The 144,179-nt window shown below is 42.4% G+C and overlaps 1 long non-coding RNA gene across 1 annotated transcript; it reads right to left on the bottom strand.

Moving 5' to 3' along the window:
• Positions 1-50,663: 50,663 nt before the first annotated feature.
• Positions 50,664-86,684, bottom strand: LOC144582368 (uncharacterized). The gene is made up of 2 exons (XR_013534953.1): positions 86,582-86,684; positions 50,664-54,980 (listed from the first exon to the last, which is right to left on the bottom strand). It is a non-coding gene; the product is annotated as an uncharacterized LOC144582368 (long non-coding RNA).
• Between the last annotated feature and the right edge of the window lie 57,495 nt (positions 86,685-144,179).

The raw sequence follows: 144,179 nt of genomic DNA on the forward strand, positions 1-144,179 counted from the left end.
ATTTATTCAATAAGTGGTGAATAAATTTGGAGATCAGGAAATTTCTGCACATTGAGTATATTACAAATGGGATAAAAATATTGTATATGATGCGTCCTCCTATTCCTGTGAGGCCAGTGGGCATTATCAGTTTATTACTTTATTCAGTAAGCGGTGAGAATGTATAGTGTCTTATTTATTGGATGGATTTGGACCCAGTCAGCTGGGCTTGAATTCTGGCTCTACCACTTATTATCTGTGTGAACTTGAGCAAATCACGTGAACTTTCTCAGTTTCTTATCTGTGTAGTAGGGAAAATAATAAAAGACGGGCGATTGCCCAGGTTTAAACGGCATAATTGGCTAGAACAGTGCCTGGGATGTAGAAAGCACCACATCAGGAATTCTTCTTGTGAAAATGACGTATCATATTCTGCACTAGGCGTTTGAAGTAATAAGACCAAGTCACCATTTTCAAGGAGCTCATATTATAGCAAGCAAGAAAATATGTAAGCAATTAAAAATAGTGCAGCATTAAAAATTTGGGCCTACAAAAAGTCCACAAAAACAAAGCAAAATAAAACAAAACACCCTACAAAGTCAGGGAGAACTTTCTTAGAGAAGGTCTATGAAGATGGCGGAATGAAAGAGGGAGCCAGGCATGTGTGCACAGAAAGCAGCTATTGCTTTTTGATCTACACATATTGCAAAAACAGGTAGTTATTCAGTGAATATAAAATGACTGAATCAGTGAATAAACAAATTAATAAAAAATGAGTGAATGGAATTGCAACCAGACATATGCTCAAGTAAAGGGGGCAGACAAACTCACTGCTGGATTCTGGGAGAATCCCTAAGGTGATGGTTAAGGAAACATGAACCTTCAATCCATCCTAGATCTGATGTTTAGAGCTAGAAGAGACATTAGAGATCATCAGGCATAGCCAAAATTAAAAACTCCCCAAAGTCTACGATCAAAGAGTTTATGATTAGAACTAGAATCTTGGACCTTGGGAGGCCGAGGTGGGCGGATCATGAGGTCAATAGATCAAGACCATCCTGGCCAACATGGTGAAACCCTGTCTCTGCTAAAAACATAAAAATTAGCTGGGCATGGTGGTATGCACCTGTAGTCCCAGCTACTCAGGAGGCTGAGGCAGGAGAATCCCTTGAATCCTGAGGCAGAGGTTGCAGTGAGCCAAGATCGTGCCACTGCACTCCAGCCTGGGTGACAAGAGCGAGACTCCATCTCAAAAAAACAACCAAAAAGAACTGGAATGTTGGTCTGCTCAGTCTGTCAACTCTCAGTCTGTCAACCATAGATATATACGGTCTCTACAGCAAATGATTCTAATTGGAGAAAGGAATTTCCATGGATCAGGAGGGTTAAAAAATAACAGAAAAAAAGAAAGAGCTGCAGTGGATGAAGGACAAGACATTCTGAAAGACAGAAGAGAAACGACACCTACAAAGAGACTCCCAGAGAGAGGAAGTCTCTAGGAAACTGTTGTGAAATGACATGCATCGTGAGTCACTCATAATGCTCTGCTGCAGTGAGTAATGAGCGGCGTGCTGCTCCCATGTTCTGTTTGGAAATGTGTCTTGGAATAACTCACATTCAAGGAAGGATAAAGGGGTTAAACATTTAGGTTTTAATTCTAAGGAGGGGCCCTGGTTCCCTAGTCTGATGGCAAGCTTGTTGTATATCCTGTGGCATGTTTCAAGAAGTGCTTTGAGTTCTTCTGGTTTATGAGATGTCTTCAGAGTAGAGCAGGGACCCCCAGGGCACAGGCTCGCCCACACAGCAGAGCACGAGCTCATCAGAGCTGCCTTCCAGGCTGCTGAAGTTTGTTTGGATGCTGCAATAATTTCTGCTGCTGAGAGAGTCAAGGCTGCCCTCTGGAGCAGCTGCTGTACTACCCCTCTGGGAGAATGGGCTCTGGACTTTTCAGTTTCCCAGACTAGTATAATCCTCCAAAGGAAGTGTATTTTGCCAGCAAGGACATTATAAACGAAACCAAATAGATGCAAGTATTACCTCGCATATATCATTAGAATTTCAGAAGACATTTAGCATTTCACATGAAAAAAGAGGAAAGAAAGTTAAACTTCAAAAAATAAGACAATACTTATGACTATATCTAGCTTTATAGAAAACTGTCTACATTGTCATTATTTTTCTCGTCTCACCATGAACCAACAAAGATTTTGGCAAGGATCAGTAATGGTTCCCCAAACAATTTTTGCGTCTGATCTCCGGACCGAAAATTTAGATGCAAGAAGGATCTTGTATTTTCTCAGCCTGACTGTCAATAGTACCAATTCACAGCCAGCAACAACTGTTCACAATGGAAGGGCGCCATCATTCCTTCAGACAAATGAGTCTCTCTCCCTTCTTTTCCTACTTCCCTAAAAACACTTCTGCGTGTTCACGGTGTTGCCGAGTCTTGGAAGCTCATCATCCTGCTCTCCTACTGAGACGTTCTGTTGGCCTCCAGCTGAGGCAGGACAAGTCAGGAAGGTGGTCTTGGGCTATAACACCTCCTAGGACCTCCATTCATAAGTGCTAAGCCAGCGTTGAATCTTAGCTGTTCCACACACTCTTCCCACGTTAGTTCCCAAATGTGCAGTTGGCACCAGAATCCCAACAGCCAGTGCAACTGGCTTTCATCAGCAGGCTCACAGCTGTGGGGTTCCTGTTGCCGTCTGCATGTGGTTTTGGAGCGTGACGTGAGCCAGCACAGAGACACATCATGCTTTCTGCTGTTTTCCTTGTGGAGGCAAAGGGAGAAGTACCAAATGAAACTCCCTCTATTGTCTTATTCATCCATAATTATTTTTTTCTTAATTCTTTGTGACTTACTTAAATGGTATCTTTAACTTTTTACCGAGTTTCTTTATGGGAGGGATATTGATGCTGGGAGAAAAGTGCCTTTTGACAATCTACAGAGCTGCAGCCTTCAGAGACCAGGATCCCAAGACGCCCGCCTCCTGCGGAGGGATTGTTCAGCTCTACATGTGTGGTGTTTGTTTGCTTTCAGTTTGCAGAACGCTCGTGTTTGCGTAGGTGCCGTAGAAGGTGACAGTGATTAGAAAGAAATGCATTTTTGAGAGGCAATTACATATGAACAGGGCTTTGATCAGTGACACTATTTCTGTGCTTTTTAGCTTGAATGATACAATTAGGTGCTTTTTTGTTTGGTTTCAAAGAACCTATTCGAGAACATACTGGAGATGTGTGAGCAGGTGGATTTGTTGAAATGTACTTATTTTTCAGCTTTTGATTCTTTGAAGCAGGCATAGGGTGAAGGCCACAAACCACTCAACATATCAACAAATGTCTGTCCTTGTCTTGCATTGAGTTGGGACCTACTCGGGAGATGGGTAGGTTGTGTGGTGACTCCTGACTTGGGAAGGGCCAGAACAGGAGTGACCCCCGGTCCCCACCACAAGCCTGCCGTTGCCATGTCCACGGCTTTTCCCAGACAGCTCTGCTCTATGGTCAAGAAGACAAATGCAGTGGGCCCCTCTTAGAATGGGAGAAAACTACACTTCTAGGCTCTGCCTGGGTTCATGGAGTCAAACTAGTGTCTCTGACTTATGTGACATGTCTCAGGGCATTCACTTAGTCCTTTTTTTACTCAATATGCATTTATCAAGCACTTACTATGTACTGGGTGTTGGGGACACACACACACAAAAAGCAAAGGCAGCCCCTGTCATTAAGTCAAGTCAGAAGATGAGAACCAATGGCATGATCTTGTCATACTCAACAGAGACAGGATGTAGGGTAACAAGAAGGCAGAAGGGGGGAACCTGGTGAGGTTTGAATGATGAATATACATACATCAGAGAGGGGCAGAATGTGTGTGTGTGCGAGTGTGCCTGCATGTGTGTGCATGTACACACATGCGTGGACAGGCATGTGTGTACATATATGTGTGAGTGTACATGCACACATCTGCATATGCGCACACGTGGGCATGTATGTGTGTGTATGCATGTGAGTGTGTTTGCGTGTGTGTGCTATTGCACACCTATTCTTAGTTAGCCGTTCTTCCTTTTTAACCACACTGATACCAATCGTGGTTTGCTTTGTGAGGAGTTTTGCCATCAGGGTGCATCACCTTTCTGTCCTGACAATGATCTGAGCACCTCCCAAAGACACAGTTTTCCTGCTAGTCTCTCAAGTGATGGTTACCTCCCACATGATGTGTCATGCACTCCCCAGGAACTGGAGGTGGCGTGGCATCATCCTTGCTCTTTCTGGACCCCTATGTATCTTTCATTCATAAAATAAACAAGCAAAGTGAAAGATAAGTCCCCTGGCATCTTGGAAGCACATGCCCCAGATTGCTCCCAGTGTGGCCTCTCTGTGATGAAGCTGTCTGTTGGCCTCCAGGCAATGCCCGAGTTCCACAGCCACATCCTGGTTTTTCTCTGTACCAATACTCTGACTCCCATTCCTGGTGAGCTTGCCATCCAGGTTTAGCGTGAGTGAGGCCCCGTCCCTGCTCCTCAATTCCCTCACCTGCTGTAGAAGCTCTCCTCCCACTTCGGCCGTGCACTTTCACAACCATTTCCTGGTACTTTGTATGACCAATAACCATCATTCCTACAATATTTAATTAAAGCATCCCATTCCCTGACCTAAGCTTTCATGTTTCCAGTTCACTTTGCTGGTACTTCAACCACAATAAGACTTGATCTACTAAACCCAGGCCTCCAATTAGTTTTTTTCTCCCTAGCTTTCAACGTCCCTCCCTCCCCGTATCTCCCGTTCCCTTTCTCACCCAGCTTCGATTTCATGGACCATTACTACTGTGACTCCCTTGAATACCTCCTCCGTGCCCTCGTCCCGCTATTTCTCCACTGCACTCTCTAAGTAAACCCACAGTTTTAATTAAATCCAACTCTATTAGCTGTGTGCCCATACCAGGCCAGTTGAACGTGGCCTGGGAAAAATTATCTAATTGTGCTGTTGGTGGTGGGAGGAGTATCTCACTTTAAATTTCTTATCACGAATGCTGAGTGAATCCTCAGCACTGCCTGGCAATCCTAGGACCCCTCTCAGCTCAATTCACCTTATCTCCCAAATGTCCATTCCACATCCCTTCCTCTCGTTAAGTGTCCAAGAGCCCCTCTGTCATTCTCAGCCTCAGTGGAGGACTTTATATCTTTTTTCTGAAAAAATAGAAATAATATAGAGGAAAATTCCTCCTGTTTTCATCGTAAACCTGCTTATCTATGATAATGTGCTGAGAGCTGGTTTTATAATCCACACTTAAAATCCGAGCAGTCACTCAGGCCCAAATCTTGGAAGCCATCCTTGATCCTTCTCTTCCCCTCATAGTCCCTGTTACCCCAGCAGACAGATCAGACAATGCTCACACTCCTCAAACCTACTTTGAAACCCACTAATTCTCACCTTCCACACCATACTCAATCCCAACATCTTTGTGTCTCATCTGAGCCATTGCTATAAAGTCTTGAATTAGTTGGCATCCAATTTGCTTACCATAAACTCCAGTGTACCAGTGGCTTAAACAAGATACAAGTTGATCCTTCACACAGAAGAATTCGAGGTGGCACATTCTGGACTGGAGTGGAGAGTCTTATGGTTATCTGAGATCCAGGCTTCTGCCACCTTCCTGCTCTGCCATCCTGGAGTCAGCTCACTGTCCCTCTTCCCTGTATCTCTCTGGTCATCACTGGACTCTTCCGATCAAGCCAGCAGGCACAAGGAAGGCAGATAGGATTCACACCACATGCCTGTCTCCTTTGCTAGGCGAGATTCTCAGAAATCCAGAGCAATTTCTGATCATATCCCCATCTGCAACTCCTATCTGAAGAAGGGCAAGTAAATAGTTTCTGAGGTAGCTACATCGCCTTCCAGGAAAAGCATTCTGAATGTCATTGCTGAGTAAGAGAGACGCCGCGGCTGGGCAGGTCAGCTGCAGTGCTTGCTGAGCGCACGTCCCCCTCACTGCTCCTGGGATCCCTGCCCCAGTCCGCTCCCCATGCAGCAGCCCGCACGACTTTAAACTGCAAATCAGAACACATTACTCTCATATTTAAATTATTAGGTAGCTTCCCATCACACTTAAAATCCAAGGTTCTTACCATATCCTTCAGGGTTCTTCATGATCAGGTCCCAGATGAGCTCTGCTCCTCCCCTCGGGGCTCCTTCGTGCTGCTCCTCCCCAGACACATTGTTCCCTAAACGTACCGAGCTCATGCCCACATCCAGTATCGTTGCACTTGCTCATTTTTCTACCAAGAACACCGGCTGCTGGATGTTCACATTTCCTTCTCCCCCTCTTTAGGCATGTTCCTGCTAATCTCTTACTTGCTCTAATCCCTCTTACCACACCCACCCTGCAATTTCCATCCTCTCCTCCATCTTATAGCCCAGCCTCGTGGAGGTCCTCCCTCTTGCCTACATTCCAGCAGTGTTTTTATTTGCTTAATGATTATCGATGCCGTCTTCACTACCTTCTAGCTCCTTGAGGGCAGGGAGTCTGCCTCATTCACTAATTCCTAGAATGGTGCCAGAGTCTAGTGGGGTCTAAACATTTGTTGAATGAGAGAATTAATGAATTCTAATTTTGAGGCATTGGGTTTGCTTTATTTGAAAAATCTAAAAAGCCTTGTTAAAAGAACGTCTCTATAATTTAGAAAAAGTTTCCGAGATTCTGCTAAAACTTTGCAAATTTCAGCTTAATTAATACATTTTCTTGCAAGCATGAAGGTTGAGACACTAAGAGGAGGTTGTCCATGAGCGTACTTGAGTATATTGGCTTTCTAGAGGTCGTCAGAAATAATAAAACGAGGATTTTGAAGTACACTGTTGAATGTATATCAGTTGAGCACATATTGTATGTGTTAATTATGAACTGTACATTCTATTTTATTTAGACCATCATGTGGCTAGTTTACCTAGATGATGATATTTAACTATTTTACATTTGCATAAAATGCTTCCTTATTTAGAAACCATTGTAATAAAATTCTGCTGTTAATGCAGTTTTTAAAAAATAACTCAATTGAATATGTAGCCACAGAGATTAAGCAAAATATAACAGACAAAATGAATAAAAGAAACCTCTATTTATCAACAAGAGGCATGCTCTGAAGGTCCTTAGATTGCTGAAATCTAACACATTGGATCGCTTACAAAAATCTGAAAACTAGCATTCAGTGGGAGTCTCTAGCAAGTTTATGTAAAGCCATTGACCCAGACCCAAGGGCAGACCCTTTAACACAATCAATACAGGTGCAGTCAGATAAGAACATTCTACTGTTTTATTAAAGTGCATCTAATTCAAAACTCAATAACCCTCACACATCCTTAATCAGAGAGGACACCCTGGGAGGTATTTCCATGAGTGATCTTAAAACTCTGGCTTTTGGTTTGTGAGCAAGACTTTCTGCAACTAGGAATCTCAGAATCCCATTTTGTCTTCCCTCCACGGAAGCCTGCCACCCTCCTCTGCATGCCTCCATGTTTTCGACTGTAGTAGACATGCTAAAGCCATTCTCCCCTTTCTTTCCCTTTACAATGGAAAGGAATTCTCTGGGGTTGGATTGGAAAAGCGGAGCCCTCCTCCTTGAAGGTGGAGACAACCTGAGAGGGCGAGACAGCTCTCCCCTCCGGGCCTCTGAACAGCAGCACCTGCGAGAATCCCAGAGTAGGAGGGAGCCAGGAGGCAGGGATCTTGTTTTCAGAAGGAATATGAACCAAAATGCATCATAACAAGAGAATGGCTGGCGCGCAGACCTGGCACGTGCGATCTTCTTGGCGGTGGCCGCAACATTTCCCAGGCTGCTTGGCACGTTCCGCTGTCACACATGAAAAGTTGTCATTTGGAACCTTTGAGGGGAACCTGGATTTATCGTCATGTAGTTAACCTGAAGTGTACTGCGAATATGAGGGCTCATGTTCAAGGGTACCCATGTGTCTCAGTTGGGCGGGGCACTCGCTAGCCTCGAGCCGGGGTGGGGAACAGGGGCACCTGTGGCGCCATGGGTACCTGCGCCCAGCCTTGGCTGCTCTGCAGCTTTGCCTTTGCAAACAAAGTCCAGTGAGTTCATTCTTTTCTTTCTTTTTTATTTTTTGAGATGGAGTCTCGCTCTGTAGCCCAGGCTGGAGTGCAGTGGCGCAATCTCGGCTCACTGCAACCTCTGCCTCCTGGGTCCCAGTTCAAGCAATTCTCCTACCTCAGCCTCCCAAGTAGCTGGGATTACAGGCACGAGCCACCATGCCCAGCTAATTTTTGTATGTTTTAGTAGAGACGGTATTTCGCCATATTGGACAGTCTAGTCTTGAACTCCTGACCTCATGATCTGCCTGTCTCAGCCTCCCAAGGTGCTGGGATTACAGGCATGAGCCACCGGCGCCTGGCCCGCATTCATTCTCAACACCGCCTCCACCGAGAGACGTCTTTGACCTTTCCCAGGGGAGAGGGCAGCAACACCAACACCTTTGCCCAAAGCACAAGTGTCCTTTTAGCCAGGAGACTGATCTGCCTGCTCTACCTTAGACACTGTGCTCTGTCCACGCAGGGGGATAAGCCCACGAAAACAGAGCCTTTCATCAGGGTGTTGCGCAGTGGTTAGGAGACCTTCTTCTTCTTCTTTGAATTGCACATATTATTTTCATCTGCATTCAGTTAGCAATAGGGTTGAGAGGCAAGTGAAGAATTCATATCCATTGGAATTGACACACTCAGCTGGCTCATTTCTACTGCATTTACCAGGACCCTCTTGTGCTGGGAACCGGGGTGGGTGTTGGCATGGACCCCCGGAAGCCCCCTGCTCCTCAGAGGCATCAAGTTCAGCAAGGGCGAGGCAAGGCAGAAAATGAGTTAACAGAAAAACAGGAGTGCACTTTCCCGAGGAAGGACAAAAGGAGGAACATCAGGCCACAGAGGCTGATGCTGATGAATACACCCCACTCAGAGCATTTTATCCACAAAGATTCCAATGTGAATGGTTTTGGGAATGACACCTGCCAGAGTTGTGCAGTGAACAACCTGGGCAGCAGTATGTTGTGGTCCAGAGAGGAGCAGAGTTTTCTTTAGAGAAGTTCTCCTCACAACCGAAGGAGGAAGGATGGTAGAACAAGTAGAAGTTGACCAGGATATGAGGAGGGAGAGAGGTACTGCAGACAGAGCCCAGGACACGGGGAAGCTCAGAGCCTTGGGGAGAGCTCTGTGCAACTTTGTGCTGTGTAGGCCAGTCCTGTCACAAAGTGAATGTTATGCTGGTGTCCAGCAGGGGAAAGTTGTGACTAGCCCCACAGTGCTAGAAGGAGATGCACTATTCCACAAAATGAAGAATTTTTTTTACCATGATCCCAGAATTCCTTGTGAGGCGCTCATGGTATCAGGAAGAGTCATGGTATTAAGGGGACTTGGGACTCCTGGGACAGCTCAAGGACCAGGAGAAACTCACACAGAATTTGCTTTGGTCCTTGGCGAGGAGGGGGAGAACACACAGAGCACACGCGCACACACACACACACACACACACAAATGCACAAGCACAAACCGCATGCACACAAATACATGCACGCACACGCAGAAGCGCGCGCACGCACACACACACAAATGCACAAGGACAAACCGCATGCACACACACACACAAATGCACAAGCACAAACCGCATGCACACAAATACATGCACGCACACGCAGAAGCACGCGCGCGCGCGCGCACACACACACACACACACACATAAACACGGTGAGGGAAGGAGAAATCAGCCTGGGCAGGGGTTGGGAAACTGTGTTTATGCTGATTTCTGTGGGGGCGTGGTTTCTGGTTCCTGCGTCTGCACCCACATGCACACAAATACATGCACGCACACACACACACAAATGCACAAGTACAAACCACATGCACACAAATACATGCACGCACACACACACAAATGCACAAGCACAAACCGCATGCACACACACACACAAATGCACAAGCACAAACTGCGTGCACACAAATATATGCACGCACACGCAGAAGCACGCGCGCACGCGCACACGCACATACACACGGTGAGGGAAGGAGAAGTCAGCCTGCGCAGGGGTTGGGCACCTGTTTATGCTGATTTCTGTGGGGGCGTGGTTTCTGGTTCCTGCGTCTGCCAGGAGGGGAGGGGACGAGGAGCTCATTTTGATAGAATGTGAAAAAACTGCTGATTTCTACAGTACACGGGTGTGTGGGAGGAATTGGCGGAGCAGACAAGGGCATCAGAGTAGGTCACATTGGACTCCTCTTCAGGCCTCTGGCAGAAAATGTGGGATTTATAGATGCGAGTTTATAGAGGAGAAGGTGGGATTTATAGATGAGAGTTTGCGACTCATCTGCTTTCAGAAATGACAACAGTAGTAATTTTTAAAACGGCTAATACTTATGCAGGCACTATTCTTAGCACCATGTGCATTGATTCCTTTACACTTGCAACAGTCTCATTCAGAGAGGTACTAGCAGGACTCCTGTTTTCAAGGTGAGGAAATGGAGGCAAGATTTCCGATGACTAGTCTGTGATTACACAGCTGAAATCTGCAGAGCAGTGTGGCGCTCGGACTGTGGTGTTCATCGTGGCATTATACTGGAAGTTGAATATGTGGGAGTAGAAGGGATTTCGGTGAGAACGGAGGAGGAAAAAGAGGAGGAGGAGAATGGAATTTTGGGGGATACCTACAGGTGTGATGCGTTATGGCCCTCTGAAGGAAACAGGCCACAGGAGGGAAGAGTGTGCCTTTCTGGTCTTGAAGGTTCAGCCTTTCCTCTCTATTCTCCCATGCAGCCTGCGATCCGAGGTCAGCCATGACCAGACCCTCCTGCCTCATCTGCTTCCCTCCAACTCCCCAGACTCCCTCTTTAGAGCACCTGCTGTTCAGAGCCTGCTCGGGAATTGTGTAAAGTCATATTTGTCCTGCAGAGCAGTGGACGACACAGTGCACCACAGCCAAGACCCTTCTCCCAATCCTGACTGCAGGTTTCTTGAACCCAGAACACAAATGTGCCATGCATTCTTGTGATCATTCATTTGTGACTGTATATTCATTCGCAGGTGATATGCATATTTCTGTGTGGAGGAAGACTGCAAATGACTTGATTCCTTCTTAGGGCATTTGGAATCTTGTCTGAGAGTTTGGATATTTGGTTCCTAATGAACCATAGAAATATCGTTGAAATATTTCCCCACTCCACTAATCATTAGGCTGAGGCTGACAAAACCATTCCAAGTTAGGATTTTTAAGTTGTCTCTGTAAATTAAGAGAACACACCCAGAATCCACAGGAAAAAGATAGAGCACAGGACAGAAAGTGCCCAGAAGTGCCAAGGACATTCTAATTTTAGAATAAAGAGCCCAGTGTCCAAGCACGAGGTGGGACTGCCGAGTTCTCGGGGTGAGCCAGTGCTCCCCACACCCCCCAGCTCCCCAGTTTCCATTGAGCAAAGCTTTGATACCAGGCAGCCTCTCTTCTGATTCTTTGGAGACTTTTTGTGGTTTTAATTGAAACTGGTTTCTTAGAACTAATAAAGTAGGTTTATGACAATTGTAGTAAAAGTTAATTCATAACTTCTGTCTAATGAGCAAGGCTCTCTCCTCCAGGGTGAATGATTCCTGAATCCCTTTCGTCTTTGCAGACACGGTGAGCCTAAGCAGGAACTAGGACTTGTTCAAAGAGCATATTGTCACGAAGCTGACAGGGCTTACCTGGAGAAATGGGAATGCACAGGTGCACAGATTTCGTTTGGTCCTGTGGGGAATTAAAATCTATTTTTAATCGGTGCTATAGCAGAGAAGAACCTTGTGTGTGCTTAATATGAATGGTGGCAGCTGATGGAAGCCTGGCAGTTGTCATCCCGGTACTGGGTCTTAAAGAATATCAAATCCTCAGCTGAAAAATCTAGACAGAAGGGTAGTAACTAACATTTATTGAGCACTTACATGCCTGGTGCTGCGTGCCTTCGTTTGCATTATTTTGTTCCTTTTCACGTCAATGCTATGAAGGTGCTATTATTATCCCTAAGGCAACAAAGGATCGAAGAATTTAAGCAACATCCCCAAGTTCTGAAGGCTGTGATGAAACTCCCATGTGAACACTCAGGCTGATTCCCTGGTACACATTCTCTATAACGCCACTGCATCTGTCCTCCCCGTGTGGGGCCGTCAGACTTAACCTAGAACTCCATGAAATCCCCTTGTCTACAAAACCGTGTACCCTTCAGGAAATGCAACTTTCAACTCTGTGCAGGTCAGAGCCTGCCTTGAGTGTTGTCCTCTAATCCCGGTTCCCAATAGGGAGCGTGTCCTATGAATCAGCATTCAATCAATATTGGTCAAATGAATGAACAGATGGATGAGAGGATGAGAGGAGCGCATCTCACTAAAATTTCTACCACGTTAGTCTGGGACCAGAAACCATGTGGGGTACATGTGCAGGTCAAGAGAGATTTGAGAGAAGCATCTCTACTTAACAACAAATGTTAATCTTTCGGCAAAGTATGTGGTCGCCTGCATTTTTGATGGAGCAAATGTCGGTGACGTAGCTAAGTCAGATTTCATTGTGGATAAACACTCAATTCATAAAAACATTTTAGTTGTGAGTGGGAAAGAAGACAAACTAAGAAGAGTTCAATAGTGTGAACACTTAAAATACAAGGCAAAAAGAAGCATTAAATCAGGGAATATATTAGTAATAAACAAGCTGAATAGAAACATGTAATAGATGCTCAGTAATGCTTTGTCTAATAAATGTCTGTTGAATTGGATTTAATGTGCCCAAATTAAATAGGCTTGTATTTTGGTTTTGGCTCTATGTTCCGGGGTTTTTATTACATGAAAAATACTGCATATGATATTTATAAGTACAGGGAATAGCAAAGTCAATCTGAATTATTTCGTTATCTTGTCATTCCTGTCCATAAATTTTTCTCTTTTATTTTGAAGGCCCTGGTTCTCACACTGCAGTTTCTAACCCATTACTATGGTGGTGATGTGTCATTTACGGAGGCAAGCAGCTTTCTTTCCTCATGGAAGGACACCCCATTTTTGGAGAGATCAAACACCTGATCTCAAGAGGATGAACGTGGACAGCAAATGTCTCGTTATAGTCCTGCACAGCTGCAAAGCAAATACGGTGCTCCCTCCCAGGGAGGAGGGGAAGGCAGGCTACAGTGTCCACCTTTAGACTTTCACGTAGGCGTGATGGGCCCCAGCTTCCTCCTGGTGTGAGCTTGGCTCAGAAACTTCACCCCCTACTTCTCTCCCCTCCAGGGACACAGGAAGGGCAGGTGTGGGGCTGAAGGGGGAATGGAGCTACTGACGGCTGCCAAAAGCAGGAGTCCTGCCTGGCTCCCGGGAGGGTGGGGGAAAGCCATGTTCCTTTTAGTAGGGTGGTGTGAATCCTGAACATAAAACTCGTATTGTCAAATGTCATTATGTTCTGGTGCTTTATGATATGTTAATATATCAGACTGTGAGAATCTCCTATGCCAAACTTCAGAGGGAGCTCATCCTGAGGAACTGAATGAACTAACATTTGTTCAGTGTGTCTTGTGTATCAAGCATTATGCTGGGCCCTTTCCATGTTTAATTGAATTCTCAAAGGTATTTCATCAATTAGAATAGTTTTGTCTATGTTTTGCATCAGGGAAGGAGAGGTAAAGATCACTCTCCAGGGTCATATTTACTAAATTAATTCTAAAATCCATGTCCTTTCTCTGTAGCTTATTGTCAAACACATCAATAATTATTCCAGAAATAAGGACAGATATTTGGGGTACATGAAGCAAGTGGTCTTTTCTTGAACAGAGCTTTCATTCCTCTTAAATTTTTTATTATGGGTCCAGGCACAGTGGCTCATGCATGTAATCCCAGCACTTTGGGGGGATGAGGCAGGCGGATATTGAGGTCAGGAGTTCGAGACCAGTCTGGCCAACATGGTGAAACCCTGTCTCTACTAAAGATTCAAAAAATTAGCTGTGTGTGGTGGTGGACACCCGTAATCCCAGCTACTTGGGAGACTGAGGCAGGAGAATTGCTAAAACCCGGGAGGTAGAGGTTGCAGTCAGCCGAGATTGTGCCATTGCACTCCAGCCTGGGCAACAGGGTGAGACTCCATCTCAAAAAAATATTTGTTTTGATTATATATTTAACTCAAGAAATGATTTTTAGGTAGTTTCCTTTTGCACACCACTCAAATGCTCTTGCTTCTCTAATATTGCATATTATGGACTTTTCCTGCCTTACCTACCCCGACTTTGCCTACCAAATCTTATCTCTTTTCTTCTTCAAAATTTGATTTGAAATTTACTGCCTTTACACAGCTTTCTCAGATTAATTCTATAGTTGAATTTACTTATATAGCATAAGATAAAAATCAGATCTATTGAATATTTATGATTGTTGTCTAGGGTTTTATCAGAATTATTTTTTGTGTTGTGTTTAGTGGTTTATTTCACTGTAATATGAGCTCTGCAAGAGTAAGATTGTGCACGCTCATTCCTCTATCCTAAAGACCAAGTAGGGGCCTGGCAAGTAGATGATACTTGGTACCTAACAGTTTTTAGTTAAATCAGTCAGTGTGGACAGCAAGTTTGGGGTTATATTATCATCTCTCTGTAGCATCCTTTGCACGAAGTTCAAAAGTCTTTCCCCCAGATTATATTCTTTCCCAGCTCATTGGTCTTACTACTTTTGAGATGAGTTATTTAGTCTCCACAATAGCTCTTTGCTGACTTTTACTGTCTGCACCATCAGGTTCCATACTTCTAGCCTATTCCTGTTGTAGGACTAGGAAAGGCAGTAGTTAGTGAATCTTGGAACGTTCCTGGAAGAAAAGATGAATACTTGTTAGGGATAGGAATGTTTTCTGAAATAATTGAATATTTAACTGGAAGGAAAAATGTCTTCCTAGGTTTCTCTTCTTTACTGTTAGATAACTCTACATGGTGTGTATGTACATGCATGCACACATGTGTGTGTCATGCATGTGTCTCTGTAGCATGCACTTACATGAATGTGTGTGAGCTCATATGTGCATTTAGCCTGTATTGAACACCTTCTGATGTCTCCTCAGTCATCCACCTCTAGATTAAAATTTGGCCTCTGTTTTCCTTTTAAAATACCTTGTTTTTCTTTCAGTACTCACAGAATAAAGCAAGATAAAATCATTTCACATCCCTATAAACGTTCCTGTTTTGTATAGTGAATGAATGAATGAGAAGAAATGCTAATATTCTTGAAATACACGAGAATGTATGAGAATAAATACTTATGTGATACCGAAGTAAAAGCATTCCAAATTGCTCCCTTGTTTCACATGCATAATTACTGGTTTCTTTTAATAAACTGGTGATCATATCGTATTCTACAGCCAAATAGGAGCTTCTAAAAGATTTTCACACTCATTGGTTATTAAAGTTTCCAATACTCATAACATCCTGAGCCTGTGATTTTCAACAACAAGGCTTTAAATTCTTCTGACATTTAACGGAATTTTCTGTGGTGTTGGAGCAGTGTTCTACACAAAATGCATTATAGAACATTTGATTTTTCTCTGGGAAAAAAATGGTAGCAATAATGAACTCTTGAGAAAGGAAATCCAGTTCAATTGGATTTTAAATATGCATGTTAAAAATAGATGGTGTATCCATGAGCCGTTGGATGATACTTAATCAACAGTAATTGTTGTTCAAGCAAAGCGTGCCCTTTCCATCCTGTGCTCAGCGCTCCCTCACGTTAGCAGGATGTGTCACGCTCGGGAACTGTGGGGGCCTCTGAATTGCTGTACTTCAAGCTCTTTTAAGCCATTTGGAGGTAAAGGTCATGCCATGTGCTACTAGAAAGATAATGTCCTACAGGTTGTCAATAAGATGTGTGATATGATTTATTACTTGGAGTCAAGTGTTAATTGGATGGCAGCTACCTTTGAATGGATAATCTTTCTCTTTTGTTAATGCTGATAGATCAAAATGGAGATATTAGTTGAAATGAAGGAAGCCTCTTAGTCCTCCATGAACGTCTGAAGTTTGCTAATTGTTTCACTTTTATTTATTTATTCTATTTAAGCAATTGGTCATCGAGCTGTCAAAAAGGGAAAGACAATTCCAGGCTGAATGGAAAGCAGTCTGCCTTCCTGTCAATCAGTTTGGAAGTGCTTCAGTTTGGACGTGCTTGTGGGAGGAGCGCGTCTCTACTCCCACCTCCAGACTTTCCCATCTGCAGCCTTCTCCCATTCGTTGACTCCCAGTTCCCATCCACAGACGCCTGGTCTTTCTTTCATCACATCACAAAGGCTTGTTCTTAACTCATAGTCTCAATACATGCAGTTATGGTGTGTATGGATTGCTATTTTCCCATTTGTCAGGCCTTCCAGAATATCTGTGCCATATCACATACACTGGAGGTGAGTTTGAGTCCAGACTCCCCCAAAGGTGAACTTAGCTTATTCATCTGCATGAGGGGATAAATAATATGTTCCCATTGGATTTTTATGGAGATGAAGTGAGGTTATACATAACTGGAAAGTTTATAAATCACAAAGCGCTAATTACAGGAAAAGGATGATTGCTAGAGGAATATAGACCTCACGGTGTAGATTTAAGTATCAGTCATCAGCCTGAGGGAGGGACGGAGTATTCCATCTAGGAGGGAGAAATTCTTCGTGATACCAAAATGAAATCTTGTAGGGCATCATTGCTAAAATTCCTGGCTTTATGTCAAAACCAGGATTGTTTTTACTACAGTTGTGTAGGTGCTTCATTTTAGAGAAGATGTACCTTACCCTGTGTGTTTACGGTCTGGTCTGAGTTTGTCACACAAAATGTATACGCTGAAACTTAATCACCAATCGGTAGTATTAAGAGGTAGGGCCCTTAGGAGGTGATTAAGTCATGAGAGTGCCGCCCTCATGAATGGTAGTAGGGCCCTTATAAAAGGGCTTGAAGGAGCATGTTTGCCCCTTCCTGCTCTTCCACCTTCTACCATATAAGAACATAGCATTTGCCCCTCTGCCATGTGAGGATGCAGCAATCAGGGTCCATCTGGAAAGCAAAGAGCAGCCCTCACCAGACACTGGACCTGCCAACACCCTGACCTTGGACTTCCCAGCCTCCAGAACTGTGAGGAATAAATTTATATTGAAACAGACTAAGACAATGGAAGTATTCAGCTGCTTCTAATATTCAAATTAAATGATTTCTGGAGTCCATTTCACTTAGTGTTCTCCCTCCCTTCTCCCTTCCTCCATCCATTCATCCATCTCTCTCTCTCTGGGGTGCTTGGTTAACCCAAGCAATCAGAACTGGGTACTTAGCACCTAGAGCAGAGAAAACCCAAAGGTTTTCTCAAAACAAAGTTCAGTTTTCTTCAATTGGAGTTTCTGTGACTGTTGAAATAGAAGTGACCTGGTCACTCTAGTTGTTGGACTGTCTATTGCAGGGACACCTCTGGTGACCAGACACACAGTCCATCCCAGGAGGAACAGTAGCTTCTCTGTGTGCCAGGTGGGAAAGGGAAGAAGTGAAGTAGGTTGTGTTATGTCTGGTGGGTTCATTCTATGTCTCCATTAGCCTAGGCCCTCAATACTTGAGACTTTTATTAGATTTACAATGATCTCCTGAAGGCATGGCCAAGATTTCATGTCTACATCAGGGAGGAGTCTCAGCCTCAGCCCCACAGTGAACGATGACAGCTTCCTGCAGGATGGGCCTGACCCCCAGCTAGACCTCAGCACAAGGCAGGTTCTCCACCTCTTCCCCCAGCGCTGCCTTTTTCCTCAGGGATCTCCAGTATCCTTTCTGCAAGGTTACATCAGCAGCAATATTCTGATAAGTCTGAACCTCATAGGAGGAGGTAGGGGTTCACTGGGCCTCTGTGCAAACAGATCTATATTTTCCAACAACCTTTAACGTTATGGCTTTTTTTTTCTTTGAGATTATGAACTTTTTCCAAGTCTTCAAATGCCTTCTTATGTCTTCTTCCAAGAAAAATAAGAAAAGTGATTTCCTAACCTGAAAGGACTACATTCTTTTTTTTTTTTTTTTTTTTTTTTTTTTAAGAATAGAGAATGTATTTCCATGGCCTTGCCAGCAGAATCACAGGATTTTCTTGCAATGTAATTTGTAAAATATGACTTCTCTAGGCACTAGGCCCTCGGTGATAAAGAGTTTTACTAAGAAAAGTGTTTTTCAAAATGTTTTATAATTTATAAGCATTTTATCTAAAGCCTTTGACCAATGTGTGAGAATGTGAGCAAATATGTCACATTTGGTTTTCAGAAGATTTAAACGGCAAAATCATACAAACTAAATGAAATTTTAGAATTCTCAGATTCAACAAAATAAGCTGTCGGATACAATCGGCAAAGTGTTAAATGCTACGGACATGACGGAGTTAGATAGCTAAACATGAAACCCGTCGATGTACTTTTCGCTTGTGGTGATAATGCTGTGAATAGAGGATGACTGGCTTTACATGCTAACCAGGAATGCGTTACCAGCACGTGGGGGCAGCTGTTACAGCTTCACAGAGGAAATCTGCATCACGACTTCCGGCTTTGCCCTTATCTTTATTGTTTAGTAAGAACAGCAAGATACCTGGCCCAGTGTACGGTGGGTGATTTTAAAGTAATGTCTTCCACCATTAAGATACTGCAAAAAATTCTAGGCAAGACCAAATGTACCAAGAGGCTAGATTTAAAATTTCGTTAGTTTTACTTCAAATAAAATGGAAAATAAAGTTTGAGAATGTTAACATCTTTATATTTGTGTTAATGTAAATTGACTTTATATTACTTACCTGAAATCAAAATATACACAGGGTATTTAATCTCAGAGGCTACTCCTGTAGTTTTTTTTTTTTAAATGTATTATGTATGTGCATAGTATGTACTTTTGCTAAATATTAAGTGTGTGGTGTAACGAGTGGTGCTCAGCAGTACAGGTGGGAAAAGTTGAATGTGGCACATTCCCACCCTCAGGGAGCTTACAGTCTAAGAGGAATGAGACACATAACCCTAACCGTAATACAAGGGTATGCATATGTGTCTTTAAAGGCACCCACGGTGCACAAGGGCAGCCGTGGACATGTGGAACAACGGGGTGTGGCTGGGTTCTGCTAACGTTTTATTTACAAACTGAATTTGGCCTGTGGGCTGCTGTTTGCCGATCCTTTTTCTAGCCTGTTACCACACCGATTGGTACAGGTTTCAATCTAGGTAACCTTCAGGCAGAGAGGCAGCATCATTATCTGTCAAAAAGAAATCGGGTTTGGATTCATACATGTTTGGATCTAACTTTAGTTCCTATTCTAGCTCCTATCTCACGGGAAAGTAAATATGATAATGTATATCAAAGCAGCATATACGTAGCAGGTATTCAGATAATGTACTACGTTTTCCCTTCATTCGGTGCCATAAAGTTCATGTCTTTTTAAAAAAAGGTAAAAAATAGTATTTGCTTCTTTCTCAGGAATATGTAACGAGTCCTTGCTTACAGAATCAGTTTTCTGTATTCCAGATCACATTCAGGTGCGTTCACATTCAGGTTATTTCACTGGTTTTATTTCCCTCTGTGGTCCGTTTGCAACCTTAAGCCATCAGGCTGGTTGTGTCCGTTGTCTTCATGGTACACACCTGTTAATAAAAACAACAGCAGCGGCAACAGTAATAATGACTACTGCTGGATTGTAATGATCAGACATTGTGCTAAATTGCCCATAAATCATCTATGATATGGTTTGGGTCTGTGTCCCCACCAAATCTCAGGTGGAATTGTAATCCCTATTTGGAGGTGGGGCCTGGTGGGAGGAGATTGGACCCAGGGTCCGGTTTCGGTTTCTGATGGGTTAACATGACCCCTCTTGGTACGGAATAATCACTGAATTTTCATGCAGTCTCCTTGTTTAAAAGTATGGGCCAGACGCGGTGGCTCAAGCCTGTAATCCCAGCACTTTGGGAGGCCGAGGCGGGTGGATCATCAGGTCAAGAGATCGAGACCATCCTGGTCAACCTGGTGAAACCCCGTCTCTACTAAAAATACAAAAAATTAGCTGGGCATGGTGGTGCGCGCCTGTAGTCCCAGCTACTCAGGAGGCCGAGGCAGGAGAATTGCCTGAACCCAGGAGGCGGAGGTTGCGATGAGCCGAGATCGCGCCATTGCACTCCAGCCTGGGTAACAAGAGCGAAACTCCGTCTCAAAAAAAAAAAAAGTATGTGGCTCCTCCCCCTCCCTCTTGGTCCTGCTTGTGCCATGTAAGACGCCTGCTCCCACTTTCCCTTCTGCCGGGAGTAAAAAAGCTCCCCGAGTCTCCGAGGACCCCAGAAGCAGAGCCGTCATGCGTCCTGTACAAGCTGCGGAAACATGAGCCAATGAAACCTCTCGTCTTTATAAACTACTCAGCCCCAGGCATTTCTTTACAGCAATGTGAGAATGGACCAATATAATCTTATTGAAGATACCCATAATAGAAACATTATTGTTTTTACTCAAGAGACAATGGAAACGAAGATAAGAGAAGTTAGGTCTCCAAAGTTCGACATCAAGTAAGCTCAGAACGAGTTTTCAACTCTTTTTTGCTTCTCTGTAGTTTTTGAATTTCTCTTCCCTTGGTTTCTCTGATGTCCTTTTTACTCATCCAAATATCATCTAATTCTGCTTAAATCTCTACTTTAATAAAACCGTTCTAGAGTTCTTCAGCTTCCTTTGATTGTCCCCTTCTCTGATGGCTTACATCATTTAGAGTCATCATTGCATCAATCTCTGCTTGTTTCTTGCATGAAAATGAGCATTTTCATCCTCATGGTAGGTGACTCATGCGACCCCTCTTTGTGTGTCCTGCTATTTGATGGGCGTTATGGCTTTGCTCATTCCACATTTATTACTGTGCACCTGCCAGATGCCACACGATATCAGCAGGGAGAAACCAGAAAAGATCAGTTTAAAATGGTAATGAGAGTAGATTTCTTGGGCTTCTGAAGGAGCATAAATCAAACTAGGAAGGAGTGAACTTAATGTTTTTTGGGAGCCAAAAAAAAGATTCTGGGCTAAGAGAAATAACCTGGATACTTCAGAGATCCTTGCTAAAGGCAAGAAGGAACCAACAGGAATTGTCCTAAAAGTCTAGATCGACCCCTTCCCTTCCTATTCCCCTTCCCTTCCTCTTCCCTTCCCTTCCCCTTCCCTTCCCCTACCGTTCCCCTTCCCCTTCCTTTCCCCTTCCCCTTCCCCTTCCCTTCCCCTTCCCCTTCCCTTCCCCTTCCCATCCCCTTTCCCTTCCCTTCCCCTTCCCCTTCCCTTCCCCTTCCCCTTCCCTTCCCCTTCCCTTCCCCTTCCCTTCCCCTTCCCTTCCCCTTCCCTTCCCCTTCCCCTTCTCTTCCCCTTCCCCTTTCCCTTCCCTTCCCCTTCCCTTCCCCCTTCTCTTCCTCCCCCTCCTCCTCCTCCTTTATCTTCTTCCTCTTCCTCTTTTCTCTTTCCCTCCCTCCCTCCATCTCTCTCTTTCCTTCTTTCTTTCTTCCTCTTCCTCTTTCTCTTTCTCCTTCTTTTTGAGACAGGGTCTTACTGTGTTGCTTGGGCTGGAGGTCAGTGGTGCAATAACAGCTCACAGCAGCCTCAACCTCCCAGGCTCAGGAAATCCTCCCACCTCAGCCTCCCAGTATAGGGACTACAGATGTGCGCCATCATGCCCAACTAACCGCCAGTTTTAAAAATGTTTTCGCAGATATTGGGGAGATCTCAAGCTATCCTCCTGCCTCAGCCTCCCAAAGTGCTGGGATGATAGACGTGAGCCGACAGGCCTACTGGATGCTCTTCACATAGTACAGTCTATGTCCATTCACTTTACCTAGGTCTAGCTTTTGAAATTGTGGCACGTTTGCTCCTCCCTGAGCATAGCAACATGGTGGCAAAAAGAATACTCATGGCCTGGAGCTCTGCTGTGATGATTCACCACAGGAGAATGGTCAGAAGAACCAGGCCTAGAAAGGTGAGCTGGACTCCCGAAGCCACAGCGGTCAGGGTCAGACATCTTCACCCCTCCACTTGCCCTGTGATGAGTGTTTTGCAATTTGTGAGAGTACTGTGTGAGTAACATGGAAGATACAAGTTCTTTTCATGTGATCACAGGTGCCACTATTTTAGAGGTAACCAGGTGTCCAAAAATATGGGATGCACTGAATGCATTCTTTCTGCATAATGTAATCAGGGAGTCTGAGGAGTGTCTTCCTCTATTAAAGAACAATCAAGGGTGCTTCAAGACAGGCAAGCTGTTTTACTGCGTCTAACTGTTCAGACTTCGGAAGGCCTTGGGAAACCATGTTTGGACTTAATGAGTCCAGTTTTATTACCTGTTCAACAGGTATTTTAAATAGCGCTTGTTTTTCCTTTCATGTCAAATGGAAAACGAAATAAGCAGCTTTGAAAATGGTTACTTGGAGAGACAAAGGGAAGAGTGATGATGTCATCCTTTAAATTGGTTCAAAGAGATGCTGAGGGCAAACTGAGCCACTTCTGGGAGTCACAGGGGAGCGATAGAGATGAGGCTGTCGCACAAATGCCATCCCTTGTAGGACAGAATTCAGATTACAGGGCAAGTGCTAGATAGGCTAAGTAGCCTGCCATTCGATGTTGGGCAGCTGAGCTCTGTGCTTTAACACACTGCCTCTTTTAATGGGGTCCCAGGAGAATGTCCTCATGGCTGACCAAACACTAGAGGTAGCACACATTCTCTGGAGGCCTTATTTAATCTCCCTGTGTGATGTAGAGAAATCCATAAGCATTGCCAAGGAAACTAAGATATTTGCAAGTTTCTACCAGACAGCGGGATTTCAGAGGAAACTATTATAATTGGCATTTCTGAATAATGCTGGGGAAGGGAACAATCATCAGGAATGTGGTGAATGTGTCAACGAATCCTGTAATATCAAGGCCTGCAGAAAGCTGAATTTCAGCTTTAGTATTGATTAAAAGCTCTACCCAGGCATTATAAAAAGGAAAGGAAATTCTGAGGAAAAGGCTCCATTTCTCATTGTGTTTTAGGATACAGTATTAACATGAAGATGATGATGAGGACAGTAGCAATAATAACAGCTAGTGAATTTATAGATGTTCTCTCTTTCTTCAAAATTTGATAAGGAAACCACAAAACAGGAAGTTGAATTCCTTGGGAAGAATATATCAAATATATGTCAAATAGATTTGATGCAGATTATAACAAAAAAGGAAGGGAATGTATATTAAGCACTTACTGTGTGCATAGTGCAGACAGGTGTTTGACCTGTGTTAATGTACTTGATCTCTTTCCTGAATTTGGGATTGTGAAGGGGTTGTCAGAGAGAGAGTTATTAGTTAAAATGGACCTCAACATTGAAATGTGCTTCTGCCTTTGTGGGTACCCTTGAGCCAGGGAATACAATGCCTGTGTCCTCCCTAGCAACTGGTCAAGTTCAGCTATTGCTTCTTATACATCGGATAGAATGCTGTGTAGCCTTTTGGTCTACCTCCTTGCCAGTACGAGACAAGACTCAAAGCCAAGCAGAGGCCGACCTACAGGAAGGAAACTGCCAGCATTACAATCATCCCCTCTGACAAAGAACTGGCTTTTGATGAGTGATGTTAGCCTTTGCTCAGAAGGAAAATCTGAGTTTTTTTTTAAACCATGAACAGACAGAAACACTTTACAGAAGTCCACTTTTGGTAAATGATCTCCTGGATCAGCAAGTAATCTTGACATCTGTCAGATCATTTTTACACGAGACAAAGCTGTTTGAAGAGTTTAAGATGAAAATTAGGTGAAGCTTTGTGTTGAGCTTAGTAATGACATTTCCAGAGCTGCTGCAATCCCTAGATAATGAGGAAATAATAGGAGCTTGGAGGCAGTAGAAAATTCCAAGATTTGTCTCTTGTGTTCTGGAAAAGACTGGGAGCCTTTTAGGGGGATGGATCAGAGCTCTCTGTGGGCTCATGGGCTGGCAGGACTGAGCCCTCAGAGGGAGGCAGCCTGGACTCCCGCCATGTGTGAACACAGGGACAGGCTTATTAGCACCAGGGCAGGTGGGTGCCACAGGAAGTGTATGTTTAAAATGAAATGAATTAGAATGTTATCCCAGCAGAACAGACTTCTGAGCTAGGTTTATGGAGAGTGGCTCTGGGTACAGCCAAAGGGGCTACAGACTCCCTTTCCCCGCCCGCCACCACGTGTGCCAGGCTGGCTTCAGGGCCCTGGCTCCCAGGTAGAGGAGCTTCTGTCGGTGGCTGCAGGCCGGGAGGGGTGGGCAGGGATGGGCCTAAAGGTCTGGAGTGAGGGTATAGAGAAAACCACGGAAGAGGGGCCTGAAGGGTTCTACTGGTGACCATGGGCAGGCAGAGATCAGTGGAGCAGTGGGTGGACAGGGATGGGGCCAGACTTAGCTCCACTTCTGGAGAGGCATTCCAAAGCACCAAAATTGCTTCCTAATGAACCTGGCACTCCATTACTAATGAGATGCTTTATTTTGGGGGGAGTAAATTGGGGTCAGCAGAGCTCAACTAACACTTAGAAATTCAAAAGGCAAATTTCTGTGGTAGGTTCAGCTCTGTAAATTGTGGGGCCCAGTGAAAAAATAAACATACAGGACCTGTTGTTCAAAAAGCAGAAGGAAAGCACCATTAAAGATACTAAAATATACATTTTTCTGATTAAAATATTTTATTATTTATAACAGGAGTAACATGATATGTGAGTAACAGCATGAACTTACAAATTGTGAAAAAAAGACTTTTGCTGTCACAGTTTAACGTAACATGATTAAGTAACAATACCTTATTAATGTGATGTTTTGATTGATCATGATTTTTCCTGTTCTGTTTTCTGGAACTTTATTTATTACATTATTGAAATTAATATTTTTAGTAACCTCATTTTCATTACATATGATTGAGAATGTTATCATTTGCTGCTGGAACATGCAAGATCACACACAATTTCTTATTTTCATTTTGAGAAGGACCTTTCTGCTGATGCAGCTGTTGCAGTGCTGTTGGGTTTAGTAAGCTTTGACTCCATTGAGATAGCTTTTTTTGAGAAATCATCCCCAAATACAAGTTTTAGCATAGAGGTGATGATTATCTTTGAAGATTTTTCTAAACAGATTTAACTCTTCATACAGATCAGGTGTTCTCCAATCTGAATTTAAGTGTAAATTTATAAAATAACCATTTTAATGTTATTCTTCTGGAAGTTTCTGTAATTGCTGGCAGTTGTTTGAGAAATTGATAGTGGCTGCATGACCTGGATATAATTCAAAATGCCTGTTTCTGCAAGGTATTGCTGTAGCTTCAATTTTAAAGAAGAAAATATTTGTCTTCCTTATTCATAACTGGTTTATATGAAGCTCCATAGGAAACAGTGTTCTTTTCCATCAAATGTAAACATCTTTAAATTTAATTTCTAAATAAAATTATTTGCGTTCTATACCTGTAGACATTTGTTTTGCAGTGTTGTGCTAGCTTTCAAAACCAGAGATTCAAAACTCTTTAAGGAGTTTTCAAGCTTCATGGTGATGCCCACGCATGCACTTTTTCTTTGTAGTAATCCACTGACAACAGGTCTTGCTGGCTGCGCGCTGGTAATTCCCGTGGCGGAGGTCAGGCTGGAAAGCCAGTGGCAGAGGCTTTGCAAGGACGGGATCTAGGGAGTGAAGGCAACCAGCCCCCTCCACGTGTCCTGGCTCTGCCCCTGAGCGCAGCACCTCTCCTCTCCTGCGGCTGTGGCTCCGGCTACCATCTCTGCCACCAGCCCGGGTGCAGGTCCCAGCTCCTCCGCCCGGTCGAGGCCCACAACACCCAGACAGCTCCAAGGGAGGCACCCGTGCGCCAGGTCAGCGGTCTGCGCAAGCGCCTTCCCAGGGCTGTGGGGCTTGAGCCTGTGCCTGTGCAGACCTCTGCTAGGCCGCAGCCACTTGCGCACTTCCTGCCACTTGGTGCAGGCACCCAGCTCAGTTCCCCTTCACTTGCAAAATTCAAATTAAAAGATAAGATTAGTTCAAGACAAGACAGCAGAGCATTCAGCCAAGCTTAGGGGTCTGTGGCACTGCAGTGATTGCACACCCATGAAGCCAGCCCTATCAGGCAGGCGACATTACCTGGGTGTCTGAAATAATTTCCCTTTTTGGAGAAATATATTCTTTAAGATGCAGGTGGAAAGCGTAGAGAACGACATCTGTGGAGGGCTTCGGAGTGGAGGATTATCAAAAGAGCGTGGAGAGCAACTCAAATGAAGAGACTATGTTCAGATACATGGCCTAGGAGCCACTGATTGGAGTTACACCTTTTGCCCTCCCATAAACCACAATCATAATGCATTATTGACACTTTCCACTTTGAGTGTCTTAAAAGAGGAGTTCGAAGTTAAAGATGTTTGTAATGCCTTAAAGAAATTGAGCTTTCATACTTGCCTTTTCCTTACCTTATTTTAAAGCAACTATTTTTAGTGACTCAGCTTTGTAATAATTTCTAGAACATTCAGTCTGGATTTCTGGTGAGTTGGTTAAATGGAAGTTGGTTGAGAAAGAGCTCACTGTAGCAGCCTCCTCCACTGCCTATAATGGGGGAACATATCTTTATCTCCCAGTGTCTTTTTATGAAGGTCTGTGCTCAATAACATTCATAGATGATTATTTTTACTAAACTTAAAAGATGAATGATTGAGTTAAATCGTCCTCTAGTTCTGTATTCGATGATTCAGACAACTTTCCTTTTTCATTCTTTCTCATTCTACTTCCTTAACTTCCCAACAGCTTAGAAGCTCACCCATGGGCGAGTGAGCCGCATGTGAAACTGCTTTCCTGTTGGAAGAGTGCTCCACTACACCGGTGACATCATCCTGTGTGTGTTCCTGCTCTGAGGACTTAAAGGTAAAATGATTTAATTAGGTGATAGTATTACCTGGTATTTGTTTGAGCTGAGTGGATTATAGGCTCTTACTCTTCTAGCTAGTCTAAATTTTATTCTTGAACCAAACAAGCAGGTATTTAGACTGCATTGTTTTAGTTCATAGTTGACTCGTTTCTATCAAATGGTGCTTTGGTGTCATGTCATTGGTATAAATTGATTGATCTTAAAAGACATATTGGCAAACTATCTTTGCACTTATTATAGAGATATTTTTGGGACATGGTTAAATAAATTCTAAGTGTCTTTTTGATGAGGGTCCAAAATTTAAATCTCTTTATCATCCTGGTAGTATTAGAAAAAAAAAAAAGCTGTATTTATTTCAAGCAACTATTTCCTTGTTCCTTGTCTGCCAGGACACTCAGAATCACATCTTCCGCCATCCTTTTTTTCGAGATGGAGTCTCACTCTGTTGCTCAGGCTGGAGCGCCGGAGTGTGATCTCAGCTCACTCCAACCTCCACCTGCCAGGTTCAAGTGATTCTCCTGCCTCAGCCTCTGAGTAGCTGGAGTTACAGGCATGCACCACCATGCCCAGTGAAGTCTGCCATCTTATAATTACTGCATAGAAATACAAGGAGTGAATTCATTGACTTGACTTCTTTTTTTTTCTACTTGTGTTTTTCTTTACCCTGGTTTATGTTTATTACTTGTGTAATGATATAAATCATGTCAAACCATTGTTACAGTGGAGTGGAATTGAAACACACAAGCACAACCCTCTGAAGCATTCGTAAACCCTTTCATCTGCTCACTTCGTCTTCCTGTGCTTAGTTGGTATGATCAAGCATTGCTAAGAAGAGAGGCCTGTTTGCCTGATGTTGGCAACTATGATGTCTTACAGCCAGATGGTACACATCTCAAAACATGACCTTTCAAACATTCTTCTCATGAAGCTGAAGGAGAGGAAAGGAAAATTTATTGAGAATTTCATAACTTCAGTCCACAGGGACAAAAGTATTGGTGTCATCAAATGCTGCACAGCCTATAAGCGTCTGAGGGTCCAGGAGTCTGGCCTGGTGCCACAATAAGCCAACCGTTATCATAGGGGAAATAAAGTATGTCTGACAGCATTTCTCACTCGAGTTCATATGCTCATGGTGTTATTGGGACAGCAATCTAGGCCTTGGACCAAAATGAGGTTCCCCCACTCTGGCCACATCTCTTGATAGAATTCAGAGGTTCTGATAAGGTGCGTATCTTCAGTCTGCAGAGGTTGTCACTGTGTCACATGTGGTCATGCAAAGGGCTATCAATGGTTAACATTTTGTGAAGAAAACGTTTTTGGATCATCTGCTCTTACAGGCCCAGCTGAGACCTGGGCCCAAAGGCGTTGTATTTCAGCATAGCCAGGTTGCTTCAATGCTCTATTTCCCAGCAGTTTCAAACTCACAGAGATGGCCAACAGTGGCAGATGGGACCTGACACTTGAACTCGGGGAGCTTTCCTCCAACAGGAGGAATCCATGGAAGATACCAGGCACATTCCCGAAAGAACAGAAGTTTAGCCAGTAGAAATGAGAGCAGCGTGGATGTAAATTAAAATTTTTGATATGTAAATACCCTGACAGGGTATTCCCATCAGATGCTGCTGTAACAAAATTCTTAAAACACTGAATGAACTGGAGAAATGGATCCCGTTTAACAGAGCGTTTACTGGGATCTATTAGCTGACCATTACCTTAGTGATTATATTGTTGGCAGCCATGGGGCTGTCATCATGAAAGGTGAAAATGATCAAGGAGAAAGACGTATGAGCTCAGAGGAGGATACAGCGATGTGATCAGACCAGACAGAGTTGTGCCTTTTGGCCTCCTTCAGTGAGAAGGCTGCATCTGAAATTATCACTGAAGCAGGATAAACGGTCTCTTCACCCTTTTTGCTGATTCAAAAATGCAGTAGTGCACTGATGCACATGGAGCCCGGGGCTATGAGAATTGGAAAAATTGACCTGGGAGAATTGTGTTGAGGTTATTGAACAGAACGCTGATATTGGGAAAATCCCGGGACACGTGGAGGACTTAGGTCAACGGGGACGTGGACTTGTTTTCAGGGAACCTTTTGAGGCGGGTGTGAGGGGTTGGGAAAACTTGAACTTGACCTTCTGGTGAGTCCAAATGACTTTGACAAAAGTGGTGGGTAAGGCCTAAGAACGGAGAGTGAAATACCTGGGGAGGCCCAGTGAAACAGGAGAGTTAGGTCTGCCTATGTCTCAGAAAAGACCTCGAGGAGCCTCTAAGCAGGCGGTCCATGGTCTCGCGTGGCCAGAGACTCAGGAATGGCGATGGCATCCTGAAGGAGCAGAGGAAAGCTGAATGGGTCACAGAGACACTGGCAGACAGTGTGGAAGTGCCAGGTTGCCAATATATGGTGATATGGTTCGGCTCTGTGTCCCCATCCACATCTCATCTTATAGCTCCCATAATTCCCACATGTTGTGGGAGGGACCTGGTGGGAGATGATTGAATTATAAGAGCAGGTCTTTCCTGTGTGTGTGGTTTTTTTTTGTGATAGTGAATGGGTCTCATGAAATCTGATGGTTTTAAAAATGGGAGCTTCCCTGCACAAGCTTCTCTCTTGCTGCGGCTGTGTAAGAAGAAGTGCCTTTCATCTTCTGCCATGATTGTGAGGCCTCCCCAGCCACGTGGAGCTGTGAGTCCAATACACTTCTTCTTTTTTTGTAAATTGCCCAGTCTTGGGTATGTCTTAGTAGCATGAAAGCAGATTAATACACACAGGATGAGCTCGTTTTGTTTTCTATTGAAAAGTTTTGATTTTCTCATCTTGAAGTGATTTTAAAAAATCAGATCAAATAATTCAGTTTTCATCATTTTGTAATTTTAAATGCAAACAATTTCTAAACTGTATTCATATGTGAGGCATTTTCTTTCACGGAAGATGAAAATGGTTTGTAATTGTTCAGTTCATTCCTGAATGGAATCTTACAGGTTGCCCTCCCTTTTTTGTTTTTTTTGCTTTCATACAGACTTATACCTCTTTTTTACCAACCAAATTTGATATTATGATAATTTGTATCTTTTCACTTGAATTCATGTGTAAAGAAAAAGACTTGAAGGAAAAGCAGGTGCTATGTTATTAGAGATTATCCATGAAGGGTTAGCGTGATGGGGGCCTCTCCACTCTTCCGTACTGTTTAAATTGTCCTCACGGAACACTTATTACTTTTATGATCAGATCTAATTGATGGATGCTATTTCTAAATTTGATCTAAAAGTGACCACTTCTCTAGCATCTTTTTTAAAACCATTGAATTTTCAGCTTCCTTCAACACATGCACATACCCTTGTTGAAAAAAAGTTATAAAAAACAGAGGCCGCGGAGGCCTGCAGCAGCAGAAGCAGCAGAAGGGCCGCGGTATGGGCGGTGCCGGCCGAGGTGTGTTTGGTGGCCGGGGCCGAGACGGGATCCCAGGCACAGGCAGAGGCCAGCCAGAGAAGAAGCCGGGCAGACAGGCGGGCAGACAGTGAGCGCCCACCCTCCAGGACCATGGTTCCACTCCGCAGATGGATGGATCTGCTCAGAAAGGAAGAGGCGGGCCTCAGGCAGAATCCCCCCTCGAGTTTGTGACTCTCCCTATTTGGTGAAGCCCCTTTTTCTTGCTAGAGCCGACAGTTCTCTGGTTGGAAATGTTTGGTGTTTGGTTTTGTGAAGCGGCCATCCAGAGCTGGCTGGATTCTGGAAGATTCTTTGTTGAAAGTATCTTTCAACCTCGCTCTGGTTCTCAGGGCGGCATTTTCCAGAGGGGTTTGTTTTGAGTTTCTCGGAGCCTCTTGGAGCAGCGAACAGACGGGAGATTTTTATTTTAAGCGGTCGTCACTGGGATTGACAACCTGGAGCGTTTCCTTGAGTGCGGCCCCAAAATTGCCTTTCAAAACAAACCTGGGGACGGACGAATGCTTTAGAGACCGTGCAGGGGACGCTGCCGGGCCCTGGCCCTTCGCTTCCTCTCTCGTGTTACAAAAATAAAAATAAACAAAACTACAAAAAACAAACAAACAAACAAACAAAACAAAAAAGAAAAACAGGGGTTTGTCATTTATCTATGTATGTGTATAAGCATTAGTGTCCGCATTATACCAGAGATCACGTAGTCTCAGAATCATTCTGTACAGTGCCTCATTGACTGCCTGTATTCAAATTCGAAGGAACAAAGTTAATAAATTTCTATCCCTTTTACATTTCTGTTTTCCATAGATAGTTTTATAAAGGTATAAGCAGCTAAGAATATATGTATATTATGCAAATATATAAAATTTTTAAGATATGTTTTGGTGTAGCCACCTTACAAGTTTTTAAAGTATTTTTTCCAGTAATCCTGAATCAATTCCATATAGTAACAAAAAGGAAGAAAAAATTCAGGTGAAGTGCTTTAACTCTTCCTATGGTGAGGCCTGTAGATCTGGACTATTCTATAATTGGGCTGTGCACTACATGTATCTTAGATAGGGCTATTGTGTTCCATCGTTGGGGTGCAGCTGACAATTTCAGTAGCTACAGAAATGTCTTCATATTAGAAACATTTCACATGGAACCTGTGAGGGTGGTCCTTTGCCTGGTGTATTAGTCTGTTCTCACATTGCTCTAACAAATTACCTGAGACTGGGTAATTCATAAAGAAAAGAGGTTTACTTGACTCACAGTTCCTCAGGCTGTACAGGAAGCATGACTGGGGAGGCCTAAGGAAACTACAGTAGTGGAAAGCGAAGGGGAAGCAGGCAGTCAATGAGGCACTGTCCAGAATGATTCTGAGACTATGTGATCTCCTGTATAATGTGGAACCTGTGAGGGTGGAAGAGAAATGTGAAGTTGGATCCCCCACCCAGAGTCCCAGCTGGGGCACTGCCTACTGGAGCTATGAGAAAAGGGCCGCCATCCTCCACACCCCAGAGTGGTAGATCCAACAATAGCCTGCACCATGCACCTGGAAAAGCTTCAGACACTTAACACGAGCCCATGAAAGCAGCCAGGAGGGGGGCTATACCCTGCAAAGCCACTGGGGCAGAGCTGCTCAAGGCTATGGGAGCTCACCTCTTGCATCAGCGTGACCTGGATGTCAGACATAGAGTCAAAGGAATCATTTTGTAACTTTAAGATTTGAGTGTCCCACTGGATTTTGGACTTGCACAGGGCCTGTAGCCCCTTTGTTTTGGCCAATTTCTCCCATTTGGAATGGCTGTATATACCCAATGCCTGTACCCCCATTGTATCTAGGAAGTAACTAATTTGCTTTTGGTTTTACAGGCTCATAGGCAGAAGGAACTTGCTTTTTCTCAAGTGAGACTTTGTGGACTTTTGAGTTAATGCTGAAATGAGTTAAGACTTTTGGGGACTGTTGAGAAGGCGCAATTGGTTTTGAAATATGAGACTATGAGATTTGGGAGGGGCCAGGAATGATATGGTTTGGCTGTGTCCCCACCCAAATCTCATCTTGAATTTTCATGTGTTGTGGAAGGGACCTGGTGGGAGACAATTGAATCATGGCGGTGGGTCTTTCCTGTGCTGTTCTCATGATAGTGAATAAGTCTTACAACATCGAATGGCTTTAAGAACAGGAGTTTGCCTGCACAAGCTCTCCCTTTGCCTGCCACCATCCACGTAAGATGCGACTTGCTCCTCCTTGCCTTCTGCCATGATTGTGAGGCTTCCTCAGCTATGTAGAACTCTGAGTTCTCCATTAAACCTCTGTCCTTCGTAAATTGCCCAGGCTGGGTATGTCTCTATCAGCAGCACGCAAACTGACTAACACAAGTATGAAAGCTGTTGGGTTTTTTTGTAGATAACCTTTATTAGATTACAGGAGATTTTGTTCTATTCCTAGTTTGCTGACTTAAAAAAAAATCTTAAGTAGGTATTGAATTTTATCAAGTACTTTGATAAGTTGGGCTTAATTCAGAACTTTTGTTGACTAAATACATCATTAAGATTGTAAATAGACAAGCCATTGGCAGGGATCATATATTTACAATACATTCAGCTGACAAAGACTTATAAGAAAAGACATATAACCCAAACAAAATGGGCAAAAACATTTTCAAAGAGCTTCCACTGGGCAAAACTGATAGAATTTGTGCAACAAAAGTTTTTATGAAGACTCAGTTATATCCAAATAACAAAATAAATATCTATGAGCCCATACTAATATCAATAAATGATAAATAAATAAATAAATTAGTGAGAAGAAATAAATACTTCTCTCAGCAGAATTACAAGTAATATTCTCTCCTCCAGGAGGTTGAACTTGATTTCCCCTTCCTTGAGTGTGGATTGCACTTAGTGACTCACTCCAAAGAAAAGACAGTGCAGAAGGAAATCAACAGTGGCACAGTTTGGAACCATCTTAACCAGGTGATGAAAGTTTACTCACTAGTGATAAGTCACGCCAATATTAGCTGTTCTCCAAAATGATGCAATGAGATGGGCATTTCTCCTCTATTGTACTCTACTGAGAGAGTTGCCTTAGACATCAAGGTAGACTTAGATCATGAAGGGGCTTTGGGACACAGGAATCATTCTTGGTTTTGTTTGAAAATCAGCATAAAGACATTCAGGAGAAACCAATTGGGATGTTTGCAGGAGCACAAGAAGCAAAGAGAGAGGACAGGAAACTCAGTGTTTGGGTCAGGGACCAGCAGCAGGCTAGGACTGAGCAGAGGTAGTGGGGATGGTGTCACAGAATCTTCCTCATGCAGGAAAGGTCTCCTGCACCCCTGGAGATGCTAAACTTTGTAATCACAGAGGCTAGAAACAAATGCATAGTGAAGTAAAAAAGATTCAAATATGTTGTACAAATGATTATTTTTTAAATGCCAATTACATATCAATGGAGGCAATATTACTTTAAGATCATGTTTTTTCATATGACTATAATGTCTGTTACCTCCTAAGTAAGCAGTGCTAATATAGAAAGTCATTTTCTCAGTACATACTCTATAATGAAGTGACTCTTAGATGGGATTGCCCAGTTGATTTATTACTGCAACTAGTTGATGGGAAGACTTCCACTGGAAGGCTTTTACAATTTATCAAGTTTTGTTGGCCTAAGGAAGGGTAATTACTTTTCTGGGGCTGATGTGACGTGTGAACCAATACAAGCACTGGGAATATGAGCAATAACCAATCTTTTACTCAGGCAAAATTAAACTGTAGTGCATTTACTCTATGTAGAATAGACATATACAGTAACACTTTCAAGGGCTACTTCCTGAAACATCATAATCTTCAAAATCACAAATACAACATGATGTATACATTTGTCCTTCCATGCATGTGATGGCCAGGAGCTAGGGGCACTCATTAGTCAAAGAATATGCTTTCAAAACTAGGCTCACATAAAATCATCCTCTAGAAATTATAAATCAGTGCATGTCATGACTTTCAAAATGGCTCATGAATAATAAAAATCACAAATGCTAAACTTTTAAGTCCTAATGTATTTTTAAAATGTGTGTGATGGATCAGACTTCTTTTCTAATAATCAGATATAAGTTTTTTATATCATTTTTTTACTAATAAGACACAGGAATATTTAGCCTAAAAAACAGAGGACAATGAGGGCACAAGATAACTGCCTTCAAATACTCAAAATGTCACCATGTGAGAGCTGAAACGGATTTACTGTATAATACTTCAGAAGGTAAAATAGCAAGAGACAGTGACAATAAGCAATCAAATTTAGGTCTATCGTAAGAGAGACAGCCCTAATAATCATAGTTCAACAGTGGAATGGTTTTGTTTTCTTTTAGGTTTTCTGCAAAGCAGTGAGTTTCCCATCACTGAGAGAATTCAGTGTCAGAGAGAAGATGGAAGTGATTCCTATAGTAGTTGCAGGCTGGACTAGATTACCAAGGAAGTGACTTAAGACTCTAATGTGTGTGGGTTGATGTATAGTACTTCTAGGTGACATTTCTATTTCTCGTATGCATAAACTTTATTAAATAAATGGATGTCTTTATACATTTTTAATGATACATTTTGAGAAGTCTTATGTCAGAGAGTGTTTCTTAGGGAAAATGAAGGATGTTTCTAAACCTCCTGAGTCCCATAAGCATGAAATAACTTGTTTTAATGCCATGTGTTTTCAAATATCCCTCTTTATGCCATTGACATTAAAAATCATAAGGTTGTTAAGAATTGAGATGGTGTATAAGACGATGAAGCCAATTCCAGTGAACATTTACTAGTTGGTCTATCTGGGATCCCTCTCTTCTTTTCTCTTTTCTGATAGAACACCCCCTCTTTTCCTCTCTCATCATATCCATGTGTTTCTATTCCAATCCTAATTGAAATAAATTGTCATACACAGAATTGAATTGAGAAATGCAATAAAAGAGATTGCATTGTGTTCCATTAAGTGCAATCTATTTTACTGAGGCCATATTATATGCCAGGAACTGTGAGCAGGAAGAACTAACAATACGAGAGAACCATGAGAGTCCCTTGTTTTGAGAACTTATAGTTAGAGACAAAAACGGCCAAGTAATGGCAATTGACAGCGTTAAAATGCAAGTCGGTAGCAGGTACCAGATACTGAGGGAGCACACAGGGAGGTCTGGAGTCCCTCTTGGAGATCAGGGATTCATACAGTTTTGTGGCACGTTTCAGAAAGGCTTATATCCACATGTGTGTCTTGAAATCAGATGTATCCTGAATAATCATGAAGAGCCAGCCAGACAGACGAGAAGAAAGGATGTTGAAATGGCTTAGGAGCAGCAACATGGCTAAAGTGAGAGAACATATTTGGGAGGCTTCAGATGTTCTCGTTTTTCTCTCTCCTGTTATCTTTAGGTTTCCCTAAGAACTCTTCCCAATTCACTGCTGTTGCCAGAGCCCTGTTGGAATGGGGGTGAAGTGGGTGGGAGGGGAAGTGTGCTGTCATCTCATGATTCCATCTAAGTCTTTAGCAGACATGTCCCCTGCTCTAGGTAATCCCACTTGCAAGGGCAAGTGTCTGGGAGATGCTCTTTCCCAGGGTTGAATAGGCTCAGGTAGAGACTTTTACCCTGTAGAGGAGGTCTTCATTGTAGAGAATGCTCTGCGCATGTTTCACAATGATTACATTTCCCCTCCTGGCCCTCCCAGCGCCGGAGCCAGGAGGGAAACTTCGGGACTAACCACGAGAACATGGTGAGGCTCCTGAAGGCACAATGTGAAAGTGTGCCCCTCTCCTAGGACCGCACTCTCCTGACTTACTCATTCTCAGGCCGTTCCACACACAGCCTCCAGGAGCTCCTCAAAATTACAATGTATATGTTCCTACCAGTTTAGGATGAAAGCAGCTTTTGTTCCATGTCAGCAGATCATGGATGTGACTCCCTGGATCTGTCTGTTTCTTCAAGTTCTGGGGTGGTATAGTTTGCCCTGTGAACTCACTTTTCTGATATGCTCAAGAAAATTCACTATTTTCAGTTTTTGTTTTTGTTTTAATTGTGAAGATAGCAGTGATGAGTTCCAATCTCTTTCCACGTCAGATCTGAAACTGAAAGTATCGCAGTGGAATCAAACTAGAAATTTTATCAGGAAAATAGCTGTAACCTTTGCAAACACTTGGAAACTGAGTAACACATTTCTAAATAATCTATGGGTCAAAGAGAGAATCTCAAGGAAAACTTTAAAAGTATATCAAACTTTCTAAAATAAAATAAAAATAGAACATTTTTCTTCTCTCAGTCAAAGCATTTGGACAGAAAAATTCACAGCAATGAATGCTGAATGCTTGTATTACAAAAAAAGGCAAAGTCCCAATTCAGTCGTCTAATATCCTATCTCAACAATTTAATATAAAAAGAAAAAAGCCCCTTTGGGAGGCCGAGGTGGGTGGATTACTAGGTCAAGATATTGAGACCATCTGGTCAACATGGTGAAACCCCGTCTCTACTAAAAAAAAATACAAAAAATTAGCTGGGCATGGTGGTGCGTGCCTGTAATCCCAGCTACTCAGGAGGCTGAGGCAGGAGAATTGCCTGAACCCAGGAGGTGGAGGTTGCAGTGAGCCGAGATCCTGCCATTGCACTCCAGCCTGGGTAACGAGAATGAAACTCCATCTCAAAAAGAAAAAAGCCCTAATGCAATCAATAGAAAATATTAATGTTAACAGCATAAATCAATGAATGATACTGAAAACAGAAATAATAGAGAAAATCAATGAAAACAAGCTGACCTTTGTACATACCAATATAATTGATAAACATCTAGTAAATCTGACAAAGGAAAAAAGAGAGAAGACACAGATTGCTCATATCAGAAATAAAACAGTGGCTATCACCACCAACCCTGCAGAAATCAACAGGATTATAACGGAACACCACGAACAGCTCTACACACAAATTTTAAAACTTAGATTAGATGAACCAAATCTGAAATAGCGCACACTATTCAACTCACCCAGTATGACATAGATGCTCTGAATGGCACTATAATTATTAATACAATTGAATACATGATTGAAAACTCCCTCCAAAAAGAGATCTGCAAGCTCAGTTAGTTCCACTGGAGAAGACTTCTACACAGACTCTTCTATAAAACAGGTGAAGAAGGATTACTTTCTAATTTTATAAACCTGGATTACTCTGTGTGATGGTTAATATTGAGTATGAACTTGATTGAAGGATGCAAAGTATTGTTCCTGTGTGTGTCTGTGACAGTGTTGCCATAGGAGATGAACATTTGAGTCAGTGGAGAGGCAGACCCACCCTCAATTGGGGTGAGCACCATCTAATCAGCTGCCAACATGGCCAGAATACAAAGCAGGCAGAAGAACATGGAATGACTAGACTGGCTGCATTCTGGCCTCCATCTTTCTCCTGTGCTGGATGCTTTCTGCCCTGGAGCATCAGAATCCAAGTTCTTCAGCTTTGGGACTTTTGGATCTTGGACCACAGACTGAAGGCTGCACTGCTGGCTTCCCTACTTTTGAGGTTTGGGGGCTTGGACTGACTTCCTTGCGCCTCACAGGGCCTATTGTGGGACCTCACCTTGTGATCGTGTGAGTCAATACTCTCTAATAACTACCCTTTATATATATATCTATCCTATTATTTCAGCCGCTCCAGAGTTTCAACCCCCCTGACTAACGCACTCTGCACATTTGTTGAAAATCAATTGACCGTACATGTGTGAGTCTCATTCCATTTCTGTCATGTTTCATGACCTGTTTGCTATCTTGTTCCCAGTGCCACACTGTCCTGAAATCCGGTGGTTTCATTGCATCGATTAGACCCTGCAACCCAGTGTCGAGCAAAAATGGTGAGGAGGAAATATTTGCTCCTCTCACCCCAGGTGTGATGATGTTTCTAGTTGCGGTCTTTTTGTTTTGTTTTGCAGCTGCTGCTTATCCAGTTGAAGATGTTTCCTTTAATTTCTCGTTTACTGACATTTATTTCATCAGTAATGGTTGTTGGATTTTGTCAAGTGTTTGCTTTTTCTGCATTGATTGGGATGATCATGTACTTTTTTCAGTTTGTTAATGTAATAAATAACCTTCATTGGTTTTTTAAATGTTAAACCAATCTCATGTTCCTTGGATAAATCCGAAGTGGTCATAATGCATTATGCTTTTTATACATTGTTGGATTTAATTTTCTAAAATTGTTAAAAATTACTTTTTCATGTGTGTCTATGTGTTACGTTGGTTTGTGGTTTTCATTTTTTGTAATGTCTTTTTTCAGGCAGCTTTGTATTGAGCTATATTTGCTATACACAAAACTGTACATACTTAATGTATGCAATCTGATGAGCTTGGAGATCGCTGTACAACTGTGAAAGTGATGGCTTACAGCACCTTTAGAAGCTCCCTTCTCTGCCTTTGTTTTGTTGTTTTTTTGTGTGGTAAAATCACATAAAAACTTGAGTGCACAATACAGTGCTATTAACTTACAGGCAGCTTGTTGTCGAGCAGATCTCTAGAACTCATTCATCTAGCGCAACTGAAACTTTATATCCATTGAACAACACTCCCCTGTCTGGTTTTAATATGAAGGTAATGGTGGCTTTATTGAATGGGTTGGGAGGGGTTCATTCCTCTGGAATTTTTCTGGAAGAGCTTAAATAAAATTGGTATTATTTCTTCCTTAAAAAATTGGTAGAATTTCACAGTGAGGCAATCTGGGCCTGGAAATTTCTTTGTGGAAAGACTTTCAACTATGAATTCAATTTGTTTAGTAGATAGAGTGTTGTTTCTCCTTGGGTGAGTTTTGACAGTCACATCTCAAAGAATTTGTCCATTTCATCTAAATTGTCAACTTACTGGAATGTTTGGATATCCACAGGCTAAACAATCCAAGATGCATCCTGACCTAAACCTCACACCATATGCAAAAATTAACTCAAAATAGATCACAGACTTAAATATGAAATGAAAAATTACAAAATATTTAGAAAAAAAACCCAGATCATCTCCATGATCTAGGGCTAAAGTATTCTTAGATTTGACACCAAATGGAGTATCTAAAAAGGGCAAAATTGGTAAATTTGACTCCATCCAACTAAAGAACTTTTGCTCTTCCAAGGACCCTGTTAAGAGGATGAAACATTACAGAAAACATTTTCAGACTGAGAATCTGATGAAGGACTGATCTGAAGAATATAAAGAACTATTAAAACTCCATAGAAAAACAATGCAATTAGTAGCATTGCATTGCAAAGGACAGGAATAGACATGTCACTGAAGAGGAAATGCGGATAGCAAACACACATGTAAAAATATGTTTAACATTGCTAGTTATTAGGGAAATGTAAATTAAAACCAAAATCAGATATCTCTAAATGCCTATCAGAATAGCCGAAATTAAAAATAATACCGCCACCAAATGCTTGCAAGGATTCAGACAAATGGATCACTCCTACATTTCTGTTGGCAATGTAAAATGTTGCAGCCACTGTGGAAAAGAGTTTGGCAGTTTCTTAAATAACTAAACATACAAGCACCGTGTGACCCGACAATTATCCATAAAGAATGAAGACTGATGTTCACATTAAAATTAATACACAAAACTTCATTGTAGTTTTATTCATAATAGACTCAAATGGAAAAAAACTAAGATATTTTTCAAATAGTAAATGTTTAAAAAAAGCCTTGCTGTGTCTAAAGTGTGGACTACTACTCAGCAATGGAAAGGAATGAACTGTTAATACATGCATGTTAGTATATTGACTCTTCAGATAATTATATTGAGAAAATGATATTAATCTCCAAAAGTTGTGTACTGTCTAGTACCATTTATAAAACATTCTTGAAATAACAAAATTGTAGAAATAGAGAGACACACTTGTGGTTGCCAGGAGCTAAGGACAGAGGAGAGAGGGAGGGAAGTGAGTGTGGCTTTAAAAGTTCAACATAAGGGATGTTTGTGGTGGTGGAAATGTTCTATATCTTGACTGTATCATTGTCAACATGTAAGGTGTTACCACTGGGGAAATTGGGCAAAGGGTATATTGGATCTCTCTGTATTATTTCTTACAACTGTATACATATCTACAATTATATAAAATCTAAAGTTTAATAAAAACCAAATCTTGACACATTTGGTGAGAAATAAAAATATAATGTGTGAAAATACATTTACTATATCAAGAGGAACAATGAGGTTTATGTAGCCAGGTAAAATAACCTGCTAAGTCTGGGCCAGAATACATCACTGGCTTTGGGGTACTGCTTCAGTTTGAAATTGTTATGAATCTGCCTTCTGCCTGCCCTTCCAGAAGATATGCATGCTGGTGAAAATGGGCTTTCCATTTCTTCCTTAAGTTACACTGAGATAAGCTTTAGGGAGAAGATTGAAATATGACTGACCTGATTGATGGCATGAATAGTTTGACACCTGTGTGGTTTTCCTTTAAGGGTGTCTCTATTCTTTCCCTTTCTCTGCTGAAAAACAGTCCAACATTAGCCACCCTGCAAATTCTATTCACTTGTCAACAACCGATGTCTCATTTTTACAACACAACTTCCCTCTGAGATGTGGCCTTATGCTAATGTATAAGAATTCATTTGAGGCTGGGTGCGGTGGTTCACGCCTATAATCCCAGCATTTTGGGAGGCCGAGGCGGGTGGATCACGAGGTCAAGAGATCAAGACCATCCTGGTCAACAAGGTGAAACCCAGTCTCTACTAAAAATACAAAAAATTAGCTGGGCATGGTGGCGCATGCCTGTAATCTCAGCTACTCAGGAGGCTGAGGCAGGAGAATTGCCTGAACCCAGGAGGCGGAGGTTGCGGTGAGCCGAGATTGCGCCATTGCACTCCAGCCTGGGTAACAAGCGCGAAACTCCGTCTCAAAAAAAAAAAGGAATTCATTTGAATTTGTTGAAAACATTTCCTCTTATATGAAATTCAAAGTGTTAATATGATTAACAAATAAATGTTCCTGATAGACAACTAATAAAATGATGACCGAGGTAAGTACTCAAGGTATTAGAAGACAACATTTTAGTTTCTTCTTAAGGTGCTTCAAGTATCCTTGAGGTTTAGAGAGCATTTTACCAGGTAATTTACTGATTGAGGCCCTAATCAAAGTATCCTCTAGAAAAAACAGGAATACTCAATTCCTCCTTTCCTGAAAATTATGAAAATATATAATTTCAGAAAGGGACAAATTGGGGAGGATTGAAATTGGCAGCCAATCTTTAAAAGCCTGGTAGGCACCCGGTGCCTTCAATATATCTTATATGACCTTTGCCTCCAGCAATAAGGTGAGTTTTGTTTTCCCCACATAGCCGAAATATACCTACTATAAATCAAAAGTAGAGTTTACATTCCCTGTTTTTTAGACCTAGCTTACTGATGTGTAAAGTCCCAATGAGTTTTTTTCAGAAGCTAGTTTGATAGGCACTCCACCACAGTGTCCCTTACGTGTTCCTGAGAGTTCCAGGGAATAAGCAGTACTCCCTCCCAATCACATTTTCCACGTTTTTGCTCAGCTCACCTTCAGCAGCTTGTGTTGCTTCAAGCTGTTGATGACCAACAGCCTTAGTTGTTGGTGACGGTCACTTTCTTGGGCATGGAAACATGGCTAGCGAGCCTTGCTGATTCTTCCACCTAAGCCATGGGCTTGCCCCTTATGGTCTATTTCCCAGAGCTCGTCCTGCCTTTCCTGTGCTCTTGAGTTTACCTGGCACCTGTGCCTTGGATGCTGGCAGCCCCAGGAAACAGGATCCTTCCTATGCAATATTGTTGCTGCTTTACTGGTGAGAGGATGACACTTTGTTCTGCTGCCAGCTCGTGGCTTGTCCTGCAGTAGCCAAGGAAGTCCTCCTGCACCACAGAACCATCCCAGGCCCTGCTGGCCTCAAATTAAGCTTAAATACCCTTTCCTCCCTGCATGCACTATGATGGGAGGGCAACTTTCTCCTGGCAGGCCTGCTGATTTCCTGCCCCAGACTGAATCACTTCTGGGGTGCCTGACATTCAGAATATGGTGTCGGGTGATGTTGACCTATGGTTTTATGAGATAATCTCAAAATAATCTAGATTTGGTACATTATAGAAATTTGGATTAGTTTATTTGGTTTGCGGCTGCATAAAATACTTAATTGCCCATTTACCTTGACATAGGCTTGGAGAGGAGACAGCAGAAGCTCCAGCTCCTGAGATGACAAACACTTTACTTGGATTTCACAATTAGAAAATCGTGCCATTTCCTTCTGCCTCTTGAGTCATTTTAGTCTGAGCAAGGATAACAATGTTTAGTGAACCCAAAAGCATATTTAGGAAGCACTATATTGCTAGGTTGAAGCTGGAAATAAGACTGTTTTATTCAGGGTCAGATCCTGTTTACTACAAACCTCGTAATTCTTTGCTTTAGGATAATAAGGAGGCTTGGGCAATGGCCCCAGACACGTGGGTATGATCATAATTGAGGGTTAACTAGGTGTCTGGGCTTCTGTATTTATTGAGCCATAGCTTCTGTTTCCCTGATCTGGCTCACCAATATTAAAGATAATGGTGACAAACTTGTATTTCACTGGATTTAATTTGCTAGATTACTGGTCCCTCAGGAAACGTTATAATTGTTATAATTATTATTTTCCAAATAATCAAATGCAAACATCCCAAGATTATTTAGTTGGGGCATGGAATTGAAAGTGATCATTTGGAGAAAATCTATTTGTAATACAATTTGCAACTGCATTATGCCACTTGTTCTGGGAGAACAGGGGTGAATTGATTTGCAAGTAAAACATTTGGTTGAATTAATATTAGTGCCATTTTCTGTGACTTGTAAAATTCCAGTATTCCTTTAGAGACTACTTGTGAATGCTAAAGATACTTGTAACCTTTATTAATTAATGGTGAAGTAGAATTGTCGTAGTTGGTTAAAGAATGTAGACTTGTTAATTGATTGTGCCCTGTATTTTTTTTTTTTTTTTTTTGAGACAGAGTTTCACTTTGTGGCTCAGGTTAGAGCGCAGTGGTGTGATCTTGGCTCACTGCTATCTCCCACTCCCAGGTTCAAGCAATTCTCCTGCCTCAGCCTCCTGAGTAGCTGGGATTACAGGTGCCCGCCACCGTGCCCGTCTAATTGAATTTCTTGATAGAGCACATATATCTTACAGGAGCGGCATTCTTGCATAAAGTAAACATTAACATATATCTTCATTTTGAGTATTTTATACATGCTTGCCCATGTTGTGTGTTCATGTTTTCATCTTTTTAACTTTTTTGTATTGGCATTTGAGAATTAGTGTCCTGAATTTGCAAAACTGGAATTTTAATTTATGTCCCATTTGCATAAATCAGATTTATACAGTAGCACTGGTTTCTTGTAATTAAAACAGTAAGACTGACATATTCCTTGGAAAACTGCTCAGGCACCATGTTTATCTCTAGTTGCCTATTTTGCTTCTGATAGGGTTGTTACAATTGGATTCCAACATTTATTCTCATGTCACATAAAACTTTGCTTTAGTAAATGCTACACAGAAATTTAAAAAGCCAAAGATAGACTCAATAGATATTTCCATTTGTATTAATTTGTGGAAATGTGTGGAGAGAGATGTTATCTTGGATTTCTAAGTATATCGATCAAACAGAAACCCATGGGAAAATAAGCTTATTCCATGCTGCTGTGAGAAACAAAATGTGTATATAAGTAAACCATGTAGAGTTAAAAACGTCTTTGTTCTAAGTTAGCATTCAGCATGCAAAATAGATCATTATGATTTTACTGATCCCTTCATGTCCCTCTCTGACTGCATTCTCTATAGAGTTATCCATTTTCCTGAATTTTACATTAATCCTTCCTTTGTTTTTTAATGCTGTAATAATCTATGTATATAGAATGAAGCACAGTGCTCTAATTTATCAGTTAATTTATTTTCCCTGCTCCTTAGCATTCCACTGAAAAGATATTTTGCAATTGATTTGTCAGTTACTATAGATAGGTATTGCAATTCATGACTCCTTTTTTTCTTTATTATGAGCAGTGCTCCCTAAACATCCTCATACACCTCCTGGTGTACACGAGCAGTATTTTCTCTGGGGATTTGCTGGTAGGTATTCTCATGTTCAGATTTGCAAGGGACTACCAACCTGAACTTCAAAGCGGTCGTAGCACTTTTCTCTGTCACTGACATGTATTTATTCTCATGGCTCTAGTTCCTCACCAAACATTGCATATTACCAGACTAAAATTTTTGCTGATTTAGTGGTAGTGAAGTAGATTTTAAATTGTGATTTCATCTTCATTTTTCTGATAAATACTATTGTCGTGTCATACAAAGCATTGTTTTAGTAAATGCTACAAACATATAAAAAGGTAACCATGAACACAACAGATATTTCCATTTGTATTTAATTTGTGGATGTGTGCAGAGATCGGTATGTTATCATGGATTTCTAAGGAAAGGCATGGAATCAAACAGAAAGCCATGGAAAGTAAGCTTATTCCATGCTGTTGAGTCTCATTTCAGATATTTGTGGGCCATTCATTTGTGTATTTTTTTTTCTTTTCTTTCATTCCATCCCTTTTGAGGGGCCAATTTTTCCATTGGGTTGTTTGTCTTTTTCTTATGATTAGTAACCTATATCTACACACATGCACACACAGACACGCACACACACAGACACATGTACATGCACTTTGTGTACTAGTCCTTTAGCTGGTAAAAATATGATCTCTCAGTGTGTGACTTGTCATTTCACTTTATGGTATCTTTTTGAGAAACAGAAACTTTTTCATTTTAATGTAGTTATAATTATCCATCTTGTATAATTATCCATTCCATTTTTTTGGGGGTCTTATTTAGGAAATCCTTTCACTTAGAAGTGATAGGATTTTCTTACTTTTTTTTTTTTTTGAAAGAAGTGAATAGAAATGTCATTATCTTCCATATGAATACCACTTACTGGAGACTTCATTCTTTCCCCACTAATCTGCCATGCACACTCTGTCATAAATCATCTGCACATATGTAGATCTCTTTCTGGGCTCCCTATATGTTCACCTTGGTCTTAATGTCACACTGTTTTAATTACTACCACTTTACAATACACTTTGATTACTATTACTTGCTTAAATATAAACTTTATTACCATTACTTTATAACAAGCTTTGGATCTAGTAGGACAATTACTTCTACCTTGTTCTTCAAGAAAGCTTTGACAATCCTTGGTCATTTCTTCTAAATTTTAGAAATAGCTAAATGTTTCCAAACATTTTTGTGTTTAGATGTTTGTGAAAAGCCACTGAGCTTGAACTGATAGAATGATTGCTGTAGAATTGATATATGTTCAAATTAAAAAATGTAATGCAATGCTCATATTATTGAGATCTTTAATATCTTTTAAATGTGTCTTACAAATCTTTGGTGAGATATTATTTTAGTAGAATGCTTAAAATATTCTACTTTCATTCTAAAGTCATATATGTCTCTTTTCTATTTAAATGGTGTCTTTAATTATTGTTGCTGCAGAATAGAAATGCAACTATATCTCTGTATATTGATTTTGTATTCATAATTTTGCCAAATTATCTTATTACTGTAATTATAATATTTTATCTGTTGACTTAAGATTTCTGTACAGATGATCATATTTTGTAAAAGTGATGGCAATTTGGTTTATTTTTTCCAGTTTTACATTGTAACATTTTACTTGTGTACTTAACTACATTTGCTTATTTTGATCCTGATCTTACTTTTCATTAATTCAGCATATATTCAGATATGGCTCAGCATATGCCAGTAAACAACCAGCAAAACAAAACCCAACACAAATCTTGTACTTCATAAAGCTTACGTTTTACAAAGGTAGACATGAAGAGAGAAAATAACCAATCAATATAACAAATAACTATATTATATAGTATTCTAGTAGGTGGCAGTTGTCTTGGGGGAAATATTGCAGAGAAAATTGGCTCAGATCTGGGGAGATGTTGCAAATTTTAAGTTCTGTGATCAGGTAGAGCAAGGATGCTGCACACAGATACAGGGAAGCCATCCGGGAAGCTCCAACCCTCTAAGTGAGACCTGGTCATGGCTCTGAACCTGGTGGTCTGGAGTGGATCACATATTCATATTTTCCAAATATACAGTTAATGAGATTTCCTGACAGTTAGAATATCAGATGCAAAAGGCAGAGAGGAGTTCAGAATTACTGACCAAAGGAAGGCCAAGGTTGCCAACTGGCCCACCGAGATGGGGAAGGTTTCTGGTTTGAAGAGGAACATCAGGAATCTGGCTCTTGACCCACTGCTTTTAGATTTATAGAGGCCTTTTATCCGGTTTAAGAAGTTCCTTTCTGTTCCACACTAACACATATATAGGGCACTTTGGCTCTTCACGGTTAATGCTCAGAACAATGCTATGACCGCTGGCCTACAGTGGCATTTTAGATTCTGGTTGTGATCATTCTGTTTTGCTTCTCAGACATCCCAACTGAAGGCTCTTTCCTTTTGCCTCACATAAATCCTTGAGAATTTTCTTTAGCGAGAGACTTTTGGAACAAAGTCAATTTTGGCTTGTCTGAATATATCTTTATTTTGCCATCATTCTTGAAAGATATGGAAGTCTCGATTGATGATTATTTTTCATCAGAACTGTGAAAATATTAACTCCATTGCCTGTGGCTTCCTTTTTACTGTTGAGAAGTCATCATGGTGTTTCTTCCTGTTAACCTGTCGTTCCTCCTTGGTTCTTTACTACTCTGCAGTTTCACAACTGTGATTTTTATTTATTTTGATTGACATTAATGGACATAGGGCTCCTTGGCTGCAAGAATTTGTAACATTTCAGCAATTCTGGAAAACGTCCAGCCATTATCACTGTCTTTTGAACACTGATTCTTAAATGTTCCACTTTGTTTCTGTGGCCCAATCTCCATTGTATTTCCCCTCTCTTTTTTATCTGTGCTACATTCTGGGTGACGTCTTCAGCTGTTTGCCAATTCACTAATTTTTTCCTCAACTTTCTCCAACCTGATGTTTAATTCATTAACTTATTTTAATATCATTTGTAAAAGATAAAATTATGATGTCATTCTTTTTCAGATTTTCATGTTTCTAAGTAAAGTCTTTCTGCTTTCTACTCTTTACAGCCTCGTCTTGCTTAAACATATGAAATGTAGCACACGTGTATCCTGATCATGCTGTTTTGTGACCTACGGACTTCCTTCTGCCGTCTGCTGTTAAGATTGGCTCTCATGCCTGCTATGTTTGTTTCCTTCTGCATTTTATGCTTGTTTAAATGTCAACTCATTTTCTTTGGAATTCACGCCGGAATGTTTTTATTCCTGGGTACCCTCAGCTGGGGATGATTCTGATCTGATTCTGCTAGTTGCCTGGTGCTCTACCAGACTTTGGGCTACACATTTTCCCTGCATGCAAACAGTGCCAAACCCGAGGTCCTTTTGAACAGTGGCTTTATTCATTCTGGATCCCAGCTTTGTATGGGAATGCCTCCTGTGAGATTCCTCACGTTGGGTAGGCCTAGGTTCTATCTCTTATTTCACGTCAAATCAGAAGCTCAAGGCCTCCAAGGTTTGGATGAAATCCCCAGACAAAAGGCAGCTTTTGTTCCTGCAGTTCTTGCTTATTTCCCAGGTTCCCGCTTTCATTTTCATTTTGACCTCTGCGATTCCTCCTTCTGTGCCGACTCAAAAATGTCCTGCAATCTTACCCTCTGTTCCTCATCTGTCTCTCTTCCAGCGTTTTAGTTGTCTCAATAAAGAAGGCAGGGTCACCTATGGTATTTTGTCTGTTAGAATGCAGGTCCAACTTAACGTTTTAATTAACAAATTTTAGAATATCATGGACAGTTAAATGTAAAATAGTCATAAGTGATATGTTTTGAATATTAGTTTGAAATTTTTCATTGAGATATTTATTTTCATTCTTATACTCACTATAATATTTTATTACTTAAGGACTACAAACTATAGCCTATAAAGTTTCCAGTTATCATATTTTATGTTTTTGATATCTATTTTGTTAAATTATTTAAGAGCCTCAAACTCTAGATTCCAAGAAAAGTTGTTCCATACTAATATTTCCTAAGGGGTTTAGTTCATGTGTGGGAGAAGGTAAAAACAAGTGTTATTTACATTATTCCTCCTTGGATTTTGTTCTATAAGTGTACATGAATTGTGCTTTTTAAACATCCACAGATACATTGTAAATTTCATAATTGAAGGATTTTTCTAACACTATCCACTAAGCACTTAATGATGCTGCTTGATGAGAAGGAATATTCTAAGCAAATAGGCTTCACAGAAGTAGAAAAAAAAACTCCTAAAATTTGTATGAAACTACAAAAGACCCTGAATAGCCAAAGCCATCTTGAACAATAAGAACGAAGCTGTAGGCAGCACACCACCTTACTTTAAAAATATACTACAGGCCGGGCACGGTGGCTCACGCCTGTAATCCCAGCACTTTGGGAGGCGGATGCGGGTAGATCACGAGGTCAAGATATCGAGACCATCCTGGTCAACATGGTGAAACCCCGTCTCTACTCAAAGTACAAAAAAATTAGCTGGGCATGGTGGCGCGTGCCTGTAATCTTAGCTACTCGGGAGGCTGAGGCAGGAGAATTGCCTGAACACAGGAGGCGGAGGTTGCGGTGAGCCGAGATCGCGCCATTGCACTCCAGCCTGGGTGAAGAGAGCGAAACTCCGTCTCAAAAAATGCTACAAAGCTATAGTCACCATGAAAACATGATATTGGTATAAAAACAGACACATAGAGCAATGAAACAAAATAGAGAACTAAGAAATGAACCCATTTATAAGCAACTGGTTTTCACCAAAGGAGCCAAGAACGTGCAATGAGAAAAGGACAGTCTCGTCAATAAATGGTGTTAAGGAAAATGATGATATCCATAAGACAAGAATGAAATGAGACCCTTATCACATACCGTATACAACAATCAACTCAAAATGTATTAAAACCTTAAATGTAAGATGCCTCCAGAAGAAGGCATGGGGGAGAAACTCCCTGACATTAGACTGGGCAATACTCTTTTGTATATGTCCCCAAAACCACAGGCAACAAAAACAAAAATAGGCAAGTGGAATTATATCAAACTAAAAATCTTCTGCACAGCACGGGAAGCAACAAACCAACGAGACAACCCATGGGTAGGAGAAAATATTTATAAAATATACGTTTGATAAAGCGTTAGGATCCAAAACATATAAGGGACTCAACTAAAAAGCCAGAAAAAATTAGCCCAACAAAAACATGAGCAAAGGACACGCCTAGACATTTTTTCCAAAAAGGACATGCAAATGGCTAACAGGTATATGAAAAAATGCTCAACATCACTAATCACCAGGGAAATGCAAGTCAAAAGACCCAATGAGATATCACTTTACACCTGTTAGGATGGCCACTACCAAGAAGACCAAAGATAACAGGTGTTGGTGAGGATGCGGAGCAAAGGGAACACTTGTACATTGCTGGTGGGAATGTAAACTAGCACAGCCGTTGTGGAAAACAGAACTACGTGGGATCCAGCAGTGATGCTACTGGGTGTAAAGCCAAAAGAAATGAAGTCAGCCATGTTTATTGCAGCACTAGTTACAATAGCCAAGAGCTGAAATCAACCTAAGTGTCCACCAAGAGAGGAATGGATAAAGAAAATGTGCCGCATTTTCTTACATAGATTCATAGATTTTTGCTTAAATATAGGAAAACATAGTTTCTGTATTTTCTTATACATCCACAAGGAACTACTATTCAGCCTTGAAAGAGAAGGAAATTCTATCATTTGTGTCAATGTAAATGAACCTGAAGGATGTTAAGAGAAATAAGCCAAGCACAGAAAGGTAAAAGTCACATGATCTCACTTGTATGTGGAATCTGAAAAAGCTGAATTTCTAGAAGCAGAGAGTATATTGCTGCTTACCAGGGGCTGGGATGACTTGTAGGGGCACCGGGAGATGTTGGTCTAAGGGTACGTATGCTTAGTTAGAAGGAATCAGTTCCGGAGATCTATACAGCATGGTGACTGTCATTAATAGTAATATATTGTGTTCTTGAAAAATGCTCAGAGAGTAGATGTCAAATGTTCTTACCACAAAAGTCATAATTATGGGAGGTAATGGATGTTAATTATATAGATTTAGTCACTCCACAATATATATATTTCAAAACATCATGTTTTACGCAACATATGGTACATATGTACATGTTACATATGATAAAAAGGCAATAGGTATAATGTAAAAAGTTGTAGGAAGTTTGTTTTATAGGAGAAAAAGTTTTCTTGTTAGATAACCAAGTGAAGAGAGAGTTTTTAATTGTTTTCTTCTTTTTTTTATTACACTTTAAGTTCTGGGGTACATGTGCAGAACGTGCAGGTTTGTTACATAGGTGTACACGTGCCATGGTGATTTGCTGCATCCGTCTCCCTGTCATCTACTTTAGGTATTTCTCCTCATGTTGTCCTTCCCCTATCTTCCCACTGCCTGCTATCCTTCCCCTAGCTCCCCGCTCTCTGACAGGCCCCGGTGTGCGATGTTCCCCTCCCTGTGTTCATAAGTTCTCATTGTTCAACACCCACTTGTGAGTGAGAACATGTGGTGTTTGGTTTTCTGTTCTTGTGTCCGTTTGCTGAGAATGATGGTTTCCAGCTTCATCCATGTACCTGCAAAGGACCTGAATTCATCCTTTAGTAAGAAAGAGATTTAGAAGATACAAGGAAGCTGTTCTTTAAGCTTGGTCAGGGCCAGGGGTAGCTCCATGACCCTCTCTGAGTTTTCTCCTGATAAACTTCCTTAGGAGAGTCAATAGGATGTCCCATATCCAAGGATAAAGTTATCATAAGAGAGAATTGAGGGCCGGGTGAGGTGGCTTAAGCCTGTAATCCCAGGACTTTGGGAGGCCGAGGCAGGTGGATCACGAAGTCAAGATATCGAGACCATCCTGGTCAACATGTTGAAACCCTGCCTCTACTAAAATTTAGCTGGGCATGGTGGCGCGTGCCTGTAATCCCAGCTACTCGGGAGGCTGAGGCAGGATAATTGCCTGAACCCAGTAGGCGGAGGTTGCCATGAGCCGAGATCGCACCATTGCACTCCAGCCTGGGTAACAAGAGTGAAACTCTGTCTTAAAAGAAAAAAAAAAATAAAGAAAAGAGAGAATTGAGAAGCCCAGAAACATGAGAGCCACCGCCCCTGTGTATGTACCCCAGACTGGGATGATATGTCTTTTTATCACTTCCCTGTTCTTTAAAGAAAGCAAATTGAAGGAGGTTGGCTTATTTATCTAAAAAATTGTTTATATTGAAGGAAATGCTATAGATTTGTGGTGTTTTCTAGTGCTTTACTAGAAGGGTAAACACCTGCAATCTCCAAATTCCTGCTTAAGTCAAGGCAGAGGCATTCAGTTCTTCTTCTTTCCCCAAACAAAATTTCAAGTTTTTAAAAGTTTGGAGTGAGGAGGATGTCAGGTTTGAGAGAGAGAGTAGGCCAAGGAGAGGATTGTGAGAAGTGAAAAATCTCCCAAGGCAGGCATTGTCTGAATGTTAGAGGTCAAGTTGGCCCTCTGAGGCTGTCCGTCTTGGAGGATACCGCAAATGGAGTAATACTGGGCATCTCTGGAATGTCTAGCTTTATCTTAAATATGTTAAAAAGTGAGAGAAACAGGAAGTTCATATGACCGCTTCTCTGTTTTTAGTTCATTTGTTTTACTGAAAACAGGTACCATGGAAAGAGATTATTAAGTAGTTCTCAGTGTTCATTGAGCGGTTCTGTTGCTTATATTAGGGTAAAAGCCAAGTGTTACCAAAGTTTTGAGATGATCTGAATGAAAGTCAGTCCCAAAGCTTGTTTAAATATGCATGCTTTTCAAATTAAATAGAAAATACAGACTTGAGCTATTCACACAAAGCAAGTTTTGATACAGAGAGGGGCCCAGGGCTGCTGGTAGTGGTTCAGAGACAGGTTCAGGAAGGTTCACACATTCACCTAAGTTCACTCGGTCACTGGTGCGCTCCCCGCTCCTGATTTCCAGCTCCCATTCCATCCCTGCTCATTAACATGGAGCACAGGGGAAAGCCGAGGTTGGGCCTCTCTGCAGCTAGATGCGTAAATCCACAGTGCCTGTTAACTCAGCTTGTCCTCGGGGACACAGGAACAGGGAAGGGGTTCAGCTGGGCAGTTTTAAACCCCTAAGAGTTACTATATAACACACATTACCTTTCTCACTAGGTTGTGTTGGTAAATATCTTTTTTATGTTATCTCAGCAATCATGTTGAAAAGTAATTTATGAAAGGAGTCATTTCTATAATTCATCTGTAGGCTCCTAAATGTGTCACGAAAGCCACATATCCTCTCAAGAAGAAATTTCTCCTGGGGGTGCAGGACTGCCCAATTAGGTGTATGAATTCTGCCCCTCAAGGCTCTCTACTCCCAAGGGCAGGCGCTGTTACTGGTCAGGCACAACTTTATTTATCACACTTCTCTGTATACATTTATGGTGCCTAATAAATGTTAAATAATAATTATGGAGACTTTAACATCTTTCCCAGAAGCACCCTTCACGGCCCAGAGTGGAAGATGGACTAGTGGCCGTTTCATTTTACCACAGTTCTTTGTATTTTGTGCAGGCTAGAGATTATCTAGGTTGGAAATAATCTCAGTGTGTTTTGCTTATGCCAACATACATTTTCAAAATCGGTAGAATGCCATGTATAAGACTCAGTGAGTATCTGTAATTTTTTAAGTATGATGGTCACAGGATATGAATTTCCTTTTGTGTTGCTTTGTGGCTCTTAGGTTGATGCCCACACATGCGTGCAGGTGTGTGCACACACAGTTTATGTGGATATGTATATATGTGCACATATGGAATTTAATTACTTTTAAAACTCTAAAGCACGAAGATACTGTAAATTTATCTCAACACCTAATGCAAATTTGAGCACCAAGATCACAAGAGCAATCCAGTAGTAGATAAATACATGAATAAAGAAATTAACAAATAAAAGAGAAGGGCTAGGTCTGCCTTACAGTGGCATGCCTCATGGGAAAAGTGGAGACAGTGCTTGAGTTTTGCATTTGTCAGAATAAAAATCAGATCAGACAAGAATCATCAACGGATAGCAAATCTAAGAGGAAATTTTGATGAGGAGCATCCAAGTATCTCCCCACAACCTGCTTATTCAGTTCAAAAAATAATGAGGTGGAGAAATTGGATAACGCCCTGGTTGAGCCATCAAAATTGACATCATAGATGAGGAAAAGAGGAGCACTGAGTGCTTCCAGATGGGACTCCCTGGACGCAGCGTCACTTCTGCAGGCTTCTGACTGAGAACACACTTCCTGAATCCAGTCATGATGAAGCCACAGACAAGCCCAACGTGAGGACCCTCTTACTAACAAAACGGGAGGGAGCACGACGTCCTTCAACAGTGTCAGAGCTGTAAAAGAAAAAGAGTGAGGAAATGTTCTAGATAAAGGGAGACTGAAGATGTGTGACAACTCAGTGTAGCATCTGACTCCAGGCTGGATCCTGTCCTGGAGGACTCAGAAGTTATAAAGGACGTTGTCCGGCAACTGCACAACTGGAATCCAGATGCGGATTAGATCCTGTGCTGTGTCAACACGGAAGTGACTCAAGTGGGAACGCCACTGTGGCTATGGAAAAAGATTTACCTATTGTTAAATAATACACACTGGAGTATTTAAGGGTAAAATCATATTCTTTGCAAAATTATTCTACTTTTTGTTTCCATATATACGTATGTATGTCCATCCTTATTTTCATTATTAATCGACTTTTGGCCTTTTTTCATGTAGATATGCATATTCCATATGTATATTTCATATCCATGTATTTGTACATGCTTATTTTCTTCATTATTAGACAACCTATTTCCAGTTTATAAAACCTGAGTTAAATAAATATTTGCCTTTTGAGGAATATAGAAAATATTTCCAGGAGTATAATAAAAATTGGGAGAAAAATTACATTTCCTTTTTAAAAAAGGAAATGCTAAACCTGTAAATATTTTGATAAAATAAGAGTTTTAAAATATGTGTGTACTATATTTTAAAACTCCCTTCTTTCATTCTCTCTTTTTTGTATCCTGAATTGGAGAAAAATGAGCTGTAGTGGCAAATATCCCAGCGATGGCGCCTAAGGGTTCCTGCTCTATGGAGGTTCCTGGGGCCCAGAGCCTGTGGGTAGGTGGAGGGAAGGTAGCGGGTGAAGCAGATGTTATTTTCAAACCCAGAATGCCAGACCACTGACAGTAAATACAGACTGCACTCTGCCCTTTTTTTTCAGTCTTCCGGTCTCCCATGGCTTCGCCAAGGGTTCCTTTATTCTTAACCCCAGCTTTCTCTGTTCCTCGCATTCTGGTGACTTCATCCAGTGTGTGTAACACACAGGCCTTCAATGACCATGAACACAATGAAATGATGTCATTCCCCGGCATCCCTGGCCCAGCGCTCACGGTTTCCGACCATGCCCCAGCCGTTCCTGACTGCACAGGATGGGGCATGCCTCGGCCTCTCGCTGAATGGTGTAATTGAAAGACAGTGGATGCCAATGCAGCAGAAGCTTCTTTCCTTTTTGTTCATCTGAATGAAATCTCCCAATTATCTGCAAAAGGAATGTTGAGAGGTTTTGTTGGGGTGCAGCTCTGGAGAGGGAGCAAGAAGACTAGCAGGTTAAAAAGGAGACAGATGAAACTTTTGTGTCTAGAATGAGAAAATTATGAGCACATTCACAGATGGCTTATGTACCAAGAAAGTCCCAGTGGCTAGTTACAGCAATTCATGTCCTAATGTGAACAGAGCTTTTGATTTCATGGTTTAAAATAAAATGACCCAAATATAATTACTAAAGCTTATTAATGTATTTGTTCTGGGTCAGTAACCCTTTACTGGCTGCAGGGGCTTTTTACAGAAGGGGCATGAGAATTAGAGCTTTCTGTTTGGAATACTTTGATTCTTCCTTGGAAGCAAGAAGAAACAATCAACAAACTGCTTGTTTTAATAATTGTACCTATTATGAACCACTTGATATTTAATTTTTTAAAAATCAGCTTAATTTTGCAGAAGAAGTAGTGTCAAAGCAATACTGCACACCCTATCAGCACTCAACACCGGTCAGCCGCTGTCTGAAAAAGTGACACCGTGGGGTTAACGTACTTGTAGTAGGAAGACGAGCAGTTTCAGAAACAGCGTCTTTGTTGGCTAAAGTACAAAAGATGAAAAGAAAACGCAGGAGTGAAAAGTTGAAAAGAGACGTGCCTACAATTTTATTCTTGTACAGAGAAAACAGTTTTTAATACCTTTCTTTAGAAATTTCTTTTTTTTTTTTTGAGGTGGAGTTTAGCTCTTGTTACCCAGACTGGAGTGCAATGGTGTGATCTCGGCTCACAGCAACTTCCTCCTCCTGGGTTCAGGCAATTCTCCTGCCTCAGCCTCCTGAGTAGCTGGGATTACAGGCATGCGCCACCATGCCCAGCTAAGTTTTTGTATTTTTAGTAGAGACGGGGTTTCACCATGTTGACCAGGTTGGTCTCAATCTCTTGACCTCGTGATCCACCCGCCTCGGCCTCCCGAAGTGCTGGGATTACAGGCTTGAGCCACCGCACCCGGCCTTCTTTAGAAATTTCTATGAATTTTTAAAATGTTTTGAGAACTCAGGTACTCAACATAAGGATTCTTTCCATAGAATAAAATTTTAATGTAAGGAGTTCAGAGAATTTGAAGGATTGAGGAACTGTGTGTTTTTAGATGTAAATCCGGAAGCCCATATTCTACACTGGAAACCTCTGCAATTGTCATTAACGGACTTTAACTTCTGTTTCTTGCTGCCATTTTCAAGTGTAGATGTACCCATCAAACGGCACGAATGGAGAGAGACTTGGTGTTGAATTCAGACCCATAACTGTTGCAGACGACGCTGTAAAATGTCATGTTCATTGTCATTTTCTTTTACAAATTCATATCATACAATTTGAAATCAATTCTTTGAGACCATATTTACTTAAAGGCCTATTTAAGATTGCTTGAAAACATATATGAAAACTGAAATCATAAGCAATATTGAAGCACATGAGCGTGACTGTTTTCATGCTGCTATAATGAACAGAACATTACTGACACTAAAGATGAAATTTTTTGAGACAGAAACCTGAATATATTTTGTTAGGGGAGAATCTTACGAGTGTTTCTGCCGCAGGGACAGTAAATGCGGCCGCACTGACCAATGTGCTTCTGCTGTCTGCATGGATAAAGAGTAAGTCACTTGTCTTCCTACGGAGTGGCTCTCTGGACATAGACTCAGCACTGCTTTCCCACACATACTCGAGCTGGTGTGTTCATTTGTACTCATTTAAAAGCAACATTGAGCATCAACCTGGGGTCCTGGGTCCTGGGGTGGAGAGAGGAACCCCAGTAGTCCCCGCCTTCAAGGGGCTCCATCCAGGGGAAGAGGAGAGGTAACACACAAATGGTTAATCCACAGGGCTCTCCTCTTGAGCCATGCAGGCTGGGTCAGGAGTCCAGGCTGTGCCGGGCTGCTGAGAAAAGCTCTTTCAGCCCTGTGGGGAATCTGTCCATGACCCTGCCTCATTAGCTTGTGCTTCCACCAAAAGATTTAACCTGTTCCACAAGGGTGCTGAACCTAATGACATATAATGTGCAGACGTCTTGAATATTCTAACAGTTTCTACATACTATGGATTTTAGTGGATGAGTGAAAGCCTAGTTCTTAAAGCATAAATCTCATGCAGTGTTTCCAAAGACAGACTTTCCTCCCAAAGTCCAGGGTACCAGTAGATGAGAGGTGATTGGTAAGTTTCAGCCTGGAATAGAACTCAAGAAAATATACTGAAGCTTTTTTGCCATGTACCATAATATACCACAGCGATAAGTCTGTAAAATAGTGTTGTTTCTAAGGTTCTAATGCGAAAAAGCCTTTCAGTTAAATAAAATGTCTGCTTTTCTCTTTTACTGGGTCTGGGCTATTAGACATAGTGCCAACACTTTCCTTCTATTAGAATGAAGCTGATATGCTTGTTTATGGGGTAAAAATGACCTTGTGAAGTATTCTTATGTCATAACCCGTAGGTTCAGCATCCTGGTTGAGTTTAACAGCCCTGCCAGAAAGTCTAAAGTGAAGAACTAGGAGAGGCTCCAGCAATGCTCTCGGGACGTGCCTTGTCATTGGAATACCCCAGAGTGATTGTTAACTACACAGAGTACTGGCTTCCTGCCCCCCAGACCTATTAAATTTGACTTCCAGGGAAGGGGCCAGTGAATTTGTATTTATTACACTTTTTTCTTGGAGATCATTGTAAAGTCACATTCAGTTGCAAGAAAGTACAGAGTGGTCTTTTATTCCCTTTATAACCTTATACATCTTAGGTAACTACAGTACAGTATCACAACTAGGAAACTGACCTTGGTGTGGCGCACTGCCCTTCTCCAGATTTCACTAGCGTCATATGCACACCGTGTGTGTGCATTTAGTTCTATGCAGTTTTACCATTTTGAGATCTGTGTATCTATCACCACAGCCAAGATACAGAACTGTTCTGTTACCACAAGGCTCTCCCTGGGACCTTTTAACAGCCACTTTCACCTTTCTCTCCCTCCTCTGTGCCTAATCTTGCCAATTGCTAACTTGTTTCCTATTTCTGTTATTTCATCATTTCAAGAATGTGCTATGATATATTAACACCCTATGTAATCTTTTGGGATTGGCCTATTTCACTTAGCGTATTCTCTGGAGGTTCATCCAAGTCACTGCATGTATTAATATTTCATTCCTATATTAGTTCATTCTTACTCTGCTATGAAGACCTACCCAAGACTGGGCAATTTATAAAGGAGAGAGGCTTAATGGACTCACAGTTCCACATGGCTTGGGAGGCCTCAGGACACTTACAGTCATGGTGGAAAGGGAAGCAAATATATCCTTCTTCACATGGCAGCAGGAGACAGAAGAATGAGAGCAGAGCGAAGGGGGAAGCCTCTTATGAAACCATCAGATCTCATGAGAACTTACTGTCATCAGAGAAACTGCTCCTATGATTCAATTACGTCCCACAGAATCCCCCCCCCCAGCACGTGGGGATTATAGGAGCTACAGTTCAAGATGAGATTTGGGTGGGGACACAGCCAAACCCTATTAATTCCTTTTTATTACTAAGCGATATGCTATGGTATGGATGTACCACAGTCTGTTCAACTCTTCACCTTGGGAAGGGTATCTCCAGTATTTCCAGGTTAGGGCTATGGATGAGCATGAGTTGCCATTTATCTGAGGTAATTGCATGCTACAATTGCTGAGTCATATGTTGGTTGCATGTTCACCCTTTTAAGAAACTGCCAGTCTGATTTCTGGAATGGCTGTGGCATTTTACATTCCCACCAGCAATGTAGGGCATGAGTTAGCTAGTTTCTCTGCCTCCACCAACATTTGGTGTTTTTTCTATTTTTTAATTTTTAGCCATTCTGATAGGTGTCTAGTGAAACCTCATTTTAGTTTTAATTTGCATTTCCCTAATGGCTAGTGATATTGAACATCTTTTCAAGTGCATATTTGCCAACTGTATTTTCTCTTCTGTGAAATGTCTGGTTAGTGAAATATATTTTTTCAATGGTCTAACTGTATTGTTCATTTCTTCTTACTGTTAAGGTTTGAGAGTTCTTTATGTTCTAGATAGTAGTTGTCAGATACACAGTTTGTGAATATTTTTACCAGCATGTCTTGTAATCCTCTTAATACAGCCTTTCACAGAGCAAGAGTTTCAGTAATCAGGTCCAGTTTATTAAAATTTTCTTTTAGAATGTGTGCTTTTGGTGTTAGGTCATAACTTTTTTTAGTCTTAGGTCCTTGAGATTTTTTCACAGTTTTATAGTTTTGTATTTTATATTTAAAGCTCATGACCCATTTTGAGTTACATTTTGTATGATGTGTGAACTTTAGGTTTAAATTCTTTTTTTTTTTGCCTATGATATTTGTTACAGTATTAGTCACTGAAAAGACTATCCTTCTTCTATTGGTTTTTATCCTTCTTCTATTGAGTTAGGATGTTTTCTGCTGCTGTAACAGAATACCACCATAGACTGGGGAATTTATAAAGAAAAGATGTTTATTTGGCTAGCAAATGAACTTTCAGGGGGCTGGGAAGTCCAAGACCACATTGCCAGCATCTGGCAAGGGCCTTCTTACTGCATTATCTCAAGCTGAAGGACAAGAGAGTACAGAGACAGAAAAGGAAGTGGGATGAGCTCATCCCTTTTATTAGGGACCCCTCCCATGATAACTAACTCATTCCTGAGGTAAATGTAATAATCCCTTTGTGAGGGCAGAGCCCTCATTACCTAACCACCTTTTAAAGGCCATGCCTCTTAATATTGTTAGAATGGCAGTTAAATTTCAACCCGAGTCTTGGTGGGGACACACAAAGCGCAGCAGTGGGATTGCTTTCTGCTCTTTGGTTGTCAGAATCAGTTGGACATACTTGTGTGTGTCTGTCTCTGGGGTCTCTGTTCTGTTTCATGGGTCCATGTGTCTGGCCCCTGCCTCTCCTACACTGTTTTGATGACTACAGCTATACAGCGAGCCCCGAAGTCTGATAAATGATTCCTCCTACTTCATTTTTGTTTGCAAAGTTTGCCTTTGGCTTTCCAGACAAATTTTAGAAGTAACTTGTCTAGGGTCTGCAAAAAAACCCTCAAGGGAAACTGACAAACATAGCATTAAAACTAAGGTCAGTTTGGAGAAAAGTGACATAGTTAACATTTCATTTTTCGACCCACAACATGACTTCTGCTTTTATTTATTTATTTAGGCCTTCTTTGATTTCTTTTATCAGCAGAGTTTTCAGCACACAGGTCCTGTAGATATTTTTAAAGTTTATACCTAAGAGTTTAATTTTGTTTGGAGAAAATAGTGTTGTATTTCCGTATTGGTTTCTACATATTTGTTCCACATATAGAGATGTAATTTTTTTGTGTAGGATGTAAGATTTTTGTGAGTTGATCTTGCATTTTGCAGTCTTACTGAACTCCCTGGTAATTTTACTCTAATTTCTAATAATTGGCAGATTCATTTGGATTTCCTATGTAAATAATTTTTATTTGCAAACAGGGACAACTTAGTTTTTTTTCCTTTAAATGTGTATGCTTTCTATTTTTTTTCTTTAATTATATTGGCCAGAACTTCCAACCTTATATTGAACAAGAGTGGTGAGAACAAAGGTCTTGCTCTGCTCTTGATCATAGGGGAAAATTGTTCAGTCATTTGCTGTTAAAAATAATCTCAGCTATAGATTTTTGGTAAATTCTCTTTATCCAGTTAAGAATGCTCTTTTATTAGTTTTCTGAGATTTTTTTTTCCATTGTGAATGGGTGTTAGATTGTCAGGAGCTTTCTTCTGTGATCATATAATTATGAAAAATTTCTTCTTTATCTTTTGATAATATTACATATACTTCTTGATTTTTGAATGTTGAACCAGGATTGTATACCTGGAACCCCACTTGGTCATGGTGTACAATTCTTTTTCTGTACTGACGAATTTGATTTGTTGAATCTGTATTTTTCACACACACTTTTTTTTTCCCTTTTTTCTGTAATTTTTATGATCAGGCCAGGTTGGGAAACATTAGGGGAAGAGGCACCAATCTGTCTTTTGCATTGAAATAAGCCTATTTTTAGCAAAAGGAAGTTTTCTAGTATTAAAAATAGAAGATTTTGCTAACTCAGGTCTTCCTTTTGTAACAATATTTCTCACAACTATTAGGCATTATACTTATTCAGGTGGTTTATCAATGGACGTCTACTTGTGTCTAGTAAATTCACAGAACAGTCTGCTGCCAATAGATTAGATATATTATTTTCCATTCTGAAGTATTCCAGACATTTTTGTTATTAACCAAACTTACCATTTAGAGGTTACAACATAAAAGGAACAAATTAATTGGAAAATTCTAAATTAAACTTTTGGCTTTCATTTTGCATATATTCCTATGAAAGAATTTATGCATTCAAAAATTATTTGTTGGAGCTCAAGTTAAAAAAAAAATCACTGTGTTGTTTCCTGGGAGGATGGTAAAGCTGAGTTAAATGTATATCAGTCCTCCTTTATGTTTTCATTAAATTGTTTATTCATAAAACCAAAAACATATTTGAGCCCCTAGTGTGCCAAGAACTGTCATGGACAATGAGATGCATCAGTAAAGGAAGTGAGCAAGGCCTGAGCTCTCATGGGACTGTCCTGGAAGAACAATGTGCACGCTGGGGTGCATGGTGGCACTGGGAGCTCTTCGTATGTAGCTATGAAATGGTGTAGACGTGACCATTTATAACACAAGGCAGAATTTTAAGCATGATGAAAGGGGTGGTGTTTAGTGATTAGGGAGTTTGGAAAAGGGCACAATTACTTTTAGTTTAGAGTTGAGCTACATGGGGAAGCTGCCTTTTGAGTTAATCCTTAAAAGATGAGGCACATTTAGATATGCTAAAAGGGAGTTGGTGATGGGAGGATAGAAATACAGCACTCCAAGATCGTGTGGTTGTAGATATGTTGCGTTGCCTCTGATGCCTCTGTTCTGTTCCATTGGTCTATATCTCTGTTTTGGTACCAGTACCATGCTGTTTTGATTACTGTAGCCTTGTAGTATAGTTTGAAGTCTGGTAGTGTGATGCTTCCCACTGTGTTCTTTTTACTTAGAATTGACTTGGCTATGCAGGCTCTCTTTTGGTTCCATATGAAGTTTAAGGTGGTTTTTTCCAGTTCTGTGAAGAAGGTCATTGGTGGCTTGATGGGGATAGCGTTGAATCTGTAAATTACTTTGGGCAGTATGGTCATCTTCATGATATTGATTCTTCCTAACCATGAACATGGAATGTTTCTCCATCTGTTTGTGTCCTCTCTTATTTCATTGAGCAGTGGTTTGTAGTTCTCCTTGAAGAGGTCCTTTACATTCCTTGTGAGTTGTATTCCCAGGTATTTTATTCTCTTTGTAGCAATTGTGAATGGCAGTTCATTCTTGATTTGGCTCTCTTTAAATCTGTTATTGTGTATAGGAATGCTTGTGATTTTTGCACATTGATTGTGTATCCTGAGACTTTGCTGAAGTTGCTTATCAGTTTCAGGAGATTTTGGGCTGAGACGATGGGGTCTTCTAGATACAATATCATGTCGTCTGCAAATAGAGACAATTTGGCTTCCTCCTTTCCTATTTGAATACCCTTTATTTCTTTTTCTTGCCTGATTGCTCTGGCTAGAACTTCCAGTACTATACTGAATAGGAGTGGTGAGAGAGGGCATCCTTGTCTGGTGCCAGATTTCAAAGGGAATGCTTCCAGCTTTTGCCCATTCAGTATGATATTGGCTGTTGGTTTGTCATAAATAGTTTTTATTATTTTGAGATACAATCTTTGATAAACCTGACAAAAACAAGCAATGGGGAAAGGAGTCCCTGTTTAATAAACAGTGTTGGGAAAACTGGCTAGCTATGCTCAGAAAGCAGAAACTAGTCCCCTTCCTGACACCTTACACTAAAATTAACTCCAGATGGATTAAAGACTTAAACATAAGACCTAATACCGTAAGAACCCTAGAAGAAAATCTAGGCAAAACCATTCAGGACATAGGTGTAGGCAAGGACTTCATGACCCAAACACCAAAAGCATTGGCAACAAAAGCCAAAATAGACAAATGGGATCTAATCAAACTCCACAGCTTCTGCACGGCAAAAGAAACAGTCATTAGAGTGAATCGGCAACCAACATAATGGGAAAAAATTTTTGCAGTTTACCCATCTGACAAAGGGCTGATATCCAGAATCTACAAAGAACTAAAACAGATTTACAAGAAAAAAACAAACAAGCACATTCAAAAGTGGGCAAACGATATGAACAGACACTTTACAAAAGAAGATATATATGAGGCCAACAAACATGAAAAAATGCTCATCACTGGTCATTAGAGAAATGCAAATAAAAACCACATTGAGATACCATCTCACGCCAATTAGAATGGCGATCATTAAAAAAATCTGGAGACAACAGATGCTGGAGAGGATGTGGTGAAATAGGAACACTTTTACACTGCTGGTGGGAGTGTAAATTAGTTCAACCATTGTGGAAGACAGTGTGGCGATTCCTCAAGGACCTAGAAATAGAAATTCCATTTGACCCAGCAATCCCATTACTGGGTATATATCCAAAGGATTATAAATTGTTCTACTATAAGGACACATGCACACGAATGTTAATTGCAGCACTGTTTACAAAAGCAAAGATCTGGAATCAACCCAAATGCCCATCAATGATAGACTGGACAGGGAAAATGTGGTGCATATACACCATGGAATATTATGCAGCAATCAGAAATGATGAGTTCATGTCCTTTATAGGTACATGGATGAACCTGGAGAACATCATTCTCAGCAAACTGACACAAGAACAGAAAATGAAACACCGCATGTTCTCACTCATAGGCGGGTGTTGAACAATGAGAACACATGGACACAGGGAGGGGAGCACTACACACGGGTCTGTTGGGGGAACAGGGGAGGGACAGCAGGGAGTGGGGAGTTGGGGAGAGATAGCATGGGGAGAAATGCCAGATATAGGTGAAGGGGAGGAAGGCAGCAAATCACACTGCCACATGTGTACCTATGCAACAATCTTGCATGTTCTTCACATGTACCCCAAAACCTAAAATGCAATAAAAAATAAAAAAGAAATACAGCATTCCTTCCTGAAGGGCAACATGAAGCAAGGTGGCAAATGCGAAAGGTGGGAAAGTATAACTAGTTCCACTAAACAAGTTTAACTAGTTATACTAGTTAATAACCAGTTTAACAAAACTAGTTATGCAAATCAATAACCAGTTTAACGAAACCAGTTATGCGAGTCAGTAACCAGTTTAATGAAACTAGTTATGCTAGTTAAGCACAGAAACTAGTTAAGCACAGTATAACTAGTTTAGTTACACTCTATTAAGTGTACCTAGTTAAACTTAAATTTTATAAAACATAACTAGTTTCACCAAACTAGTTATACTTTCCCATGCTTTCACTAGTTATGAGACCATAACTTATGACACCATAACTAGTGAGAGGATTATCAGGCTTTGTGTATACCCAAAAAGAAGAGGCTCAGAAGGAGACAGAGACAGGGAATGCTTTTGATTTTGAATGTGCACATATTAAAATGCTCGTATATGTAACACACATATATGTACACACACATATCCACATAACAATGTAAACCAATAAAATTAAAGTGAATTACGATTGTGAATAAATAAAAATGATGGTTTGGAAAGGAATGAAAATGTAGGTAGTTGTAAGTCTCATGAAACAAGAACGTCTAGTGCAACACTGAATATATTGACAGTGACCTTTTCTAAACATACGGAAAGAAAAATGGCCCTGTTTTATTCCTGGTCTCAGGGTTTTTCTGGATGTAGGTGGACAGGGCAGCCGTACCTGCTGGAGCTGGTGGCTTCCTTGGGAGCTGATCAGGCAAGTCTGCCTAATATCTGAGCACATTTCCAGAAAAATAAAATAGACACCCACATAAATAAGTGAACGAGCAAATCAATAAATATACACTTTCAAATGTGACCATCCTGAAAGGCCACATTCTACTTTGATCCCATTATCTCCTACAAAATGAAGTCCAGAGCTTGTAGGACTCCTGATTCCCTTCCAGCTCCTTTTCTGGTTTGACACTCCAGTGTCCTCACACAGGAACCCCTCATTCTCTGGAAACTGACGGGCTTCATGTCCTAAAACATGCTTTCTCCTCTTCTGCTGGCCTTAGCTCAGTTCCTGCCTGGATTCAGGAATGGAGTTCTTTCTTCTCTATCAAATTCCTACTCTCTTGTGAAGGCTCAACTCAAATCCTCTGTTTGGCATCTCTTCAGGTCCAAGTGGGAGACGCCTTCCTCTTCAGGATTCTGATTTCAAGCCTCTGTCTTGTACATTTGTAGCATCTGGAAACTGCTGTGTCATGCATCTCTGAGAGGTAATAAGCTGGGGAGGCCAGGCTCGTGCCCCACTTACTTCCCAGAACGCTCTAGACCTGTGTCTTTGCACATCAATATTTGTTCTTTATAACAGCGATCACGATGACAATAATCAGCCCTTTGTCCTCCTCTGCTTTATCATTTATGATTGGGGTTTCCCGGCCTTCCCTTGAGTCCCCAGAGAGTTTTCGTGGGTTTGCAAGTGGTATTTTTACCATCATCATTTCCAAGCTGGAAGTGAGAAAATAGCATCTTCTCTTAAACACACAAGAGTCTTCCCTCTGTGAGATTTAGAAGGCCAGAGAGGGAAAAGGAAATCCTGTTTTACTACAATTTTTAACAAGTAGAGTAACATCCCACCAGAAAATAAGACTAGGAAGTTGACTGTGGACATTCCTGTGTCAATCAGGTTCTCCTGTCTCAGGGGAAGGCTGCTGGCTGCCACTCGACAAGTTTAGATCATTTCCAAGATGCAAACTGAGGGCTCGCACTCACTTGTTTGTGTTAACTTTCCGGAACAAATACACACTATGCTGAGATAGTCAAGACCCTGGAAGGCTGTGCCCACCATTGCTGCAGGCTGCCTTGTTTCAGCCCCAGTTGGAAGTTGTCTGATTACATTGAGGCGTCTGGCTAATAGTCTGAACTAATCAAGACAGCTCAGAAGGAGGGAGCAGCTCATTAATCTGGTTGTGCTCATTTCTTAATGTCCTGAGCCCTGGAGTGTTTGCTATTTTTGTGTGTTCTTGAATGAGTAAATGAAGAGAGGAGAGAAGAGCTGTGTCTGTGATGCTTACGAGGGATTGATGGAAAGTTGACAGCGGGATGCTTCTGTGACGTATGTGAGGACAGTGACTTTCCCCCTCATCAGTTCTGGTCTTCAGGCAGCATGGCATCAGTGGGAGAGATCCGGGGTAGGGGAGTCTGTGAAGGGCGAAAAGGAAGCAGCCGGGCCAGGCTGGCATCTGTCAGAGGAGAGAGACAGGGAGAAGTGGGTGGAGGAGCTCTGGTGGCAGTGTCACCAAAGAGAGTCTCAGCCGGCCACCAGTGCACCCCTGAGCCAAGGTTCAGCAGTAGAGGATGCCTGTCCTTGGCAGAAGTGGCCTGGTCCCAGTGCCCAGCTGTGATCATTCAGTTCCTGGCAGCAGCCTGGGAGGCATGGCCTTGGCAAGATGGCTGTGTTGGGAGCCATCTGTCACCTGGGCCCCCGTGGCAGGTGCCCTCCATGGCCACACAGACCCCCTCCTGCATGTGTGTCTGAGGACACCACTCCCAGCGTTCATTTCAGAAGGGAAACGCAGAAGAGACTGGATAATGGGGCCACCACCACCTGTGGCACATTGGCCTTGGGGGCCACCTGAGCTCACCATCCCCCATGGAGCTCCCACTTCTGTGGGTCTTCGTGGCTGCACCAGTTTGCTGTGGCAGATATAATGAAGCCCCACAAGCTGGGTGGCTTAAAGCAGTAGTGACTCCCTCGCAGTCCTGGAGGCCAGAAGCCTGCAGTCGAGGTGCGAGCAGGGCCAGGCTCCCTCGGACACCCGTGCGGAGGCTCCTCCTCCGTGGCAGCATCACTGCAGCCTCTGCTTCGTGGCTGTGTCTCTCCCCGTCTCATCAGTTCACCAGTCACACTGGCTCGAGGCCTCCTCTCAACTTTGTTCCGTCTGTAGAGACCCTGTTCTGAGTCAGTCCACATCCTCAGGCCTCAGATGTTTGGACAGAAATGCATCTTGTTGGGGACGCACTTCCACCCGTCGCAGGGGCACAGCTGGGGTGTGGGCGGTGGGTCTTCAGCGATTGTCCCTTCCCAGGCAGGGCTGCTGCACGTTTCTAGCCGCTGTTGTTTAAGAGAGCGGAGGGCTGCCTGAGGTCCCTGTGCATTCTTCCCCATCCCGTTGTGGAAAAGCAACTCTCCTCCTGCCGGCAAGGCCAGTGCCCTCACCAAGACGGTGGCTCCAGTTCTTGTAGCTGGTCCCTAGACATGAGCAGTCCATGGCATCAGGCAGCAGCCGCCACTGCAGCAGAGGGGCTTGGCCCTCCCATCCTGCAGATCCCAGAGCTGCGGGAGCAGGAGGCAGGAGCTCCTTCAGTTGGCCATGAGGAGTGGTATGGGTGGCTCAATGCCTGCATCTACCCCTTGCTCACTCCCCAACCCAGATATTCCCCCTACCCGAGCTACACTGGCATGAGGAGGGCTCTGAGGCACACACTGTGTCCGTGCAGGCTGTTGTCGCCAAGCTCCTCAATGGCAGTGCATTAAGCAGGCCGTTCCAGTGCTCTGGGGGGCCACTGTCCCTGGGTAGTGTGGGGTGTAACGTAGCGCATGAACTCCATGGTCATGGGGCTGCCTTACACCTCCACAGCTGCGAGGAGAGCTCTCTGGTCAGGTGTCAGTCAGTGTCTCTCGGCACTGGGTGATGCTGTGCCTATAAGAAAGGCAAACCCATGCCCACAGATCCTCATCAGCCAGCTCCTGCCAGAGGGTCCCGTGTGGCTCATCTGGGCTGCATCGTTTCAAGACAAGTTTTGCTCTTATCAACTCAGCAGTCGGAGCAGCTGGCGGGGCAGTTCCTCTAGGACCAGCATGCCTTGCTCTGCAGTGGGTTCCCATGGGCAGCATGCCAGTTCTTACTCGGGAGGGCTGCAGGGGTTCTGCAGAGCTCAGTTGCCAGGGCCATCCATCCCAATCCTGTTTTCAGATTCTCTAGGTTTTCCCAACCAAGACATCCACCTAGCATAAGCCCTAACTTGACCGAGCGTGTGACCGTCTCTGCAGCTCAGCCACTGAGCCCTGAGGAGTGTCTCCTGTTCCACTGCAGAAGCTCTCAGCAAGCTACGCAACAGGGCTCCTGGCTCTCATACACATCCTCTCACTGCCCATCTGCAGGTATAGCTTAGCACAAACCAGCCAACTCCACTGGACACTGCACGTCTTTCAAATGTTGGCGTTACCACAAAAGCAAAGATCTTCCCTTCCCCAAGACAGTTCCTCAGGTCCCTGTCAGTGAGATGCTGAGTAGGGGTGACGACCAGGCACTGGGCACCATGCACGCCTCCCACCTTCCACTCAGCATGTGGTCTTGGTGGTCAGGCATGGGTTGATCCGGTGTCCAGACCTCAACTTCCCCTCTGCTTTGATCAGGTCACTCCTGGCACTATCTGTGTCAGTCCAGGTCCTCCAAGCAGTGGATTTCCAGAGAAGAAGTCTCGCTCTGTTGACCAGGCTGGAGTGCAGTGACGCAATCTCGGCTCACTGCAACCTGTCTCCCAGGTTCAAGCGATACTCCTGCCTTAGTCTCTTGAGTAGCTGGGATTGCAGGCGTGCACCACCAAGCCCAGTTAATTTTTGTATTTTTAGAAGAGACGAGATTTCACTATGTTGCTCAGGCTAGTCTCCAACTCCTGACCTTGTGATCCACCCACCCCAGCCTCCCAAAGTGCTGGGATTAGAAGCATGAGCCACTGCACCCAGTTGGATTTTGCATACCTTTAAAGCATAAAATTGGCTTTATGACAAAAAAAAATGTGGGGGTTTGAATTTGTGGGTTCCTGTTTCTGAAAAGCCTGAGGGTAGATCAGGCACAGGTCGATTCAAGGACTGAAAAGCTCCTGTGGGCCCACCCTTTCCTCTCTGTGTCCTTGTAGGCTTTCTTTAGCCCTAGGTGGAGGGTGAGATGTGGCCCATACGTCCACCCGCCCCAGTGCTGAGAACAACACGGTAGGGCCAGAGACTCTCAGGCAAGCCCAGACCACATAGGCTGGACCAGGTGGGTCCCCGAACGGCTGCTGCTCCTGGGCTCGTTATGTATTTAAGGAGCCCGTTGACCACCTTTGTATCACGTGGACTAACCTGGAGGCTGGAACCCCCAGGTGAACCCTATGGATTGAGGTAGAGGGAGGCACAGTTCCCCAAAGGAAAACCCGGACTGTGGCTCCAGAAGGAACGGTAATGGGTAGACAAATGCAAACAGAAAAACAGCCACCACTGGGAGGGAGAGAGTTGAGCTGAGTATTAGGAAGCGCAAATGCTTCGCAGTGAATGGACTGGGTGTGGGCAAAGACGCCTTCTGCATGTGGCTAGTGACTGAATGGACTGGGGTGTGGGCTCAGACACCTTCTGCATGTGGCCAGTGACTGAATGGGCTGGGTGTGGGCTCAGACACCTTCTGCATGTAGCTAGTGACTGAATGGACTGGAGTGTGGGCTCAGACACCTTCTGCATGTAGCTAGTGACTGAATGGGCTGGGTGTGGGCTCAGACACCTTCTGCATGTGGCTAGTGACTGAATGGACTGGGTGTGGGCTCAGACACCTTCTGCATGTAGCTAGTGACTGAATGGACTGGAGTGTGGGCTCAGACACCTTCTGCATGTGGCTAGTGACTGAATGGACTGGGGTGTGGGCTCAGACACCTTCTGCATGTGGCCAGTGACTGAATGGGCTGGGTGTGGGCTCAGACACCTTCTGCATGTAGCTAGTGACTGAATGGACTGGGTGTGGGCTAAGGCACCTTCTGCGTGTGGCTAGTGACTGAATGGACTGGGTGTGGGCTCAGACACCTTCTGCATGTAGCTAGTGACTGAATGGGCTGGGTGTGGGCAAAGACACCTTCTGCATGTGGCTAGTGACTGAATGGACTGGGGTGTGGGCTCAGACACCTTCTGCATGTGGCCAGTGACTGAATGGGCTGGGTGTGGGCTCAGACACCTTCTGCATGTAGCTAGTGACTGAATGGACTGGGTGTGGGCTAAGGCACCTTCTGCGTGTGGCTAGTGACTGAATGGACTGGGTGTGGGCTCAGACACCTTCTGCATGTAGCTAGTGACTGAATGGGCTGGGTGTGGGCAAAGACACCTTCTGCATGTGGCTAGTGACTGAATGGACTGGGTGTGGGCTCAGACACCTTCTGCATGTAGCTAGTGACTGAATGGACTGGGTGTGGGCAAAGATGCCTTCTGCATGTGGCTAGTGACTGAATGGACTGGGTATGGGCAAAGACGCCTTCTGCATGTGGCTAGTGACTGAATGGACTGGGTGTGGGCTCAGACACCTTCTGCATGTGGCTAGTGACTGAATGGACTGGGTGTGGGCAAAGACGCCTTCTGCATGTAGCTAGTGACTGAATGGACTGGGTGTGGGCAAAGACGCCTTCTGCATGTGGCTAGTGACTGAATGGACTGGGTATGGGCAAAGACGCCTTCTGCATGTGGCTAGTGACTGAATGGACTGGGTGTGGGCTCAGACACCTTCTGCATGTGGCTAGTGACTGAATGGACTGGGTGTGGGCTAAGGCACCTTCTGCGTGTGGCTAGTGACTGAATGGACTGGGTGTGGGCTCAGACACCTTCTGCATGTAGCTAGTGACTGAATGGACTGGGTGTGGGCTAAGGCACCTTCTGCTTGTGGCTAGTGACTGAATGGACTGGGTGTGGGCTCAGACACCTTCTGCATGTGGCTAGTGACTGAATGGACTGGGTGTGGGCAAAGACGCCTTCTGCATGTAGCTAGTGACTGAATGGACTGGGTGTGGGCTCAGACACCTTCTGCATGTGGCTAGTGACTGAATGGACTGGGTGTGGGCAAAGACGCCTTCTGCATGTAGCTAGTGACTGAATGGACTGGGTGTGGGCAAAGACGCCTTCTGCATGTGGCTAGTGACTGAATGGACTGGGTGTGGGCTAAGGCACCTTCTGCGTGTGGCTAGTGACTGAATGGACTGGGTGTGGGCTCAGACACCTTCTGCATGTAGCTAGTGACTGAATGGACTGGGTGTGGGCTAAGGCACCTTCTGCTTGTGGCTAGTGACTGAATGGACTGGGTGTGGGCTCAGACACCTTCTGCATGTGGCTAGTGACTGAATGGACTGGGTGTGGGCAAAGATGCCTTCTGCATGTGGCTAGTGACTGAATGGACTGGGTGTGGGCAAAGACGCCTTCTGCATGTGGCTAGTGACTGAATGGACTGGGTGTGGGCTCAGACGCCTTCTGCATGTAGCTAGTGACTGAATGGACTGGGGTGTGGGCAAAGACACCTTCTGCATGTGGCTAGTGACTGAATGGACTGGGTGTGGGCTCAGACACCTTCTGCATGTGGCTAGTGACTGAATGGACTGGGTGTGGGCAAAGACGCCTTCTGCATGTGGCTAGTGACTGAATGGACTGGGTGTGGGCTCAGACACCTTCTGCATGTGGCTAGTGACTGAATGGACTGGGTGTGGGCTAAGGCACCTTCTGCGTGTGGCTAGTGACTGAATGGACTGGGTGTGGGCAAAGACGCCTTCTGCATGTGGCTAGTGACTGAATGGACTGGGTGTGGGCTCAGACGCCTTCTGCATGTGGCTAGTGACTGAATGGACTGGGTGTGGGCAAAGACGCCTTCTGCGTGTGGCTAGTGACTGAATGGACTGGAGTGTGGGCTCAGACACCTTCTGCATGTGGCTAGTGACTGAATGGACTGGGTGTGGGCTCAGACACCTTCTGCATGTAGCTAGTGACTGAATGGACTGGGGTGTGGGCAAAGATGCCTTCTGCATGTGGCTAGTGACTGAATGGACTGGGTGTGGGCAAAGACGCCTTCTGCATGTGGCTAGTGACTGAATGGACTGGGTGTGGGCTCAGACACCTTCTGCGTGTGGCTAGTGACTGAATGGACTAGGTGTGGGCAAAGACACCTTCTGCATGTGGCTAGTGACTGAATGGACTGGGTGTGGGCAAAGACGCCTTCTGCATGTGGCTAGTGACTGAATGGATTGGGGTGTGGGCTAAGATGCCTTCTGCATGTGGCTAGTGACTGAAGTGATCCTATGGAAACCAAGCAAAAGTGGAAGTCTTGTGTCTGAGGATTTCAGCTGAAGCCCTAGAGCTGAGAACAGACAGTGAAAACTCGCACATTCTAAGGAGGGGAGCCAGTCACAGACGGACTGGGGAAGGAAAGTTCTGTGGGCATCGTCCTGAATCCCCTCCCCAGGGAAACCCAGATGTGTGGAGGGGGATGTTCAGCCAGGGAATTTGAGGGTGTGAGTGTGAGCTGAGAGTTTTCTCTTTTTTCGTATAAGATATGGAGTCAGGGTCTTCTCTCTTTCCAATTCTGTCTAAGCTGAATGCAAGAGGGGAGGGTGAGAAGAGACACCACGAGAACATAACCACACAATATGGGAATGCACACAGAAAGAGACTGGTCTCTCTGGGTACACCAGACAGCTTGCCCAGCTATGGTATTCTCAGGCCCCTCTTAGGTCCTCCAGTGGGTGGGGGGGGCATCATGGCAGAGTGCTTGTGCGGAATCCGTCAGTGAGTCCAGCCCACTCAACACCCAGTCACCTGTACTTGAGCATGGGGCAGTCTCCTTCCTCCTCCGTGCCTGTGAACAATCTCCGGACCTGCCTCAGAGCCCGAGTCCTCTTGGGAGCCTGCCTGCACCTTCCTCTTCATCTCCTCTCTTCAACGCCTTGGCCTCAGCCATCACTGTTAGTAGAAACGACACTGCCATTCCCTCCCCGAGGATTGTGCCTTCTGTGATTAGGGTCTAAGCTTTTCAAGACTCTTGACCTGGTGCATTTGTGTGTAACCAGAAAACATGGAGCTTGGACCACGGCTGATTATGTATTTGGGAAGGAGGTGATTAGAAGGCAGTGAGGCGGGGCCCAGGAACTGGATGGGGCTCACATCCATCGGATGCTGATGCTAAAGAGAAGGGGCCCTGGGCAGCAGCAGGGGACCGTGATTTATACCCACAAGCCCAACTCACCTCACTGCCCGCCCTGCTTTTCATGGAGCAGTTGTCTGTGTTTTTCAGGAGCTGCTTTCTCAGACTGTTTGCAATCTGCTTTTTGATAGAATGGACACAAACATACCAGAGGAAAGACGTTCATTTTCTTCCAGGAGTTCAAGGTAATGGTCTATCCTCTGGGGGCAGAAAGTACAGTAATGAATGTTGGTTTCTGTTTGCCATCAATTATTTCGAGTTGATTTGCCAGAGCTGACACCTTCGGGTTTACACTGCGGCCGTTTGACAACGGGGAGCTGGAGGACCGTGGGCATTCCAGGAAATGTGTCAGCGTGTTTTCTGCTCCCTTTCTGCACAGGTCAAAAGTCCTTTTGAGACTTTTCGCTCCTTTTTTTTTTCACTTCTTTTTGTCTTTCTTTTTGAGAAGGCTAGACAGATTTTTGAAAGCTTCCTTTAAACTGTGCAATTGGGCACATGTTCAAAAGCGAGACCTTCTTTCTTGTGAGAATTTTGTTGCCCTCCGTCTTCTGTCACCCGTCAGAAGCGCTGGGGTTTTTCGGAAGCTTGGACTCTGAAGGGTCACAGATTTGTTTCTCAAAGGCCCCTCCGCTGGCTCCTCTGGCCCCACAGTCCGGTTGCCCATGTGCTTCTGCCCTTGCCTGGCAGATACCATCCCCTCTCGGGCAAAGCTGGCTCCGTTCCCCCTTTCATTCTTGTCCCTTCTTTCAATCTTTCTGTACTTTTTATGCAAAACAAAATAAAGTGTGCCAGGCCCGGTGTTGCCATGGCAGTCAGGGGGCTGCGGGCCTCCCGTGGATTTCAGCTCTAAACTTGGAAAAAAGGCATAGTACCCTCAAAGAGGCTGGAGGGAGAGAAAGAAAGAGAGAAAAATAAAACCGGGAAACAGCCTGCAAGGGAGAGATGGGGAAAGCAGGGCAAAGCCCCAGAAATGCATTTGCGGTGACATCACTGCCTTTCCCACAGAGGCCATTGACTGGGGAGGCCTCCCGACCAGTGGCTGCCCTAAAGCCGGCTCTCCAGGACCGGGGAGCCTGCGCTCCCTTCCTGAATGCCTTTTTTGTTGGGGAACAGTGGACTGTTTCTGAAGGCCTGCATAAATGCCTGAGTAATCCACTGCTGTTGCCAGGAAGTCGGAGCCACTTGCGAGCTAACAATAGTGAACTTTATCTCCCGCCCCACGCTGGAAGTTCCAGCTGTAGCTCCCGAATTCTAATACGGGCTTTGCTCATGCCTCTGAGGTTATGGTGATGTTTTATCCATCTTTTTTCATGAAGACACAGTCATTGCTGCTATTGACGACCGGAGGCCAGCACTGAGGATTGAGGTGGGCTGGGGCCGGGGGTGAGGGTGCGTGTGCCGTGGAAGATGGTGAATAAAAATCAGAGGAAGGAAGGAAGAAAGTGGTTTCCCCATGAGCTCGACTTGTTTTTTTGTTTAATATGAGACTCTAAACTGATGTAGAGGAGAGAAGAGAGATTTCACTCTGACCAGTAAGTGCCTGAAGCGGAAAGATGGCTTGGGGACATTTCCCGTGTTTCCCATGCTGCTCCTCCTGTCTCCTCCTCAGCAGGCAAATGGGCAGTCGAGGCTGATCCTGTGCTCGGAATTAGTGTGAGGCTATGAGGTTCCTCTTTGCGCCCACGTTTGTAGGCAAAGCCGATGTTTATTATTCAGCAATTCCATATCCAGGTGTCAGAGACCCCAATACTTTTGTTACATGATAGTTCTTAGCTAAGGGAAAACTAAGAATTTGCTCACTTCCCGCCTTGTGGGTTTTACGGACACACCCCAATACGTTCCAGTGAAGAGGGGTCACTGATCCCCTGAGAGACCCCAGAAGGACAACTTCTAGGGCCTGGTCGCAGAGAAGACAGATGACCTAACAGCTTGCTGTGCTTGTGTGATTATTGTTTTCGTTAATCTTCATGACAACCCTGAGAGATAGTCAGTTTCCCATTTTGGGTGTGCCCTGTCACCTCTGCAGCAGAGTGTGCCAACCTCAGTTACTCAAGTCCACATTCAGGCTTCTCATGACCTTGGCTTCTTGCTGAGGGAGAAGTAGAGAAAAATGAGTAAAAAGGAGTGGGGATCTCGTGGGTGTGTGGGAGGATGGCACAGACCTGACTTCCCATCTCCCTGCACATCCTTCCCACAAAAATAAACCAGTGAAACCACCTGTGAGCCACATGGGCTGCTCACTGGATGACAGAGGACACCACCATCAGCAAGATTACCTCTACACGGAGAAAGAGGCCACACTTCAGCTGAGCCCCTGTCACCACTGCTGGGTACTTCTAGGCAATGGGTCGGCAAGGTTCAAGTGATTTTGTGGGGGGAAAAAAAGACAGGATAGGGGTGCCTTAGATGAAACCTCAAAAAGAAAAATCCACTCTGGATGCTGAAGGCCTGGGGATGGAAGGCTCAGGGACTGGTAGTTCAGAGCAACAGTCACGGGGACGGGAGGACTTTGAACATGAGTCAGGCAAGAAGAGGCAGCCCAGAGGTGGGCTCCTTCCAGAGAAGATGTGCAAAGAAGGAACAGAAACCACCAGGGACATGTCACGAAGGAGAAGGGAGGAACTGAGGGGACTTAAGGAGTTGACAGAGATGACAGATGACAGCATAGCAGACACAGCAAACCATCTCTTTTCCCTCCACCATCCCCATCACCCTCCACTAAGGAAACCAAACAAAAGAAGGCGGATGTACCGAAAAGGGCACTCTCACGTTAGAAGTCACACCCATGAGATGAGCAGGAATAGAAAAGGCAGACCACATTCACGGGAAACTGTAGTAAGAAAACAGAAAATGTGAATCAACACATAGAAGCTGAGAAAAGTTCTCCAGAAAAAAAAAAAAAAATCAACCATGAAACAGAAGAAAATTGTCACCGAAGAATCAAAACTGAATTAAATAGACACAAAAAGGAATTTGAAAATGAGGAAATATTTTAGATTGAATATTTAAAAATTAAAAATAGAGGCAGGAAACGGAACAAAAAAATACAGCAACAGTTAAGGAAAGGCAAGGACAGAAAATAGAGTATAATGTTAGCATCATGAAGGAAATGAAGGCTAAGCTACCAAAGATGACCAGTGAAGAATAGACTCAAATAAAGGTTAATAAGGGTCATGGGAAAATTAAGAAAGCAATCAAGAGGCTAGCGTAATAGAGAAGATTAATAAACAGAATGAGAGAGAAGACGGTTGCAATGCTGGAGAAGAAAGGCGCAGCGCGTGATGGTTACTTTGATGTTTCAACTTGGTGAGGCTGTGGGAATCCGTCACTTAAACCCTAACCCAGGATTTGCTGTGAAGCTGTTTTGTAGATGTAGGCTAACATCTATCATCAGTTGACTTTAAAGTAAAGAAAATAACCCTGGATAAGGTGGTGAGCCTCACCCAATCAGTTGAGGAGAGAAGAGAAAAACCTGAGGTTTCCCAGAAAAGAATAAATTGTGCCTCAAGGTTGCAGCATCAGCTCTTGCTGAGTTCCTGGCTGTTGGTCTGCTTTACACATTTTCTCTTGCCAGCTTCACAGTCATGCAGTCGATCCCCTTCAAGCAAATCTCCATGTATCCTATTGCTGTTCTTTTCTCTGGAGAACCCTAATACAGTATGTGTATGAGTGTGTGTGTGTGTGCGCGTGCGCGTGCACACGTGATTGATATCTCTGAAGAAAAAATCAAAACAATGTGGTAGAGCTAGCATTTAAAGCTATAATTCAAGAAATAAAAAAGAATAATAAAAACGCTGTATTAAAAATCTATGAGTTACATTTAAAGCAGCAGTAATAGAAAATGTATGGCCCTAGCGTCTATGCTGATAAAAATAAAAGAATGAAAAAAAAATGAGTTGCAATCCCAAGTAAAAAGGAAAAAAAAGAAAAACAAAAGATTTAATAATAATAATAGAGAAATAAATATGATAAAAATGGAAAAACAGTAGACTGCATAAATAAAAGTAACTTTTGAAATAATAGTGAACAAAAAACTCTAGGTAATTTAATCAAAAAAGGGGCAAAACTTTAAAAAATAAATTATGGCAAAGAGTAAATGACTACACAGAAAAAAAAAACTTTTAAATTATAGACTACTTTTATGCCAATACACTTATAAAGCCTGATGAAGTGGGTAATTTCTGTAGTCAAATGTTCTACCTCTGAACTCTACTGGAAGCTGTGAAGTGGGGAATTTATTAATAAAATGTAGTTGGGGTGGGTGTGGTGGCTCATGCCTGTAATCCCAGCACTTTGGGAGGCCAAGGTGGGCAGATCACCTGAGGTCACGAGTTCTAGACCAGCCTGACCAACATGGAGAAACCCCATATCTACTAAAAATACAAAATTAACCAGGCATGGTGGCATATGCCTGTAATCCCAGCTACTCGGGAAGCTGAGGCAGGAGAATCCCTTGAACCCAATAGGCAGAGGTTGTGGTAAGCCGAGATCGTGCCATTGCAGTCCTGCCTGGGCAACAAGAGAGAAACTCTGTCTCAAACAAATGAATAAATAATAAATAAATAAAATAAAATACAGTTTACCAGAATTCACCTTAGTAAACTGAAAGCTTAATCAATTTCCATAGAAGACATAGAAAAATATATTAAGTACCGCTTCTTAATAAAACACCATACAAACAGTTTCAGAGGGGAATGCTTCAACGTCTATGGAGACTCGCTGGCCCAAATGCTATATGCCTTGTTTTAAAATACAGAAAACGAAGAGGAATTTTCCAGTTCTTTTTATGAAGAATGAATGACACTGATAGCCGAGCTTAATAAAAATAGCACACAAAAATTAGAGATCAATTTCACTTATTAATACTGATTTAAAACTTCAGAATAATTTGCCATGGCCATGTATAGTTTTATACCAGAATTCAAAACGAGTTCAATATGAGGAAATCTTCTTAATGTATTTTACCACATAATTAAATCTAAGGGGGAAAATGTTATAACTATCTCCAGCCATGCAAAACATTGCCTTTGACAAAATTTAACTTCATTTTTAATCAAGTCTCTAGAAAAAAATCAAAATGCAAACCCCTAATATGGAAAAATATATTATTGATAAAAGATTAAGAAAGAAAGTAAAAAATCATTAAGAAAGATTCTGAAATTAGGATTGAGATATGCACATATATATTCCTACATCTATACATATATTTTATATAATATATATATATATATATATATATATATATATATCCCAATCCTAATTACAGAATCATTCTAATTAGGAAAAACTAGAAATATTCTAGTTAAGGTTAGAAACAAGGCAAGAATTTCTACTATCATCACTACTATTTAACATTATTCTGGAATTATTGGTGAATGGAATTAGATTACAGAATTGAAGGCAAGATTATTGGTGACAATAAATAAACCATCTTTTGCAGGTAACATGATAGTATACCTGGAAAATCCCCAAGAAGTAATGATAAAATGAACTTAAGTGAAAACATTAATCAATTAGCAGAATATAAAGTTAACATGCAATAATCAATAGCCTTTATATACACAAATAACCAACTAAAAGATATAATAAATAATAAAGTCACAATTATAATAGTAATGAAGGATTAACTAGATACAAGTATAAAATATTACTTAAAATCTATCTCAAGAAAACCATAAAACACCCTAGAACACCCCAATAGGAGATGATGATGTTTTAATATTATAAACGTAACAATTCTTCCCATGTTAATTTCCAAATATTATGCATTCTCAATTAAACACACACACACACACACACACACACACACCTACACACACACCAAGCTAGACAAGTTGATACTCAAGTATGCAAAAAACTTTGAAAAGGAAGAGGTAGCCTATATTAAGATTATATGGTGGAAGAAGTGTGGGAATTGAAAAACAACTTATCAGGTACCGTGCTCATTACATGGGTGCTGAAATAATCTGTACACCAAACATGCAATTTAACTGTGTAACAAGCTTGCTCAGGTGCCCCTTGAACCTAAAATAAAAGTTGGAAATAAGAAAAGATATACTCTAAACCTTCTATAATTAAAACATCACGGACATGTTTCCAAAAGGACCAGCAAGTGGAGCAGAACAAATGGTGCGTATTAGTATAACATAAAGGCACATGTCAAATCACTGGGGCAAAAATGGACTTTCTGATAAAATAAGTGATATCAGAGGAACTGAACAGTCATTGAGAAAAGATAAAATTAGATTCATTTCTTTCCTTCGTGTAAGAAAGGATTTCCAACAATTCAAAATCCAGGTGTCATAAATGAAAAGATTGATGTTTGCTTACATTTCAAAAAAAACTATTTACATGGAAAAAGGCACCATATACTAAGTCAAAAGGCAAATGACCAACGGAAAGAGTACAGCTGAAGGGCTATGTACCTCTTGGATAAAGAACTTCAGTATATTGGGGAAAAAGGACAAAAAGTCTTATAGAAAAGTGGAACTAGTCATTTATGAACAGAAAATTTGCAAAATAGATATTAAAATGGCTCTTATATGTTAAAGATGTTTGACTTCATTCATAATAAGAGAAATGTGAATTAAAACTGTACAGAAGGACCATTTCTCACCCATCCATTGGGAGAAAATATGAAAGCTTGACAATTCACACTGTTGGCAAAGCTGTCTGCTAACATGCACTGCTGGTGGGAATTCAAAATGGTATTAGGTTGGTGCAAAAGTAATTGTGGTTTTTGGCTTGACTTTTAATGTAAAAATGTAACGTAAAAAAGTAAATGGCAAAAACAAGCAATGGGGAAAGTATTCCCTGTTTAATAAATGGTGTTGGGAAAACTGGCTAGCCATGTGCAGAAAGCAGAAACTGGACCCCTTCCTGACACCTTACACTAAAATTAACTCCAAATGGATCAAAGACTTAAGACCTAACACCATAAAAACCCTAGAAGAAAACCTAGGCAAAACCATTCAGGACATAGGCATAGGCAAGGACTTCATGACTAAAACACCAAAAGAATTGGCAACGAAAGCCAAAATAGACAAATGGGATCTAATTAAACTTCAGAGCTTCTGTACAGCAAAAGAAACAATCATTAGAGTGAACTGGCAACCAACAGAATGTGAAAACATTTTTGCAATTTACCCATCTGACAAAAGGCTAATATCCAGAATCTACAAAGAACTAAAACAGATTTACAAGGAAACAAACAAACAAACCCATTCAAAAGTGGGCAAAGGATATGAACAGACACTTTTCAAAAGAAGATATATATGAGGCCAACAAACATATGGAAAAATGTTCATTATCACTGGTCATTAGAGAAATGAAAATCAAAAACACATTGAGATACCCTCTCACGGCTGTCAGAATGGTGATCATTAAAAAATCTGGAGACAACAGATGCTAGAGAGTATGTGGAGAAACAGGAATGCATTTACACTTGGTGGGAATGTAAATTAGTTCAATCATTGTGGAAGACAGTGTGGAGATTCCTCAAGGATCTAGAAATTGAAATTCCATTTGACCCAGCAATCCCATTACTGGGTATATACCCAAAGAATTATAAATCATTCCATTACAAAGACACATGCACATGTATATTCATTGAGGCACTGTTTACAATAGCAAAGACTTGGAACCATCCCAAATGCCCATTGATGATAGACCGGACAAAAAAAATGTGGCATATAGACACCATGGAATACAACACAACCATAAAAAACGATGAGTTTGTGTCCTTTGTAGGGACATGGATGAATCTGGAAACCATCATTCTCAGCAAACTGAGAAAAGAACAGAAAATCAAACACTGCATTTTCTCACTCATAGGTGGGTATTGAACAATGAGAACACATGGACACAGGGAGGGGAACATCACACACTGGGGTCTGTTGGGGAGGGCTAGGGGAGGGACAGCATGAGGTGCGGAGAATAATGTGTGGAGAAATGCCAGATGTAGATGATGGGGGGATGGAGGCAGCAACCCACCTTGCCATGTATGTACCTGTGCAACAACCCAACATGATCTGCACGTGTACCCCAGAACCTAAAGTACACACACACACACACACACACACAAGTGGCATTACTTTTAATTAAAAGTAATAGAAAAACCACAATTACTTTTGCATCAGTGTAATACAGTTCTAAACATAACTACATACACATTTGTTCTTCAACCCAGAAATCACACTTTCAGATATTTACTCTGACAATATACTTCAAATAATCCAAAGAGAAGGCATGTGATTATTCACTGCAGCCACATTCACATTGTAAAATATTAGCAACTACCTAAATGGCTATAGAGTACTCCCTTCTTAAGGTTAGTTTTATTGACTATATTTTCCGTTACCCATAGGTCAATAGTGATCCAAAGATATTAAATGGAAAATTCCAGAAATAATCCTTACATTTTGTGTTGTGCTCTGTTTTGAGTAGCTGATAAAGTTGTGCACTCTCCTGCTCTGTCCTTCCTGACAGGGGAATCGTCCCTTTGTCCTGCGTCTGCACACTGTTTACACAACATGCTAGCCTCCTAGTAGCCATCTCTGTTATCAGGCCAACTGTCGTGCTGTCACAGTGCTTGTGTTGAAGTAACCCTTATTTTACTTAACAGTGGTCCCAAAGGGTAAGAGTACTGGGCCGGGTGCGGTGGCTCAATCCTGTAATCCCAGCACTTTGGGAGGCTGAGGCGGGTGGATCACGAGGTTAAGAGATCGAGACCATCCTGGTCAACATGGTGAAACCCCGTCTCTACTAAAAATACAAAAAATTAACTGGGCATGGTGGTGCGTGCCTGTAATCCCAGCTACTCAGGAGGCTGAGGCAGGAGAATTGCCTGAACCCAGGAGGCGGAGGTTGCGGTGAGCCGAGATTGCGCCATTGCACTCCAGCCTGGGTAACAAAAGCGAAACTCCGTCTCAAAAAAAAAAAAAAAAAGAGTATTGATGATTGACACTTCAGACTAGAATGAACCTTCTATCCAGGAAATTGTGAATTGTTATATTGTTCTGTTTTATAATTATTGTTGTTAATCTCTTCTTGTGCTTAATTTATAAACTGAAGTTTGTCATAGGTGTGCATGAATAGGAAAAACACATAGTGTATACACAATTGGGGACTATCCAAGGTTTCAGGCATCCACTGGGTGTCTTGAGATGAATCCTCTGAGATAAAGGGAGGGACTAACATAAGAGATGGATTCTATAAACTGTGCTGTATTTATACAATGGAGTTCTGTGAACTGGGAAAAGTAAGATAGACCTCTAAGAAAGGGGAGGGATGATTTCCAGGTGTTTTATTAGTGAAAACACAAAGTGTAAGAAAGGAGAGGAGATAATAAATGACATCAATCTGATTATCTGTTCAAACATTAAAATGTTATGGATAAGCCAGAGAACAATCAAGTTTGTTACCAATATTGAGAGGGACAAGTAGGGTTAAGAGATTCAGGAAGAGACTGCCTTTTTATACAGTTGAGATTTGAACATATGTTAATATTGTACATATTCAAAAAAATAAAATGGAAACAAGAATAATGAGGAAATAGAATTGAAAGAAAATGGGAGCAAATTAATGTGACTTGTGTTTAAAACAGATAACACAATGGTTGGGGAGGAGATAGTTAAGTAACTTATGAACAGAATGTTGACTATATACCTGAACTCTTTTCAATAGTTTTACTTTTCATGGTGGTATAAGCAAATCAATTTTGAAACTGTTTTAGATCTATTATAGGATTGATCCAAATAAGTAGTTAGACTGATGTTAAACCATGCTTGTTACAGTGAAAGAATCAATAATATATATATACACACATATATAATATTCTGTAACATTATGTATGTTATGAAGAATATATATTCTATCCATCTGTCTGTCTATCTATCTATCAATCATCTACCGTGTGATGGCCTTGCTACCAAAGGATCCCAGCAGAACTGTAAAAATTCATTGTAGTCTGCATCCTAGGAGCAGAGTAGCTCTGTAGAACTCACTCCCTGCTGCCTTGAGAAGTACATTGATTCCGTCGATTTTACTGATGCTGATTCACTTTTGAATTGAAATACTTGATTTGTTGATATATTTTTAGAATCTTAGACTTTTAGAGACGAAATTTCTTACTCTTTTCTAACATGTTGGCAAGGATTATCTGTTTCTGAAAATTTCATAGTAACCAAAGCTTTATGTCTCCACCTACCTGGAATGCCATTAGAATGTAAAAAAAGAAGAAAACGGAGTGTCTCCAAGACAAATACCTTCTTTACTTTTGGGGCAGGGCTACAACTCCACAGCAGGAGACAGAATTCACATAACCATGCTGTAAGAGAAGTACTTTGGCTAACTAATCAATAAATGATTATTGATTAGTTTTGCTAACTAATCAATAAATGATTCCCTAACAGTTAAATCAACTTCAGAAATCCAGGTAAAGGAGAAACTAGGTGTACACAGCTCTCCAAACTCCCTATCAAATTTCAGTGAAGATTGCCGATGTTTGAAAGTAAAGAAGGGTTAAACTTTGAAATCCCTTCAGACCGAGGTAGTAACTGATTCGTTTCCCTCTCATAAAAATAGAAAGACCAATGAATAATGACCATACCAAGGAAGAATTCTTTCTCTTTTGCCTCCATCAGTTATCTTTCAATGGCCACTTGAGCTCATCACATTTTGAGGCTTTTACCGGTGTGTGTGTGTGTGTGTCTGTCTGTGTGTCTGTGTGAAATCATACATGGGTGTGTGGTCAATAGCACAGAATGGACAGGTGGCTGAAGCTCCAGCCACAGTATCGTCAGACCCAAGGTCAAGTGCCACTCTGTCCTTAGAGTTTTCTGCAGAATTTCTGTTTCTAAACTGGGGCACTTAACAGAGAGATCCAAATAATCCTTAATTTGGAAATCCTAGTCATGCTTATACATGAACACGTGTGATGCTTCATGACAATGTTTGCCCGTGATCACAGTAGTACTGTGCCATAATCCATAACAAAAATGCCAGAATATGTTGGCATTTTTGTTACTGCGAATTTTTCTTTTAAGTTTGATGCAGATCATCACATTAGAGACTCTTTACACCAATATGAATGAACATATCTGTGTTCACTGACTTAACAGCAAGGGATAAAGGTCTTCAGAGTAGAATGGAAAAAGAAAAACATTAAAGCTTACAAACTCTACCAAGAAGCACATCCTGCTTTGTGTCTCTTGTGGGAGGGATTATTAACATAAAAAGGCTACTGAAATGGATTGGTTTTACCCAAAAGGAAATATTATACTAGCTTTTGTTATTTTGCCGTTTTATCCGTGTTTTTTTTTCTTCTTGGATATTGTAGTGTTTTGCCTCCTATTGTCAACGTTCATTTTTACGTCCTTTCTCCATCTGCTTTCAATATTTCATATCTCTTTAGTTTTCTTTCTTTATTTTAAAGAGATTGGCTTATTTCTTCTTTTGTTTATCTTTCTGCCTTTGAATTCAATCATAGAAACTGACTGAGCTTTTGTGAGTTCTTAATAATAGTTATGCGAATCATAAAAAAAAGTTCAGCATTTTCAATTCCGCTTTCTTCCTCAGGAAAATCTTTTTCTAGAATTACGATGAAATTGCAGGAACAGAAACCTTGGAATGCATATGTATGTGTGTGTGCACACACACACAGACTTATACACACAGACTTGCACACACACAAACTTACACACAAACTTGCACACACACAAACTTGCACACACACGCACACACACAGACTTGCACACACACACACTTACACACAAACTTGCACACACACAGACTTGCACACACACAAACTTACACACACAAACTTGCACACACACAAACTTACACACACCCAGACTTACACACAAACTTACACACACACAAACTTGCACACACAAACTCACACACACAAACTTGCACACACAGAGACTTACACACACAGACTTGCACACACAGAGACTTACACACACAGACTTGCACACACAGAAACTTACACACAAACTTGCACACACACAGACTTACACACAAACTTACACACACCCAGACTTACACACAAACTTACACACACACAGACTTACACACACAAACTTGCACACACACAAACTTACACACAGACTTGTACACACAATTTATATGCATTTAATCTCTCGGTCTTGGCCTATTTCAGATGATAATCAACTTAGTAGTAAAATGGCCAACAGATATTCCTTGAAGAAGAAATAACAGAATTGGGGAGGAGACTCGGAGTGTAATAAACTGGAAATTTGGTTGTTGGCAGCTGATGGCAGCAGGCTGTAGAAGTGGGTTTATAGAATGGAAAAAGGATGAAATGGAGAACAGAGAAAAACCATGCATTATTCTGACTGACATAAATTTACACGAATGTAGATTCAAAATATTTGTTACTTTGTGATCATCCAGTAGTTAGGATAAATTCAGAGCCTCAGCAGAGTTTCAGCACATAAGAAAATATGTTCTGAAAGTGGTATTGTCTGTGCCCAAGAACATGGGGAGACCAGAACTGAATCACTTGGCCATGGCCTCAGGGTGCACGACAATGTGACCCCATTGTGCATTGAGCTGCAGTTCATGACCTGGTGGGGTCTGATCTTAGTCATATGTTCATCCATTTATCAAAAAAGATTACTCAACAGGCATCAATTCCATGTCTTTTATGTACCACGCACTTCCTGAGTGCAGGCTTAGAGGTGGCAGATCTTAGAGATAATTCAAATAGTAGAAAAGGCAGTGATTGATAGTTTATTGGATGTGGGAGTGAAGGAGGGGGAAGGTTTGAGGATGACTCTGGCTCACCACGGAGATAAATAGGCGGGTGATGATGCCATGTAGGGAGATGGACACAGCAGAGTGGAGGACATTATGAGTTTGGTTTTCAGCCTGCCAAGTGTGAGATGCTGGTGGGATTTCTAATAGGAATTATAGTAGGCGTTTAGAGATACTGAGCTGGAGCTCTGCATAGAAAAATAGCAGCCATGAGCAAATAAAGAGTAATTAAAGCCAAAAGTGTGTATACATCTCTAAAAGTGAGAAAAGAAAAGGTTCAGATGAAACTCCCCAGAAAAGCAAAAAAAAAAAAAAAAAAAAAAAAAGTCTCCCTCCTCCCCAGAAAGAAATAAATAGATGGTGGGAGCAAATCCTGTGGATGAAGGTGAGAAAAAAGTAGGAGGACAACCAGGAGATCATGGTGTTCAGGAAAACCAGGGAAGAAGACATCCAAAGAATGAAAGAGTGGGCAACAGTGCAAAATGTTCTAGGGGGACCAAATGAGTGGAGGCTTGGAAAGGATCACTTGAAAGCCTTGGCTGTCAGTGGTGATCTTGTTACAAAGGCAGAGCCTGAGGGTCAGGTTCAGAGAGTTGATAAACGGTAATAACTGGACCCAGAAGTGTAGCTGTATTAGTCTGTTATCATGCTGCTAATAAAGATATACCAAAACTGGATAATTTATAAAGAAAAGAGGTTTAATGGACTCACAGTTCAGCATGGCTGAGGAGGCCTCAGGAAACTTAACGATCATAGTAGAAGGGGAAGCAAACACATCCTTCTTCACATGGTGGCAGGAAGGAGAAGAATGAGTGCCCAGCAAAGGGGGAAGCCCCTTACAAAACCGTTGGATCTTGTGAGAACTGACTCACTATCATGAGAATAGAATGAGGGAACCACCCCCATGATTCAGTTATTTCCACCTGGTCCCTCCCACGATATGTGGGAAATATGGGAACCACAATTCAAGAAGAGACGTGCATGGGGACACAGCCAAACCATATCAGTAGCCAAGCAATATTGTGTTAATTAGAGGGGCGTGTGGAATACAGGGAGGCTGGAGTTTCTGTTGCTGCTGTTTTGTTTTTTGTTTTAGATTTTAGAAAGTGGGCTTAAATCCTTCTGCAGGATAGTCAGCTCCAGAAGGCATGCGTTTCATTCACCAACACATCTTCATCAACCTTGGTGCCTGGCACAGAGCTGGTGGTCAATGAACATTTGTTGTGTGCATGGATATGCAAATGAGCACAAGCAAAGCAAGGCAGATGCATAGGAGAAAGGGGTCCCTGACAAACACGCTCTAGAGTGGTGGGTCCTGGTCTGCTCTTCTCTGAGTTAGTCATGCTGGTCAATGTGGAAACATCCAGTTATGTTTTAGTCAAGGAGGCCCTGAGGGAATGTCTTCCAGTCCAGTCTTCATTGGGCAGACGTTCAGGAGGCTGATCTTCAAATACCTGACACTCATCATTCACTCACTAACACAAGTTCCCTCAAGTTAGATTTTAGCTTTTTTCTTTTAATAGATCGTTTGCTGTTTCATATACTGAATAAACTTTTATTTTCTACTTTACTTCCATAATGTTCTATATTATTCTGTCCTATTTCTCTCTCTAATCAACCCGACGTCTAGTCCCTTGCTCTCAATGGTTTTACTGTAAAGAGAAAGACTCCATGGGTGACACTCGGGGAGTCTAGAAAGAGCAGCGAGTTCCTTTGACTCACTCTTGCCCCCTTCTGCTGGGTTCTCTGTACCTGCTTCGAGCTGGCCTTGTGCTGCATGGCATGGTTAGGCTCTGAGGCATTTATAAGCACAGGTTCTTCTAGAATTCAGCCGGTCACATATTTGCAGAGTCTCTGTTGACAGAACTGTAGGAAAGAAAAACTTGGAAGTTTAGGCATCTATTTCCTATTGGCTTCTAAGCTCAGCTTTGGGCTCCACGCTGGGCCTGATGGTTCCCCACTTTCAACTCTAGGAATCTCTTTCTGGCAGACTTCCTCACAGCTCCTGCACACTTCCTGCTCCCTCAACAGGAAGCACTGCAAAGGAGCTGTCATCGAGTTCTTTCTGAGCTGCTGCTTCCCTCTAGAATAAGGAAATGCTATGATGCATAGCAGTTGGAAATTGAACAAAAGGGAATGAGCCTGACCAAACAATAATTATCCATCACTCACACACACGGGAGGTGGGATTGGGGGTTGGAAACACACACACGGCTTTAATGACCGTAAAACAGAACCAGACTACTTGGATTAAAGGGAGTCCAAGCTTTCCAGAAGATAGGATGATGTAAGAACATAGGCTGTGTGTGAGTCATGCTTTGATAATTCAGCTGAGTGACTTTGGACAAGTTATTTGAACTTTCTGAGTCTCAGATGCCTCATATATTTAATGGAGAGACCATAATGCTCGTGGAAGGCATTAAGTGAGATAACTCCTTAAAAGCTGAGTTCTGTGGCTGGCACACCAGCAAAATGCTTATCATTCAGAATTGTCATTATTAATTACCCTACTTTTGTCGATAGGAAATAGTGATGCTTTAAGTGTTTAGAACATTTATCCTGAGAATATAAAAGGTCATACTATCTGAAGCAATGCCACAGAGAAGACCATGGAGAACAGAATCTTTGTTGAGTTATTGATCTACACTCTACACTGGGGAGTGCAATGGATCATATCAGTAACTGTTCGATTCAACTCAGCATACTTCTAGCATCTTCAAATATACCATTCTGATAGAATCGAGGGCAAAGGTTTGCCTCTCTCTCTAATATATCCAAATATAAGAAACGTTGGGCTTTTTTCCTCACAACACAAACACTGGGATTTTAAATTCTATTTTTCAAGTCTGATCCAGATATTCGGCATTGTGTAGACAGAGTCTGGACATTCCTCAGAGGAATGCAAACCAAGGCAAAGAGTTTAGCACGGGGAGGGACGCTGTGTTTGTCTAGCGTCTGTGACAATGACACTAATCCAAAGTCCACACCCAAGGGAATGTGCAGCAACACGCTCGAAAATGTAGCTGTGAGCTGCGTCGGTCCCGTGTGGAGCTGCTGAGCCAGGGGACGTATTGGAAGCGAACTCAGCGTGACAGGAGCAGCAGTCAGAACCCCTCATCTTCAGCCGAGTTCACACCCTTGAGAGAACCAGGAGCAAGGACAGCCAGTGTGAAGCAAGAAGAACAGGGACCTCACTGTTGAGTGAGGAGCACAGATGTACATATACAATGAAGGTAAACTACCTTCTGGCCTGTTTATTCATGCACCAAAGCCCTTCAGACTTGCTTGGCATTTAATGTAAGTAAATGGTAATAATGAAGGAAATTCTGTCATTTTCCTGTCATTTTGGTTTTGTTCTCCTTCTTTCCCCCTCATTTCCCCTTCCTCATTTTTAAAGCTCTAAACAATAACCAGGCATAAAAAGCCAACTTGAGGCTCATCGGGTGATCTGTGTGAGTCACCCCCGACCCGGGACTGTGAACGCAGGGGCAGGCTCTCTGAGTGAGGCTTCCAGGTCCTCCATTCCGAGGAACACAGAGTGTAAAAAGAAAGCGGCCATGGGTAAAAGGAGCACAAAACAGAACGAGACAGCGATCATTCTCAGTCGTACCAGGGCCCCTACAGGAAAGCTAGGCAATGTGGTGCAGATGAAGGGAAGACAGGAAAAGGATTTTGGCCAGAGCAGATGCAGAACCATTAAAGTGGAAAGAACAGGCCCGTTTCTGACTCGCCGGGCAGATGTGGCCCGGGGGCAGCAGGCGGTGCTTGTCCAGAGATCGGGGGAGTCTGCTCAGTGCACCCAGGGCCTCTGGGCCAACACTGGGCACGTGGCTGGGAAGCAGTATTTTGGGTCTCTCATTCATTCCCAGTTAATCTCTTAGGTTTGCTTCAGCAGCAGAACTTATTTGTAAAACCATGTGCTTCATTGTCTCTCAGGAATAAATAATTAATTTCTATGAGGCTGCACTGTGGCTTTAAAATAATTCATGAAAATCTCAAGGAAAGTCATCAATTTAGAGAGGAAATCAAAACTGGGCGACTTGATTAACCTTATTTCAGGGTGCGTGGGAGCAGATGAACCAGCGGTGTATTGTTTGGTAACTCTCGAAACTCTCTTTGTCTGTGTGCCTTCATTGCTATCTTAGCATGCTCTGCTCATGTTTTTGTCCGTAAGATATTTATGTTTCTATGTGTGTGTTAATTTCACAGATTTGATTCATATGTAGATGTCTGTTATTTGTACATGGATACATTCACCCTCTACAAACTCAGTTTGCTAGATCTAAAAAAACTAGCCCAGTGCGCTCTAACTAGAACATGAGATGGACAACAAGCAAGTCCTAGATTCATTCAGATTCTTTCCATCTGCTTTGGTCCCAGACCCCCTTCACCCCCAGCCTGCACCATTGCATGGTCCAGGCTGGGGGTCTCCATACAGAGACTAGGACTGAGCAGGAGCCCCTAGGAGGCCATTGTGGTGTTATAAAAAATGTCACAAATCATGATATTCCCTTACTTTAAACCTCCAATGAAAGGAAACCTATGGATCAAGAGAGCCTCACGCCAAATACCCACTAGTTGTGATATATGAACTTTATTTAGATCCTGATTCAAACAAATTGAAGCAAAAATTATACACACATCAGTTTAAACACTGACACAATATTGGATCATATTAATTTGTTGTTCTTAAATGATTCTTCAATGTTCCCGTGTGATACATGTAGAATTACTTATGGGTGAAATGAAACCATATTTGGAGTTCACATTAAAATCTGGGTGGGCTGGGGAGGACTGGGTATGACGTGGATGAAAGAGGGGGTTCAGGAGTGGTTGATTGTGGGAGCTTGGCAATGCCTCTTGGCGACTTGTGAGTGCCATTCTCTATACCTTTGAGTATGTTTAACATCAACTGTGTTTTTAAAACCAGAAATACATGAATAAATAGAGCCCCCCACAGACTTACAACTGAGCTTTTGCTCATCCTGGGCCTGAGGATTCTCTTCTTCACCTGCTGGGCCTCTCGTCCACCTACAGCCCCCCTCCTCCACCTATGGGCTGCCCTCCTTCACCTGCAGCCCTCCTCCTCCACCTGCCACCCTCCTCCTCTACCTGCAGCCTCCCTCCTCCACCTGCAGCCCCCCCCGCTTGCAGCCCCCCTCCTCTACCTGCAGCCACCCTCCTCCACCTGCAGCCCCCCTCCTCTACTTGCAGCCCCCCTCCTCCACCTGCAGCTCCCGTCCTCCACCTGTAGCCCCCTCCTCCACCTGCAGCCACCTTCCTCTGCCTGCAGCCCCCTCCTCCACCTGCAGCTTTCTTCCTCCACCTGCAGCCCCCCTCCTCTACCTGCAGCCACCCTCCTCCACCTGCAGCCCCCCTCCTCTACCTGCAGCCCCCTCCTCTACCTGCAGCCCCCTCCTCTACCTGCAGCCCCCCTCCACCTGCAGCCCCCTCCTCTACTTGCAGCCCCCCTCCTCTACCTGGAGCCCCCCTCCTCCACCTGCTTCCCCCCTCCACCTTCCACCCCCTTCCTTCACCTGCCGCCCCCCCACCTGCCGCCCCCCCCACCTGCCGCCCCCCTCCTCCACCGGCCGCCCCCCTCCTCCACCTACAGCCCCCCTCCTCTACCTGCAGCCCCTCTCCTCTACCTGCCACCCCCCTCCTCCACCTGCCACCCCCCCCACCTGCAGGCTCCCTCCTCCACCTGCAGCCCCCTCCCCCAAGTATGGGTCCTCCTCCTCCACCTGCAGGCTCTCCTGTGCTCCAGGTCACTACCCAGGTTTCCTTGGGTTCCTCCAGCACTTGCTGCACATCCTGGCCAGGAGTCTCAGTGTCTGCCCCTCCCTCAGCCAGGTCCTTTGCATCACTGGGGCCTCAAGTCAAAGGCCACCTCCCCAGAGGCTTTCCCTGGCAGTCACCAGGTCGCGCTTGTGCTTTTGCCTCTCGTTGCCCTGCTTCATCTCCTTCCTAGGCATTGTTTTTGTTTTCTGGTTTATGACAGCCTTCCTCCAGCAGACAATGGCTCCTGGGAAGCTGGGACCTGCCCTGAATTTCCACTCCTTTACCCCAGAATCTATAATAAAATGGAGCCTGGTGCATTCAATAAATATTTGTTGAATGAATAAATAAATGTTATAATTCCCAGTGGCAGAGCAGAATCCATGATTATGTGTGGTAAACCTCCCTTTCTATGTTTTCAGAATTAGATTGATAGGAACAGAAAGGGAGGGTTGAAGGGTTGATTGTTTCCTTACTGACCTCTCTCCCTCGCTCTGAAAATTACAATGGGAGAAAAGGATAAGAGGAAAGTTTCTTCGAGGGGCCGACTCCGGTTGGCGGCAGTTCTGTGGAAAGTAGGCAAGTGGAGAAGACTTCTTTCCTCTCCCTGAAAATCTTCCACTTTTTCTCCGTTTCTCTCTCCTTGACTCTCTCTGTGTAAGGAGCTGGTATTACCATGATTCAGAAAACTCCAACCCACTTGCAAATGAACTAATCATTTGTTAGGAAACAGACCTTAAATAATGAAAATGGACATTTCCCCTTCCAACTTCAGAAGTATTTCACGGTTTTTCTCTTGTTCTCCCAGCGCCATAATCCTCTGCTCCAGCCACGGCCCCTCCACCTCCTCCCCAGGTGGTCTCTTTGTATGAATTCGGGGTCTTAGTGAAGCAGTTGCTTCTGATGTTCTACCAAATTCCATTAAAAATGAAACATATATGTTACTCTGATTTTATGTCTTGTCAGTCAGAAGCATGGGACACGTTTTGCCTAAGGGGAAAGAACCATGGAAGCCAGGGGGTTAAACTCATTTTTAATTTGCCCACAGATGGATGCACCGAGCTTTTCCTTTATCTGAGAAGCCTACATCCATAGGACTGCAATAACAAATATGCAGGAAGCTGCATTCACTGTGAAATTTAACAAAGGGAATTAGCCACAGTATGTGAGCAGTAACTTTAAATAGCAGAAGCGACAGAGAGAACTGTGGCTGATAAATGAAAACTAGTAATTACAATATTAGTACTCTTTCCACATTAAGTTTCTAAACCACATTAAAAGGTTGCTCGCAATTCCACTTTTCCTTTCTCTCATCAAAATAGAGCAAAATAAAATATAATAGAGACAAATTGCTGGCAGAAAGTATTCTTACACATGACGCAATTTCTAATTATAACAATTAATTTTAAAATATTTTTTAAAATCTTAAAAATATTTTTATAAAGACTGTTTTACCAGGCCAGCCCCAAGGGAGGAAGTGGAACAGACCTCATTTTTCTCAGCCTTCATCCAGGAGGAATGGACTGTAGCCTTTCTCTTTAATATTTAATCTAAACTTTATTAATTTCTTTAAAAATAAAAAGATTCTGTGTCTAATTTACACTCACCTCCAGGACTTCTCTAAAGCATGGCTCGTGTGATGTAAGGCCTACATAAAAGGCCGTATTATCTGGAACTCTCTTTATTATCGTTTTAGTTCAGCCATATTTTTCTTCCTTAGCTTTAAAAAGCATTGATCTGAAACAAGCCTTCATGCTGAAACTGTCTACACTGCACGAACCCTGTGGAAAGGAAGGCGGAAAAATATCAGGGCTTCTAATCTCTGAAGACCCACCACCAGGAGCCCCGGGCTACCATCATTCCACTTCCTGCCATCCAGCAGATGAGAAAGTAGGAAGGGTTCCCCAAGAATGGTTTTCCGTATCAACAGCCTTCAGCGTGAGATGCACTGAGCCTTTCTCATCTAGTCCCACGGAAGTTGATTCTTCTCACCTGATGAAGCGTTTTCATTCTTGGCTAAACATTTTAAGAAAGCCAGGCATAGTCACGTGGGTATCCTAGTGTAATAAATGCAATGAAAATCAATAGGAAGCTGCAGATGCTTAGAAAATTAATCACTTAAGGGACACATGGTGGATCTTTAATCCTTTGAAGGCCTGTCAAGGAAGATGAAGTAGACTTACTCTGTGTGATTCCGGAAAGGAAGAACTAAGAGCAACAGGCGGAAGCTGCATGACGAAATATTACAGCCCAACATAAGAACTTACAATTAGTCAGAGTCTTTTAAAAAATAAGTATATTTCCTTGCAAAGTAGACAACTCTTGATCCCTGGTAGGGCCTCAGGGTCATGGGCTGCAGTCACTGTGGGCATACTATGGAATAGTTTGGTGCCTTACCATGTGGCAGAGATGGCTGTTTGTCCACGGAAATTTAGCCTTTCCCAACCACAGAAAAAAATTGTCCCTAAGAAATGGCTGCTGAGCTGGGGAACTCCACTTCTCAGCCTTGTTTCCAAACAGTTGGGGTCCTGTGAGAAGTTCTCACCATTAGAATGTGAGCAGAAGCCACATTGTCATTTCTGAGCCGTAGCAGTTAGGGAGCCGATGGCCATCAGCACCCTCTACCCCTCCCTCTGCGGTTTGGATACTGAGGACTTGGAATCACAGGAAGGCCGGCAGCTCAGGTCTTGAAAGCTACCCACAGACCAGGAACACGTGCCCAAGATGGATACAGGAGCCAGCCATAAGCTACTGTCCTCTGGGGATTTATTTACTTTTTACAGCGGCTACCTTTACCTGCTAATAATGTCTTCTTCCAAATGGAAAGACACTGTTGATTCTCAGTACCTATGTGTTATTTCTGAAACTGATGAATCACATAGGAATTCTAAAAATATCTTTTTTCAGGTATGGATTTCCTAGGACAAATGGTCAGGAATCTGACTTGTTTCCGCCCTAGTTAAGTTTGGGTAGTTTAAGCCAAACCTTCCCAAACAGTTAAATTGGAAGATGTAATTCAGCAGGCGAGAAGCTCCTTACTTCACATGCCCTCCGAGTCATTTTTAGGGTACCCTACAGTTCTTGGGCAGCGTGGGGGACACTGGATCTTGCATTGTTTCCTAATTTCTTCAATTTTTATTGAAAAATAAAATGGGGCCACAGGCAACAAAAGAGACCCTAATAGGGACTAGGATGATAATTTCACTATTGGGTGAGGGCCAGGTATAATATATATATATATATATATATATATATTTTTTTTTTTTTTTTTTTTTGAGATGGAGTTTTGCTCTTGTTGCCCTGGCTGGAGTGCAATAGCACCATCTCTGCTCACTGCAACTTCCACCTCCTGGGTTCAAGTGATTCTCCTGGCTCAGCCTCCCAAGCAGCTGGGATTATAGGCATGCACTACTACGCCTGGCTAGTTTTTGTATTTTTAGTAGAGATGAGATTTCTCCATGTTGGTCAGGCTGGTCTCGAACTCCCGACCTCAGGTGATCAGCCCGCCTCAGCTTCCTAAAGTGCTGGGATTGCAGGCATGAGCCACTGCGCCTGTGAGGGACAGGCATGTATTAACCAGAAACCATACTCCAAGACTTTTCCTGAAGGACAGCTGAGAACATCTGCCTCCTCAGACTTGCCAGGGCACAACAGGTGTGGTCTGTGAAGCTGGGTTTCTTCTGTGCACACATCATTCTTTTTTTCCTTTATAATGGACACTGAATTTCTGTGTAACTGTGAGGGCTGGAGCCACGCTTAACACCAAAATAGCACGAGGGGTGCTTGAGCGCAACCTCGGTTAAACATTTACATCATTAAACCATGCTTCATGGCCACCAGGAATTATGTATTGAAATTGTTGGGTTGAAAATAGGGGTCATCTTTTGTAGAGCAGGGGCCCGAGGCAACAAGAGGTTAATCCTTTATCAGGGGCGGTGTCAACCCACGGCAAAACCTGGTTCAGAAGCCAGCGTGTTTATTTCCCTTTGCCGCGCTCAGTTGGACTCAGAGAATGTTATTGCTAAAAGATGAAACCTTTATCTCAAGCCAGATTCCTGCGGAGGGAGGGGAAGGGATGAACAACCAGCTTGTTTTTCTGTTGTGTGCTCAGTCTAATCTATATATTCACACAGATCTGTATTTAGCACATGTCTGGTCATAGAGTTTTGCGTCCAGAGTAGCATATGCAGTTCTTTATGGAGATACCAGCAAAGAGCAGGGATGGTTTTCGTCCAAGTTAGTATCGGGGGCTCTAGTTCTCGCTGCTCCTCTGGATCAGGTGGGGAAGAACCTGCCTGCTCTGGAAACTGATGCTGTCTTTCTCATGGTTGTGGTGGTGCGAGGGGGTCTGTCGTCAGCAGGCAGAAGTGGGGCTCGCTTGGGGCTCTGGTGAGTCAATGCTGTCGATATGGATCTGAGCTTTAGCTTTTCTTTGACTAAAGAGATGGCTCTCCTGGATCATGAAGCCTTCAGAAGTGGTGTCAGCATTTTTCCCTTGCAGGAAGCGTGAGTGGGGCCAGTGCTGAGGAGCTGAGCTCTCTGACCTCTGGGGTCCTTCTCATGCTCACAGTCTGCGGGCTAGGACTCCAAACTGTACTCACGCTGCCCCGGCCAGAGGCACTGCTCATTTCGATGAGCATAATTGAAAGATTCTTTGCATTGAGAGCTGCCTGTTTCTTGGAGAAGCCCAACCACTGGGACTTTGTGATTCTTGTGTGGCCGGCCCAGATGTGACAAAAATATTAAGCCAACATCACCGGCTGCCCTGCTGCCACCACGTTGTCCCTCACCTAAATACCTACCTCCACCTCTTTGGGAACAGCCCTGGTGGGTCTGGCAGCCTGCAGGGCCCCTCCTTGGGTGCTCAGCCACGTGTGGCTCTGTGTGGCTGCCCTGCGCCGAGGCTGCGGGTTCCAGGAGGATCCACTGCCTCTGGGCATGTCCTTTTCGTTGTGTCTGAGGATGTGCAGGGGTGGGTGTGCTGTGTGTGAACATGCAAACGTGTGACTACAGCTGTTGTTGGGGTTCCTCAGGCCTTCCTCGGATCTGGGGACCCTCAGACATGTGGACACCCATGCCCCTGGCTCCCTCTAGTGGTGTGCAGACCCCGTCCTGAAGTTTGCTTCCTGAGTCCCTGGTGTGAGTAGGTCTGGAATCTCTCTATGTTCCAGGAGCCCTGGGAACGCCCAGAGAGGTACCGGTGTCTCATCCCAAAGGTGCTGCGTGCCAGGGAGTCCTGCAAGCCCTGGAGAAGGGTCTTGTTCTTCTCTGCTTCAAGTTCAATGTCCTGCCAGTGCCCTTACCCTAGTCTTTTGCCTTGGAGATTGCATTTGGGGTTTCTTACCTTCGCTGGCCTATTTCGCAGCCCAAAGTAAAGGGGCAGACATCTCCATCCCCTGGGCTGGAGCCAGCACCAGAGCACCCCAACCCCCAGCTCTTGTCTTTGACATTTTGGGTTGAATCTTACCGTCATGTCCCAGAAATTGTTCAGCAAATTTTAATCCCTGTAATTCTCAAACAACTCTGAGAAACACCACCACCACCGATGATATAAACCAAAACAGCAACCACAGGCTCAAAATGGAACAAGGCAAACTGGGGCATTTGCTGAGAATTGGGAATTCCTTAATTTTATCTTTTTGCTTAAATTCTATTTTTTTAAAATCAAAGAAATAGGGATTTTCTCATGTTTCTAAGACAGCACTTACGGGATCTCTGTTAGGTTCAGTGGACTGGCACCCTGGAAGGAGCACAGTGGGGTGGCTCAGTGGACTGGCACCCTGGAAGGAGCACAGTGGGGCGGCTCAGTGGACTGGCACCCCAGAAGGAGCACAGTGGGGTGGCTCAGTGGACTGGCACCCCGGAAGGAGCACAGTGGGGCACCTCAGTGGACTGGCACCCCGGAAGGAGCACAGTGGGGTGGCTCAGTGGACTGGCACCCCGGAAGGAGCACAGTGGGGTGGCTTTGGACTGGTACCCCGGAAGGAGCACAGTGGGGCGGCTCAGTGGACTGGCACCCCAGAAGGAGCACAGTGGGGTGGCTAAGAGGGTGAGCTGTTGGTCTAGTCTATCTGCGCTCAGGGGCTGGCCCTGCCATTAACTTGCCATGTGGTTTTCAGCAAGCTATTAAACATGTGCTCCTCAGTGTCTTCATCTGAAAAACGTACCTGCCTGCAGTCTCCTGGGAGGGTTAATGGAGATATTACCTGGAACTACCATTACCTGACATTCAATAATGTTAGCTGTTATTAGAACCAAGAGAGCACCCAAAACATACACTTCCATCAACTGTTGCTTCGACACGTTTGTGCCTCAATATCTCGCCAAAGTCAAACGAATTTGGCTTCTGGAAATTGAGAAAAAGGAGAGCAGTCTTTCTGAGACCTGATTTGCCAAACACCAGCTCACCGTGTGTTTGCGGCTGATGCAACTGTTGGAAACAAGAGGCTGGAGAGAGCCGGATGCCTGCCGAGTGGAGTCATGGGATGGGCTTTATTTGTAGACGGCTGATTACGTTCTGACCCAAGTTATCTTGGGATGGCTTTTAAGTGGCCTGTGTGAGATGCGTTTTGGGCTGAAGCCCGGCTCTTGGAGAACAGGTGTCCACCGAGAGCATTGGCACTGGCCTTGGAAACTTTGTGGGAGACAAAACCTGGGTTTAATCCAACAGTCCTCAGGTCCCCCACCTCGGGGAAAGGCCCACTGGGCAGTGGTCTCAGACCTAAAAGTAGGGACACTGGCTATGAATGGTGGGGTGGAAAAAAACACACGATGGTTTCCAAAGCTTGTCAGTTGCCAATGTTTTATGAAAGTAAAACATTATGATGAGGAGCTGGGGAATCAATGCTTCCAATAGATGAGGTGACGCTGATTTGGCGCTTGTGATAACGTGTTCAGTATTCAGCTCGTCCGTCAAACCAAGCCTCTTGAAGCCCGCAGTCCCAAGGAGCAGAGCTGGTAAGTCTGAGCAGCTTTCCCGAGTCACTCAGTTCTGGGACCCAGCAGCAACCACGTGCTCCCTGTTGCCTGTCCTGATCCCTGCTTCCATTGGGACCTATTCCTGCTTTCTCTCTGAATGCTGAGATGATATATTTTTCCCATGTTGTAAGCCTGTATTTTTCCAGGAGCCTAACTGTAAAGAGTAGTCAGACTTGGAGGAAATGGTCACGAAATTTGAATCAGAAACGCGTCTCCTCTAGTGGATATGAGAGGGAATGGTGCACTTGCTTCCTAGAGGTCTCCTTTCTATATCCTCCAGACCTTTTATAAAAGAAAGGAGTGAAGGGAAGAATGAAAATGTGCCAGCGACTGTTTCACTTCTTTCAGCTCCCATCCCTCATGTTGACATGGACCAACATAGATTTATGGTGAGCTCCAGAGTCTGGGACTAGTCCCCACTGTCAAAGTCTGGGGCCTACAGTGTGAGGAGAGCAGATGTCCGTGAGAACCCAGCATTGAGATCCCTTTTATTCAAACGCCAGTCAAGTCAAAGCTTGCCTCCACAGCCCGCCTCATGCTCCCTCTCAACAGGGCCACACACTTGCTTCTCCTTCCAGAGGAGGGGCGTCCCCTGCCCCACGCTGCTGGAAGAGGCGCTTGGAACACTTTCTCTTTTGCTTCTCTTTTTTGGGAGGCGGTTGTCATTGGCTTCGAGCATGGCCGGGAGTGAGTTGCCTAATAGTTATGTGGTACTTCTCAGGCGCTGTCACCCAAATATGGAACTGTGGCAGCAGGAATACCTTATGAAAATAGCATGAAATGTGTAATGTGCCATAAATAAACAGAAAGAGACCGCCAGGAAGCTGTGCTAATCACCGCTTTGATGTCGCCCGAATTACTGTATTTTTTAAGGGCCTCGTGTTTCTGCCTGCTTGTTTTGACTCAGCTGCCACTGCTCTGTGAAAGGTTGGATTCAGTTTTCCAGCTCCTCTCCCCTTCGCGGTGACAGCTGTTGTCCCTTGACTCACAGGAAAGCGATGTCTCCACCCTTCCCCGGCTCCCAGCCCTTTCCTGGCAGGACTCCTGCGAACCTCACTCTTCGTCCCTGCCCTGAGGTGGCCGAGGGTGAGGACGGCTGCCTGGCCCGAGTCCAGGCGCTCCCAAGGTTCCTGTGTCATTGGCCAGCCTGTCCCAGGACTCTGCAGCAACCGTCCTATTTTTAATCGCTGGCAACCTGGTGTTGTCTTACTTGGCCATGACATGCCGGGAAGTGGAAGTTTGGCTTGACTTGTGTAGCAAGGAGCATGGAGGAGCATACGCCCCTTGCCACGTGGAGCTTGCAGGAAGAAAGCCCCAGACCCTTCCGTTTCGGGTTGTCAGGGTTCTTTGGCTTTGCCTACACCCTGGCAGCCACTCAGAACAAAATCCCAATCCTGAATTGCTTCTCATGAGTCTACACGCTCTTAGTTTGATAAGAGCTCAAGGCTGCCTTCCTTGATCTTAGGATTCTGTGATGTCACAAAGCACAGGTTCTCCTTCCTGTAGCTACCCAGGTAACCACTTGCCCGGGTGACCTCTGGGCAGCCCTGGTGCAAGTTCCGTCCACGCCCGGGGCCATCCCGGCTCCGCTGCGGGGTCCAGGAACGCCCTCTTGTGGTTGGAAGAGCTTTTACAGACTTTAGTTTTTTAAAAAATAATTACATTTTTAAACATTTTCCCAATTTTTGTGTTTTATCTAATCTTGGGAGTGAAAAATGGTAGTTTTTGGTCTGAGGATAAGTAGGGGAAAGAGAGAGAAATCAGAGGTTTTAGCATCATCGTCGTGGCCGTATTCAAGCCCAGTCAGTGGAGATTTCCCCTGCCCAGTGTGGACGTTGAAGATGTCTCTTTAATGCTCTGTTTGTCTTCTGGATTCTTTCTCCTCACCTTGGTTAACTGTGTCAAAATTAAGCTAAATTTTCTTGAAACACTTTGTTTAGTTTTGTCCCTGCTTCATTCAAAAAATGTTCAAAGCTGCTATCTGGATAGTTTAAAGGCTGAACCCTCCATAGGCTCAAGGTTCCTCCAGGGTCTTCATAAACCGAGTTCCTCCTCTCCCAGGAGCGTCTCTGTGCATCCCACCGTGAGGTCTTCCCTGCCTGGCCCTTTGTGGAGGCTTCCACTTTAATCCCTCGAAGCTTGCAATTTGTGCGATTTTGGTGCTTTTATCTTTTGAAGACAATGATCTGTCACCCTATCTAGATGATCTCTCCTGGGAAGGGGCCAGCTCTTCACTTTTTCTTCCTCTTTGGTTCATATCAACAGCAGCAGCAATGGTGATGGTGATATGTGTGGCTCTTTCACTGCTCACCAGGCACTGGCGTAGCTCTGCGTGAGCATCGGTTTAGCTGACCTCACGGAACGTTGTGGCATCTGCATTATGAGTCCCATGAGGCAGCTGGAGCAGCAGAGGTGCAGACAGGTCATGGAGGTTGTCCTGGTTGGAGGTGGGAAGGAGAGGAGGCCAGGGTGGCATGCAGCTGCGCTCCTGACTGTCGTCTCACCATCTTACAAAAGACCCTGTGATGTGAGTTTGTTTTGACAGTCATGGTTGCAAACATAATGCTGAAAGGTTCAAGTTCTGCTTTCAGAGAACTTGTGCTCGTGTGTGTGTGTTTTACATTTTGGTGTGTGATAAGAGCAGTTGACAAAATGTGTCCTTTTAAAGTTCGCATACTATATTGTTAATGACAGTGTTGTTTTTGTGCAGCAGGTCTCTAGAACTGCATTCATTTTGCATAACGGAAACCTTGTATGCACCGAGCAAAAAGTCCCCGTTTCCCCCTAGTCCCAGCCACAATGCTATTCTCTGCTTCTATGAGTTTGACTGTTTTAGATACCTCATATCAAAGGTAATGCTGTATAAGTGAAATTATACAGTATTTGTCTTTTGTAGAGTTTGTTTTTTGAAAAGGTTACAGCAATTAGACATCTTGCTAAATCTCCCCACTCCACTTCAAGTATCATGCGATTCCCTGGCTTCCATCTGCTCACATGCAACCATGCCCCCAAGATGAGAGAGATGCTTTGCTCTTTTGCTTGTCTACTAAAGGTCCTTGCTTTGCACGTTGTATTTGGTAAACCCTCCGTAGGTATTTGTGAATTGTATTTGAACTTCCTCTCAAATCCAGGTACTAGAGAACAGTGCTTCAGTCACTGCGAGGGCAGAACCTCAACTTCCCCAGTACTTACGATAAGGCTTTGTGGACGGCAGGTAATCTTTGCCACAAGTAAAACTGCATTATCTCAGCTTAGAGTTAAATCTCTATTTAAGATGTCTGAAGTCTACTTGAGGGTCTGTAATTACCTGCAAGTGCTGAAGGGCTCAAGAGCTCAATTTTCTTTTCAACCTTCATTTTGAAATTTTGAGACCCTTTTGAATCTTGGTATTTTGTGAGCTATCACTGAGGGGCTTGTCTAGATAACACGATGAGTTCTCCCACGGCTGATCCAGTGGCAGTATTTTCCTAGGCACTGATTGAAAGCCCCCATTACGGGGGAACTCAAAGTTACAATGCTTTGTGGGCCAGCGAAAGATAAACTGTTGGACAGAATTTGCTGAAGCAAGAAACATCAAATGGTAGGGATGAATACAATTTAGAAGGAAAGGAGTCAGTGACAAGATATTTTGTATGTGGTTGGAAGTTGAAAGGAGAATTTAAAACCCAGTGAAGTCCCCAAGGTACCCATTAATAGCCTATTTCATGTGTTTGATTCTTGCAAAGCGTAGATATTATGCTACAGAGTCTCCTAAAATTAAAGAGATATGGCTGAAAAATATCACATTTAATTTATGCATTCTTCAGGTTTTTGGATTTTTAAACCTGAAACTTTTCTGTTATTTATTTTTTTGCTTGCATTGGTATTGGCAGAGAGATTTGCCTACATTTTAACTTGAGAGCATGTTATTTTTTCCCTAGGCCAGAAAACAAACCAAATAGTAGGGTATTTTCATTTTTCTACCTCCAAAAATCCTTGGTTGAATTCTCTTTCCCTCCTTATTCGCAATTCATTTTATCAAAGAAAGATACACCTGGGGAAGATGCTCCCAGGAGACCTCTCTTACCTATGTCTGCGTAAAGACTCTGAGCTCAGGACCTGAAAAACCACCTCATGAGGCCTGGTGGCCATTTTCCTTTTGTTCTCTCTGGAATCTCCTCTCTTTTAAGTCCTCTCTCTTGAGTTCCCATTTCTCTGTTGAGAATTATCTCTCGTTCCCAGTGACTTCTGCCCTCAGGCACCTGCACCGTTTCCCTTCTCAGGGGAAAATATCAGATGGAAGACGGGCCCAGGTCCATTTGCCAGTCTCACTCTTTCATGTATCTCAGCAAATCAACTTTTCTCAGAAATTCCACATCTTTTCCATCCTGGAAACTGGCACACATATGTTCTTATTTTATTTGCATATAGGGAATAATAGTTTCCAAAATCCTTATCTAAGTTGGGACTGTACTTTTTTTTAATTGATTCCTTAAGTTTTGGTTAAAGTCTTCTTTTCTGTTCAGAATGTCCCTCCTTCTATGACTAATTCAAAATGCTCTGAACAGGTGACCTCAGAAGCAAGTATCACAGAAATGGAAGCCATCAGAGTAAACTATGGAGAAAACACATTCTTAAAAAAATCAAATGGAAAATGGAGGAGCCTGTTAGGTGTTCACACGGCTCAGCCAGCTAATAGGCTGCACTGCTGGAATTTGAACCAGGATATTTCCAGCTTCAGAGCTTCCTTCATTCCAGTGCATGTGAGTGCGGTCGAAGTCAAGGGAGAGCAGATGAACAGTTGTAGCTGAATGTGTTTGGACAGGGGATGTGTGGGCAGGGAATGCCGGGGAGAGAAAGTGAAGGGAGCGAAGCTGAGCCACAGACAAGAACTCTGAGACCAGCAGAGGAGGAGGCGATGTCTTTGAATGTCGTTCTCCTGGACTTCAGAGGCATTGACGGGATTTCCCATGTGACTTCATGACTGATTTAAAGTGTGAAATCACTTGAATGAATATTTACAAGATGTGTTTATAGGGCCGGGTGTAGTGGCTCATATCTGTAATCCCAGCACTTTGGGAGGCCGAGGCAAGCAGATCACAAGTTCAGGAGTTTGAGACAACCCTGGCCAACATGGTGAAACCCCGTCTCTACTAAAAATACAAAAATAAGCTGGGCATGGTGGCGGTCCCCTGTAATCCCAGCTACTCGGGAGGATGAGGCAGGAGAATTGCTTGAACCTGGGAGAAAGAGGTTGCAGTGAGCCAAGTGGTGCCATTACACTCCAGCCTGGGTGACAGAACGACACTCCCATCTCAAAAAAAAAAAAAAAAAAAAAAAAAAAGGTGTATTTATCAAAAGTACAGAGATATTGCAATTTCAGCATGAATATATGGAATGTTAAGAGTCAGGATTTCCAAACAGCTCAAAAATGTGGATAATGTCCTAACCCTAACAAGATGAATTTAATCAAATAAATGTAAAAGCATGTCCTTGTGTTAAAACAAATCCAACTGCAAAAACACTGAAGAGACATAGCTAAATAGTAAGATATGTGAGAGTTTCAAAGATCTTGCCAGCCCAACCCTGCTAGAAACTGTGAGTGTGAGGGGGCAGCACACATGCCACATTCGCTCGCGTTGATAGATGGAGGAGGTGCAGGGCAGGGTTGCACAGGCTACTGCAAGGTCAAGTACATGCAGAATTCAGTTCCTGGGATGAAAGAATGGCACACAGGAAAGGTAATAGCTGGGACCTGAAGTCTGATCAAGAGAAGACTCAGTGGGGAGATGAGAGCTGCTGTGAAATACTTACAGGACCACCATAGGGGAGAGGGACGGAAATCGTTCAGGGAGCTCTAGAGGGCAGGCTGCTTTCAGTGGGGGAAATGATAGAGAATTGATTTCAATTCATTCCAGGGAAGAAGAATGTTCTCACAGTTACAGCTGTCCAGTGACTGAACGGGCTGCCTCACAGTGTAGTAATGAGAACTACGGCCTACTTAAGAAAATTTAATTACCAGGAAGTGCCCAAGTGCTCAATTTTAGTTCTAATCCTCTTTGAAGAACTTAAAAATAGTACTTATCCATGTGGTCTGCTATATTAGTAAGTGACAGTGCCTTTCGTACCTTATACGATTGGTTTTCATATTACTTTTTAAGTTATTTTCTTTTTTAAAGGCAGAAACAATGTTCTTTCGGTTGACTTACGAATAATTGTGTTGACTACTTCCCCTGGAGAGCTATGAGCCTTTATGTGTGTTTGATATTGAAAAAAGTAGGGTCGTTGCTAAATGCTTCTTTCTCGTGGTGAAAGCTGACATTGAGATTGGTGGTGACGAGGCTTCCTAGCCTGTGTCTTTGCTGCTGCACTGCAGTTGTCTGTCGACTTGTGTGTCTCTGTCACCTGATGGTAATTTTTGTGAGCACAGTAGCTTTGTCTTAATATCCTTCATAGTCCCAAACATTGGGCCATAGTAATTATTCAATTAAGGTTTTTTTTTTAGAAAAATGAATAAATGTTTTACTAGAGATACTCAGGTAGACTATAAATAAATAAGTAAATAAACAAATCAACCTGAAATGCTGTAAATTGATTCGTATCCCAGGCCAAAGTTGAGTCTCAGACCATAATGCATTCTCACCTCTAAGATTGTGTGGTTATGTCCTCAGCTTTGTTCTAGGCACTTACATGTGGAGGGGATTCCGAGGAAGATAGAGATTTTTGTGGAAGGGCCAGCAGAGCAAACAAGGAGCGGGGTAGCCACAGAGAGGGTTCTGTGGAAGATGTGAGCTGTGAGCTGGGCAAAACAAGTGTGGAATTTGGGCTGGCAGTGAGTACTGGGGAAGCCAAAGTAGCTTAAGTGGATTGCATGGAATTAGAAAGGAGTGGGCTACATGACCATAACGAGCTGTGGTTTCTAGAGCAATCCACTTAGGACCAGCGCTGAGAGATCTGGATTACGGTGGGGCCAGGGAGGGAGTGGGATTGAAGCTGGAGGAGAAAATCCAATGGATGTTGCCAGGGCTCCCAAGAGTACTAGAAACTGACATTATCTGTTTTGAAAAATGAGAAACTGGTTTTCCTGCACATCGAACTATCCATGTGAAGAAAGTAGCGTGGTTTGCAGAGTGAAGAAAACCAAATTAAAAAATTAAATATGTGAGGCTGTCTGTTCTGCTTCAGAATCGTGTGCAGAGAACTAAATCACAAACAAACTTCCCTTCCTACCTGACCCTCATCCCACTTTGCTGTACCTGAGGACAAGTGTTTAGCATCACAGCATGCTAATGATGGCAGATGATTTGAGAATGTCCGCTCCACTTCCCTCAGGAAACAAAGGCTGAGTATCCGTGGTTAGTTAGAAGTGAACGAGGACTCAAATCAAAGTCTCTCTACTATTTTGTCAGAGCGTTCTCTGCACCCATTGATGAAACTGCTGCCCCCAAACACTGAAGTTGGCTGAGTCAAATGGTAAGTGAACCCCAGCTGTATTAGTTCATTTTCACCCTGCTGATAAAGACATACCTGAGACTGGGTAATTTATAAAGAAAAAGAGGTTTAATGGACTCACAGTTCCACAGGGCTGGGGAGGCCTCACAATCATGGCAGAAGGTGAAAGGCACATCTAACATGGTGGCAGGCAAAAGAGAATGAGAGCCAAGTGAATGGGGTTTCCCCTGATAAAACCATCAGATCTGATGAGACTCATTCACTACTATGAGAACAGTATGGGGGAAACCGCCCCTGTGATTCAATTATCTCCCACTGGGTGCCTCCCATAACATGTGGGAATTATGGGAGCTACAATTCAAGATGATATTTGGGTGGGGACACAGCCAGACCATATCACCAGCCTTCCAGTAATCTGTGTGATATGCATATAGGAGACAGAACTGTAAAAAGACACAGGGTGGCACAGGGTGGCAGAGAAGGGCCTGGTGAGGAAGGTGGGAGGCAGCTGCTTGGAGCCCAGGGCGCTGGTGACCGGCCAGAAACGTGTTTGGCACCACGTAGGCCGTAGCTTGCTTCAGCCTTAGACCAGCCTCTGAGGTGGAGCTGACCCCGCTTAAAAGGATGGAAATGCAGGTCAAACAAGTGGAGTCACCTGGCCAGGGCCACACAGCCAGGAAGCGGCAGAGCCGCATCCCCAGCTGGGAGCAGTGGTGAGGGCCATGCTGTGTGCTCTGTCCCCATGAGCTTCTCGGTGGTGATGTGGGGTGTGGTGTGGACGTTTGTGTGCTGTGGTATTTATTTGAGTCTGAACGGTTCCCGCCTCAACTCTGCGTGCGAATCCCCTAAGTCTTAGTACCTCACACCGGTCCTTATTTGGAGAAAGGACCTTGCAGAGGAAAGCAAGTTCAAATGAAGTCGTGGCCCTAATCCCATGTGACTGGGGTGCTCATAAAAGGGAGAAAGTTAGAGAATGCTACGTGAGCCGGAAGACAGTCATCTCTCTGCAAGCCAAGGAGAGGGGCCTGGAGCTGGTCCTTCTTCACATGCCACTGACACCTTGATTTCTTGGGTTCCAGCCTTCATAACTGTGAGACAATTAGTTTCTGTCATTTATGCCACCCAGCCTGCGGTACTTTGTAATGTAATTTGTAATATTGTGGTGTTATGGTGTAATTAGTTTTTATTGACCTTCTTCATTGAAAGATGTTTTTCCGAGTTTCACATAAAGCTAAGTAATGTGAAGCTTTCTTTTCCTTATGGTGGTAAAATATATATGTAACATAAAATTTTCTATTTTAACTATTTTTAAATGTAGTTTCTGTGGCATTAAGTGCATTTACAATGGTGTTCAACCAACGCCACTATACATTTCTCAAAGTTTTTATCACCCAGACAGAAACTCTCGGGCAGAGCTTTCTAAATCCATCGCAAAGTTTATTTATGCTTAAGGCACCCATTTCTGCATATTTCTGAAGGTGCCTGTAAGAAATAGGTTTGTGCCCATCTCAAATACCACTATTCTTAGCTGGCAACCGAAATCAATGGCACATAAAGAAAGATGCTAGCGGCCAGGCACGGTGGCTCATGCTCGTAATACCAGCACTTTGGAGGGCTGGGGCAGGTGCATGATGAGGTCAGGAGTTCGAGATCAGCCTGGCCAACACTGTGAAACCCAGTCTCTACTAAAAATACAAAAATTAGCTGGGCGTGGTGGTGGGCACCTGTAATCCCAGCTGCTTGGGAGGCTGAGGCAGGAGAATCGCTTGAACCTGGGAGGTGAAGGTTGCAGTGAGCTGAGATTGTGCCACTGCATTCCAACCGTGGCAACAGAGCCAGACTCCATCTCTTAAAAAAAAAAAAAAAAAAGATGCTAGCTATTAATTCCCCGGAGTGGTTCTTACATTGTCTTCTCCGCTACCCTCTCCTTGTCCCTGATCTCAGACTCTCCCACCGGCTCCAGGCAGACTCCCGCAGCAGGGCCTCTGCTCTGCCCTGGAGTGGTCTTCTCAGATCACAGATGGTACATCCTCAGTTCTTTTCGGTTTCGGTTTACACATCACTCCTCAGAGACACCTTCCCTGATGACCCACCTCAAATGCCATGTGCCCACTCATACTCTGCTTCTTTTTCTTTTTTGTGAGAGTCTCACTCCATTGCCCAGGCTGGAGTGCAGTGATCTTGACTCACTGCAGCCTCAATCTCCCCAGGCTCAGGTGATCCTCCCACCTCACCCTCCCAAGTAGCTGGGACCAGAGGTGTGTGCCATCAAGCCTGGCCAATTTTTGGTAATTTTTTTTGTAGCAACGGAGTCTTGCTATGTTGCCCAGGCTGCTCTTGAACTCCTGAGCTCAAGCAATCTACCCGCCTTGGCCTCCCAAAGTGCTGGGATTGCAAGTGTGAGCTACCATGCCTACTTTTTAAAAATAACAATGGCCACCACCTGACATCACAGTCTGTCTCCACTTGCCACGTCTTCCTCACTAGAATAAGATGGGGACTTTGCTGGCTGCTGTCTCTTTTCCAGAAGAGCACCTGGCCCCTCATAGGCATTCCGTAGATATCTGTTGAATGAATGTGCTTTTTGTACATCGATACATTCTCAGGAGGAACACTTGGCCTATGCTTGGAAGAGGGGAGCCCCAGCTGGCTTTTCATAATTACAAATCTAACTCCCTGCCAGACCCTGCCTTTCAGCATCCATACCATGTGGACTTTGTCCTTTGTGGATGGCCCTCTGGGTGGTGTTTGTCAGGACAACTCAAGCCTTGGGCAGCCCATTCTTGCCTGGCTCTGGGCAAAGGGCACCCTCCCCTCTCCCTGAATGCTGTTTCTCACTCGGTGGCTCCAGAGTGCCCCTCACCCCAGATGTGGTCAATTCCAGGGTGCCCAAGTGTGAGGCTTACTCGGGGCTTCCTGAGGACCCTTCACTGGGTGTAAGGAGGTGAGGGAAGCAGGGTGCAATTCTCTCCAAAGAAGTTCTCACTTTCCCATCTGCCGTGATCGAACTTTGAGCCTTGGGACAAGGGGTGGTTGTCAGGTCTTCAGAGCAGTTCATGTTGGGAGACAGCGTCACTCCTAAGAACATTCTTGATAGATGGGCTACCCCTTTCTTTAGAATGTGTCAACACTTGACACTCTTGTTATAAACCCTGGGACCTCAGAGGACACTAACACCCCAGGAAAAGTTCCTTTTACCACCCCAGGGTACTATCTCCATCTTCACTCAGCCTTTTCTTCGTCACCGCTGACATCCAACCCTGTGTGTCCACACCAGAGCTGCAGCACTGATCCACTTGGTGCAGCATCCTCAGTGATTCGCCTCCTTGTCATACTCACCTTGCAAGTATAGATGAGGCTCAAATCAATCCAGCTGTCCACCTCATCCAACCTTCCGTGGTGCTGGGCACTGCTGGAGAGAGTTGCATCATCTCAGAGGCTAGTACTGCTCCACCTTATGTGGGATCCACACCCCGCTCAACTTTGTATATAAGTTCCCATAGTGACTTTTTAATGTTGTACTATTTTATCATTTCCAGAAGCGATTTTATTTTTACTGATATACAATAGTTGTACATATTTATGGGGCACAAGTGATACTTTTATATATACATACAATGTGTAATGATCAAATGAGGGTAATTGGGATACCTGAAACATCAAACCTTTATTTTTTCTTTATGTTGGAAACATTCTAATTATTCTCTTCTATCTATTCTGAATGGTTATTGTCAATTACAGTCATTCTATTATACTATCTAACCGTATTTTTCTTCCCAGTAGTCAACCTCATTTCATTCCCCCCACTCCTCCCTCAGGTCCTCCCTTCTCTTTTCAGTCTCTGGTAGCTACCAGTCAACTCTCTGCCTCCATGAGAATACTGTTTCAGCTCCCACATATGAGTGAGTACATGAAGTATGTGTCTTTCTGTGCATTACGGTAATGACGGATGACATGGTTTTTTTTATTTTTACGGCTGAATAATACTCCATTGTGTATATTTACTACATTTTTAAAATCTATTCATCTGTTGATGGACACTTAGGCTAATTCTTTATTTTGGCTATTGTGAATAGTGCTGCAAAAAACATGGGAGTATACATTTCTTTTTGACATACTGATTTCCAAATAGGCTTTTGCTCTATCTCCCAGGCAAAAGTGCACAGTGGTTCTACCATAGTTCACTGTAGCCTTGAACTCCTGGGCTGAAGTAATCCTCCTTCTTTAGCCTCAGGAATACGTAGGACTACAGGTGAGTGCCACTGTACTGAGCTATTTTATCTTATTATTATTATTTGTAGAGACAGTAGCTTGCTATGTTGCCCAGGCTAGTCTTGAACTCCTGGCCTCAAGTGATCCTCCCGCTAGGCTTTTTGCTGCTTTTATGCTACTCTTTTGCTGTTTTGGTGATGATGGCTTTGGCTGTTGAAGGTCTTTTGTGGTTCCATACATATATCAGGATTGCTTTCTCTATTTCTATAAAGAATGTTACTGGTATTTTTATAGGAATTGCATTGAATCTATATATCGCTTTGGGTAGTGCTGACGTTTTAACAATATTAAATCTTCCAATCGATGAACATAGGATATTTTTCCATTTGTAAATGTCCTCTTACATTTATTTCATCAATGTTTTACAGTTTTTCCTATAGAGATTTTTTACTTCTTTGGTTAAGTTTATTTACAGGTATTCTATGTATTTTGTAGCTATTATTAATGGGATTTCTTTATTTCTTTTTTAGCTTGTTTGCTATTGGTGTATATAAATGTTACTGGTTTTCGTATGCTGATTTTACATCCTTCAACTTTACTGATTTTTTTGATTAGTTCTAATAGTTTTTTTTTTTTTGTGGTGTCCTTAGGTTTTTCTAAATATAAAAGCATACCATCTGTGAACAAGAATAATTTGACTTTTTTCTTTCAAATTTGAATGCCCTTTATTTCTTTCTCTTGCCTAATTGCTCTGGCTGGGACTTCCAGTACTATGTTAAATAAAAGTGATGAAAGTGGGCATTCTTACCTTGTTCGAGATCTTAAAAGAAGGGCATTCAGTTTTTCCCCATTCAGTGATAGCTGTGGGTTTGTCACATACAGTCTTTAATGCTTGGAAGTATGTTCCTTCTATATCCAGTTTGTTGAGTTTTTATCGTAAAGGGATGTTAAATTTTGTTGATGTTTCTTCCACATCTATTGAAAGGATTATATAGTGTTTGTCTATGATTCTGTTAATGGAATGCATCACTTTTATTGAATTGGATATGTCAAACTATTCTAACATCCCTGGATGTATTCCACTTAATTATGGTGAATGATTTTTTTAAATGTGCTGTACTCATTTTGCCAGCAGCTATTTTAAATCTTCAGTGCCTTCTTTAAAACATCATCACACACTGACACCCCACCCCTGCCTCTGCCTCTGCAACTGATAATCTTTTGACCAGAACCATTCAGATCATTTGTGGAACCCACTGCAAAATGAAAACTCAGGTTCCTTTGTTTAAAACTCAGAAGAACGTGCCAGGGAAGGCAATCAAACATAAAGCCTGTTTCTTTTCTTTTTGTCGTCTCTCAACTTGTTACGATTTTAAAAAATGTAATGATATTCTAAGTAAAACTAAATACAGTTGTTAATTATTTGTGTGAATTTTCCTTTTCATCTTTATATTGTACAATCACAGTGTTAAACTTAAGAGGATTTAACTTGTATGCAGAATCACAGAAATTACATGCCTTATTCTGTCCAGGGCTTTTACAACAAAATGCCAAACACTGAGTGGCTTATAAAAAACAGAAATTTATTTCTTATGGTTCTGGAGGCTGGAAGTCCAAGACCAAGGTGCCGGCAGAACTGGGGTCTGGTGGGAGTTGATTCCTGGTTCATAAATGGTGCCTCCTCACTCTAACTTCACATGGTGGAAGTGGTAAAAGGTCTCTGTTGAGCCTCTTTAGTAAGATGCCAACCCTATTCATAAGGGCTCTGCCTCTGTGATCTAATTGCCTGTCAAAGCCCCCACCTCCTTATATCATCTTCGTTGCAATATGCATCTTTGTTGCATCATGTGAATTTTGGGGGGACACACATTCAGTCTATAGCACCACATATTTGTATTTCATAGCTCACACATATTTCACAGCATGTTCACACATACGTTATTTCATAGCTCACACGTACATATGCGTTTCATAATTCACTCATACATATGCATTTCAGAGCTCACACATACATACATATTTCATAGCTCACACCTACATTTGTGTTTCGTTGTTCACATATGCATATGTATCTCATAGCTCACACATACAAATGTATTTCATGCTTAGCAGAGCAGTGGAAACACTGTAGCAACTACGCAGCTGATTTGACCTCACTTCTTGACACCCGTTCATTCTACCAACACTCTCTGCCTTTGGTTTGCAGATGAGAAAAAAAGACCTGAAAGGAAAAAGGACTGCACTTTCCTCTGTCTTTCCAGTCCTTCCTTGTCATCACTTTCAGGACATGCAGTCATCTAATACGGGGAAGTAACTTGAGTCAGCAGAGCTCTGATTGGGGTCGTGGTTATCCTTTTTCTTGTAATGCCATTATCTTCTTTCTGTGTTTGAAGGATGTTCTGGAAGGAAAGCATGACAAGCCGATCTCTTGGTAACTCCAAGGTTAGAAGGAAAATCCTTAGCTCTGGCCTTGGTTGGGACCAGACAGCTGGAAAATCTACACCTCTCATCGGAAAAACAAAGTAAACTCACATAGAGTTTCTATTTCAAAAATTTCTCATGTCCCAAGAGCATATCATGGGCTGGGCTTTCGTTTTATTCCTCTCAGCCCCAGTCCTAAGTCTGACCAGCACTGCATTTTCTTCTCTGCCAGGCTGTTCCCACTCAAGTTAGCATTCACTTTGTTTTACAATACTTGATCCAATTGCATTGCCCAATCATTGAAGAGAATATAAACTTTTTCTAACACTTTCTTATAAACTCACTTCTTTGGCAATGCTAAGGCTTGAGAGAACTGAACTTCCATCTTGCTCATGTTTAGATTTTAATCCGTATCTTTTGTTTAATTCTATGGATTCATGGTGTCAAACATGGGTATTCCGTAGATCTCAAATTCTCAGTATTTAGTAAATTTGCTTGTTTGGGTGTGTGTGTTATGTTCCACCAGTCTATGCTTCTTAATCATATCAGAATTCTTCTCCTGCCTCCAACTTAGATCATATTTGCAAAAAACAAAAGCTTCTTCCTTTCTGTAGCCACTGGCAAACTCGTTTCCGTAAAAATTCTAGTATGTCAGCCTGCTCTACTTGCTCTTAATATCTAAAATAATGTTAATACCAAAGATTGTCATAGGAGATAGGGTATTAAGGGAATATAAAGCCACAGGCAGCTCACGTTTTCGTTCAGATAGCCACATTGTTTTGTGCTCATCCTGAGGCCAATTCTAACCTAAGTAATTTATTTCCAAATTTGATGATTGTGATGGTTAATTGTGAGTGTCAACTTAATTGAAGGATGCAAAGTATTGATCCTGGGTGTGTCTGTGAGGGTGTTGCTAGAGGAGATTAACATTTGAGTCTGGGAAAGGCAGACCCACCCTTAATCTGGTGAGCACCATCTAATCAGCTGCCAGTGAGGCTAGAATATAAGCAGGCAGAAAAATGTGAAAAAGACTGACCTCGCCTCCCAGCCTGCATCTTTCTCCCGTGCTGGATGCTTCCTGCCCTTGAACGTCAGACTCCAAGTTCTTCAATTTTGGAACTCGGACTGACTCTCCTTGCTCTTCAGCCAGCCGACGGCCTATTATGGGACTTTGTAATCATGTGAGTTAATACTTAATAAACTCCTTTTTAAAAAAATGTTTATCTATTCCATTAGTTCTCTCCCTGTAGAGAACCCGAGGAATACAATGACTTACATATATTTCTGTTTAATTTTCACAGTACCAAAGGCAAAAGATGATTTCTTAATCATACCTCAAGTCTTTTCCTCTTGAACGTTTGTGACCCTTCACCTAATAAACAGAGGAGTCACTGCCTAAGATGGGAAGTGAGGTGTGGACAATGAGTTGAAGGAGGTTTAAGCAGGAGTCCCTGCTCTTCCCATATTCATGGCTCACAGATCTGTGACTTTGGGCAATGCTTTTGATCACCTTGGCTTTCCCTAATCTGCCAGAACAATGGGCTTTGATCTTTAGGGTCTCTTCCCACTAGAAGTGACTCTAAGACTCTTAGCCCAGGAGTGTAGATCATTATACTTTAACGTTTAATGTCATGGGAAATATTAGGCCTCTGTGCATCTATGCTGGGGAATGCTCTGATAGCTTGATATCTGTATGCTGATTCCACAGGGCATAGACTTCTGTTTTTTTTTTTTTTTTTTTTTTTTTGTACATAATGAGTTTAATTCTCCATTGAAGACAAGCATTTGTAAGCTGTGTTTAGAACTTTAGACACAGTATGAGTGTCCAGTATGTGCGATAGCACAGACTCCCTCCTTCCCTCCACTTCTCAGAAGGGGGGCGCACTTGATTTAATGCTCGGCTGTTGCTGAAATTCCTAATAATTTTAGCTTTGAACTCGCATTTTGTACATGGGCAGAGAAGGTGCAGGCAATGTGCGATCCACCGTGCCTGGCCGCCCCTGTGCGTACAGCATTTGTGATGTGTCGTAAGAATTCCCTTGACCTATGATGTATGAGAAGTTAAGGAAAGCCTGTTGAGTCCGTGAATGTGTTAAGGGCACCGGCAGCCCCAGAGGCCACGCCTTCCTTTTGAACTAGAGCTTGCTTTGAACACGGAAGGCCTCAGTGGCACCCTAAGAAGCCCAACAGCCATGGGACCCCAGCATACCCTTTCTCATTCGTGTTTATTCCTGTATAACCAACTCATTACACTGCAAACGACAACACAGGAGGATCGGGTGATCCATGCTTCCTTCTTCTCTCTGCCCTTTTTTATCCGCCAGTGAGCCAAATGTAGACATTGTTGGTGGAACGTGCACTTATCAAGACCGGAAATAAAAACCATGAAGTTAGTTTTGTGTAGTGTTTCCACAACTCCAGTAAGAACAAAATACACGCTCATGTTCATGCTATTGAACGCCAATGTGCGATTTCAGGGATTCTCCCAACAAACTAGACGCTCCTAGGGTTTCATTTAAAACTGGCATGGCATGATATAGAGATGCATGGGGAAATTGATGCTAATAACACCTATAAATACTATTTACTTATCATGTTGTTGGAAACAAGTAAAGGGATCAAGAGAGAGACCACAGAGGAAAGGAAAAAGGTTTATGTCTTGGTACCTTTCACAGCTCTGTTTTTCTTTTCACCTTGCATTGGGTCTTATGAGTTGTGTAGCCATTTTCCTGGGAAATGTTGGCTCCTCTCTAGGAAGCCAAGTTATGGCTCATCCAACGTTGGCCAAGGTCAAGTCATCTTTAACTCTCCATCTTTAACTCTCAGTGTATGACACAGAGAGAGGACAGATGTTAGGCAGATGGGCTGTATAAACACCGGCCGGGCCACTGGAGAGGCTCCTAAGACAGAGCAGGGAACCTGGAGTTGAGACCTAGGTCTGCTTCTAGTTGGCTTAATGCTTAGGACCTCGGCCTTTTCCTTGGGGAATTTTCCCATCTGTAAATTGAGATTGGATCACGAAGGTCATTGTATTCTAAGACAGCCAGCATTAGAACTCAGTGGGTGGAAAGAATCTCCCCATCCCCAAGCCACCCTAATCAAACAGAGGACCTTGGTAAACATGGTATTCTCATCATGCAAATGTACAAAGGGGGTTCCCCTTTGTATCCTGAGGACTGGATTGCACCTCTAGACTCTGTCCTGTGTAGAATTTCTCGTCTCCACTTGTCCATCACTGTCTTTCTGGTTTGGACATAGGAGGGTGGAGACTACACCCAAATGTTTGATTTTATACATTATCTAATTACTGAGTCCAGAAGTCTCTAACTTAAAACTCACATGCATGTGCCATGCCTTGGACGGCAGCAAGGTTCAGTCTTCTTATCTTGGGACAGATATATCTCACACACAGCTCTGCTATTGTTTTTCTCTTTCAAGAGATATACACTTGGAGGAGAAAGATGGGCTTTTTATACAACCTCACACTTTGAAAGAAGAGTTATTCTGCCCCGTGGAAGACCATGAGCCACTGTGATCTCACACTCCTTTCCTCCTCAAGCTCAACTGTGTATGCTGCCTTCAAAACACTGAGGTCAAGATTTATGCTTTACACAAGTGTCCATTTAGCAGTTTCTAGCATACTCATGAATTAATAGATAAACTTGGGAAGAGCTCAGGAAAAAAGTAATTAGTTTGTTGATGTAAATAGTTGCTCAGCTGGAGGTTCAGGCAAAATAATCACAGTTTTACTTGTTGACAGTTGCATCTCCTGAAATCCATCATTTCCATGATTGTTGTACAATGGACTGTGATGACTGGTTTGTTAGAGCCCCAGAGAATTGTGTTCTATCTATCTTATTACTAATATTACTGGGTTCCTTTTAAAAAATACAGCATAATCTTTTGAAATAGGAACATTAACTGACCTGCAATTGTGAAGAAACCCTGCTCCACAGTACCATCTTCATGGAAAAGCGCTTTTTAAATGCAGTGAAAGAGATAAAAGAAACACTGCGTTTTATTCATTTAGCCTCACGTAAAGTGTATTATAAAGCCCTAACACAAATGAGATGTTATCCTTAAGTCTGACATTCTCAAGGTAAGTGCTGAGAAAACAGGGGAGGAAGCTCATAGACATAAAAATGGACTTGGGCAAGTAAGGACGTTGCAGCTATTGGATAGGAAAGGTATCTAAGTGTGGCTTTGCCTGGGTCCTATCTGCAGAGCCACTAAAGCAGGAGCCAGGGGAAAGAGCCCCTCATCCTGCCCCACGGTGGTGTGGTTTGGAATCCTTGAGGTCCATGGAGGGAATAGTGCCCTGATTTATTCCCCGGGAAAACGACATCCCAGTGAACTCTGTCAAATCATCATTTATTTTTTTTTTTTAAGATTAATCTGAGATCTTCTCTCTTCTATGTCCTGGGAGGTTCCTTCTCCATGTTCTGAGCTCCAATGACCATTCTCCCTCTCGGCGCTGTGCAGAGCTCCTGCCTGGCACATGCACACTTCCCTCCTCTTGCATTTGCCGGAAACTTCAATGGGAACACAGTTGTTTTGTCTCTTTCTCCTTCTCTGGCATGAGTTTAGGATTAATTTTGTTTCATTTGAGCAAGTCAGGGCTTCTGTTTTGGGGAGATGATTCCCCAACCCACCCCTTGTTTGACGTGGCGAATGCAGGCATATTTACTCATGCCACAAGTAAATACGGCCACATTTATGATTTTGAGGAGAGGTTGCATGTGGTAATGTGACTTTGCTGCTATGGAACAAATGGTAACCTTTCCAGGGAGAAGAGGAGGGGAGGCTCATATAACAGGGTCGTCGGTCCACAGCTCACTGCCTTTCACCCTCTGTCTCCCACGTGCGTCTTCTGTAGGCTCTGCCGCTATTTATTCTTGTCTGATGCTCAGCCTATCTTTCTCTGATGAATGTTCATAATGAGGAGAGTTCACACAGGAATAATTTATTTAATAAGTTGTACTGGAAAACATTGTTTATGATGCTGAAAGACCTAAAATGCAGGAAATTATCTGCTTGATTTATGAAAACTGTGAATACCATGATTTAATCATGTTGGCAGAGTAACTGTCCATTGTACTTGAATACCAGTAGACAAATGCCCAAACCAGGTGAGGGCTAGGCCCCTACCAGACCTCTGTCATCTGCATAGTATTGTGACGCTGTCATTGTAGAGCATTACTCGGGCAAATGTGCTTCACTCCTTCGTTTAGCACATTCGAATTCTTCATACTTTCTGCTGTGAGAATTCATGTAGTCAGTTTTGAGAATGAATAAAATAGGTGAATTATTTCATTTGAAGCTTTTCTAATTTTCATATTTTAAGGTATTAATCTAAATGAAAATGTTCTGGTTCATGTTTTATAAGAGGTATTTTTTCATGAAGATAAAATACACATTTTATTGCTTGAAATCTAGTAAAAGATTTCTAACATTTAAAAATGTGTAATTCAAAATAGTTTCTTTTGAAACAAGATCTTTCAAAAATTTCATAGTTATAAATACATGCTAATTTATGCCCCTCCTTTTCTAGAACTGCTATTTTAAAAATTTATATGTATTATTTACATTCATATTTCTATGCTTTTACTAAATATCTATCAATTATATATTATATAGTTAAATATATACATAGCTTCATGTATTAAACATGTACATAGTTTCATGTATTTCTGAGTGTATAACACTCAGAAGATGAATATGCTTGCTGAAACAAAAACCGGATAATTTATTAATTTGCTAATTGTATCTCCTATTCTTTCAAAGGCTGCCATTTATAGACATCTATAATTCTTAAGAGGAATTTTTGTGGCTTTACCTATGTGCTGCCCAATATAGTAGATATAGGTTAGATATCTCAAACCCAAACATTTGAAACCCCAAATGCTTCAAAATCCAAACGTTTTTTGTAGTGCTGACAGAATTCTCAAAACAAAAAATGCTGCTTGGAATATTTTGAATTTGGGATACTCAATCAGTAAGTATATAATGCAAATATTCCCAAATTTGAAAAAATGCAAAATCTGAAACACTTATGGTCCCAAGCATTGTGGGTAAGAGGTACTCAACCTGGAGTAGCCACATGTGGCTACGGAACCCTTGAGATGTTTTGTAAGTGTAAAATACACACTGATTTAAAAAAGCTTGGTATAAATACATAATGCAAAATACATCAACAATTTTTATATTGATGTGTTGAAATGATAACCTTTGGATATACTGGGTTAAATAAGATAAATTATTACTATTAATTTGACTTTTATATACTTTTTAATGTGGCTACTAAAGACGTAAAATTATGTTTGTTCCCACATTGCGTCTTCATGGGACAGTGCTTCTTCAGCTCCTTCTAGGACCTGGAGCCCACCTGCTTCTGCACATTCCTCCCTGATGCGCTGCTCCATAGCATTCCTTCCAGGGGAGTTTCTGACGCTTGTCTGATTGGCTGCTGCTGTGTCGTGAATTCAGAGAATTCGTGATGCTGATGGCATTCCAGAGGTCACAGGGTCTCCAGCTATCAATCATCTCAGAAAACGAACCATCTGTGATTGGTAGCCATGGCCAGATTGAATAATCCTGATAGTAACGTTACCCTCTGTAACTTTATTTTGGGTTTGTGGTTAGCGAGTGTTTGCATTTATTGAAAGTGGACATGCTCAGGGAATTCATGGGGTTTAATTCTAATAATATTTCAACTCACAATTATAACGAACAGTAGTTTTAATTAAACGTCTCCTGAAATTGTGTGTAGGCCTCCTTGTCATGAGAGATTGCCTGTGCAGGAACAAGAAAAGTTCTGCCATTGTTTACAAATGGAATGTGCCCGGTGGAGCTAGAGTGTCTAACTATAGCGTGCTGGGAATTAGCCACGTATTGCCGTATATTATGTTTATTACTTAGGATCTTTATGGGTGTTCTTATAAAGAGACAGCTTCTTGTATCCAGTTTCTTAGAGTCTGGGTAGCAGCTTGGGGAAAAAACTGAATTTCTTGTATAGGGATATTCTTCCTCAAAATTGCTGTCACTCAATCTTTATTATAAAAAGTGTTTAGTTTTGACTAATTGATATGCTGGTGACGGCTGGGTGTCATGGCATACACCTGTAATCCCAGCACCTTGGGAGGCCAAGGTGGGCAGATCACTTGAGGTCAAGAGTTCGAGAGACCAGCCCAGCCAACAGGGTGAAACCCTATCTCTACTAAAAATACAAAAATTAGCCAGGCGTGATGGTGGATGCCTGTAATCCAGCTACTTGGAAGGCTGAGGCAGAATTGCTTGAATGCAGGAGGTGGAGGTTACAAAGAGCTGAGATCACCCTATTGCAGTCCAACCTGGGTGGCAGAACAAGTCTCTCTCTCTCTCTCTCTGTCTCTCTCTCTCTCTCTCTCTCTCTCTCTCTGTGTGCGTGTGTATATATATATCACTTGTTTTTTTTTTAAATTCAGAAACTTCAACACATTAACCATTATTTATTTTAAATGTATTTTAGGTTTTGGGGTACATGTGAAGAATATGTAAGATTGCTGCATAGGTACACATGTGGCAGTGTGGTTGCTGCCTTCCTCCCCATCACCTGTATCTGGCATTTCTCCGCATGTTATCCCTCCCCAACTCCCCACCCCCCACTGTCTTTCCCCTATTTCCCCTCCACAGACCCCACTGTGTGATGCTCGCCTTCCTGTGTCCATGTGTCCTTATTGTTCAACACCCACCTGTGAGTGAGAACATGCAGTGTTTGATTTTCTGTTCTTGTGTCAGTTTGCTGAGAATGATGGTTTCCAGGTTCATCCATGTCCCTGCAAAGGACATGAACTCATCGTTTTTTGTGGCCACATAGTATTCCATGGCATATATGTACCACGTTTTCCCTGTTCAGTCTATCATTGATGGGCATCTGGGTTGGTTCCAAGTCTTTGCTATTGTAAACTGTGCCGCAATGAACATTCGTGTGCATGTGTCCTTATAGTAGAACGATTTATAATCCTTTGGATATATACCCAGTAATGGGATTGCTGGGTCAAATGGAATTTCTATTTCTAGGTCCTTGAGGAATCACCACATTGTCTTCTAAAATGGTTGAACTAATTTACATTCCCACCAACAGTGTAAAAGCATTTCTATTTCTCCACATCCTCTCCAGCATCTGTTGTCTCCAGATTTTTTAATGATCGCCATTCTAACTGGCGTGAGATGGTATCTCAATGTGGTTTTGATTTGCATTTCTCTAGTGACCAGTGACAATAAGCATTTTTTCATATGTTTGTTGGCCTCATGTATGTCTTCTGAAGTATCTGTTCATATCCTTTGCCTACTTTTGAATGGGCTTGTTTGTTTTTTTCTTGTAAATCTGTTTTAGTTCTTTGTAGATTCTGGATATCAGTCCTTTGTCAGATGGATAGATTGCACAATTTTTTTCCCATTCTGTTGGTTGCCGATCACACTAATGACTGTTTCTTTTGCCGTGCAGAAGCTGTGGAGTTTCATTAGGTCCCGTTTGTCTATTTTGGCTTTTGCTACCAATGCTTTTGGTGTTTTGGTCATGAAGTCCTTGCCTACTCCTATGTCCTGAATGGTTTTGCCTAGGTTTTCTTCTAGGGTTTTTATGGTCTTAAGTCTTATGTTTAAGTTTTTAATCCATCTGGAGTTAATTTTAGTGTAAGGTGTCAGGAAGGGGTCCAGTTTCTGCTTTCTGCACATGGCTAGCCAGTTTTCCCACCACCATTTATGAAACAGGGGATCCTTTCCCCATTGCTTGTTTTTGTCAGGTTTGTCAAAGATAAGATGGTTGTTGATGTGTGGCATTGATAAAACACTTGTTGATTCTTGCAACTTTATCTTTGAGGCTTTATGCTCATTTAATCCTCTTTTGGAAGCTTTGTTGCTTTGTTCAGCATTATGTATTTTTATTTCCTGAAAGCAATGCACTTTGTAAAATGAATTGCAAACTGTAAAATAAATCTAGCTTAATAAATAAAACTACTATTTATGTGGAGAAAAGAAAGATCGACTGTAAGAGACAAGCACTGTAATACCACTCATTCTTTATGTCTTAGTCTAGCATTACAGGAAACTTTAAAAAAGATAAAACAGTGGTTAAATATAAAGAGATTTTTTTATTAAAATGTATTTGCAATTGCTAATATTCTCATGTAGAGAGAATACTTCCTCTTTGAGGCTTTGTTTTATCTTATAAGTGCAAAAATTTAAAAAAATGGGATTGGGGACTTTCATTTCTGCTATAGACATAAGGCTTATAATATTCCACTGAGAAGTAGAAAACCAAGATACAACACCAAACCATTTGTTTGAAGGCTTGCTATGATGTCTACATACAAAAATCAATTATACATACACATATATATGTATTTATGTGTGTGTGTGTGTGTGTGTGTGTGTATCAGTAACAATGAAAAAGTTTAAATGATACTATTTAAGGTGCCATCCAAAAAATCAAAGGGCTGGATGACTACTCAACACCTTCCACATTCCATTATTGTAAAAACTGCGTCTTTAACATACAGAGAAACGTATGTAAGAGCTCTACAATGAAAGTCACAAAATATTATTCAGAAAAATTGAAAACCTAAATAAATGAAAAAATATGCCATACTCATGGATTTGAAGATCCAACATCATATTGTTACAAAACCAGCTGCTTTTATTAAGATTGATATTTAAGGATATTTTGAAAAATGCCTTTTGAATCATATACTTTAAGTCTTGGTATGATGGGAAATGAGTCAGAGTCAAATTTAAACAATTAAAAATCAATTTTCTTTGGATGCACAGATGCAAATGAGAAGGCTGGCACTGAGTTTGTCACTGCATGGTGACTTAGAGCCAGTGTAGGCACGTGACGACCAGAGCGAAGAATAATGATCCTGTCTGTCTAGAGTGAGGGGTGTGAAGCTGCAGATGGAATCGCGGTGGCCAAAACTTGCTGAATGGGAGAAAGTTGGAAAACGTTATTGCCACTAATCATAGTAGTGCCTGATGGTGATGTTGTGAAGATGAATGAGAATGTCTTTAAGAATTTTGCACAGTGCCTGGTCTGTTTTGTGCTTGCACATTGTAACAAGTGTTTGTGTTTAGTCTACATTGGTTTAAAAGAAAAATTTTAAAAACCTAGGAGAGAAAGTAGTTCGTGTTAGGGTTAGAGTTAGGGTTATGGTTAGACCCTGCAGATTGTATGCCCTGTAGACTGGGGAGTTTCTGTAGCTTTTTCCGAGGAAGCCTAAAATGCTTAGTTAGTGCATGAAGTTGAAGGACAGGAGCCAGCTAGTCCTGGATTAGTGCAGGATCTCTGTCATGCCAGCTAGCCCTGAATTACTGCAGGATCTCTGTCATGCCAGCTAGCCCTGAATTAGTGCAGGATCTCTGTCATGCCAGCTAGCCCTGAATTAGTGCAGGATCTCTGTCATGCCAGCTAGCCCTGAATTAGTGCAGGATCTCTGTCATGCCGGCTAGCCCTGAATTAGTGCAGGATCTCTGTCATGCCGGCTAGCCCTGAATTACTGCAGGATCTCTGTCATGCCAGCTAGCTCTGAATTACTGCAGGATCTCTGTCATGCCAGCTAGCCCTGAATTACTGCAGGATCTCTGTCATGCCAGCTAGCCCTGAATTACTGCAGGATCTCTGTCATGCCAGCTAGCCCTGAATTAGTGCAGGATCTCTGTCATGCCAGCTAGCCCTGGATTACTGCAGGATCTCTATCATGCCAGCTAGCCCTGGATTAGTGCAGGATCTCTGTCATGCCAGCTAGCCCTGAATTAGTGCAGGATCTCTGTCATGCCAGCTAGCCCTGAATTAGTGCAGGATCTCTCTCATGCCAGCTAGCCCTGAATTACTGCAGGATCTCTGTCATGCCAGCTAGCCCTGAATTAGTGCAGGATCTCTCTCATGCCAGCTAGCCCTGAATTAGTGCAGGATTTCTGTCATGCCAGTTGAGGGTCTGCAGGAAGGAAGGTATTTTTCTTTTGCTAGACTTTTCATCCCAGCAAAGGCCTTTTAACCCAGTCTTGCATCTTTCCTTTTATACAAATCAGTTAATTAAACTTTTTTTAAAAGCCTAGGATTTGCTTTCTTTGAAAAACATTGCAAACTTAACTTTAGACCCGACTTCAGTGGTCCCCATATTTATATTCTTGCTATTTCACAGCCTGCCCAAATTTATGTCTATTTCCCAGTTTTTTTAACACAATATTTTACAAAGATATATTAACACAGAATAATATTGAACATAAGAAAAACTGGAAAAATTAATCAGGTAAATAAATATTTCTTCATTTCCAAATGTAAAATGTCAATATGGATGCTCAAAAAAGCTATTTATCCTTACACCGATAGCCCTAAATGAGAAGAATTTCACAAAGAAGATTTCATTTGGAAAACTCTTAACTCTGTGACCTTGAACAGTGCAGAATTATCCATGGCGCCCTTGAATTCAGCAAACTTCTTGCCTGGGTCATTCTTAATTAGCAAGTCTTTTAGAGGGCAGTTTAGGAAATGAAAATGTAACTTTTATATTCTGTACCCACATTCTAAGAATAATTTTTAAACAATATACTTAAACACTCAAACCTAGCTTAATTATACATTTTTCCAATATAACCGTTCTTAAAAATCAAGAATGAATAATTTCATTCAATAATGAGTTGAGTAACACTTCTAAGGGCCCACAATCATTTAAAAGACATTTTAAAATAGTCTGTTCCAAGGACATATGATACTAATTATTGTAAAATTAATGTTTTGAGGAAAATTATATCACATAAAATCTGATGTTAAAGTGCCAGATTTCATAAAGGTCACTAATGTTATAATAACATTGAATAGCATTTCATGTGTACTCATATGACTTATTTTTTATTTCAAAGCAAAAGTAGCCCAAATGTATAATACACTTAATTGGGGGAGAATTCTGACATGAATGATAGATGTAGGAGGTTTCAGAATCTTTAAAATGTACTTGTTTGCAGTTGAGCCACACGATTCTATTTAAATTGGCCCATCCTTTTCTGATGTTTATTTTATTTTCCTGATTTTTTTGGTAATTTTTTTTTAACTTCAAATGTTGTGCCGTTTGGCATTTGCTTATAAAAAATGAGATTCCATTTTGCTCTGCTGATGTTTTACAAAATGTCATCAAGATAATATTCTCAATGATTCCAAGTTGAATGGTAATATTTTGATTTTCCTTGCATTATTACTAGAAGGCAATTTTCACAACTGGTGGGTTCCCGTCTTAGTAGCTGCCTTTCCATATATTTGCTTTTCCTCGTGATTCAACCTTGTTTCTGGCTTTCTATTTCGTTTTGAGATTTCTGCTTTGAATGGTTTAAAACGGTGTTCGGAGACCAGAAACTGACGTAGCCTTTGACATACCTATGAAAATATCCATGAAAACACTGGAGAAATTCACAATAGCGCTGAAACTGAGGCACACAGTCCGTCTGCGGCCAGGATCTGGGAGCAGCCACCAACTGCAGGGCTGGGGGCGCTCGGCTGCAGTCTGCCATCGGGGCTGACTAGCGAGTGCCTTTCGGAGTGGACTGGGAGACCATCTTCCTTCCTAGCATGCATCCCACTGAGAAGGCGGGTCGGCTCCAACCAGCTGCTGGATGAATGACAGCTACTCTGCAAACAGCCAGCGAGGGGTTTTCAATAAGCTAGCTGAGGTCATGCTTCTAACTGCCATATGGGTGCCAGGCTTATTCCCATTTTGTGGATGAAACGGAGGCTGAGAATGGTGAAGTGATTTTCCCAAGGTCCTGGAAGGTGGAGGGGCAGGGCTGGCCTTTAAGCTGTGCATGTCAAGGTCATTTCAACCCTCTGCCTCTTGCCTTCCTCTCCCAGCGTGCTCAGGTGGGCAGCTCTGGGAGGCAGAGTCCTCTTCTCATTCTCCATTCGACATCTCTTTCTCCTCCTGTCAAGAAGCTCTGTCTTCAGGAAACTACTGGGCACACCACAGGGATGATGCACAAGGATGAACCTCACCCTTGGAGTCAGAGACCCCACAAGTGCAGTTTGCAGGTAGAAACAGAGCCAGTGAGAGTCTCAGGAGCCTCGTACTGAGAATGCTACCTAAGATGAAAAGAGAAATAGCAGAGATAAGAAAACAAAACTGTGTGAATTACAGCCCCAGTCAATGTCAGTGAAGAGTAAAACAGACTTTGGAAAGCCCAGCCTACGTCTAATGTGGGCTTGAAAAACTCTCTCACAGCTCAGGAAAAAATAGAAGAGAGATTAAGAGGTCTTCCCAAGGATGCGGGGCAACTTGAACAAAAGCAGCGATCACGTGAAGTACTGAAGAAAACACTTCAGAGATGAAAACATGCCTGAGAAATGGAGATGGAGTTCCAGCTTTATCTGAATCGAAGAGCCGTACTTCCTTCCCTTACTGCATGTTTTGTGATTTACAGTGATGGAGAAAAAAGTGTTACAAATACCTAAGGAAAACCAGCATGCTTCTCTCCAAATGGGGGTGGGAGTGGGGGAGAAAAAGAAAAAATAGAGAGACTTGCATCATACTTCCTTGCAACATTAGACACAAGAGATTTTAAGGCATGCCATCCAGATATTTGTGAATGAAATTTCATGAAGCAGGAATACTTTTTACCTTCCTAACAGAAGGTGACAGAAAATTCTTCTTATATACATGGCATCAGAAATATTCAATAAACATGCAGTTTCCAAACTGTTTGGCAGATAAACTCTAGGTAACCCAGGGAAAATATAAAAATTGAAGACACACAATAAAGGGAAGACAATGGATAAAAGGAGTGGTGGACATAATTTTAGAAGTATTAATGCACAATGAGCAAATGATTATTAATATCCGGGATAGAATTCCCTTCGAGAAACCAGGAAATACTGCAAGAGATTTCTATTGTTTTAACATGGATAGACTTATAGGGCAAATAAATTGATTTTTACCCTTTAATTACATTGTATTAATTTGAGTTCAAATGAATACAATTAAATGTGGTTATAACTGTGGTAAAAGCTCTGAAAAACATAAGGTTCATTAATAATCCTGTGATTCAGTTACTTTTTTCTTTTTATTTTACTGCATTTCCTTTTTTTAAATTTTTTTATTTTTGGAGGTTTCAGTGGGACGGGAGAATCACAAGGAAACAGGTGTTCAGAGGAATGTATTGAGTAGAGGTGAGGAACTAGGATGTTGAAAAGTAAAAAAAGGAGAGAAGGAGAGGAAGAAGGAGGAAGAAAAAGAGGGAGAGAGAACAGGAATATTGCTTCATTCTAAAAATGGGTATTAATAATGGCCGATCAATATTTTGTGTATTTAAAATGGAGAACTCTATAAATATTTATTGAGTTTACTTGTTCCAGATCTGAGTTGAAGTCCTGAATATCCTTATTAATTTTCTGTCTCATTGAGTCTAAATATCGTTATGGGTCTTATGTATCTGGGTATTAAGATCTCTTATTGTTACATTGATCCATTTATCACTGTATCTTTGTTGCTTTGAAATCTATTTTATCAAATGTGAGAATTGCAACTCCTGCTTTTTGTTTATTTATTTATTTTTGCTCTCTATTTGGTTGATAAATCTTTCTCCATCCCTTTGTTTTGAGTCTTTGTGTATCCTTGCATGTGAAATGGGTCTGGATGTAGCATACTGTTGGGTTTTGGCTGTATCTTTTGATTGGGGGATTTAGTCGATTTAAATTTAGGGTTACGGCCATTTGATGTTAACTGGCTATTTTATCCATTCATTGATGTAAATTCTTCTTTGTGTTGATGCTCTTTACTTTTTGGTATATTTTTAGAAAGGCTCATACTGGTTGCTCCTTTCTATGTATAATGCTTCTTTCAGAAGTTCTTGTAAAGCAGGCCTGGTGGTAATAAATCTCTGAGTACTTGCTTGTTCATAAAAGATTTTATTTTTCCTTCAATTGTGAAGGTTAGTTTGGCAGGATATGAGATTCTAGGCTGAAAGTTCTGTTCTTTAAGTATGTTGAATATGGGCCCCCACTCTCTTCTGGCTTGTAGGGTTTCCGCTGAGAGATCTGCTGTATCTATTAGGCTTCCCTTTATGGGTAACCTGGCCTTTCTCTCTGGCTGCCCTTAGTATTTTCTCCTTCATTTCGATCCTGGTGAATCTAATGATTATGTGCCTTGGCGTTGCTCTTCTTGAGGAATATCTTTGTGGTGTTCTCTGTATTACTTGGGGTTGAATAGTGTCCTGCTTTGCTAGATTGGGAAAATTTTCCTGGATAATATCCTGAAAAGTATTTTCCAGCTTGGATTCATTCTCTCCATCACATTCAGATACACCAATCAAACGTAGATTGGGTCTTTTCACATAGTCCCATATTTCTTGGAGACTTTGCTCATTCCTTTTCATCCTTTTTTCTCTATTCTTGTCTTGTCATTTTATTTCATTAAGTTGGTCTTTGACCTCTGATATCCTTTCTTCTGCTTGATCCATTCTGCTATTTAAACTTGTGCATATTTCACTAAGTTCTCGTGTTGTATTTTTCAGCTCCGTTAGTTCATTTATATTCCTCTCTATATTGTCTATTCTTTTCAGCATTTCGTCAAACCTTTTTTCAAAGTTCTTAGTTTCTTTACATTGGGTTAGAACAAGTTCTTTTAATTCCCAGAAGTTTCTTATCACCCACCTTCTAAAGCCTACGTCAGATAATGGCACACAGTCCTTTTCCATCAGGGCTTGTTCCATTGCTGATGAGGAACTGCAATCCCCTGTAGAGGGAGAAGGGTTCTGATTTTGTGTATGCTCGGCCTTCTTAGGCTGGTGTTTTCCCTTTATTATAAATTTATCCATCTGTCATCTTTACAATTACCGCCTTTCTAATTAGGTTTCTGAGTCGACGTCCAATTTATTGATTCCCAGTGCTGGGATTCAAGCAACCCACTGCGCCGGCAAGAATAGCAGCGTTAAGACTGATGGAGCTCTTCTGCCCGGGAATCTCTGGTCTGGCTTCCTTCTTGAGTCCGCAACAAGCAGCTCTGCCTTCCCGGAGCTCCAAACACCGGTCAGTAAGGGAACCAGTCCCGTTTACTCTGCATGAAGAGCTGCCGCACCAAGGTGCCGGCCAAACCGCTGCGCTGGCGACCCGTGGGGCTCCTCCACTAGAAATCTGCTGATCCGTGAGCGATGAAAATTCATCTGAAAGTGTGGCATCCTCTCGTTCTCTGAGCTTTCACTGGGAGCTACAATCCTGAGCTGTTAGTGATCAACCATCTTGGATCTCTCTCTATTTTACTGCATTTCCTAACAGGCATATGTCACTTTAAAAAGGCATCATACATACAAAGTGCACATATCAGCAGATTTCCATAAATTAAACACACCTGTGTAACTAGCACCCAAATAAGGAAATGGACCATTCATTGCATTTGAGAGACTTCTCTCCTCCAAACCAGGCTCTACCCCCCTTCCCTCCAAGGGCCCTAATCCTTTGGTTCTTACTTCTATCAGCATGGATTAGTTGTCTCGATTTATTATTTTATATAGTATATGTGTTTAGCTTCTTTCTCTAACATTATGTTTTATTCAATGGTTGCTGTAGTTTAATACTTATTTTCAATCTTGCATAATGTTCCAAAAGTGTATAAACCACCATTTATTTGCCTATTCTATGTTTGATGACTATTTGGATAGTTGACAGTTTTTGGCTATTATGAGCAATGGGGTGATGAACATTCTAGTTCGTGACTTTTGGTGGATGAATGCATTTCTGTGGGGGACTGAGAGCTAGGAGTAGAAGTGCTGGATTATGGTGTAGTCACCTCTCTTTCACATGACACTGCTAGATGCTTTTCCAAAACGGTTGTGACAGTTCACTCTCTTACAAGCAGTAGATGAGAGATGCCTTCACTCCGCATCCTTGCTGATACTGGTATTTACATCTTGTTCATTTTAGTCATTCTGGGGGTATGCAGTCGTATGGCATTGTGACTTTAATTTGCATTTCCATGCTGACTGATAAAGTCTAGTAGCTTTTCATTTGCTCATTGGTTTTTCAGGTATTCTCTTTTTGAGAAGAGTTTGTTCATCTCTTTTATTTAATTCTTTATTGGGTTTCTGATACAGTAGGCCCTCTGTATCTGTGGGTTCAAACAAGCACAGATCAAAAATATTTGGAAAAAGTAACAATGTAAAATAATACTGATATGGTTTGGCTATGTCACCACTCAAATTTCATATTGAATTATAGCTCCCATAATTCCCACAAGTGGTGGGAGGGACCCAGTGGGAGGTAATTGAATCATAGGGGCAGGTTTTCCTGTGCTGTTCTCATGATAGTGAATAAGTTTCACAAGATCTGATGGTTTTATAAATGGCAGTACCCCTGCACACACTCTCTTGCCTGCCACCATGTAAGATGTACCTTTGCTCCTCCTTCCCCTTCTGCCATGACTGTGAGGCCTCTCCCCAGCCATGTGAAACTGTGAGTTTATTAAACCTCTTTTTCTTTATAAATTTCCCAGTCTCAGATATTTCTTCACAGCAGTATGAAAATGGACTAATACAAATACAAAAAATACAGTATGACAGTTGCATAGCATTTATATTATATTAGGTATTTTAAACAATCTGGAGATGATATAATGTATATGAGAGGATAATCCAGAGATGACTTGTATTACATGAGAGGGATTTATGACTAGACCTCCGATGACATCAGTGTCTTTTATAGCCTCAGGCAATTAGATGTTATTGTTAAAGTACACCAGAGGGTTGTGTAGCTATGTGTAAATACTGCTCCATTTTATATCAGGGACTTGAGAATCTGCAAACTTTGGTATCTACTGGAAGTCCTAGAAGCAATCCCTTTCTGATACTAAGGGACAATTGTATTTATTTTTCAATTGAATTGTAGGAGTTCTTTATATAGTATAAAGTCTTTTGTCTATATGTATTTTGAATCTCTTCTCCCACTCTCTGCCTGGCTTTTTCACTATCTGAATGGTGTCTTTTGACCAACAGAACTTCTTAACTTTAACATAGAACAATTTATCAGTTTTCTTTTATTGTTAATACCTACTTACTTACTGTTTAAAAAATCTTTTCCTACTTCAAGGTCACAAAAACCTTCCTCTATATTTTCCTCTAAAACCTTTATTGTTTATCTTTCCCGGTTGGATCTGAAATCTATCAGAAATTGATTTTTCTGTATGGTGTTCAAATACATTTTGTCTCCCACTGGGATGGCCCATCGACCCAGCCATTAGAGAACAATCCTTTCCTCGCCACACCACAAAGGTGGCTTTACTTTAAAATAAGACACCTGCGTGTGGAGTCTGTTTCTGGACTCTGTTCTGTTCCAGTCGTCACTTTGTCTATCCTGACGTTTCCAAATTAAAAATGACTTTCTCTTTGTTGTCCTTCCATTCATTACACATGTATTAGGTGGTGAAGAGAGAGACTTTTTTTTTTTTGGAATTGAAAAGAAACAAATTTAATTTCAGCTTAGTGCATGGTGCTTTGTATATTCCAAGAAAATGCAGATATTTTGGGTGTGAGGGATGTTGCTAATTTTAACTCCTGAGTATCTGGTGACAAGGTCAGAGCTGGCAAAAAGTGAGAAGGTAGAGAGCTGTATCTGTCTTCCTGCATACTTATGCACAGATGCATGTGCGTACATCTATTTCGGGAAGATGACTTGTATTAGCATGGGAGGGATTTATGACTAGACCTCTGATGACATCAGTTTCTTTTATAGCCTCAGGCAATTAGATGTTGTTGTTATTCATCTAACTAATGGAGAGCAATGACCAAAAGGACATGTGTTATAGTTAAATTTTAGCAAATGTGTATCAATGTTGATTACAGCAGGAGGGTTTAAAAAAACACAGAACAGTTCAGGTCTATGCCTGTTACAAAGAACACAAACAAAAGTCTGTGGAATAAAAAGACTTGGGTTGATTTCTTAATCTTCTATAATTTGGGGCACTCTACGAGTCCATAAAAGCTTTTTACAGACTGCTAAAAATGTCCTCCAAAATGTTCATCTCAATGACATGGGTTAGAGTGTTGCTTGTCCCCTTCTTTGAATAAAAAACAATGCAGATCTTACCCAGGCAGGAGTTTAGAACTTTCTCCACAAGGTTAAAAACATTACTCATGGCCAGGCGTGGAGGCTCACACCTGTAGTTATAGCACTTTGGGAGGCTGAGGCAGGTGGATCACTTGAGCTCAGGAGTCTGAGATGGGCCTGGCCAACATGGTGAAACCCCATCTCCACTAAAAATAGGAAAATTAGCCAGGCATGGTGTGGGCATCTGTAATCCCAACTACTTGGGAGGCTTCGGCAGGAGAATTGCTTGAACCTGGGAGGCAGAGGTTGCAGTGAGCTGAGATCGTGCCACTGCACTCCTGCCTGGATGACAGACTGAGACTCTGTCTCAAAAAACAAACAAACAAAACATAGCACTCATGAAAGGGAGATAAAATCTGTTGCATACACTTTACATGGCTTTACAATGGCATTTCAACACATTGATATATGTAATTTTAAAAGCTTAAAACCATCGATTTCTTATTCTACAGTCTGTTGATCTGTTGTTTATATTTAATTTATATTTAATCAGAGGTAGTGTCTTTGATTGTTTGGTAAAAACAGTGATCCTTTGGTAAAATAGTTTAAGCTATTGGACTATGACCATCATGTTAATAGAAATCTGTGCCATGTCAGTGGGTTCTCTCTGCCTCTCAGTCTCTCTACCTCTCTTTCTGTCTTTATCTTTGTCTTCGTAGCTGTGTGTTTTGCATTTTTTCCCCTTAGAGAGTTGGAAAAATGGAAGAAGATTGAACTAAGAAGAATCTAAGTGTTCCCAGTTCAGATTCAGACACAGATACAAAGGCAGCTGGATAAGGAGCACAGGAGTCTGGGGAAGGGGAAGGCTTGAAATCTTATTTTTGAATGCGGCAGAGTGCAGAATGGAGAGCTTGTTTTCCATAAGACAGTCCTGCCGCAGGGTGACAGCAGTGCCAGAGGAGCGCTTGCCACAATCAGCAGGTTCAGAGGAACTGGTAAATGCGGGGAGGTATTAATTGGAGTCTCTCAGAGCATTTGACAATCAGCACTGTCTGGCTTCCCAGGATAAGGAAGACCTGGTGGCAAAAAGGACTTTGGAAAAGTGCACCTCCAGTGCTAATCAGCCGTGAGTGCATTTGTGGAACACAGTTTGTGAAATGGAAATACTGACATGCTCCTTTTGTTAAGACATTTTATAGACCTTTCTCTCTCTTTCCCTTTAACGTAGGAGTGGGGAAATCAAGAATCCCAGACGTGCACATGTCCAGGCCATCTTTGTAGGGGAAGCACACGGTTAGACCTGGGTGGCAGAGCCTGGCTGGTGGGGTGGCTGTCAGCTGTCTCTGTGGAAAGACCATCCACCCTGTCCACCAGGGTGTGGAGGACTTTCCAGCCTTCTTTCAACACAAAAGGAAGGAATTGAATACAACTCACATGTAAACACAGAGATAACAAGCCAGAGATGATCTGGAAAGTTGGAGGTCATCCAGTCATCTCACCAGAGTTTTCATTTTATATTTAGGGAATGTGTGAAAACGGCAGAGATTTCATATAACCATGATATTAGCAGTGGCTTTGTGTGAGGTTAAATCCAGTTCGTACTTGGGGTACTAACTATTCCCCAATTTCCTTGTGTTCAGTATTAGCCCGGCACCTTCTTGATACACACACCCCAGTTATGAGCAATCCATGCTGGTGTCTGGCCCTTTGCTCTGTGAGAGTAGAGTGTGGAGGTGGTCTTGCCACAGCTCAGTCTTCCTCCCTGCCACAGACAGGGAAGGCTGTTTCTCTAAAGCAGTCAGATAATATGATCAGGAAAGCACTATGTTGAAAAAGAAGGCTTTGATGGAGGGGAGGTTGGGGGCTGAAAGAGCACTTCCTGCCTGGGGTGCCCCGGCAAGCCCAGGGACTGTGGACAAAGGGATTGTTTGCTCCCCCTTTACAAGGCAGGATGGCTGCTGGAGCCAAATTGCCCGCCACAGTTTGCAGATGGCTGCCAAAGTCCTGTCCCCTTCTTAATAGGGATGTTTGTCTTTGGGAAACACTTGAAGTTCTACTTCTGGGGTTTCTAGGGCATGAGAATTTTCAGTCCTGGAAGAAGAATTTTTAAAAAGTCCTTTTATTTGGTAGCAAATACAGAGGCTGACTGCCCCCAGCCTAGGGCTAGCTTTGTTTTGAGCTCAGAGGTTGTCTTTAATCCAAGCCAATGGAACAAAAGCTGATTATCTCACCTTTAAATAGAGGGATTTCAGCAGAAACAGTGAAGCGTTCTGGGGAGGAGAAGTGGGAGGCAGCCAGGATGTCCCTCCACAGTACCCGGGCACCCTGCCACCAAAGAAGCGCATGAGAAAGAACACACGCGCACAAGAGGCCACCACGGCAGACACTGGAGACATTCTTCACAGCTGTTTGTATTTATAGAACAAGGAGACTAATTAAACAGCTACATTAATTCATTTGTGAATAGCAACTCTAGTTTCTCAACTAACAGTTTATCTATTTATGCATGCAGAATATTATCCAGATAGTTAGGTTTGCTGACTAGTTAGCAAAGTTACTCCTCTGTCTTCACAATAGTTAGGAAAATTGCTCCTCTGTCTTCACAATCTGGCGCCAAATAGAAAGGTCTATTTATCTGTTTATGTATGCAGAATGTCATCCAGATAGTTAGGTTTGCTGACTAGTTAGCAAAATTCCTCCTCTGTCTTCACAATAGTTAGGAAAATTGCTCCTCTGTCTTCACAATCTGGTGCCAAATGCTGCAGCTGTTTTTCAGGAAGGCGCCATCCTTGACTGTTTCTGAATCTTTGCAAATTGGAAGCAATGCCTTCTTCAAAAGAGGAGGCCAACCCTTTCAGCGAAGCAGGGACGGCACTAGCGGGCAGGTCGAACCCTGTGTCTGCTTTGGTTGTGATACAAGTTAATACGTTCTTTAACTTCAACCTTGGAACTCATTTTATTATTAAAAACATTAAAAGAAAACTTTCTTCTGTGATATCGGGAAAGTCATTTTTTTGTGCTTCAGGTTCTCCAGCTGTAAAATGGGACAAGCCCCTCCTACTTAGAAAGATTAGTATCTATCAAAACTTATTATGATCTCTGAATTGTAAAAGATTTCTTGTTAAAATATATATTTTATATACGAGCACACATTTGGCTTCCAAGTTATGATTGAAAATACGCAAATTTATCCCGTGTGCATTTTGATAATAAAATTGATCATCATATATTGAGAACCATATGTTAATCACAGTACTAGCCACTTTAAATATGTCATTTTCTTTCATCCATGGAACCCCTATATGTAGGTATATAATCCTCATTTTATAGGTAGGAGAATTGAAATCCTAAAGGTTGTTAAACCTATCCACATGCATGTAGTAAGTGGTGCTCTTGAGATTCAAATCCGGATTCCAAAGCCTGCCCGCTTAATCATGGCCCTGTACTCACAGTGAAAAACCCCTGTACCTCAATGACACCCAGTGTTTTTCTTGCCTCTGTGAGACATAGATAGAACTCACTAATGGCAGGCACAATGTTTAAAATTCATACACTTTATTTCCTGTTGACATTGCAACAAAAAGCAACATGCACCTGTAGCTTGGCCCAAGAGCACAATTCCTGCACAATGATTAAATGAAACCACAAGCCACACGGCTCACCTCACCCACAGACGGATGATGGGATTTTCTGTTCAAACGATGGCACTAGACCTGTTCTTCAGGAATCTCCGACTTGGATAATAAAGTCGCTTCTGAAACACCAGGTTTTGTGCCAAGGGACGATAGATCCTTCTTAAAGATGGAAGTGTTGACTTTGAAGCACGGATATTTGGTAAAATGATTTAAAAACTGACAAGAAAGAGCAATCAAGACTAGCTCAGCAAGTTGAGAGAAAACTCATGCTGTGATCATACACAGAAATATCACAATGAGCTCAGCTCTTCTGACAACATGGCACAGTAAATAGAGGTTCTTGTTGGGATTAAACATTTTTTGGCACTTTGCGTTTTCTTGATTCACTGTGTCCCATTAAACTTTTTACAATGCTTTGTTTATTTCAGGGACAAGACATTACATTCAAATTACATCCTGAATGAGATTGACTCAGTTCACATCTCATTGAGGGAATATCTCATTATCTAAGTTCCTGTTTCTAATGAATGAACCAGACCTTAATGGCAGGTTAGAGAACATGAGGTTGGTTCTATTGTCCAGAAATATCCTTGTGTCAAAGTTATTTTTTGATCTTATATATTCCTCATTGCTGGACATTTTTTGGAAAAGGGCCTGAAAAATATTAATGTGTTTTTATGTACATTTCCCAAAGTAATAAAATTGATAAAGAGTCCCTGTTCAGCCCCAAGCCATAATTTAATATTTCACTGTTGATTACTGACACTACATTTTCAGTGAAACTTGTTCTTGTGTCACACTGGGTATAAATGGCGTTTCAGGCTCTGCCAGAACGTCTTGCAAACCCTGACTTGCACCGAATCTCAGATCGGGCTGTCTGTGACTCCCGCCTCCTTGTCTCCTTGCTGGTTGGCTACATATTTTCAAGGAGAAGTCAAATCTGTATGGAAATAGAAAACCTTTACTTGCCATTAATTTGAAAGAAAATTATATCACTCTACTTTGTTCCTTCATCTGCAGATAAGCATTTTGCAGCATTTTTTAAAGTGCAAAGGGTATCTTCTCAGTGGAAGGTCTTGCGCAGTTCTTCCAGGCTTTCCACATGGGAGCAGAGGGTTTCATTACTGGTTTTTAAATTGTCATCCTCTTCTGCTCCTCTCTGCTTGAGGTTAGGGTTCACTATTTTCTAAGAGTATCATGTACTGCTAGATAAAACCGAAAGGCAGTATTTTTTAAAGTGATAAATAGAATTTTCGATCTAAATGAATGAAATGATTTGGGGTTAAAAATAACTAAACGTTATAACTTAAGACTGATATTTTCATGTTAGTAGAGTGTCAGAGAACCTATACATTTGTTTATTACCTATGTTCCTTAGAGAAGGAGACACAACTAAATTCCTTAAGTTGTAGAATTTGAAGTCAGGTAATATAATACCTTCTGCTTTTATTATTTTGCTTCTAATTGCTTTGGCTCTTCAGGCTCTGTTTTGTTGGTTCCAAATGTATTTTGGGATCATTTTTTTCTAATTCTGTGAAGAATGACATTGGTAATTTGATACACGTTGCATCAAATCTGTAGATTATTTTTGGCAGTATGGCCATTTTAATGATGTTGATTCTTTCGATCCATGAGCATGAGATATTCTTCCATTTGTTTGTGTTATTTATTTCGTCTTTCACCAGTGTTTTGCAATTCTCTTTGTAGATATTTTTTGCCTTCTTGGTTAAATGTATTCCTAGGTATTTTATTTTATTTCTGTAGTGATTGTAAATAGGATTGAGTTATTGATTTGGTTCTCAGCTTGAACATTATTGTTGTATAGAAATGCTACTGATTTTTACACATTGATTTTGAATCCTGACACTTTACTAAAGTCTTTATTCAAATAGAGAAGTCTTCTGGAGGAGTGTGTAGGTTTCCTGAAGTATAAGATCAGGTCATCAGTGAACAGAGACAAAAACAGCATGGCATGGTATAAAAATAGACACATAGACCAATGGAACAGAATGGGGAGCCCAGAAATAAAGCCACTTACCTAAAAACAACCAATTTTTGATAAAGTCAACAAAAACATACACTAGGGAAAGCATACTCTATTCAATAAATGATGGTGGGAAAATTGGAAAGCCAGATGCAGAAGAATGAAATTGGACCCCTTTCTTTCACCATACACAAAAATTAATTCTAGATGGGTTGAAGACTTAAATGTAAGCCCCAAAACTATAAGAATACTAGAAGTAAACCTAGAAGAAACTTTTTCAGGCATTAGTCTAGGCAAAAAAATTTATGTCTAAGTCCTCAAAAAAAAAAAAAAAAAAAAAAGATAACAAAACCAGAAATAAACAAGTGGAACTTAAGTATACTGAAAAGCTTCTGCTCAGCCAAAGAAATAATTGAGAAAGTAAACAGATAACCTACAGAATGGGAGAAAATATTTGCAAACAATGCATCTGACGAAAGGCTAGTATCCAGAATCTACAGGGAACTCAAACAACTCAACAACCCCCCTGCAACCCCTGCCAACAAATAACCCCATTAAAAAGTGGACAGATGGGCCGGGCACGGTGGCTCAAGCCTCTAATCCCAGCACTTTGGGAGGCTGAGGAGGGTGGATCACAAGGTCAAGAGATTGAGACCATCCTGGTCAACATGGTGAAACCCGTCTCTACTAAAAATACAAAAATTAGCTGGGCATGGTGGCGCGTGCCTGTAATCCCAGCTACTCAGGAGGCTGAGGCAGGAGAATTGCTTGAACCCAGGAGGCGGAGGTTGTGGTGAGCCGAGATCTCGCCATTGCACTCCAGCCTGGGTAACAAGAGTGAAACTCCATCTCAAAAAAAAAAAAAAAAAGTGGACAGATGACAGGAGCAAAAATATTTTTAAAAAACATGCAAGCAACCAACAAACAGATGAAAAATATTCAACATCACCGATCATCAGAGAAATGTGAATTAAAACCACAGTGAGGTACCATCTCATACCAGTCAGAATAGCTATTATTACAAAGTCAACAAGGAGCAGATGTTGGTAAGGGTGCAGGGAAAAGGGATCACTTATACACTGTTGGTAGGAGCGTAAATTGGTAAAACCTCTATGGAAAACAGTATGTAGATTTTTCAGAGACCTAAAAATAGAGCTGCCCTTGGACCCAGCAATCTCTTTAGTGGATATTTACCCAAAGGAAGATAAATAATTATATAAAAATACCTGCACTCATATGTTTATTACAGCACTATTCACAATAGTAAAGCTGTGTAGTCAGCCTAAGTGTCCACCAATGGATAACTGGATAAAACAATCCAATTATCCATTTATGTAGTGTATATGTACCACAGAATACCACTCAGCCATAAAAAAGAATGAAATCATGTCTTTTGCAGAAATTGGATGGAACTGGAGGCCATTATCCTTAGTAAAATGACTCAGAAAGAGGAAATAAAAAGCCACATGTTCTTACTTTTAGGTGGGAGCTAAATGATGGGTACACACAGGCATACAGAGTGGAATAATAGACATTGGAGATCCCGAAAGCTGGGAGTGATGGGTGCAGGACGAAATACTACCTATTGGGTACAGTATACACTATCTGGGTGACGGGCACACTGAAAGCCCATATCGCCCCTATGAAATACGTCCAAATAACACAACTGTACTTGTGCCCCTAAATCCATAAAATAATATAAATTAAAATCTTGTTAGGTCTAGTCTATTCCACATTTAGCACATGTCAATACTTTTATACCTGAAACTGCTCACTCCAAAAGTCATTCATTACAACATGGCAATTTAAAAAATTCAGTTTTTAGTTGCATATATCCAGTTTTCACAGAGGGCTATATTCTGGAATAGATCACACAAGGGTGAATGTTGTTTTTTTGTTTTCCAATTCCTGAAAGTCCATTAGAGGTGAGAAGCAATGAAACCAGGGAGAAAATGTGCTGAGTGTAGGCTGAACTTAACAGTCATTATCTTGAATGTTTCATAACGTAAACTTGGGTTATAGTTTTGTATTCAGCCATTTATTCATCCAACATCTATTTATGGATGCCAAGTACAGGTCTTAGTGCTGTACCCAGAGTTAGTCAAAATGTGCATTTAGGAGCACAGTCTCTAGATGGCCAAGTACACCCAAGACTTCTCACCCCAGCTGCAAAGAGTTAGGGTCCAACTGCATGAGTTAGATGGAAGAGCACACAGAAAGCCATCCTCACTCCTGACACCAACTGCAAGCCTGGGGTTCTCTGCAAACACTCAGGGTTTTGATAAACATTAGAATGACTCACAGAACTCATGGGAACCTATTATATCCATGGTTGTATTTGTTACAGGAAACAGCTACATTAAAATCAGCCAAGGATAGAGACTTAAAGGACAGAGTCTGGGAATATTCCAGTGGCTAAGAAAGTCTCTGCTGCATGGAATATCGCCTACCCAAGCTTTGGTCTCCAGAGTCTTTAACGGGCTTCATTATGTAGGCATGATTGATTGATTAATTTTCCACATGGTTGAACTCTGGGAGGTCAAGCAGATATCCTGTGCCTGAGAGGCCCACCGTGAGTCACCTTGTTAGCTTGAACTATTAGATGTGATTCATGGGCCTATCGTGCATACTAAAGACACTGATCTCACTTGAGAAATTAAAAGGGTTCAGAGGTTACTCTCTAGGTGCTGGGGTTTAAGGTCAGACCTCTGTTTGGACCAAATCCCTTTACTATACAGGTGGGGAAACAGCTGTAAGCAAATTGAGGTTCTGGCCTACATTTGGTTCATAGTCTAGGGTGGAGATGCACAGTGACTGAAATAGGTGAAAATGGATTGAACATCTGGTTACCTTAGGGAGTAGAGGCAAAATAACTCAAGGAGAGGAAATAGAGAGTATTGAGGTGGTGAGTGGTGACATTTTAGATCTGGTGACCAAGACAGGCTTCAGGGAGAAGAAGGGATTTTGGCAAACATCTAAAGGAGGTGAGGAAGAGAGGCAGGTGGACATCAGGCATCAAGGAAGAACTTCCCAGGAGACACAAATGTGCCTGTGGTGTTCCAGGAGCAGCATGGCACAAGGACAATGGAGAAGGAAAATGAGGCTGGGGAAGCGGCACTGTGCGTGTGGAAAGCAGACCTCATGGGGCCCCATGTGTCACTGTCATTTGGATTTTGGTCTCAGAGATATGAGAAGACATGAGAGGACTTCCTCCAAACGACAATGGATCATAAGTCCCTAGGAACTCTGCTGGAATCAGACCGAGAGGGAGCCTGGATAAACACAGGGCCCTTGGGACACTGCACTGTGCAGGAAGGGATGCTGGGGGCTTGGACTAAGGAGGAAGATGTGGAGGGCGTCAGAATCAGCTAGATTCCAAATGCATTTTCAAAGTAAAACTGACAGGATGTTTCGATGGATAAAATATAGGACAAAAGGGAAAGAGAAGAGTCAGATGTAATATTTTCAGCCTGAGAACCTGAAAGGAAAGAACGGCCATTTGTAGGAATGCTGAGGACTCTTGGAGAAGTAGCTTTGGAGGGGACAGTGGAGTTTCATTTGGGAGTGTTGAGTTTGATGGAGATGGAGGACAGAGGATGGAGGCAGCTGGATTTCAGAAGGCTGGAAGGAGGTTCTGACTGAAGATATCGGCTGAGGAGACACACTGGGTCAATAGTATTTAAAGCCATAAGATTGGAAAAGATCACTTGGGGAAAGAGGGTAGACAGAAGAGAATCCAGGAACAGAGTCCAGGGGATCTCTCATTTTGAGTTCAAAAAATGAGGATGAATTAGAAAATATGTTCAAGAAAGAGTAATTGCAATGAGAGGAGAAGATGCAAGAGTTTGGTGTGTCCTAAAATCCAAGTGAGGAAATATTTCTAAAAACATGATGTCCTCACCAAGGGAGTTTGTGTGGTGTGGTGTATTTGTTCATTCTGACACTGCTAATAAAGACATACCAGAGACTGGTAATTTCTAAAGAAAAGAGGTTTAGTTGACTCACAGTTCTGCAGGGCTGGGGAGGCCTCAGGAAACTTACAATCATGGCAGGAAGGGAAGCAAACATGTCTTTCTTCACATGGTGGCAGCAAGGAAGAGATCAGAGTGAAAAGGGAAAAAGCCCCTTATAAAACCATCGGATCTCATGAAGACTTACTCACTATCATGAGAACAGCATGGGGAAACTAGCCCCATGATTCAATTACTTTACATTGTTTTTTTCCAGTGACATGTAAGGATTATGGGAACTATAATTCAAGATGAGTTGTGGGTGGGGACAGTAAGCCAAACCATATAATTCCACCCCGACCCCTCCCAAATTTCATGTCCTCACATTTCAAAACACAGTCATGTCCTTCCAACAGTCCCACAAAGTCTTAACTCATTCCATCATTAACTCAAAAGTCCAAGTCCAAAGTTTCATCTGAGACAAGGCAAGTCCCTTCCTAGAAGCCTGAAAAATCAGAAACAAGTTAGTTACTTCATAGATACCACAGGGATACAAGCATTGCTTAAATACTCCCATTCCAAATGAGAGAACTTGGCCAGAAAAAGGGCCCACAGGCCCATGCAAGTCCAAAATCCGATGGGGCAGTCATTCAACTTTAAAGTTCTAAAATGATCTCCTTTGAGTCCATGTCTCACATCCACGTCACAGTGTTGTAAGTTGTGGGCTCCCAAGGCCTTGGGCAACTTTACCCCTATGGCATTGTAGGGCACGCCTCCTCTCCTGGCTACTTTTACAGGCTGGCACTGTCTGCGGCTTTTCCAGGTGCACAGTGTAAGCTGTCGGTGGATCTACCATTCTGGAATCTGGAGTCACCTTTGTCCACTTCCCAAAAAGTTCCTCATCTCTATCTGAGACCACCTCAGCCTAGACTTTGTTGTCCATATCACTATCTACATTTTGGTCAAAGCCATTCAACAAGTCTCTAGGAAGTTCCAAACTTTCACACATTTTCTCGTCCTCTTCTGAGCCCTCCAAACTGTTCCAGTCTCTGCCTGTTACCCAGTTCCAAAGTTGCTTCCACATTTTCGGGTATTTTTACAGCAATGCCCCACTCTACTGGTACCAATTTGCTGTATTAGTATGTTCTCACACTGCTAATAAATACATACCCAAGACTGGGTAATTTATAAAGGAAAGAGGTTTAATTGACTCACAGTTCTGTAGGGCTGCGGAGGCCTCAGGAAACTTACAATCATAGCAGAAGGGGAAGCAAACATGTCTTTCTTCACATGGTGGCAGCAAGTAGAGATGCAGAGTGAAAGGGGGAAAAGCACCTTGTAAAACCATCAGATCTCATGAGAACTCACTCACTATCATGAGAACAGCATGGGGGTAACTTCCCCTATGATCAAATTACATCCCACTGATTCTCTCCCATGACGTGTGGGGATTACAGGAACTTGAATTGATTGCAACTCAAGATGAGGTTTGGGTGGGGACACAGCCAAACCATATCATGTGGCAAGGGCCAAAGTCTGCTTGGAAAGGAGATTTTGGACAAGGTAAATTGAAGACAGGAAGTGGGCAGCTGTTTAAGTGGTCTGACCATAAACAGAACAGAAAATAGTGCAATCGCTGGATATGTGGGCATCAAGAGAATTTTTCTGAGACAGAAAAAAGAACAGTTTATTGGATACTTTAGGGAAAAATCCAGCAGAAAGGATTGATGGCCTTGCTTAGGCAAGAGGGGATGAGAGATGGTGCTTGGGTGGGAGGGTTGCCCTTTCCTAGTGGTGACGTGGTGGTGGATCTACAAGAACAGGAGAGGCGACGAAGTCTGCAGCATAGAAGGTGTAACTGCAGGAAATACATATGGGGTACACTGTGCACCAGGCTATTTATATGCTCTACATGTATTACTCCTTTTTCATCCTCAACAACTACTCAACAAGGTAGACAATATTATTGTCTATCCCTGTTTCACAAATGACAAATTAAGCACAGGATGACCTGCTAATGGACTAAGACTCCTCATCCAGCAGAAGCAGGATTTACACAGGCACTTTAGCTGAAGTCTGAGCCCTCAGCCACAGTAGCGTGGTGCCTGTGAGGAGGGCTGGGGCGCTGTGAGGGTGACAGTGGGGACACTTGGAGGGCCTCCTCTAGTAACTTCTGTTTTACATGAAAATAAGAATTAAGGTTATTGAAAAAGAGATAAAGGAAGAGGAGGTGAGGTAAATGAGGTTTGAGGAGAGAGAAGATGTTATGAGATACTAATCTGGAGGAGTGGGAGATGGAATGGATAAGATCATATACTGTTATCATCAGTCATTACTAAGGGCTCATGAAGTTACTGATGTATTTGTTTTCCACACCAAGTTCAAATGCAGATATGCAGGTGCAGTATAGGTGTACAGTTAGGCTTGGCCATGGTTTTGATTTAGTCTAGAAAGAAAGGAAATTGAGGGACGGATTCAAGGGAATGATTATAACAATTGCCTGTGAAATTACAACTGTTTAAGAAAACATGTAAGGACACTAGGGGAATGAAATACAGAGCAAAGATAGGACTAAAAACCCTTGCTAGTAAAAACTGACAGACCAGCGGTGTGCCCCCCAGTGTAGAGACTGATTTGGAAAACTTGGAGGTGGGGAATGGAGGGTAGAATCCTTGAAATTTAGACTGCAGAAGGGCTGCTCTTACAGTCATGAAAATATCTGGTGCTTTGCAATTGGAGGGAATTGGCTGAAGTGTAGGAAAGATCATTGGAGAAGGTGTCAAAAGCAGAGACTGGGCTATGGGAGGGATTGTCTAGGTGGATACCAGTGTCACCAGAAATCATAGTGGGAACAGTGCTAGAGAGAGTG

The sequence above is a fragment of the Callithrix jacchus genome, chromosome 4 (genome assembly GCF_049354715.1).
Source record: "Callithrix jacchus isolate 240 chromosome 4, calJac240_pri, whole genome shotgun sequence".
NCBI classification, from domain to species: Eukaryota; Metazoa; Chordata; class Mammalia; order Primates; family Cebidae; genus Callithrix; species Callithrix jacchus.